We start from the raw sequence: 117,441 nt of genomic DNA, 5'->3' as shown, positions 1-117,441 counted from the left end.
TTCATCTTCCATCCACTCCTTTTATAGTATTTTAAAAACCTTTTTAAAGGCAACTCATTTGAAATCTCCCTCTTCCCTGTCTAAATTTATTAGACCCTTTATAGTTTCCTTAGTCTCAAAGTTTGATAGCAAGCAGATTATGAATATGATGGTGCATGGATGACAGTGTGTGACTTCTTAATAAGACATGTCATATTGCCCCAGATGATTATAATTAGTTTTCAGTGAGATTCTTTGATTATTGTGATGATTCTGCTATTTTTATGGGGGAAAAAAAAGTGAGAGGGGAAAAGTTTCCCCTCTTCCCGTGTATTGTTATCTACTGGGGGGAGAAAGAGGGTTAATTTATTTTCTTGAAACAAATCAAACAATGCAGTGACTATGGGAAAGTCAATAAGCACAAATGAACCCTCAGGAATTAACAGCATCAGGAGGGGATAATTCATACCAGCTCTAGGCAGGAAAACAAGTCTGCAGAAGTACAACCCCCTGGGAGGAGACACATAGACTGGCTTTAACTGGGTTCAAGAGGCCCAGCAAACAGAACGCTATCAAGTGGGCAGCCTGATACACAGGAAGTATCTCTCCCACTGGATCCAAGAACTGACATGAGACTGTGACCCAGAGGGACAGACCCCGCAGCCACAGTCTGAAGGGATAGAAGATAGAGGATGCTTGGTCATACACGCATGTGTCCAAACTGTTGGTTGTTTTTAGGATATTGTTCCTCTACTTTGCTTCATGAAGGCTGACTGGTCGCTGGTAAACCTGCCATTTTGTTTGGGAGAGAGCAGGATGGCAATTGCTGGACTATGCCAGGCTCATTAGAGCGATCACAGTGAATGGCAGGCAGAACTGCCTCCAAACCCTTGTTCTGGAGGAAGAAGATTGTGGGGTCCTGCCCTGAGAAGGCCAATGGCTGAAGGTCCGAGTAGGATGCTCTCCAGGTCACGGAGAGGTCAGAAGTGCCGTTACGCTGGACCTATGCCAAACTGATCACGCAGCAATTCTCTCTCTAAAAATGCATTCATTATGTGTCACGATGCTGGTAGGATATTACAAGATTCTCATCCTTGGCCTGACTCTGCTCCCATTGGAGTCAGTGGGACTTTTACCGTTGACTTCAATAGGAGCCGAGTAAGGCCAATGCTGATGGCTTTTGAAAAACCCAGTCCCTGTACTTTGCACTTCTCCCCACCCGTGCTTCTATGCTAAGGGATTTTGCTCATTTTTAGTGTGCCTGGAAATTCGTCTCACCGAGATGTCGTTCAGTCTTTGTATTAGCCCGGGGAATTATTTTGTAATCAGAGGGGCAAATCTATGGAAAATATTAGTGATATTGTGAACAAGGAGAAGAGAAGTTACTAGAAATATCTACAGCATAAGGAAAGACTTGCACTAGTATCCACAACATCCCCACTGGTCCTAGCTAATCAAACACACAAACAGGTTCTGCATAAACTCACCTCTCCAATGGTGAAGGGGGGAAAAATATCTGACCAACTCACAAATCCTCTCTAGGTGGGAGCATACCCAAGCCAAAGAAATGAGATGCGTTAGTCAGCTCCACAGTGCTGACGATCCCCTCTGGTAGTGAAAAAGCAGATCAAAGGGCTGTTAAGAAGGATTGAGAATTGGGACCAATAATGTTCGGATCAGTTGCTTCCAGCCATTCCAGGGTCTGTTGGAAAACAGTGTTAGTCAGAACTATATATTAAATAATGTTAGAGAAATGAATCTTTTATATATATATAAATATATATTTTCCATATGGAAAAAGAAAAGATAAAGGAATTTTTGCTTTTGTCTCCGCTGATGCAGCATTTCAGAACACTGTTGAAACAGCGTCTGGGTGGTGTGAAACCTGGTTTGTCCGTCTTACTTTGTAAAACCTTGCTCTGTGTAAATAGTAAGGTGAAACAGATCGTTGTGAGCGAATTGTTAATTTCAGGTCCCTCCCTCCCGCCCCCGAGCTAACAAGCAAAAACCCAAAGCCCCAAAACAGACCAGAAAGCTAAAACAACTGGGTGGAGCCAGTGGGATTAACAGCAGAGAACATGTGGTAGAAATAGACAAATATAAGCTTAAGCAGGGTAAGCCAAAATGTGTTAGCCATTGCGATTTATGCCGAACAAGTTTTAGTCAAGGGGTTTAGAATGGGTGGGTTCATAGATGAGGTAACGGAGTAACAGAGTCTGCGTAAAGTTACGGAACAGGGTATAAAAGATCATGATTGACAACAAGAGAGTGGAGAAGACACAAGGCAGAACATAGCAGGACCAGAGATCTGAAAAAAAAAGTCACCCTGTCCCCAGGAGAGGTAACTTGATCAGTTACTCTTCTTCCCTGATCTGTTTTTGGAACGTATAAGTAATTCATAGGTAATAATTGCATGGTCTTAAAACATACAAAGTAAAGGCTACAAAAAACTGTTTAAACCTAAATTGGAGTGGATCCCATCTGTCACCCAACAGGTCAGATCTTTTCTTTAAAAAACTCTTAATTTAGAAGACAAGAAACGCATGTAGTTAAATTGGACTGGGGAACGGGGTCATGGAGTTGTGACTCCCTTGCTGTTCCCACATTGCTAAGTGGGAGGGAGATTTGTGGGGGAGGAGAGAGTCCAAGTATGGAAAAGGTTGACTGGTGTAACCCACACCCCTACTAGGGAAATATCTCTTTAAGCTGTCTAAAGAGAAGCAGGGAGAGGAATTCGTTTTGTCTGGGACCTTGGTGCAGATGCACAATTAGCATTCCGCACCTAGAAGTTTCTAGGAATCGCCCTGTCTGAAGCTCACCCCCAGGAGCAGAAAGCAAGCAGGTTTCTCCTAACTCTGAAGCATTTTGAAGCAGGTTAGGTGACCCAGTTAACGTTCCAACAGGGAAGTACTGGCAGCGTTAGTTATAGAAAGGGGAAATGGGGAGGGAAAACTATTGAGGGCAAACAGTCAGGGCAGCTGCAAAAGGACATGTGACCTGCACTTTAAGGCCTCTTTAAAGAAGTGGTGGAAAGGGGTCTAAACATCTGTTGAAAAGAAACTATTCTCCCCGCAGTCAAGGAGAGCCGGCTGTTCAGTGCATAGGAACAACTAGAGAAACACACTTTCTTTATGCTATAAAGTTGTCTTGCTTAGCAAGAAAAGATCTGCATATGTTCATGTTCCACCCAAGCTGGACATCACGCAAAGGGGAGCTCCCTTCAGTTCTTAACCACAAACCCTTGAGACAACATAAACAGTGTTGACTTCTAAAGCCTGGTAGAGCCTTATTTTTTGCCATCCTTTGCCAAATACTGTATGCAAAACACAGTTGATGAGGCAGATGGAGAGAAAGCAACTGACTCAGGAGACCAGTGCCAGGCATATAAAGCAGTTCATTTAGAGGCTCGGCAGTACAGTAAGAATACTGTGAGGAACAAATTGAATTAATGCGCAGCTGAATGAAGAGCTGGGGTCTGAACATCACCCCCTGCAGTGCCATTCAGGTGCAGTTACAAGACCGAGGTTGTTACAGACACACATCTTCTTGAGGCCAAACTGCAGTCATCCTGAATCTTAAATAAGCCATTATATTAGCTCTGGTAGAGCCGGTGGGGAATTATCCCTTTCCCCTACCCCCTCCAAAGAAACATTTTTGAAGAAAATGAACATTTTTGTGGTTTTTGTCCAAAATTGAACATTTTTCAGATGACACATTCTCGGTTGCCAGAAACTAACCAAAAATGGGTATTTTTGTTTTTTTTACTGAAACCTCCAGAAAAGACTGAAAACAGACACTTCCAATGGGAATTGCCATTTTTGACAAAAAGCCCTTTTCCACTGGAAAAAAAAAAAACATGTTGACAACGTTTTCAGCCAGTTCTATGTCTCAGTGCAGGATGAGTCAGGTTTTCAAAGCACTCAGCATGCCCTAACCCCAAGTGGGAATTTTATCATGAACTTGGAATGGGACCAAAGTTATCATGAACTTGGAATGGGACCAGCACTAAGGCCCAGATCTTCAACGACATTTAGGTTCCTGACTTCCCTTGAAATCAACCGGAGTTGGATGCCTAAATACCTTTTGAGGATCTGGGTTTGAGTGCTTTTGAAAATTCCACCCAGTGCCTCTCCAAAGAGCATCGCTTCACGTAAGAACAGAGATTTGCATGTGCTAGCTGATCCGCAACATTTCTGTCTCCTGAACAGTATCTTGGGGAGTGAGAGCAGCCAGGACAATCGGCTAACAAGTGAATGTTACATTCAACGTGGGGGAAAAAATGCATTTCTCCTGAGAGGGGACAGACTAGCAGCCCTGCAGAATGAAGCCTTCTGTTCATCCACATAGATATAGCCAGTGGCCAGAGGTTTAACTTCCTCCAACATGGCATTTTCCACCACAATGTGACATTCCCTGTGTGTCATACCCTCCCACTCCTCCCTTCAAATCTACTAGCGCCATCCTAGCCTAAAAATAACCCATCAATGCCACACCCTGGCAGCCAGAAAAATTCAACCTGGAAATAAGAGACACAGAGGGCTGTTAACCATCGGAGCAGCCTTTCCATAGGACATGGCAGATTCTCAATCACTTGCAGTCTTTAAATCAACTCTTTCTAAAAGATGCACTCTAGCTCAACCACAAGTCACTGGGCTTGATGCAGGGATCAAAGTGAGCTTCTCTGGTTTGCATTACCCAGGAGGTCAGATTACATGATAACAGAGGTCACAGCTGGTCTTGAAATTTGATGTTTAACAAAAGCCAAATTTTCCTCCCTTTTTAACCAGCTATAGCGACAACCTCTGTTTCTGAATTAACCTGTTTGTAAAATGTGTCTAACACCAGCTACATACATCATAAACAGGCGTGGAAGGATTAGATTTTTATTGGTAAACGTCAATCTCACTGTACACACAAACCGATGCAAAAATATTTCCATCAAAATTTACAGGTGAGCTCAATAAGAAAAATGCTGTTAGAGAACTCATGAGTTTGATGTAAGGCTATTCGCTTTGCATGTTTTGCATGTGATGTTGACAACGGTTTTAACGGTTATACGGCTTTAAATTCTTGAATCTCTCCATCTGCTGTCATGAAATAATCGTCTTTCCCACGCTGTTGTCTGATTGCCACCCTCTACTTTCCCGCAACTGGGAAAATATAAATCAATAAAAATTGTGTGTGGGGGGGGTGGAATGCTTAAAGCTAAACATCGATATTTTCTGTCAAAAATATAACAAAATCAAAATCAAATTCTGCCAAGCCGAATTATAAGGGATGGTGCAAGCCTTGACAGTGTTTTCAAAGAGTTTCGAGATCGGCAATTAAAGGACAACAGAGAAGTGCCCCGCATTATCAGTAATAATTTGCCCTGTATCTTTAATGACTTCTTTTTGTTCTTGTTGGTCCTAATTTTCAGCATCCTCACCACAGATTAGCAATGAGACCAATCTTGTTTCGTCGTTTCCTTGTATTCCCTTGACAGTCTGCATCCACCTGTTGTCTCTTGTTTTATACTTAGATTGGCATCTCCTGGGGGCAGAGACTGTCTTTTCATTCTGTGTTTGTACAGGGCCTAGCGCAAGGGGGTCCTGCTCCATGACTGGGGTGCTTAGGTACTATGTCATAACAACTAAGTCAGTCACAGTTCTGAGGTTGTCAAGCATCTGTAATGCCTTACGAACCCCAGGACACGAACCAGGACCCGGCGTGTCTGGCTTGGGCTAATGATTCAACAGTGAAATATATTTAATATGTTTCTTTGGAAGCCTTCTAAGGAGATTGTCACAATGTACTCGCAGACAAATAGCTACTGGAGCCTGAATTTCCATAATAATACACAGTTTCTTTTCCCTGCTGCCAGGAAACCACATTCTGGCACCCTCTTTAATCCCCCTCCAACCCATGAAGGCCGCTCCTCGCTCCCCTTCCCTTTTTTAGTATAACTCACATTTGCAGGAGGAAACGTTGGTTGCTGATATTTGTGCACGGCTGTCAGTGTCTCTCATTGCCATTCTGGAGGTCAGCCTCCTCAGGGCGAACTGTGAGACACAGTGGGCCGCTAAAAACCTAGAAGGGAGAACTTGGCCCCTCTGTGCTGTGCTTTGCCAACCTGCCCGCATCAGAGACAAGCAGCCACTGCTCAGGCATTCCCATGCATTCCCGATTCCTGGGATGTACACGTGCCCCGCTAATACCTACCTGGCAGCGTACACTGGGAGGCGCCCCATGGGCTCTGATCATCTAAAATTAGAATATGCGACGTCAAACTAGCCTTCCCTCTCCCCCAGCTAGAGTGACCAGATGTCCTGATTTATAGGGACAGTCCTGATTTGGGGGGCTTTTTCTTATATAGGCACCTATTACCCCCCCCAACCCCGTCCTGATTTTTCACACTTGCTGTCTGGTCACCCTACCCCCAGCACATGCATACAGACCCTGCTAGCAAGGGACCAGTGGACACAGAGCTTAAAGCAGCGCTGTCCCGCCGGTCCATGGCCTTGCTGGTAGAAATGTCACTGCAGCCACAAGCAGAGAACAAAGAGCTTGCCCCTGTGTCCATGCATGGTCACCTACAATTTATCACATAATGCACTGTGAAATGAAACCTCCCTCAAAATCCTAGTCGCTTCTGATCGGACAGGGCTATAGATCCTTACACTTATTGGCGTCTTTCACGATAAGAGATTCCACTCCAGTTACTTGTATTAGGTGAATTGAAAAATACCCTTTCTTTTGATTTTACAGTGCAAATATTTGTCATCAAAAATAATAATATAAATGAGCACTGTGCACTTTGTATTCTGTGTTGTAACTGAAATCAATATGCTTGAAAATGTAGAACATCCAAAAATACTTCATAAATGTCAATTGGTATTCTAGTGCTTAACAGTGCAATTAACACTGCAATTAATTGTTTTAATGGCGATTATTTTTTAGTTAATTGTGTGAGTTAACTGTGATCGACAGCCCTAGAATAAATCTAATTTACCGAAGCTGGCAGGGCCTGATGAAATTCATCCTAAGGTACTTGTTGGAGCAATTCTCTTCAAGAACTAATGGAGAACAGGTGAGGTCCTAGAGGAATGGAGAAGGACAAACATAGGAGAGCCCAGGGAAATATCGACCAGTCAGCCTCACTTCAATACCAGGAAAGATACTGGAACAAATTATTAAACAATCCATTTGTAAGTACCGTACCTAGAGAATAACAGGGTTATAAGCAACAGCCAACATGGGTTTGTCAAAAACAAATCATGCCAAACCAACCTAATTTCCTTCTTTGACAGGGTTGCTGGTTTTGGGGGAGCAGTAGTTTTCAGTAAGGCTTTTGATACAGTCCCACATGACATTCTCATAAGCACATTAGAGAAATATGATCCAGATGAAATTACTATAAGGCAGGTGGCACAAGCGGTTGAAAAACCCTACTCAAAGAGTCATTATTGATGGTTCTCTGTCAAACTGGAAGGGCGTACTTCGTGAAATTCCATAGGGGTCTGTCCTGGGTCAGGTACTCTCAATATTTTCATTAATGACTTGGATAATGGCGTGGAGATTATGCTTACAAAATTGGTGAACACCACTGCACTTGGAGGGGTTGCAAACACTTTGGAGGACAGGATTAGAATTCTAATAAATGACCTTGACAAACTGGAGAACTGGTCAGAAGTCAACAAGATGAAATTCAATAAAGACAAGTGCAAAGTACTACACATAGGAAGGAAAAATCAAATGAACCACTACAAAGTGGCGAATAGCTGGCTAGGTAGTAGTACTGCTGAAAAATGGTCTGGGGATTAGAGTGGATCAGGAACTGAGTATGAGCCAACAATGTGATGCCATTGAGAAAAAGCCTAATGTTCTCGGGTGTATTAACAGCAGGGTTATATGTAAGATTCAGGCGGTAACTGTCCTGCTCTATTCAGCGCTGGTGAGGCCACAGCTGGAGTACTGGGTCCAGCCCTGGGCACCACACTTTAGGAAAGATGTGGACAAATGGAGAGAGCCCAGAGAAGAGCAACAAAAATGATCAAAGGTTTAGAAAACCTGACCTATGAGGAAAGGTTAAAAAACTGGGCATGTTTAGCCTTGAGAAAAGAAGACTGAAGGGGGAACCTGATAACAGTCTTCAAATATATTAAGGGCTGTTGGAAAATGGAGAAAATTCAACACTGTCCATGTCCACTGAAGACAGGGCAAGAAGTAACAAGCTTAATCTGCAGCAGGGGAGATTTAGGTTAGATATTAGGAAAACTTAGCCATAAGGACAGTTAAGATCTGGGGTAGGCTGAAGATTTTTAAGAACAGGTTAGACAAACACCTGTCAAGGAAGGTCTAGGTTGACTTGCTGGTGCCTCAGGGCAGGGGACTGGACTAGATGACCTCTCGCGGTCCCTTCCAGCCCTACATTTCTAGATTCTGTGATTTTCAAACTTGGGCTCAGTGAAAGTTGCGTGCACTCAGGCCCTCTGCAGATCAGACCACTTGTATTTAGGTGCCTGCCTTTAGGCACTGAAATTTGAAATTTTTTGCTCTGTGTGTTCAACCTTAATTTCAGCCATTACTGATTTTTGGACTATGTACATTTGTAACCCTAGAGTTCTATCTGTGTTCAATTTGTGCATGTCTCTCTCTAAATATACTATATATCAAATACAAAGCCAAATTAAACTAGCCAGTAATTTGCTCAGCAGCCATTGACTTAATAAAGTAAGATCAAATGTTACCGGTATTATCCAGCATACCTCAGCACTATAGATTCCACAACATGACATAACAATACTGCCTTAGGCTACTCTTTTTGCCAGTCCAGATCATAGATTTAATATTTGTCTCAAACACGTGCATGATGCCCAATAAACTTTATTGTTATAATTACAGCCTTACCTGAATATAATCCACAGTGACAGATTTACTGTAAATTGAAAGGACTCATAGCATAATTTCTAGTTATCAAGAAGATATCCTTCCCCACCCCCACCCCTGGTTGAGCAACCAAGAGTAGGATTGGAAGGTGGGGCAATAAAAACACATGGTAAATTGCCTCAGTGGTGGGGTAAATCCCAACAGGATGATTTGCAAATATTCTATTTAGACAAAGAGATGAAGGACATTTGTATTCAGCTTGAAGTTGTGTTCACTCCTCATGGGCATTTCAAGCTGAAAAACAAAAAGAACAAAACGCAGAATTTCTTGCAGTCTGATTTGTTGCATACAAACTTCACAGGACTTTCTTGGGACTCCTGAGGAGAAACATTTCCTAGGACTTTACAAGACAGCAGCCACTTTTTCATTGCAATGAGCCCATTTTTAGCGGTGTTTACAGGGCTTGTGGTTTTACAGCAGTAAAAAGCTTATGAGGTGCTTAACTGAACAAGACCACGAACCTCGCCCCATACGGCCCACAATTCAGCGTCAGCAGCCATGTGAGGGTGGGGACCAATCTCTCAATGAGCAGGGAATGAAGCAAGGTAGGAAGAGGGTTACAGAGAAATGGACACAGGGTTACTCAACTGAGGTCCCATTTCCATTGTTAAAATGTAATGATTATTTAATCCATGTTCCTGCAATTCAGCATCATGAGGAATGAAGGTCCCAGTGTCCCAAAAACATCCTCCTCCGATTCTGACTCCAGAAATGCCAGCGTGAAGGTAGACAACCTCAGGCTGGAGCTTACAGACACCAGGCTTTCTGAGTAAGAAGCAGCTTCATATACAAGCTGATGTTAATTGGCCACTCCCTCCTTTCACACACATCTTCTTCTCACTCCTTTGCACAGCTTCCTCCTCTCCTATGAGCGAGCACAAGTAGATGTCCAGGAGTAGATTGTTCAGGAGTCCAAATCTGCGTAAAGGAAACTAAATGACCACCACCTTATTCATCACTTGTGAATCTGAATATTTGTAAACAGATTAAAAAGGGAAAACTGCCTTTTAGCCAAACAAAGTAATGTTAAATCCCTCCTCCCCGGAACACTCATACATACACGTACATGTCCTTCCATGTCAAAATGTCACACATGCCCCAAAGAGGGAGAGACAGGAGATAAAAGCTGACTGGGTGGGTTGACTCAGATCAAGATTCATTGGATGAAGGAAAGTATTAAACTTTTGTGCACATAGACTCAGACTTTAAGGCCAGAAGGGACCATTCATGATCATCTAGTCTGACCTCCTGCACATTGCAAACCACAGAACCTTGCCCACCCACTCCTGTAATAGGCTGAGTTAATGAAGTCTCACATCATGACTTAAAGACTTCCAGTGACAGAGAATCCACCATTTACACTAGTTTAAACATGTAAGTGACCCGTGACCCATGTTGCAGAGGAAGGCAAAAAAAACCCCTGGGTCTCTGCCAATCTGACTTGGGAGGAAATTTCTTCCTGACCCTAAATACGGCGATCAGTTGGATTCTCAGCATGTGGGCAAGACCCAGCAGCCAGACCCCCGGGAAAGAATTCATTGTAGTAACTCAGAGCCCTCCCCATCTAGTGTCCCATCACCGGCCATTGGAGATATTTGCTAATGGCAGTCGCAGATCAGCTAGATGCCACTGTAGCCAATCTCCTCATACTATCCCCTCCGTAAACTTATGAAGCTCAGTCTTGAAACAAGTTAGGGAGCAGTGAGGGCAAAAAAACCTTTGGAAGGCTTGTACCTTGTACCAGAACAACCACACAACAAACAGGTACAAGCTTGGCATTTCTGAAATATTCAATGACATCTGTCACTCTATCTTTTCCAATTGTGTCGGGAAGTACCCTATCAAAGGCAGTGACTCCTGGTTCTTGCACATTAACATTGGATCGGTAAGTCCTTTCTTCCTCCCACTATGTAGCATGCTACCTCCATCCAGAGAACAAAACAATTTAGTAGCTAATGAGAGCTAGATTTCAACAAGAAGTTGTCATCGTTGCTACACAACAAAAACGGGCCAAAGGATCAAGCACAACAGTTACAGTTTAATGCCATAAAAGGCTGTCATGTGGAAACTTGTTTCGGTGTAACACTGCCAGTATCTTGGGCCTCATCAAAATTGAGTAAACAAAACTCTTGACTTCAGCTGCAAACATGACAGCATTAGTCATCTGTAGGCTGACTGTGGCATCATATTTATTGGAGTGGGTTAAGGACAAAAGGCTTGGGTGGGATTAACATCGATGATGTATTTGAAACCATCAGACTTTTTAGCCTTGATGGACACAGTCCATCATATCCAGACAGCATCACGCATCACACAGCAGTCTTGCCTTTCATTCAGAACTGATGGTTGTTTCAAATCCATTAGCACTTGGAATTATACCTACCCTTGGGTCAACATGATGTTGCTCTTGTAAATGAAAGCTTGTAGGACATTAAAGTTAAGATATTCACAGATCACAAGAGAAGTCTTAGCTGTGTTAGGGGGATGCAAACATTGTTGACTTCACCGTATGTGGTCCATTCTCCACGGTCCCACTTGAGGAGCAGAAGTGCATGCTTAACGCTCGGCACATAATTCACTGCTGTCCTGAACAGGACTGCTGTCTTGAAATCAGGGTGCATACTTAAAAAAAATCCTAACTCAAACATTGTATGTGGGGGCTGAACATTGAAAGCCTACTTTGGATAGGCCTGGCATAGCAGGAAAGCCCCACTGTAAGTCTTCTAATCATGAGGTTTTCTAACTTCTGCCCGGTTAGGGTGGTGCCAAGATTGCCGATATCCTCACAGCCCAAGACTGTGTTTTGCCATCATGACCGGAATAATTAAAACTAGGAGACATTCTAAAGCTCCATTCAGATTCCTGAGGCATTGTTGCAACATGAAATCAGATTATTTGGTTAGAAACACTCCCATCTCCCCAAACTTTGAGTCTATTGTAAGACCCATAAGATTTCTAGTGTAGAAATGCAGCAGGATTCTATACTGGGATGGAAAGGAGCTAAGAAAACCCATCCAGTATAAATGGATAGCAAGTAGCTGTGAAGTGAAGACTGTGGGATGTGCATTTGCTGTGGAATCAGGACTCTGGCTCCTGATAATGCCCTTGTGACAGCGAATCCACAGTGTAAGATCTAAATCAATCTTTTTTTACATAGTCACATACACAGTGGCATCGGTGCCAGACTACTCCAGAAATCATGATGTGGTGCAGGGGCGCAGTGGAGGCTAGCTCCCCCGCAATGTAAATACCAGGGAGTGGATCTCGGTTTCCGCCCTCTGGGTGGTTTCCATCCCTATGACTCTTGCAGAGGCGAGAGCAGGCACCAGCTATGTTTCCCCCCACGCACCCAGGGAGGGGGCAGAGACAAGAGCAGAGCGGCAGCAGGGGCTGGAATTGCCACCATGATGCAGGAGATTGGGCCAGCCACTAGGGAGCAGAAGGGACTACCAGCAGAGACACCCACAGTGTGGGAGGGGCCAGAGCACATGGACCAGCCCCCAGGCTGGGGTACCAGCACCTAGGTGGGTGACAGGGGACGTCACCGAGAGGGAGGGGAAAGCACTGGGCACCAGCTGCCCAGGAATGGCAGTAGAAACTGCCGGGATGCCCCTTCCCCGCCTGAAGCCGGCATTCCCCCCAGTCTCATTAGCTCCCCTCACTCCCTGTCGTAGCTCTCTGTCCCCCAATGTGTTGTACGGGAACTGAGACACAGAGGCTAAGTGATATGCCCAAGGACACACAGGAAATCTGTGACAAAGCAGGTTATTGACTGAGGGGCTCCTAAATTGCAGGCTAGCCCCCATACCATAGATCCTCCTTCCTCTCATTTTAATGACAGATCAGGAGAGAAACACCACACTCATCCCCCTAGAATTCCGCTCAAAGTTTGTTTAGTTTCTCTTTGCTTTCTCTTTGGATTTTAAAAGCTGTTCTTTGATTTAATGTCTCCCAATTTACCTTCCCGAATGCAAAAGGGGTGACTATGTCCATGCCATACTTTCAAGCTACAGGACGGAATGCAAGAATTCAGAAGTGGGCTGTGGCAAGTGTGTGACAGAAGGGCTTAGGTAGGTACAACAGAGGGATCCCAAAGTAAGTGGAGCTGTTGCTTCAAATATAGCATCAGTGTTTTGGATGTCTGGGACTCTGCTACGAAGCTGGTCGGATTCATTCCTCACAACTGATTAAACACCGATCTGATCCAGATTGTCAGGACACTGTTTATATACCAAAAGACTCCAAAGTGACAAGACACGTTAGGAGAGAAATGATCCCCTTCCTCCCAAATTAAAAACAACCACTTATACACGGAGACGCAAAATGCCTTTCGCACCAGGAAATGACTTGATATGGTTTATGGTCTGCGTGGTGGCAAGATTAGGGCCTACAATCAAGTGAACCATTAAAAGCAAGATTAATTGAAACCTTTCAACCAATGTTAGCTACTTACTGCTCTGTTTAGAGTGCCAGGGTTGTGGCCAGCCAAATCTTTGTAAGAATAGCCATACATGGTGAGTTTCTGAATTCTTCCTGTCCTCTGTCAAATGTTTTATTAGACAATAAACTGTGAATTATAAACACAAGCAGAGAGCAGCATTTGGAAATGCTACATGAGCAAAAGACCATGGATGGCTTTATAGTCTTGCAATACAGTAACAATTGGATTCAGAATGACAGGTCATCAGTGAGGTAGCTCAACAATAAGGGATATAACAGTTTTCACATCATAAGGTACAGAGACAGAGTTCAGAGGAAATCTAAGGCTTCAGAAAGTAAATGGTTCATCTTCCAAAAGAATAATCTAGTGACAAAAGCAATTTAGAATCCATCCAGGCATACAAGTAAATTTTTAAAATAAATGCTGAAACACTGAAACCAATGTACGACAAACTGTTGTTGTTGTTAATGAATCACTGCTATTCAGCTATTTAGCAGGAATTATGTTCTTGCCTGGGGTTACCCTGGTAACAATAAGAAAAGGAGTACTTCATCGGATGCTGTAGCTCACGAAAGCTTATGCTCAAATAAATTGGTTAGTCTCTAAGGTGCCACAAGTCCTCCTTTTCTTTTTGCGAATACAGACTAACACGGCTACTACTCTGAAACCTGGTAACAATAACTCCTTCCTTGACAAATACACTTTATAAAAGTAGTACTACATCTAACAAAGAAGCAAACATCACAGCCTTTAATTTCCCCTCTCAGAGGAGTTAAAGGGACAGGACTAAAATTTCCTGGGCTTTCACACAACAGCAGTTTCCGTAGCCTGCTATTTCTCTGCTCTCACTGCACTCTGCCAGTTTTCAAAGGTTATTCTGCCTCTGCATCTGATAGAAATATCACCAAATGCAAGATACTGTAGATGGAGCGGCTGCCTCTAAATTTTGGTGGCCAGCAGAAAGTGTCTAGAAGATCTAGACTGACTATGCCTAAAAGAGTTAAATGTACCAAGGCAGAAACTTTTGTCAATAGAATTTTTTTTAAGGGCGAGAGGAATACGATACTCTTCAATTACAAACTTTTCGGACAGATACTTGTGCTCTGCATTAGTTGTATTGTTAAAGTTCATTGCGTCCCCAAGATTACAGCAATCCATATCAAACACCAGCAGGCGATAAGGTAGTGTAATTTGTTTAATAAAGTGTTTTCTTTTTTAAAAAAAAATTTTATAAGACACACGTATTTCACAATAAATGATCAATGATACATGAAAAAAGACTGCACTCCCAAACCTGGTGTTAGACATAGATTGTACAATATATGGTAATGTACACAGATATACACATTGCTATGGAAACGGGCAGCACATGACACCACACAACGAAAATGAAAATTCAAGCTTGCTTTGAGATATCTCCAGAATTAAAGTCAGAATTTGAGGAAAATTGAATTTATTTTTGGAAACTGATCATGTGCTCTGTTATCATATGTTCTGTTACAATCGGCATGAAAACAAGTCACCCTTCATTCACTAACCATGTGAAAACAAACGCAGATACACAGAAAAAAAGCTGTGAATCATTTTCACTACTACAAATACATTTTACCTGAAACTGATAACATTCCTTTGGTTGTTTTTAGTACAGAATGATGGAGAGTCACAATTTCTTAGTTCTGTTTTCCTGCTTTTCTTTCTTTTCCAAAGTCTTTTAAGATCGACGCTGAGGATAACGTAAACTGTGAATTCTTAAGGATCCAACATAGCCTTTGTATGACAAACTGTTAAATGCAAAAAGAAATATGAATATCACTAGAGACATACAGGAAACTTACAGGCTTCTTTCAAACCACATGAAGAAAAATACCTTTGCTTGCAGTCATGTGAAGTCTCCTCCATGAACGTTTTTCCCTTTGCTACGCACACCCCACTTATCTACACCACTCTAGATCAGAGCTCCATTTAAAAACCAGGATAAAAATACATGGCTGAGTAGCTAAAATAAATAACTAATGGCACCCCACAAAAAGGAACAGCCCCCATCCAGTGGAAGATCTGCAGATTTGTATCTACGCAGTGTAATGGTGAGGCCAAAATTGTTGGGCTATTAACAAGATGTAGCAAAAATTTACTAAGTGCTTCCCCTTCCTCCAATATTAAAACAAGATGTTGCAAACACGACCAGCCTCTGTTGCTCTGAAGTATAGACCATATAATAGTAAGCTCTTAAAGTAACCCTCTCTACCTTCTGGCTTGATTTCAGCAGTTATATGTCACAGAAACCTCATTTGTTGTGATTGCAGTGAAGAGAGACAAATAATTCTCATATGCATAACAAAACTTCTTCGGTAAACAGCACTTAATTAGATCTCATTAGAAATCCTGCATTCTCATCTGGCAAACCCCCTGGCAACCCCCCGCATACATACTGCCATGGGTCAGAGCTCCTTTTGTTTACTAAAGTACATCGTAAATAGTGTCCGCAAAAATACAGTAATGGCAACTGGCCAGTGGAAATATTAGATTTACTGAATGTGTAATATGCCACTCCAGTACTAAAAATGAAGGGATCATCTAGTTTATCAGGAGACGTTTTGAAGAGTGAACTGTAGGCTAGCTGGTGTTAGTAAGCCAGCAGGATGTTAACAGGTAGAGAACATTAACAGAGCTGAGGACTGGAGCATGGGACTGCATACTCTATGATTCCAAGACAAAGAAATGTTTCCCCTTAAAGGTTTCTCAAGATCTTCCCTGAACAGACTAAAGCCTTTATAGAGAACCTCCTCGTGCAACTTCATTCATTCATTCGCTTGGATCCAAAAGGTATGGGACCTACCATACTGTGGAATTCATCCCTGTAGCCCTATGCACCAAGCGGCATCACAGATCAAAGCAGTTTCTAACCAATACCTGATAAATCATAGTCCAGCCTGAGCTCTATAGCTACAGCATTTGAGAGGAGGGACCAGGTCTAACTTAGTCACTGTGGTAATAAATGAAAACGATTAACAAACTGAGATCTCAAATAGCCATTCAAGGGAAGCACTGCCTTCTTATTAGTAAAGGAGAAAATTTTCAAAGGTGCCCAAGTGATTTAAGCAACTATGTCCTATTGATTTTCAGTGGGAAGCAGGCCCATCCCTTGGGCACCTTTGAAAATTCTACCCAGACCAGAAGAAGTGTTCAAAGAAAGGGTGGGAAGCCCTGTCTTAGAGACCTCAACCATGTCCGAGATTACAAGATACTCAGGGACGTGGCAATTAAAGAGGACTACATGTCAGATCAAAACGTCTCAATAGCAGCTGCCAGGATGAACGGAAAGGGCCATTTGTCCAAGTCATCCTCAAAAATATTTAGAAATATTAGGAAGTTAGGGAGTCATAACTGGATGACTCATTTCTGGTCTCTTTTCCACTTTTAGACTGATTCCATAGCAACTCTTGGAGACAATGTTTTCTGGAGATAAATTATGGTGGCCACTGCTTTCACAGAGATGCCTCACTATTAGGGAAAGCTAGGAGGGCAAAATATCTCAGTGCCTCTTAACGCTGAAGAGGACAAAGAATAGGATTTCCAGACAGGCCACCAGAGAGCTTGAGAATAAGAATTTACTAGACTCCAGCTAGAATCAGGTCCAGATTCAGCTAAATCTCTATACACTAGATCTGGATTATGGCAGACATGAGTGGCTGTCAGGAGTTAAGAAGTCTCTCCCAAAGGCATTTATTACCACGCTCAGAACTGTGGGGAATGGATTCTAATAATCCTATCAACTGTCAGGATGTGGGGTATTCTCTCAGCCCCAAAGAGTCACAGCTGTTTTTGTTTTTACAAATAATATTTTTATGACTGTTACCACTGAGTGCATTATTTTCACTTAAGTATATTATAGGCCAAGACAAAGTTCAGGTCTCTTGGGTCAAACTAACAACAGACCCAGCGGGGCTTGCTTCTCATTTACACCAAGGCTATTTTACGCTTCTCTGGCAGAGTAAAGGGGCCTTCAAATGGAAGGAAATTACATTTGTACCCACTCTAATGCCCCCTCTGTGCTGCCATTGTGGTGTAAAACGGCTTGGGTGTAAATGAGAATCAAGCCCAGATGTTTTTAAAGACAAGGGATTTTGAGGAATAAAGCAGCGAACAACATACCAGGAAAGCCTGAGGTGTTGTGTCTGGAAAAGAAGGATGAAAAAGTATAATTGATGATGCAGTTAGTGTACACAATGGATATAAATATGAGAAAGGGCTTTAGCTGGGAGAGAGAGAGAGAGAGAGAAAACAAATTATTATTACAATTGGTCTGGTAGGTCTTGATTGATGGAACCTGGAGTGTGACAACCCAACAGCTGATTTGTGAATCCACAGTGACAGAATAAGATAAGGTGGGAGCAAGATTAATCTGCTCAGGGCAGGATATTTCTTTCTAGTCACACCAAGGTCAGATCAGGACAAGAGCTGCTGAAAAAAGTATCTTATTCTGCTTAAAGAGTCAGAATATGGAGCTTGACTGTGTCAGAATCTTTTAAAGGAGACACATTACAAACCCTTCTTCACTAGCTGGGACGGGGCTATGGATATAACTGGTATGCTTATCTCTGCTAATGGAAAAGCCCTGCAGGACTTCTGGCTGGCGTGCCTTAAAGCAAGAGGATAAGAAAAACAGAAGCAGCTTTTAGCAGTTTTATGTCATTTGATAAAATAACCAAGTCACATTTCTTCCTGATGAATGCAGAACCGTTGATCGCCTGGGAACTTGAACCGAACTGGAAAGTATCTTTGTATCTTCAAAGGAAATTTTGCACAAGATTGTATAGTCATTCATTTTATTCACTTTCTTAGATCTTTCTTGATATATGTGATGTTAAGGCCTCCAAGGATTTTTCAGCTCTTCAGTGTCAGCTTCCAGTGCAAAGCTATGAGAAATCTGCAGCTCACTTTAGCAGGCTCTGTCGGCTTCCTGAAACAGGAACAGCGTACAGGCAACTGCAGCACCAGCTACAAAACGCTCTACCATCAAGGAGTCCCCTCTTTGTTTTAAATTTTGCTTCACGCACCCGCCACTGGATTTAGTCATTTGAGTGCAGCTGAACTAATGCATGGCAGGCTGGCAAGTCATCAAACTCCACAAAAAGAAATAAAGAACAAGATGCAAACCTGGACAATGGATTCAGGTACACACGGTTCTGATTCTTCAGCTGAAATACAGAGCAGTTTTTTTTAAAAGTACCATCATTTCACCAGGAGCAGGTCTCATAAAAATAAGAGAAATTAAAAATGAAAGAAACATATATGGTAACATAGTTCACTCCTCAGCCTACGACCATCCCCTGCCGTATAACCTTAAGTGCTTTGTCCAATCGAGTTTTGAGTCAGGCACTCACGGGGGTTTTCACCACTACTTTATAAAGCTTGTGTAACACACCTCACTGTCAGGAAACTGTTTTCCAAAAACCCATTTTAGACGAAAGGTACGCCTGACCAGAGATGTGCTGCCAAAATGTTAACAGGGGGCTTCCCTAAAAATGTTAGCCTTAGAGGTTCATGTAATGTCCCCTGAGCAAAAAACCACCCCCCAAACCAACAGCCTGCTCACCGACCCAAATCCACCTATTTATTCCCTGCTCTTCCCTAACCCCTTAACAAACCAGAGGCTGGGAGTGGGCAACAGGGCATGGAGCATTTGGGTGATTGCCTGTTCTGTTTATTCCCTCTGGGGCACCTGGCATTGGCCGCTGTGGGAAGACAGGATACTGGGCTAGATGGACCTTGGGTCTGACCCAATCTGGCTGTTCCTAACCATCAATTCCATACTCGTATTTCCCCACAATCCATTAATTACATTCTCCCCCGCAACCATGAATCTTTCAACACCTCCCCTATCCTTGTGCCCTACAGCCCACCATGCTCCTCCTTCCAAGCACATGTCCAATTTCTTCCACATACAAGATTTTTTTTTTTAAGATAGAGTTGACTTTGTCAGAATCTTTTAAAAAGGAGACACCATAAACCAGGCTTCGCTTGCTGGAACAAGGCTGGGGATGGTATGATTTTTGCTGCTAATGGAAAAGTTCTATAAAACCTTCTGGCTCATGTGCATTAAAGCAACAGGATAAGAAAAAGAAAGTAGCTTTTAGCAGTTTTGTGTCCATTTGACAAAATAAGCAAGTCACATTTCTTTCTGATATATATATGCAGAACTTTTGATCGCCTGGGAACACTAACTGAACCTGAAGATATTTTCTTATCTTCAAAGGAAATTTTGCACAAGATTGTACATTTTTTCCATCTCCCAAACCATCAATCCTTCAATCCCACCCCTATTCTTCTACCCTTTAACCCACCATGCTACCCCTTCCACATGTCCAATTTCTTCCACACAAGCCATCTGAAAATTCTGGCTAAATGAGAGTAAGGAACATCCTACTCCGGAAATCAAGAGAGACATGAAAGCTTCTGTAAATGAAAACGCCACCAATTAAGATGTTTCCACACCACTGACTATTTCATGTATCTCCACAAATACAAGAAAATGATCAACAACTGAGGAAAATACCCACAGAACAAAATTAGTTGAGAATTAAAACATTCCAGACAAAAAGAAAAAAAGCCCACAAGAGCACTGACCCCTCTTGACACCTACATGAGGGTCTGAAAAGCAAAAGTATGGAGCTATGCAGCGACGACAATGAACTACTGTCTAACTGGTCGCTGAAAATTGCAGACAGGTCTTTGGTGACATTGTATAAGCAAAAGTTTGTATCTGATAATTATCATGAACTGAAGAAAGTCCATCTGTGCTGTGAATGAAAAAGACTTTCCTTTTTTTCCTCCAGAAAAGAAGCCTCGCTATTCTTGTTTGTTCAGTTTACACGGAACATGTCCATTTTCTCCACATACCACTGCTTCTCATTCAGGAAAATGGCAGATGCCAGTCACCTGGCTTCAAGTTTTCAAATACCAAAAGCATGGTCCTGTCAGAATGTTGCATTGCAGATCTGTGACGTCTCCTTTCGTTCAGATGATTTTATTAAATTAAGTGGCATTTTGCATTTCCACCAATGTGGAACATAAGAGCTTTAAAACCTACAAAAAGCTTAAGAATGACATTTACAACACATTAACAAAAGAAGACTTAAACCCAAAAGAGTAAGGTACATTTATTCCACTAATCCCAGGCACAAAAGAATTTACTACTTACATTCCCTTTCCAAAGATCTAGTTTCAAAGATGTATGACAACTCCTATATTATTCCACCTATTTTTAAATCAAGATTGGATGTTTTCCTAAAAAATATGCTCTCGTTCAAAACAGGAACTAATTCAGGAAAGTCCTAAGGCCTGTGCTGTAAAGGAGGTCAGACAAGATGATCACAATGGTTTTATAACCTATGAATCTACTCTTCTTATAGGAAAAGAAGCATTGACATACGGCACCAAACTAGTGGTCCATCTGTTCCAGTATCCCATCGCTGCAAGTGGTCAATTCCAGGTACTAGTTAATGGCCAGTTTCTTCTTCTTTTGTTTGTAATTAAAAAACAAAAAAGATGCCCTAAAACATGAGGGTTTATATCCCTATTTTAAATACCATCCAATGCCAAATGGATGTCCTCATAAACGATATCTATGTCTAATTCTTTTAGACATTTACATAAGTCATACGAATGGGTCATCTGACTCCTACGAAGATCTAGGATTCAATGTTATATTGTGGCAATGCCTATCGCAGGTTAATTATGAGCTGTATGAAAATATTGCCTTTAATACGTTTTAAATGGGTTGTCTTTCTGTTCTTTGAATGCTACTTGTTCTTCTACTATAAGAAAGGATAAATCAGGAGCATCTGATTTACTTTCTGTATACCATTCATTATTATGCATACCTCTACCATATCCTCCTATTCTTCTCCTCTAAATTAACAGTCCCAGTCTTGACAGTCTCTCTTTTTACAGAAGCCTGTCTGTGAACTCCTATTTCTGCCATATCTTTAATGAATGCTGTGTAGTTGTAGTCATGTCGGACTCAGGATATTAGAGAGACAAGGTGGGTGAGGTTATATCTTTTGTTGAACCAACTTCTGTGGGTGAGAAAAACAAGCTTTCAAGCCACACAGTGCTCTTCTTCAGGGATGGGAAAGGAACTTCCAGCATCATCACAAAATACAAGGTGGAACAGATTGTTTAGCATAAGTAGTTAGCACATATTGTAAGGGACCATTCAAGCACCCCTGCAGTCATAGGACAAAAAGATGGGGTTAGTGGGTCACAGGTTGTTGGAATAAGTCATAAATCCAGCGTCTCTGTTCAGTCCATGATTGTTAGTGTCTAGCAGAGTAATAAATTTAAGCTCCCAGGCTCATCTTTGAAAGTGTTGTGCAGATTTCCTTTGAGGACGAGGGCTGATAGGTCAGATCTAGTTTCTGCAGGTGATAGGGTGTTTTTGTTTTTTATTGTTTTCCTGTGCGAGTTCATTGGAGAGCGTAGTGATATGCTCCGAGGAGAAAGTCCGGGATACACACCTTAACACACACAAAACCACATTCACCGAACATGGGCACTCCACCAGAGAAGTCGTTCACATTGTGGAAGAGGCCACTCAAATACCCTGAGAGAACCTGCTTCAACACAGAAATAAAACCCTCTCTGACCACACCCCTAGTTGTCACGTACCACCTCACACTGGAACCCATATGGGATAGCATCAAAGAACTACAGCCCATACTCTATGGGGACACCATCCTGGAAGAAATCTTTCCTAAACCCCCTCTTCTGGCCTTCAAACACGCCCCCCAACCTCTCTAAGCTCCTCATTAGAAGCAAGCTCCCCACAGACCAGGACCCGAAAACAACTCAAAGCATCATCAGACCCTGCCAGAACAACAGATGCCAAACCTGCAGACTTATCTCCACTGCTACAATGATCAACACACATCAAGATCCATGGGTCCTACACATGCCTATCACAAGATGTGGTGTACTTCATCCAGTACACTGAACGCCCCAACAACTATGTGGGTGAAACCGGACAATCTCTACACTCCAACAAACTCTCACAGGAAAATGATAAAAGACAAAAACACCCTATCACCTGCAGGTGAACATGGTTCACAAAATGATCACTCTATATACATATTTGTAGTTTGAAATGCAAAACATACAACTTTAGAGTTCATTTTAATGTTTGAAGTGCCTGGGTTTAAAGAAGCAGGGTATATTGTTTGGAAATAAATGCTTAAGAACTTTGCTACTTGCGTTCATAAAACCCAAAGATATCTTGAAATGCTACGTGTATGTATATAAATATGTGCAGACCTATATTCAACCTTGGGCTGAATTTTTGGGGGAAAGTTTCACCTAAACAAGTTTAGCTGTTTCAGAGAATGAGATTAAGAAAAAAGATGTTTTGTCCATTTAAAAAAAATTGTAACTGTTTTGTTGAGATATTCTAGCTTCTCCCTGGCTTTGCAGCAGGGACTTGAAATTTGGTAAGGGATTCCCCGCCGTATCTGGGGTGTGCCTTTTGCTGTCCCCAGGAAATCCACCCACATTTGGCCAAGTTATAACTCTCTGAAAATCTCAGTTTGCACGTGAGCAGTAGAAACTTGTTCGAATTTGGCAGCTAAATTCTTTGGAGATCCTATCTACACTGAGCACGTTCCATGCCAGGGCTGCGGTGGCTGAGCCGGATTTTGCCTGCAATTGCTTCGTCTGGCAGCCAGAAATCACTGTAGTGTCAGGCACCATAACTAAGAGTAAGGATTCAGAGTAACAGCCGTGTTAGTCTGTATTCGCAAAAAGAAAAGGAGGACTTGTGGCACCTTAGAGACTCACCAATTTATTTGAGCATAAGCTTTCGTGAGCTCACGAAAGCTTATGCTCAAATAAATTGGTGAGTCTCTAAGGTGCCACAAGTCCTCCTTTTCTTTTTAAGAGTAAGGAGACACTCTCTCCAGTGCTCCCAATGCACCCCATGCTGGTGGTACAAGCAGCAAGCAGGAGGAATCATCCTGAATGGAAGGCAGAGGGTGAGCAGCTGGAAGGGTCCTAGTTTCAGCCCCAAGAGGATTCCGTAACCTAGGCTAATATAAGGGTAGCTTTAGAAAAGATTGTACCTTTTCCTACATAGCCAAGGATTTTTCAGAAGTGTACCTGCCAATAGTCACAACTGCGAGCCAAATTCACACTTGGGCCTCGTCTACAGACAACTCCTACTGGTGCTGCCAACATTTCTGCTGGTAGTCCTGGCGGAAGCCTTAGCATGTGCAAGGTTTTGAGTGATTTCCAGCATTTTAACTGCTAGGGGTGAGATTTCGTGCTGCACCTCTGTGAGGCACAGCGCAGAACTTGCCACCAGCTGGAGAGGAGTTGGGTGAAGGCTATGGTGGCGGTGGCTTTAACCAATTTTGCTCTCTCCTAATCCTGGTCTGCTCTGGGGGCTGGAGAGGCAGCTGGCTTCCCTATGGACTGCGTGTTGCGACTCTACCTTCAACACACCCCTCCTACCACCAAGCCCTGGCACTCCCCCTACACCAGGGCTTGTAGTGGGGTCCTGAGAAGGCAGCCAGAGTTCTTTATTATGGGAGTCCTCTCCTGGCTGGAACCAGGGCTTTCAGACCTTCTTTGCGCTTGGGACCCTTTCGCCCAGCATAAACGTGGGGCAGAACGCTGAGGATCTCACTCGGTCATGTACACCACAGTCTGGGTTCGGGGTTAGTAGAGGTGTTAGAATTGCAGCCAATAATAAACGAGAAAAAAGTGACTGTTCAAGAAGCTGAACTGAAGAGGAGATATACTTTTGAATTCTCTAAATCAAAGATGCTGTCATCTCCAACTTAGCTGTCTCCTTTAGGGCCAGGCTGAGGATACCCTTGTTCACAATGAATAAGTACCTCGCCCAACAAATAGCCCCTTAGGCTAGTCACTGCGAACAAGGGTATCACTATTAGGCCTTTAGGCATTTGCAAGGTGACTGTCAGAGTATCTGGGCAAGTGTCAAGGACTCGTACCTGAGGCCTGCTTTTGAGGATCAAGGTTCCCTTTCAGAAGACACATCTCCCTCTGCCCCACTGCTTGCACTGGGGTCCTCCTTATTACGAGGGGCATTTCTTTCTCTACTTGATTCAGAGGGTGCCTTGGTTCTGGTCTTCTCTTTCCTTTGCTGCTGTTTTTCAAGCTTTGCCAGCTATTAACAAAGAGAAAGGAAAAGAAACACTTTAAAAAATACAAACAGAATATTAGACAATAGCACCAAAAACTTCCTGAATTTGAACCTCTCTTCTGCAACTACAATAAAAACAGGTTTCAGAGTAACAGCCGTGTTAGTCTGTATTCGCAAAAAGAAAAGGAGGACTTGTGGCACCTTAGAGACTAACCAATTTATTAGAGCATAAGCTTTCGTGAGCTACAGCTCACTTCCTCAGATGGTTCCTAACGTCACAAGAAAAGTGAATAATTTATAAGATGTGATCTCAGTGGATTGGAGGTGAATAGAAGAGCGCTCATCCTCACGCTCTTCTTTTGGGAGTGCAGTACCTGGTCATTTGACAATATGGAAAACTGATTAAAGACCTGGATCAAACAAGGACGGAGAGTTTAATTACAAAGCCCCGGATCCACAAAGGGACTTAGGCCTCACAATGCTGAGCACTTCGGCACCTAACTTTTAGGCATCTAGAAAAATCACAAGAACACCACTGCAGTCCACAAAGCCTAAGTTGGGAGATGGGTGCCTTAGAATGCTATCTGCAAAATCCAGTACACTGGGCAGGGAACCAACGAGGACAGGGTGGGTGTGCTAAAAAACCTCACCCTTTCTCAGAGACAGGCTCTTAAGTCCAGGCTACATGGAGGCACCTATCTCTGCTTTGTGAACCATGAATGGGAACCCACCTGGAGTCAGTCACACTCACTCTCTCTGGCCCAGTGACTATATAAGTATTTATTCCCAGTGAAACAGTCATTGGACCAGAGAGACAATGAGAATGACTCTGTAGTCCAGAGGTTAGGGCGGCCACCTGGGAGACCCAGGGTCCAATCAGCCTGCTCCAATCACTCTTTCATTATCTATCCACAGTGGAACAGCTTCAATGGGAGAGAGTGAGGGGGCCACACACCAGGATATCCCATAGCTCAGTGGTCAGAGCACTCTCCTGAGAGGTGGGAGACCCCTGGGCAAATCCTCTCCCGCCTTCTGGCAGAGGGGGGGTGGAATTGAACCTACGTCTTCTACATCCCAGGGGGGTGCTCTAACCACTGGGTTAGAAGTTAAAAAGTGGGTACTACCACCACCTCCTCCTCCTAGATTTGAATAGGATACGATCCGGTAGACGGCCTCTGAGCATGCTTACCAGATCAGACCCCATACTTGGGTTAGGCGGCCAACAAATGTCTTCCCTGGCCTGTGAATCACGCCGGGGCTTCGGCAGGAGAAAGGTGCCTGGACACCTAGAGGGAGGGAGCAGCGCGCATGTCCAGAGGCAGAAACTTAGGCACTAAGGGAAATTTTACCCTGAAAACTTAAGCACCAAGTGAGTTTAGATGCCTACAGAATTTGGCAGGAGTTCTGTGAATTGCGGGGGAGCCAAACCCCAGACATAGGTGCCTACCCCCAAACTTAGTTGTTTAAGTCTGGGGTTTAGATGCCTAAGTCCCTTTTGTGGATCTGGGCCAAAGCTCTTGTAGAATTCCAGTGGAAACTCACCAGCTGTACAGCCTCGTGTTTTAGAGGGGCTTCATAATTTCAGCCATTTCTTATTCTGTAATGTTATGACTAAGGCAGAGCCAGGAACCAAATAAAGACATCCCATGTTCTGAGACCCAGCCTACACGACCATGCTAGAGGGGAATGTTATCTTTACAGAGAAAAACATTTGTATGGTCCAAAGCGAGGAGAACAGAACACCCAATTTCAGCCACATCAGAGAGAAATCTCTGCTAACATTGTAGACCTAATATTCAAAAGGAAAATAATGAAGAAATCATTTCTCAATGTAGAAGCCTTCAACCCAATGTGAAAAACCAAATTAAGTTGAATGTCGGTGTCACTTTGGCATTTATCTCCCATTTTTCAGAGAAGCAGCCTGCAACACGTTTCAGGTATGTTGCTTATCAATAGCTACCCTACTGACTAGAGACACTTCATGATTTTAGTTTATCAGTTGATTTGATTTTCTGTAATCTACTGTAATTTATCAAACTGCTTTTTCCAATTTCTTCTGGGTTAATAATGTGTTAGCTGCAAATCATCATTTCAAGGCCATCAGGACTTTTTGGGAATGAAATCAACAGAGAACAAACTGAGCTAGTTTACGTGTTACTATTCAGCAAGCTGAGAAACAGCTTCTTTTTCCTGTCTGAGATGGTATAGTGTAATAGTTTAATTCATGCCATACAGTATATTGATAAGTCATGAGGACAAGTATGTAATATTTCGCCCAATGTATATGTATCACCTATATGTACAACAGTCTAAATCCCATTATATATTATTATAAATTATATAACATGCGCATTATTTTCCCAGCAACACTACAGATAATACAGCAAGTGAATGTTTTAGGTGATAATGGAAAATTGGTACATTTGCATCCCAGGAAATCTATGATACATTTGCACTGCAAAAACCAAACAAACAAAAAACCACGGCAGCGAGTCTCCGAGCCCACGTCAACTGACTTGGGTTTGTGGGGCTCAGAATAGCAGCGTAGATGTTTTCAATTGGGCTGAAGCCCAGGCTTTGAGACTCTGCCCTCTCACTGGGTCTCAGAGCCCAGTCAGTTGACTCAGGCTCGCTGCCGTGGGATTTCTTCTACGGAGTATTTGTACCCCTAAAGTAGAATTGTTATTTTAAGAACCTTTGTAATTTTTGGCTGTTCAGCCTCTCACAAAGCACTGACAGGTGGTACATGCAGTTCATGCTGGTGGCTATTTATGTTGTGGTAATGGTAAACTCCAAAGGCCCAAATCAGAAGCAGAGCCTCACTGAGCTCAGCCCAGTGTAAACACGACTGTCCCTACTGCAAGGAGTTAACAATCTAATTTAAGAAGCAACACAAGTGTGACAAATTGCACAAGGGAAGGAAAAACTGAGGGTGAGGGAACAGAATGGGAACATGCTAACATGAAGAACTCAAACATTCCCAACCAGTTTTAAAAAATGTTATATGTATTTTGATATGTGCAAATAATAAACAAATAAAAACTAACTAAATAAATACCAGCAATCTTCAATCGCTTAGCCCTCAACCTAGCGGTTATCAGTTACATTTATAAATCCGATATTAACCTCCAGCTACACCAATGCAAAGGTGCCATGAGGAGATGGTAGACAAGACCCACTACGACAAACCTCTGAGAAGTTACTCGTGTTATCAATGTGTTTCCTCATAGAATTACAATCATTCCCTTTACTGAAACACACTTAATCGCAACAATGACCCACCTACCTTAAATAACGGTGGTGGAAACAATCTCTGCTCCAGCCGTGTAACCGTACCTTCCATAACTTTTATTTAATAGTTTGTGATAATGATGTGATGATCTGAACCAGATGAAACCCATTATTTTGTAACCGATATTCTCCTGCTCCTCATATTATTCAATTGTTTAAAAAACAACATATGGCACCATGAATCAAACAGTCAAATTTTCTCTGAGAACACTGTGAACCAACCTAAGAAATCTAAGTCTGTACTTTCTGAACTTTGAAAGCAGCAGTGTATGCAAATTGTGGAATTTGCATTATGAAGCAGAAAAGCCACAATGTTTATTCTATATTTTTATATTATATATTTGATATGCAAATGGACCAGATATCCTCTTAGGATAACAGTCTTCAAGTTACTGGATAGATGCATGTGAAAACAAAAATACAACTTCGAAAGAAATAGTAAAGACTCATGTATATTTAATGAAATATTTGCAAAGGTCATTTTTATCGTTTGAAACAGTTCATATTTCTAAAAATCAAATAGACTAAACCAAGCAGAATAAGGCACTACAGATAGAAAATTAACTAGAGATCTAAAGGCAACTCCAGATCCATCTCAAAGCAGGTCAGGAATCCAGGTGTCAGTATTTGAATAAACCCCTTTCTTAGAGGATGTGGCACCTTTAATAGACAAAAAATGGGAACTGAGATAACCAGGTAATTCAGTCCTGTCCCTGGGTTGCAGTGGTCGAAATGGCAGTATTCTCCCCCCAAAATGGAAAAGATGTAACAAATGGCTTGAAGAAAAAAAGGTACCCACCTTTTTAGTTGCTAAATTAGCCTGCAACTTGTGTCAGACATGGGATATAGTATCTATTACATAATACTTTATTAAAAGATTAAAAAGCAGATTGTTACCCTCAGCAAAAATACAAAGAACTCGTGAATGACATGTATGAGACAACAATCTAACTATGTACTTATATGCTACCATCACCGTACCATTAATCTGTGGGTCAGAGTTCAGATACTTGGGATGTGATCAAATAAGTATTCCTAGTACAAGACTGATTTTGACCTTCGCTTTTCACTTCCTTGCTTTTAAGTGCTTGGGTTTGTTAAAATGATGTGATAAGCAAGTACAATGTTGTCACTATGTTTAAAAAGAGTTAAGTTAGTTCCATTTTTTGGCTTTGGATAGAATATAATCTGAATTGTAAACACTCTGGTCCAACAAATCATGTCTTGCAAGCTTTCAATGTATTACTGAACTTTTTATAAAGATCACAATGTCCTTTGAGATGGTTTTAAAAACAAGCATAAGACATTTTATTGTTACCATTACACTGTGTTTGTTGATTTGTTATTGTTGAGAGACTTCATGTGTGCAAATGCTGTAGTCAATGAAGAGCATTTCCATATTTTCCAAGACATCCTGAGAGGATCACAGACTACATACCTTGTTAAATGAGTATGGGCTGCAAGGGGAGCAATTAAGCCTTCAAACTAATTAGGAAACCATAATTTTCAAATGTAGACCCTGGAAACTCTGACCATCCAATCTACTGATGCAGTGTCCTGGAGCTCATTTGTGTTATCTTTCTGGTCCTCAGCCAGAGAGGGCCAGGGGGAAGGGAGAACACACCATACCAAACCAATCAGTTACACAGAAATAATCCTCCAATTCCACCCATGTGTTCTGAATCAAGAACCCATGGTTATTTCTTTAAATATCAGCTTCAGTTTTGGTTCAACTGCTGACTTCCTGGAGCATGGTAAGAGTCAAAAGTGTCTTGAAATATCTCAGGTGTTGTAAGGCTATTTTTCTCCTCATCCCATATAAAAATGCAAAAGCCCTCACTACACAGAAGGCAACTTCTTCCATTTAATATTTATATTTTCTTTCGTTGTGACTGAGCTGATAATCAAATCATCTGGAACTATGTAAATACACATTTTTTCCACCACTAAAAAAAAAAAGCCCTTAAATAATCAACATGCAGATTAACTGATGTATGCGATAACAATTTTGAAAAAGGTCAACATTTACATCTGGGTTGACAACTTCTGTGCCAAATTCTAGCATTAGGCAATTTAACAGTACATGACAGATCTGAAATCCTAAAACTGGAATTCTTATAATGGAAAGCTTGACAGAACGTTAAGACAGGAGGTTTCATCAACACTGAAATGTCTACCATTATGTCAGTTGTAGAGTCATGTCATGTCACTTTTAAAAATCAGTTTTGCCTTTAATAAAAACACTCTGAAACAAGCTGGCATATCAAGTGAAAGAAAGCGCAGAGTCAAATAAAGTAAAAATCTTAAATGAACCAAACTGTACCATGGAATCTCTTTGGATAGTAATTCCATGCTCTAATAATAAGAATATAGCAGTAGGGATATACTATCGATCACATGACCAGGATGGTGACAGTGACTGTGAAATGCAGAGAGATTAGAGAGGCTATAAAAAACTCAATAATAATGGGGGATTTTAGCTATCCCCATATTGACTGGGTACATGCCACCTGAGGACGGGATGCAGAGACAAAGTTTCTTGATACCTTAAATAACTGCTTCTTGGAGCAGCTCGTTCTGGAACCCAAGAGGAGAGGCAATTCTTGATTTAGTCCTATGTGCAGCACAGGATCTGGTCCAAGAGGTGAATATAGCAGAACCGCTTGATAATAGTGACCATAAGAATGAAATTTAACATCCCTGGGAGCGGGGAGACACAAAAGCAGCACACTACAGTAGCATTTAATTTCAGAGAGGGGAACTACACAAAAGTAATGCACATTGGAAAACATAATCCCAACTATACATATAAAATGATGGGGTCTAAATTAGCTGTTACCACTCAAGAAAGAGATCTTGGAGTCCTTGTGGGTAGTTCTCTGAAAACATCCACTCAACGTGCAGCCGCAATCAAAAAAGCAAACAGAATGTTGGGAATCATTAAAAAAGGGATAGATAAGAAGACAAAAATATATTGCCTCTATATAACTCCATGGTACGCCCAACATCTTGAATACTGCGTGCAGATCTGGTCGTCCCATTTCAAAAAAGACATATTGGGATTGGAAAAGGTTCAGAAAAGGGCAACAAAAATGATTCAGGGTACAGAACGGCTTCCGTATGAGGAAAGATTAATAAGACTAACCAATTTATTTGAGCATAAGCTTTCGTGAGCTACAGCTCACTTCATCAGATGCATACTGTGGAAAATACAGAAGATGTTCTTATACATACAAACCATGAAAAAATGGGTGTTTACCACTACAAAAGGTTTTCTCTCCCCCCACCCCACTCTCCTGCTGGTAATAGCTTATCTAAAGTGATCACTCTCCTTACAATGTGTATGATAATCAAGGTGGACCATTTCCAGCACAAATCCAGGGTTTAACAAGAACGTCTGGGGGGGAGGGGTAGGAAAAAACAAGGGGAAATAGGTTACCTTGCATAATGACTTAGCCACTCCCAGTCCCTATTCAAGCCTAAGTTAATTGTATCCAATTTGCAAATGAATTCCAATTCAACAGTCTCTCGCTGGAGTCTGGTTTTGAAGTTTTTCTGTTGTAATATCGCAACTTTCATGTCTGTAATCGCGTGACCAGAGAGATTGAAGTGTTCTCTGACTGGTTTATGAATGTTATAATTCTTGACATCTGATTTGTGTCCATTTATTCTTTTACGTAGAGACTGTCCAGTTTGACCAATGTACATCGCATTGCTGGCACATGATGGCATATATCACATTGGTGGATGTGCAGGTGAACGAGCCTCTGATAGTGTGGCTGATGTTATTAGGCCCTGTGATGGTGTCCCCTGAATAGATATGTGGGCACAGTTGGCAACGGGCTTTGTTGCAAGGATAGGTTCCTGGGTTAGTGGTTCTGTTGTGTGGTATGTGATTGCTGGTGAGTATTCGCTTCAGGTTGGGGGGCTGTCTGTAGGTAAGGACTGGTCTGTCTCCCAAGATTTGTGAGAGTGTTGGGTCATCCTTCAGGATAGGTTGTAGATCCTTAATAATGCGTTGGAGGGGGTTTAGTTGGGGGCTGAAGGTGATGGCTAGTGGGTTTGTGTGTGTGGAAAGGCGGGGGGGGAACCTGGATTTGTGCTGGAAATGGCCCACTTTGATAATCATACACATTGTAAGGAGAGTGATCACTTTAGATAAGCTATTACCAACAGGAGAGTGGGTTTGTGGGGGGAGAGAAAACCTTTTGTAGTGGTAAACACCCATTTTTTCATGGTTTGTATGTATAAGAACATCTGTATTTTCCACAGTATGCATCCGATGAAGTGAGCTGTAGCTCACGAAAGCTTATGCTCAAATAAATTGGTTAGTCTCTAAGGTGCCACAAGTACTCCTTTTCTTTTTGCGAATACAGACTAACACGGCTGTTACTTTGAAACCTGTCATTAATAAGACTGGGATTTTTCAGCTTGGAAAAGAGATGACTAAGGAGGAGATATGGCAGAGGTCTTTAAAATCATGACTAGTGTGGAGAAAGTAAATAAGGAAGTGTTATTTACTCCTTCTCATAATACAAGAACTAGGGGTCACCAAATGAAATTAATAGGCAGCAGATTTAAAATAAACAAAAGTATTTCTTCACACAATGCACAGTCAATCTGTGGAACGCTTTACCAGAGGATATTTTGAAGGCCAAGACTATAACAAGTCTTTTTTGTTGAAGAATTTTTTGCTGAAGAATTCTCACTTTTAGGTCTCTAATCGAGTGACCAGAGAGACTGAAGTGTTCTCTGACTGGTTTTTGAATGTTATAATTTTTGACATCTGATTTGTGTCCATTTATTCTTTCACGTAGAGACTGTCCAGTTTGACCAATGTACATGGCAGAGGGGCATTGCTGGCACATGATGGCATATATCACATTGGTGGATGTACAGGTGAACGAGCCTCTGAGAGTGTGGCTGACGTTATTAGGCCCTGTGATGGTGTCCCCTGAATAGATATGTGGGCACAATTGGCAACGGGCTTTGTTGCAAGGATCGGTTCCTGGGTTAGTGGTTCTGTTGTGTGGTGTGTGGTTGCTGGTGAGTATTCGCTTCAGGTTGGGGGGCTGTCTGTAGGTAAGGACTGGTCTGTCTCCCAAGATTTGTGAGAGTGTTGGGTCATCCTTCAGGATAGGTTGTAGAGTCTTGATGATGCGTTGGAAAGGTTTTAGTTGGGGGCTGAAGGTGATGGCTAGTGGCGTTCTGTTATTTTCTTTGTTGGGCCTGTCCTGTAGTAGGTGACTTCTGGGTACTCTTCTGGCTCTGTCAATCTGTTTCTTCACTTCAGCAGGTGGGTACTGTAGTTGTAAGAATGCTTGATAGAGATCTCGTAGGTGTTTGTCTCTGTCTGAGGGGTTGGAGCAAATGCAGCTGTATCGCAGAGCTTGGCTGTAGAGAATGGATCATGTGGTGTGATCTGGGTGAAAGCTGGAGGCATGTAGGTAGGAATAGCAGTCAGTAGGTTTCCGGTATAGGGTGGTGTTTATGTGACCATTGCTTATTAGCACCATAGTGTGCAGGAAGTGGACCTCTTGTGTGGACTGGTCCAGGCTGAGGTTGATGGGTGGGAAGGAAACTGTTGAAATTGTGGTGGAATTCCTCAAGGGCTTCTTTGTCATGGGTCCAGATGATGAAGATGTCATCAGTGTAGCGCAAGTAGAGTAGGGGCATTAGGGGACGAGAGCTGAGGAAGCGTTGTTCTAAGTCAGCCATAAAAATGTTGGCATACTGTGAGGCCATGCGCGTACCCATAGCAGTGCTGCTGATTTGAAGGTATACATTGTCCCCAAATGTGAAATAGTTATGGGTGAGGACAAAGTCACAAAGTTCAGCCACCAGGTTTGCCGTGACATTATCGGGGATACTGTTCCTGATGGCCTGTAGTCCATCTTTGTGTGGAATGTTGGTGTAGAGGGCTTCTACATCCATAGTGGCCAGGATGGTGTTTTCAGGAAGATCACCGATGGATTGTAGTTTCCTCAGGAAGTCAGTGGTGTCTCGAAGATAGCTGGGAGTGCTGGTAGCGTAGGGCCTGAGGAGGGAGTCTACATAGCCAGACAATCCTGCTGTCAGGGTGCCAATGCCTGAGATGATGGGGCATCCAGGATTTCCAGGTTTATGGATCTTGGGTAGCAGATAGAATACCCCAGGTCGGGGTTCCAACAAGAACCAGTCCAACAGACTCCAACAAGAGACTGCTGAATTGGAATTAATTTGCAAACTGGATACAATTAACTTAGGCTTGAATAGAGACTGGGAGTGGATGGGTCATTACACAAAGTAAAACTATTTCCCCGTGTTTATTTCCCCCCACCCCACTGTTCCTCAGATGTTCTTGTCAACTGCTGGAAATGGCCCACCTTGATTATCACTACAAAAGGTTTTTTCCCCCCCTTCCCCCCCACTCTCCTGCTGGTATTAGCTCATCTTAAGTGATCACTCTCCTTACAGTGTGTATGGTAACACCCATTGTTTCATGTTCTCTGTGTATATAAATCTCCCCACTGTATTTTCCACTGAATGCATCCGATGAAGTGAGCTGTAGCTCATGAAAGCTTATGCTTAAATAAATTGGTTAGTCTCTAAGATGCCACAAGTCCTCCTTTTCTTTTTGCAAATACCAACTAACACGGCTGCTGCTCTGAAACCTGACATTTAGGGTGGTTCTTATTTGCCTTTTGGCATTGGAGTCTTTCACATTCACGTTTTTAAGCTTTCCACTGCAGCCACGAGGGAGATATTTTTTATTTATTTATTAGTATTTTTTAATGAAAGCTGAGAGTCTCATGGAACGGTATGACTGGAACAGATCCTTCAGAGAAATACCAGATATCCTGAGACTCGTGATTCAAATCGTATGAGTTAGCAAGCACTGGCACTGGAGAAAACAGCAACTGTTAGTGCCAGGGCAGAGGGCTGTGGCTGTTTTTCACATGTGCAATACGCTGTGCGATGGGCTTTATATACCGAGACTGGGGAAGCAGCACAATTAGCTGATCCTGAGAAAAAGCAACGGTTAGGGGATCCTGCCCATACAGCAGAAGAATGGCATCTGCTTTTTGCCTCCGGCAACGTAAATGTCCAAATATACACAGATTACATTTGGGATGCCAAAACGTTATTATGCAAAATTAAAAATAAGCCAGCTTTCTCCTGCATTGCTGTAAACCAAGAGCACACAATTTTTATGAAGGGATTTAGATAAGGCACATTTCTAATGAAAAGGGGAAAAAATTATAATTGGATAATGTGGTATTATGGTATCATTCTTAACAGTTATGCAAAGCTGCACAAAGATAAAACAGCTGTCAGATAAACTTCATGATTAGTGCTGAAAAGCCCTTGCATTTTGCTTTAAATTCTACTGCTATTACAAGATGCAAAACAAACTGATGCCACAAACCAAAACCCCACAAAACTTTGTGAATAAAAGAAAGATAGTCTGTCTTTCTCAAATCCTTTATCAGAGAAGCAAAGGAACATGAATTCCACTTCTATTTAACCTTCAGCTCTGATAGATTTTCACAAATAAAATTTGTAAAACAAATGGATTTTAACAAAAAATGGCCAGTCAAAGTGTTTCTCTTGAATCCTGACCAGATTAGGAAGGATTAAGTGGGCAACAGCTTGAACTTTCAACTCTGCAAACCTGTGCAAATCCAACTTCTGGTATTAACCGAAATGAGTTTAGTAGCAAAGGCTGCCTTTGCTCAATTCCTAGTGAACATATTCCACTACTTCTAATTCCTCAATATTAATCACTGTAAGATGAAAAGTATGCAACTGGTATGAATCTTCCACAGGAAGTGCATTACTTCTTGCTAGTACAAGGAGTGGTCCCACCAGGACAGGTTATGGATTACTGCCCAATCCTGACAAAAAGTTAATGATTGACGTCAAAGAGACTACTCATGTGAATGAAGTTACCCACAAACTTCTGTCTTTGCAGGACCAGTCACTATATGAGGTGTTGAGTTAAGAATACTTCCTACACATTGTAAGCTTTCCAACAATGTTTCAGAGATGTTTGTAGATAAAGTTTATTGAACAGCGGGAAAAAAGTCCCCAAAACAAAATAAAACAAAAATGCTTCAAAGTTTTGTTAATAGCACCTTCTGATAGTTAGGGGTATGTATTCTTAAGAATAAGTTGAGGGCTTTTGTGTGTCCAGACCATTGCAAGTCTTAACAGATTTCTTCTAGTTACTTGTATTAGAGGAAACTCTACAAAACACATTGTCTTCATAATCAATCTAGAAGAAAAAAAACTAGACAACTCATCTAAAAGTAAGAAACCTTGCAAATTAAACAAACCTCATTATTCGTTATTTGTATTTCGTTAACACCTAGGAGCTCCAATCATGGACCCAGACCCCAACACCGTGTTAGGTGCTGTATCAACACAGAATAAAAAGAGAATCCATTAGATCATTGTTTGTTATGCTTTAAAATAATTTACAGAAGGACAAGATGGCTGAGGGGATTAGCAACAGGATATACAGCTTTTCACTTAGTGATGAGAATCCGGACCACGTCAGTAGTAACCAAAAATAATTACCTGATGTCTGTCTAGAAATCTGTTATATAAGATCAGTGTACAGGGCTATCAGTACAGTTACCAGTGTCCACACTGTGAAAAAGCACCACCAAAATTAGCATTAACTGACAATGCTCAGAGCAGTCTTGCCAGACAAGTGAGAATGGGCACTGGCACTGAAATGCACTCCAATCCCGCAAGACAATCCCATCAGGTGCCTTGAACTACACTCCAACCCTGAAAGACGGGCTCGCCAGGTCAGATTTCAGCCACATTGGCAGAGCAGTGTGAGGAAGCTTGCATCGCTACTGCTCATGTTGTTCTTGTTCTGTAGAGAGTAAACTTAAGTCTTCAAGTTTGTCAATCCAGCACCTTTGACAGGGACTAAATTCCCACACAAAAGCAGAAGTGTGTTTTGTTGCATTTCTTTAAAGAAAAGGAGCTACTTTACACAATTCAACTTGGTTTTTTTCATTGAGCAAGTTTTACATCTACGCACAAATGAAAGACGACAAGCACTGGATAGCAACAGGCAAAGCAAAGTCTCATCTAAATGGGCTAACCTCATCCCTGCTGTCAACAGAGTTACATCCAAATTTGGCCCAAAATTCAGACAGGAGCTTGCTTAAAGTCTTGTTCATTGAAGTATATTTTTCATTAGAACAGATCAGTTTTATGTGGCAAGCAAAAATATTACATAAAAGTGAAAGACATCAATTTTATGGTTAATAATGGATCAAGACTTTTTCTATATGATGCATATTGCCTGCTCCTTTTCTTGGGACAATAGCATGCTCCTGAAGCAAGGTCTTGGCTAGCTAATTATCTTCATTTCTGAGACAAACCTGTTAATCAGAGAAGGATAATTTTTTTAGTCATTTCCAAACAAAACCATATTAACTGGTCTCAGCAACAAGCAAGCAATGACAAGGAGATACAGTCCAGGGCTGACTGGACTTACATTTGAAGTTCAGCTACAAGAAAGTTCCTTATCTACACGACGAAAATTAAACCCTGTAATTCATCATGGTTACAGCTCCACCACATGACATACCATATATAGGGCTCAGATATTTTTACCACATCCTTTGACCCTGCTCAGAGCAGGTCTAGCTGACACAGAAGTAAACATGTCAATGTAATTGTACCGGTGGTAGCAACAGCAGGAAATTTTAAGAAAAAGTGTCTAGGGTAGAAAAGGTCCAAAGAGACAAGCGTCATTTCTTTTTCAAACGTTATCTTGCTCTCATGCAGAGGAACTTGCAAGTCAAATGCCTCAGCCTCAAATATTAAAATATTTAAATTAATGTTTTAAGGCTGGAAATCTCTCTTTCATATAGTCTCTAAGTGAATAGGTCTATGCTTTGTTAAGATATGCTTTTTTTATCTTGCTTAATTCATATATTTCTTTCTAATGTAAATTTCAATTCCTTTGGGTTTCCATGTGAAGAACTGAATACTTGCTTTACAAAACACGGAAGTCAAATAGGAGGGCTAGATTTTCTATGATTATTAGAAGATTTCTTTAACGTTTCTTCCAAAATTTATTTACGTAGCTCTACTTTTGATCAATTCATTTTTCTTTTCTTCTCTTTTTGTCTTTTTAAGTTAATGATAATAAAATGAAGTTAGCACTTTTGTCTTTGAGGGATGAATGTTCGCCCTTCTGTCTTTCACAAGTGTAACTTTATGAAGCAGTTCTTCGGGATTTTCCTGCAGTTCTTCTAGGTTTGAGGAATAACTGCATATGTATGCAATGTATTGATCAATCAATCAACTATATTTGTACACAGTCAGTTTTATAACATGTCAAACAGTTGGTTCAACTTTCAGAGTTTCATCCTCCTCTGATTAAATATGGATTAAAACATTTGCAAGACATCGCCATCTACTGGCTATGAAGGGAATGCAATCCAGAAATCTACCAGCCATACATGTCACTAGGTACTTCTCAGACCAACAGGAATGAAGGGTGTTCTCCCATGCCTTTGACAGGCCTCCACAAACCTGAGTAAACCCCTATCAAAGATGCTCTACAACTGAACCCAGCCAGGTTGTTGTAGTTTCACTTCTCCTACAGCCTGTGGTATTCACTGTACATTATCCTCCCGCCCAAAATGGTCCAGCCATTCAATCAGGAAACAGAAACAATTCCACTTGACTATGGTGACCAATCATACCACAGGTAACAAACAGCAAATACACTGAAGAGTGTGCAAGTATCCACCCAAACTATCCAACAAATAGTTATAGACAACAAATACATTCTCAGAAATCAGCACTGGTTTGAAAATGTTTTGCAAACAGAAAAAAATATTATGAGCCCAGTGAATAATACTGGCAACAAATAATTCAGCTAACTTTAGTACTAATATACAAATTAACACAACATTATGCACAGGATATGAAATATTAATCCATGGAAAAGGATGAGGTCCAACAAGAACCCTACATAACATTCACTTATTATTGAAATGAATGAAAAAAATTGTTGCAATACAGTGTTGCACTGTTAAATAACTCATCTATCAAGCATTTGATTTTATAGAATGCTAAAAAGCTGAAGAGCATGGCCACATTTCCAGTTTGAGCCCATGTACTCTTTAAAGGAAAGTTTCTTTTTTCTATGACTCTCTGAAATGTCCCATTACCTAACATTTCAGGAGCTGTTCTTGTGTCTAGTGAAGAGGCTCAAATGTGAATGGGAGGGATTATTCTATTGATTAAGGTTGTCATTATACTGTTAAGAAAAATACGATCCTTTTTAAATATTTCAGTTGTTTTAAATACCATCCTTGTTGAGCGGCCAAGAACAATCAAAATCCCAGCCCAAAGAAATTAAGTTTAAATGACTTACCTCTCACACAAACTTCTGATCAAACAAGGTCCTAATCCCAGTTGCACCGACTGACCAAAATGTCTGACTGTAAACTGAGTATGAAAACAGGGGCCAAAAATTTTTTTTTAAAATGAACCCTTAAGTAAGGCTCCTGAATAAAAGTTTGCCTGATTTTTCATAACTGCTGAGCACCTTCAGCTTCTGCTGATTTCAGGGGGAGCTGAGAGTGGCTCACCATTTTTGGAAAAAAAATCAGGCCAAACTTCTTGAGGATCTCATCTTTAGGCACCCACTTTCAAAACTCATGGCCTGGACTTCCATTTCAGTTTGTCACTGACATGCAAAAGAAATTAATGTTCTCACCTGCCCAGCTTCTTTGTTTCTCTGGCTCTATTCTGCCAGCAATGTACCTATGCTGCAACGGGGAAAGAATGTATCTATGGCTTAAAAATCAATAAATAAATTCTGAATTATTTTCTTGTCAGCCAATAATCTGGAAGCTATATCTTTTGACATGGTGTTTTAGTTTTTTCTTAATGTATTGTGGTAATTTTTTTTCACGGGGATGGGCCATCTTGTCCATTTCACATGTTATTGGATTCAAAGTAAAAGGTTCCAGAAATGAACATTTACCACAATAATCAACTACAGCAGCTGGGTTTATCATTCCTGAATGCATTTTAACAAAGATGCCAAGTCAAGAACTGGCTATTGCCGTGGTATTTTTCATTATTTTTAAAATATATGTTCCATTTCTCACTCATAATCACAAGTTTGGAAGCTTGATACTGAAAACTATTTCCCCTACAGCATGTTTCCCCTTCACTACATCTGTGGTACTGTCTGGTCGTAAGAAGAGTTGTAACTACTGGATTGAACTAACTGAATAGTTCACACACACACAAAGCATGGGGTTCGTGTTTTAAAAGAAAAGGTCACGAAACTAAAACCTTGCTCCTGCAAAACCTTCTGCATACCATTAACTTTATCCACATGAGTAGTGCCAGTGATCACACGAGTGAAGTGAGGCAAAGCCCGTGCAAAAGCATTTTTAGGAACCAGGTCTACAGTAGGTTCCTTAGACAGGAACAAACAATAGGCCAGCGCAGTTTATTTTAGCATGGAAAGCTTCACTTAAGATCATCTAGTCCGAGTTCCTGCCTAACACAGGCCACAGAACTACACCCAGCGATGCTTGGATCAAGCCCATAACTTCTGCCCCTTTCAGAGAGACATCCCATCCTGATTTAGAGACTTCAGATAATAGAGAATCCACCACATCCCTTGGTAAGCTCTTCTAGCAGTCAACGGCCCTCACATAAAATTTTGGTCTAGCTTCAGCTTCCAGCCATTATATCTTTTTGTGCCTTTGACTGCTAGGTATAAGAGCCCTCTAGTATCAGAAATCGTCTCCCCATGAAGGTACTTATAGACTGTGCAGGGTTATATTCTGGGAGATTGACAACATTAACCCCTGGGCCCCAGCTCCTCCCTCCACCTTTGGGGAGTCTTGAATCCTCCATGGTGCTTGGAGGGAGCAGTTTGCATCCGATGAAGTGAGCTGTAGCTCACGAAAGCTTATGCTCAAATAAATTGGTTAGTCTCTAAGGTGCCACAAGTCCTCCTTTTCTTTTTGCGAATACAGACTAACACGGCTGTTACTCTGAAACATAACAGGACTGGAATTGTACCACCTGCAGGGGCTGGCGCAATAGAGAGGAAGGCTTCTTGGGACCTCCTTCCTTGCACACCTACAGAAGGTCAAACCAGCCTGGCACTTGGCAAGTTTTTCCAACATTTAGACTAATAGTGTAATGTGCTAGATTGTGAATTAGTTGCCCGAAGGCAAGACATTTGAAAACAGACTGGACAAAGTACTAACAAATACTGTAAGTAGCAATACTGCATTGGCAGCAAATGGACTAAATAACCCAAAGGATTTAACTTTTACGATTGTACAAACCAAACCCGCTGAAAGAGTTCCCATCCTTTGAGTTACCCCACTCTCCTCCCTCTGCTACTCCTCTCCCTTACCACACTGTCTATTGGACATGGAAAATTCTCTCTTCTCACACACACAGGTTGAACTGCACTCAACTGAGGCTGATTTTTGAAGCCCAATTCCATTCAAAATGACTCTCTCACACACACATAATATTACACACATGAAAATGTGAATGAGAAATTTTTTTAGATGTAGTTGCCTCTAGATTTCCCTGGGAAAGGTTATTATTACCATGGAAATTTAGAGGCACCTACAATTTAAAAAAAAAAAAATGTAAAAGGGACGCGGTGTTTGTTGACTGTGAGAGGATCAAGAGATCTTCCCCTACAGACAAAAATGAAGTTAAAGCACTAAGAATTTTAAGAGCCCTCAGTGCCTAGCTGCTGTGCAAAACACAAAGTCACCCCAAGGAACGAGAAAAAAAAAAAAGCTTTATGTAGTATGGCTTACTTAAATTAAGCATAAACCTGAGACAACTAAAGGGGAATGCTGTAAATAGGGCAGAATACAACTCACGGAATATACAGAATGGTTTTAATACTGTTCACAAAACCATATGCAAACATGAAAATGGAGGGTAAGCTTTCCATAAGTTATATAAGCTCTCTGAACAATATAATTATAAGCAGAGCTGGTGGTGATGGCTAACACTTTCCATGATAAACCCCACTTTCAATCATTGATAACCTGCCAAACCTTAACTCTTCAGACTGGAGTCTTCCTTTCTCACTGTCTCAAGGTGATTTTCTTTTCTTTTTTTACGTTTCAACAAATGGCTCAGACATTTTCCTAATGCAGATAGGGGGAAAAATAAGTATTTTTGCCAGTGTTAAAAAATGTTTCCAGTTATTTCTTTGAAGGGCTCTAGCACTTCCATATCTTTAAAAAGGAACTCAAAATTTGGGTGATACTCCTGAGGTCAGCACCACACCTTTTGCTGTTTAAAGAATGTTAATATTGCTAAATCAACAATTCCTAAATTCGGAAGTGTCAGAATTAGGGGTGCCTATCCAATCTTAATTCAGCCCGCCTGTGCGTATGAATTGATATTGCCTTTAATCACATGACCATGCACTATTTGTTCCAATTTGTTCTACAGGATCCCAGCCTCAGTGTATGGGATGGACAGCAAATGAGTCCAAAGGCAATGAGGAGACGAAAAATGTTCTCTTGTTGTTATGGCACTGGCCTGGGACCCAGGATAGCTGAACTCTACCTCTGGCTTTGCCACAGACTCTATGTGATGTTAGGGGAGGCTATTATAACGCACACAAACAAGAGGGCCCAATTAAGGCTGCATAAAGAAAAACTTTAGCATGGCCATTCCTAGCATTAGAGTGCTTGATTCTGCAATCTTTGGGAGGGTTAATGGAGTTTTCTTGTATATAAAATAAAATAGACCACAAGCTGAGAGAAACCTGATTTTAAAAAACAGATCATACTTTAAATTTCCAAAATTGTTTGAACAGAGGAGAAAAGCACTTTTGACACCTCATTCTTGAAAATCCAAGTTCCATTTTGAAAACATTTCACACAGAATGTGGCTAGAGTATGTTGTACTTTTATACGTCCCTTGAACAATGAACTGTGAAAAGCAGTTAGTACAAATATGCTGAAATTGCGCATCATTTTAAAACACTAACCTAGAAATCTGAATGAACAGACTTCCAGCAATACCTTCCAGTGCTTTCCTGCTAAACAGGCCTGCTATAAATAATCCTGTTTCATCAATAATAAATTATGAATGTACTCAACAGGGTTTGTAAAATAGATGTCGATTCTGAACCATTCAATAAAAATGAACCTTCCATAAACAGCAGATTTACTCAACAAGCTAAAAAGCCATAAATTGCTGGTTGATCAATCAATCATGCATTCACAGTGAAGGCTGCCATAAATAGTGTTGCAGCCTGGAAATACTTTTTTAGTATTATTATTTCTGTCATCTTTGTATTACTGGTTTTATTTTATCAGTTTCTGTGCTTTGCAGAAAAAATCATGCTTCATCACCTCTACTAAAAAACCACCCATAGGAAAATTAAATCTCTGTTTTGACATGGCTGATCTAAGCAGTTGCATAATGTGAGTATATATAGAAATTACATCCCAATGTTTAGATCAGAGTACAGAAGTAACAGATATTTAAAAAAAAAAGAGAGATATCCCATGAAACTGTGGGTGGTTTTATATATGATATCTAGAAGGAAGTAAATCAGTTTACTGTATGTACATGGTTAACATTACTCTTATGCTATTTACATAACAAGCAAAAAAGATTTAAAAATGAGACTGGAAAATGGGAGTAAAATGGTGATTTGTCCATTTGTGATACTTTGCCAGTCAACTAACTAAGAGCTGAAATCTGTGCAATCACTTGGCACCCGTCCAATGGAAATCAGAGGGTGCCCCCTCCAATGAACCCTGAAACTAGTGTATATAAAATGGAGGTTACCATGCGCTCAGGGGAGTTGACTGAACCCAACACAAGAAGCTGCAGAATCCTAAATGTAAATAATGCCATGACCAACCATGTGGAAAGGAGTCTCTCCCGTCCCTGGGTTAAGAGGATAAGAAGTGGTGGTGAGATTTCATCTCAAAGGTTGTATTTCCTCTTCTGTTCTTTGATATAAATAACTATAGGTTATCTTGCGGAGTCTGCACTCTCTGGTGAGACCTCAAGTAACCATATTTTAGATTTTTACTCCTTTATAAATCCAAGCAAATTGGTCTGAGAGAGACTGAAAGGAACGGTTTTAAGCAATTTCTTTTAACATTCTCAACTTGTCCCTCTTGGATTAATCTAGTCAAAGAGAAATAACCACACTCTTCACAGTGCCTTAAAGACAAGTGCACCATTGGAAGTCTGATAAATGTGGTTTTTTTTTTAGAATTGTTGATCATAAATAAATGTAATAAGAAATCCTGGTAATTTGCATTGTTGTTTGATAGAACTACTGACCCTCAACTCTAGTCTGTGATAATTGCTTGCAGGACTGTATTCTGTGCATAATAATACACAACACTGATTACGTGTATATTTGAGCGGGGAAAAGTTGATTATATATTAATGTGGTTCTGGCAAAAATAAATAAATTGTGGTTGGTTAAGTATAAGCAAGTGTCCTGATTTGAGACATACTGTTCAAGTTAAAAGCTGAACGTAAGAACAGCCATACTGAGTCATACCAATGGTCCATCCAGACCAGTATCCTGTCTTCTGACAGTGGCCGGTGCCAGATACTTCAGAGGGAATGAACAAAACAGAGCGCTTTATCAAGTGATCCATTCTCTTTCATCCAAGTAGGCTGTACTGCCACCTGGCCGAGAGGAGAACAGAAGGCTGGTGACAGTTTAAAGCTGTCGGTCGAGCTGCCCACTGGATGACCTCTGTGGGCTGGAGCACGTGCGAAAGGGACTAGGAGTTGGTAACAATGTTGTAGTGATGGAAGGCTACACTGGATAATGGTTGGTGAGAGACCTTGTCAAAGGCTTTCTGAAAATCTAAATACACTATATCTACTCTTCATATTATTTTTTGGCCTGCTTAATTACACTTTTACACTTGACTGGCTAGAGTTTATGCTCCTTTCTATTTTCCTCAGTAGGATTTGACTTGACCAGAAAAAACCCAGCATTAAACTAGTACACTAATGCTCCCTGGACTCAATAAAAGAGGTTATCCTATTGGAATCTAATGTTTTGGCAAATTTAGTTTGTTAGATTTCAGCTTTAAAATCTAACTGGCGCCATAGCAAATTCATAAACTGACCACCTTTCAAGCTTAAAGGGGTGAAGCACTCTGCACCAGCCAGCAGACCTAGGCCAGTATGCATGTGTGGGGAAATGCACTCTGCACCCTCTAAAAGGGAAGGAGAAGCAGCCACTGTTCTGGGTGCTTCCCATAGGACCCCCTGTGATTGACTCGGGGCACAATGCCTCTACGAGCTGCAGCTGGTGTTTTGCAACTTTGAACCCTCCCCTACCAGAGCACTGTATTTTAAAAATATAATCCAGCCATAACTGTTTTATGCTACTTTCCTTAATTTTAACTAGGGCTGTCAATTAATCGCAGTTAACTCACGTGATTAACTCCAAAAAATTAATGGGGACTAAAAAAATTAATGGCGATGAATTGCAGTTTTAATCACACTGTTAAACAATAGACTATCAATTGAAAATTATTAAATATTTTGGATGCTTTTCTACATTTTCATATATATTGTATTCTGTGTTGTAATTCAAATCAAAGTGTATATTATTTTTATTACAAATATTTGCACTGTAAAAATGATAAACAAAGAAACAGTATTTTTCAATTCACCTCATACAAGTACTATAGTCCAATCTCTTTGTAATGAAAGTTCAACTTACAAATGTAGATTTATTTTTACATAACTGCACTCAAAAACAAAACAATGTAAAACTTCAGAGCCTACAAGTCCACTCAGTCCTTCTTGTTCCGCCAATGGCTAAAACAAGCGAGTTTGTTTACATTCACATGAGATAATCCTACCCTCTTCTTATTTACAACATCACCAGAAAGTGAGAACAGGCATTTGCATGGCACTTTTGTAGCTGACATTGCAAGGTATTTACGTCCCATGTTTATTAAACATTCGTATGCCCCTTCAGGCTTCCGCCACCATTCCAGAGGACATGCTTCCATGCTGATGATGCTCATTAAAAAAATAATATGTTAATTAAATTTGTGCCTGAACTCCTTGGGGGAGAATTGTATGTCCCCTGCTCTGTTTTACCCGCATTCTGCCATATATTTCATGTTATAGCAGTCTCGGATGATGACCCAGCATGTGTTGTTCATTTTAAGAACACTTTCACTGCAGATATGACAAAATGCAAAGAAGGTACCAATGTGAGATTTCTAAAGATAGCTGTAGAACTCGACCCAAAGTTTAAGAATCTGAAGTGCCATCCAAAATCTGAGAGGGATGAGGCATGGAGCTTGTTTTCAGAAGTCTTAAAAGAGCAACACTCCAATATGGAAACTACAGAACCCGAACTACCAAAAAAGAAAATCAACCTTCTGCTGGTGGCATCTGACTCAGATAATGAAAATGAACATGGGTCAGTCCGCAATGCTTTGGACTGTTGTCGAGCAGAACCCATCATCAGCATGGATGCATGTCCCCTGAAATGGTGGTTGAATCATGAATGGACATATGACTCTTTGGTGCAGCTGGCATGTAAATATCTTGCAACGCCAGCTACAACAGTGCCATGAGAATGCTTGTTCTCCCTTTCAGGTGACATTGTAAACAAGAAGCGGGCAGCATTATCTCCTGCAAATGTAAACAAACTTGTTTGTCTGAGTGATTGGATGAACAAGAAGTAGGACTGAGTGGACTTGCAGGCTCTAAAATTTTACATTGTTTTATTTTTGAATGCAAGTTTTTTGTACATAATTCTACATTTGTAAGTTCAACTTTCATGATAAAGAGATTGCACTACACTACTTGTATTAGGTGAATTGAAAAATACTATTTATTTTATTTTTTTACAGTGCAAACACTTGTAATCAAAAATAAATATAAAGTGAGCACTGTACACTTTGTATTCTGTGTTGTAATTGAAATCAATATATTTGAAAATGTAGAAAACATCCAACAATATTTAAATAAATGGTATTCTATTATTGTTTAACAATGCGATTAATCACGGTTAATTTTTTTAATCACTTGAAAGCCCTAATTTTAACTCTTTGTTACTGTAAAATGGACGTTCCGGGTCATGCTCATACCTTAACTAGTATTGCTCATTTTTTAAAAGTGAATGGAAAATAATTTGAAGATGTATAATAGGTAGATAATTATACATTTCTGCCACAAGCTGACATTTTTCTCTGTAATGTAGAATTGTAATTACATATTGTTTTTTTAAATCTGCAGGCAATTAATCTGTTGCTGATTAGAAAAGTGATACCAGCACTCTTACTCTAGAGCCTGAAAAATAATAAAATGTTCACCAAGGTAATAAAAAGCAGATGATATATAACCACAAGGCATAATGGTCTATAACTTGTGTTTAATTATACTGTAACTTACCCTGAGGTATTTAATATGAATCATCCCAACACTATTTACTTTCTTTGCTCCTCCTTCAATTCTAAAATTCTAAGCCTGCTAGATTACAAAGTAAAAAGATTTTGTTCATGAGCATCATTACCAAATCCGAACAGATAAGTTTTATCTAATAAGCAGACTTGCAGAACAGTAGGTCCTGCACTCACTACTCGTTTGCCTGTTGCGCCTTTATAAAAAAAAAAAACCCACTGTCTATTAGCCTACTAGTTCTCCCCATCCTACAAAAATTAATGACACGCACCAAAAACACCCCACAGAACACCAGTCTCCATTGTGTCTTGGAGACAAAATACAAGATTACTTTGCAACAGTGCCATCCCTTTCACAAAGTATGACTCCTGAAAGTTGCAATAAACAGTCCTCTACCCCATAAAAAAGCCAATGACACAAACATGGCTCGGTATACAACAAGTGCCTGATCCCGTGCCATTGAATTCAGTGGGAGCTGACTTCAACAGGTACAGAATCATGCCCGAAGAACCACCAGGAACAAGCATTAAGTTATTTCAGTCACCAAGGAGTCAACTTATGAGAACTAAAGACAAAAAGTCACATTTTCACCTATCCGAACAACAGAGAGAGACTGCCAAACAGATTAGTCTCCATACTGAACACTGCAGTATTGCCAACCTCAAGTTCAACATCATGAGACTGGCTTAACAATCATGAGATTTTTTTTTAAATTGACTCTTTACTTGCCTTCTAGTTCCTGAGCCTCTGGGGTGCCCCCGTTTTATGTTTTCAAGCTTGTTGCCACAAAAACTAGAAACTTACTAGAAATTTACTTTGTTTTAATGAAAGCTGAGACTCTCATGAATTCTCCTGATTCTAACAGTTGGGTTTGAAGAATAACACCAATATCATGGGACTGGTTTCAGAACTGTATGTTCTAGAAGTAGCTTCATGTATGGATAACCCTAATCTTAACCTCAAATTGCTGGTTAAGGCAGATATACTACATAAACCAGCTGTTTCTCTGGTTCACAATATGCCAGATAAGGGATGCAATATCTGCACGTAGTAGCTTCTGTCCGTGATATATTCCTTTTGACATGCCAGCATTCAGCATGGAATGCAACAAAATGCAGCAGTCAGCATAGATGGAATTAGATTAAAAGTGTAATGAGAAAAAATAAGCAGTCCTCAGCTTTTTATTTATTATTATTTACTGCTTTCTTTATGGTTTAGTTTGAGGCAAGATTTTAAATACACACTAGGGGCTTGCCTTCACTGCACCGGTTTGCTCGAGTTGCTCCACTTGAGGGCTAGCCTCGCTCCGCAAGAGCAGAGTGAGGGGACAGCTACACAGCAAAAGCTGGGCATGGTGTAGCTACCAGTGCTGCCTTCAGTTCCAGCCTTGCTAACAACAGCAGGGAGGAGAGTGTAGCCCAGGCTTCAGTGCAGGCTAGCAGGGTCTGGGCCAGGCTTGTACGGAAGCCCACATTGCCCTGTCTTCCCTGCTCTGGTTACCCCCGCTAGCTGGATTCAGGCTACAGCTTTTGCAGCGTAGACATACCCTGAGAATCACCACACGTCCAAACACTCGAGCTGCACAGAGGGATTGGATTAGCAGCTGATGGGTGATTGCAACTTGAGCTGCTGCATCCACACTGCATTACTACCTTGAGCTTCAGTAGCACACTAGATCCAACCCATGCAGGCCCCCACGGGCCAGGTAGCTCAAGCTTAAAGCACCGCTTCACAATGGCATTACGGAAGCTTTGATGTCCAGGCTATACGGAAAAAACAAACAGGTGGCACGTACTGTAAAGAACAATCACCCACGACGCCAGACATTTTCACTCCTTTCTCTACTAGCTTTATTTGCGTTCATCTGTTTAGCCAGTTATTATCCGCTAATGGTGTACAGATTCCAGCTGGCATACATCTGCTGAGTTATGATAGAAACTCAAAATGCACCCTCTTCTGAGAAAATGTGAGCAAAGACAATATTTTTGTGAACAAGTTAAACGGTTAAGAATTAAAGTGCCAATATAGTTTTCATTTATGCAAGGGAGAAACTAAGGGTTGGTCTACACTGAAAAGTTACATCATCGTAGCTACGTCTCTGAGGGCTGTGAAAAATCCACACCCCAGAGAGACGTAGTTAGGCTGACCCAACTCCTGAAGTAGACAGCGTTAGGCCGACAGCAGAAATCTTCTGTTGACCTAGTTGCCGCTTCCCGGGGAGGTGGATGTCCTATAGTGATGGGAGAACCAGTCCTGTTGCTGTAATAAGCGTTTACACTGAAGCGCTACAGTGATGCACTCTGGCATGTTAAGCGTAGACATAGCCTTATGCATGGGAATAACGTTACACAACTAAGAGCAGGTCTACACTTAAAATGCTGCATCGGCGCTTAAGTGAAGACACTCCTACGCTGACAAGAGAAAGCTCTCCCGTCGGTGTACAGTAGAACCTCACAGGTACAAACACCAAAGTTACAAGCTGATCGGTCAACCACACACCTCATTTAGAACCGGAAGTACGCAATCAGGCGCAGCAGAGACACAAAAAAGAAAAACAAAGAAAGTACTGTACTGTGTTAAATGTAAACTACTAAAAAATAAAGGGAAAGTTTAAAAAAAAAAGATTGGACAAGGGAAGGAAACTGTGTCTGTGCTTATTTCATTTAAATTAAGATGGTTAAAAGCAGCATTTTTCTTCTGCATAGTAAAGTTTCAAAGCTGTATTAAGTCAGTGTTCAGTTGTAAAGTTTTGAAAAAACACCCACAATGTTCTGTTCAGAGTTATGAACAACCTCCATTCCCAAGGTGTTTACAACTCTGAGCTTCTACCGTAGTTAATCCACCTCCCCTAGAGGCGATAGCTATGTTGATGGGAGAAAATCTCCCACCAACATAGAGCTGCCTACACAGGGGATTAGGTCAGTAGAACTACATTGCTCAGGAGTGTGGATTTTTCACACCCCTGAGCGACACAGTTATACCGATATAGGTCTATAGTGTAGACCAGACCAAAGCAGTTGAATAATGACAACTAACGTTATGTACTTGGGTAAGTGCTTGAGAAACAGGGCAGAAGGTTGTATTAAACATTGCAGAAAAAATTATAGTCTTTTGACTACATATTATTTTACGCAGTGTTTTTCTTCTGAAGCAGCATATACCACCTAATAGTCCTTACAGAACCTAAGTCAAAGGTCAATTCATATGTTTTTCTTAGACCAGATTAGTTATTGATTTCTTCTGAGGCAGTTTATTTTACATTGCTGAAACCTCAGAATTATTATTTTTAAATAGGAAACTCCAACATTAAAAATAATAGAGAGACACACTTTCCGTACAAAGAAAAGGAGGACTTGTGGCACCTTAGAGACTAACCAATTTATCTGAGCATAAGCTTTCGTGAGCTACAGCTCACTTCATCAGATGCATGCAGTGGAAAATACAGTGGGGAGATTTTATATACACAGAGGACATGAAACAGTGGGTGTTACCATACACACTGTAACGAGAGTGATCAGGTAACGTGAGCTATTACCAGCAGGCAAGAAAAAAAACCTTTTGTAGTGATAATCAAGGTGGGCCATTTCCAGCAGTTGACAAGAACGTGTGAGGAACAGTGGGGAGGGAAATAAACATGTGGAAATCATTTTACTTTGTGTAATGACACATTTTCAATCACATGAATTTATTATCACTAACCCTCTGGCTCAGATTTCATAGAGCATACTGAGGCACTATACCAAAAACAGACACCAACCAATCTTAGCCTACGTAAAGGATTCTCAATGACATTTCCAAAACAATTGGATGCATTCTGGGTATACCACTTTCTGCTGACACCATTCAGTCATCTGTTTCATAAGGATGATAATGATTTATTGGAGTACGTATTTAAAAACAAAACGAAGTTAAAGAAAAGGGTACTATTGCTTCATTCTCCTCGTGTTCAAACATCAGAATCTCATTAACTAACTGTCATCTATGAAAAAACTAGAACAGAGTATTATCTGAATAAGCTATTACCAGCAGGACAGTGGGGTGGGAGGAGGTATTGTTTCATATTCTCTGTGTATATATAAAGTCTGCTGCAGTTTCCACGGTATGCATCCGATGAAGTGAGCTGTAGCTCACGAAAGCTCATGCTCAAATAAATTGGTTAGTCTCTAAGGTGCCACAAGTACTCCTTTTCTTTTTGCGAATACAGACTAACACGGCTGTTACTCTGAAACCTATCTGAATATTGTTTTTCCTCCATAAAGGAAGAGGAAAATGAGTCTTTTCCAGCAATTAATATATGTCTCACGTATATCAAATTCTAATTATTAGCCAGAGGTGTAATACTAATAAAGGCATTTAATTCAAACACTCCAGGCTGCCTTTACTGCTCCTGTTTGGCAGCTGTAAAATTATTTTGGGGGTGAGAGAGATAGGCTATTGGCATCTTCTACATCTTGCAAGTTAATCTCTTTAAATATAATGAGTTTAAAGTAGGCAAAAAACTCTCCCGCAAAAATGTATGAAGCTACTGAAGGTCAAAAGAATTAATAACTGGAAAGGATACAAGAAGTTTCACTTTTAATGAACATTAATGAGAGTAAAGACCGGAAAGCAAGAAAGAAAGCAAAAAAGTGCTATACTACAGGGAAGGGAGGGAAGGGTGGAGTCAATAATAGGACCCAAAATCTTGCACTTAATATTTTCATTAGCAATCATGAAAGGTAGCAATTAAGCCATGAGCGAATTTCCCCACCACACTAAAAAGAGAGTGGCAGTAAATACACAGGAAGACAGAAGTAAACTGCAAATAATGTGGCAGACCAGTAGACTGTACACCAAAAGGTAAGATTTGTTATTAACAAATGTACAGGCATATGGCTAAGGAGAGGAAATAAACAGCACAACAGTAAAAAGAAGGCATCTACCTGAAGAGGTGAATGTCTGGAAAAGACCTGATAGGATCATGGGGTCATTTTAGCAACAACGTAAATAAGTCTGTCCACTTTTACATCTAACTACATATTGCCCGGTGACACCATTAGCAAGATTTTGGATAAATCTAAAATATCCCAGTACTCATGAGTGTTACTGAATATATTTAAGCAGCAGGGCAAGTTTTATCATTGACTTCAATAGGATCTGACTTATGCCAACGACGAGTGCTTTTGACAATCCCACTCAACGTGTTTTAATCCAACGGCTTTCAACAATTCAGTAACACTCAAGTTACTGTTATGTGCAAAATTTCTTTCAGACTCAGCGATCAAGTGCCAGTGTACAAAGAATGCAGTAACATAAACTACTAGGCCAGAAAAATCTAGCCCTCGTACGCCCCAATTCTCATTCACACTAAGGGTATGTCTACACTACCCGACGGATCGGCAGGCAGTGATCAATCCAGCAAGAATCGATTTATCGCGTCCAGTCTAGCTGCGATAAATTGACCCCCGAGCGCTCTCTGGTCGACTCCTGTACTCCACAGCCGTGAGAGGTGCAGGCAGAGTCAACTTCATGTAACTGAAGTTGCGTAACTTAGATTGATCCCACCCCCTAATGTAGACCAGGGCTCAGATCCTTATGCCCCTCTGGAAGCATAAAAGAGTCTTAGAGTGAGTGTGAACGTAATTTAGGACACTTTACAGACCCTTTACACCGTCAAAGAACTGTAAGGAGCCTTAGCCCACTATAAACTTACACTGGTATATCTACGTCGGCCAGGGGTGTGAAAAATCCACCCCTAAACGATGCAGTTATACCGACCTCCCCCTCACCCCCCCCCCGGCGATGTGGACAGCGCTGTGTCAATGGAATGCATCTCCCACTGACACAGCTACAGCCTCTCGTGGAGGTGGATTAACTCCTGCAACGGGAGACGCTCTCCTTTCGGTGTAGTGGTATCTTCCCTGAAGCATTACAGCGGCGCAGCTGCACCGGTGAATCTGTGCCACTGCAGAGTTTGAAGTGCAGACCTGCCTTTAGCTTTTCTTTTCAATAATCAGACCAATAGGGCTGGAGTTGTTTGATTTGGCCTAGCATGAAATCATAGTCTCCAAGGAAACAGAATTAGATTGCCTTGAGGTGGGAATGGATTCCCTATACCATGATCTGTTTGATACCTATAGAGTGATAATCATCTATATACAGTACTTAGGGCTGGTCTGAACAAAGTTATTCCATCGCAAACTGGGGTGTAAATCTACAGCGTTCCAGTACACATACACTAACTATCCATGTGGACCCTGAGGCTGCACACTACAAGTTCCCCAGTGTGTTTTGTGTACTGCTGTTTCTGGAAACTGAGCCCCTTTTTGAATGGGAATTATCAACTAGCCACTGGTGTGGGGTCTGGATCATAGGACTACCTCCACATATTAAACTAACAGAACCATCAGAGCTACACCTCTTTTCATAGAGGACTTTCTGTTAGATAGAGGATCTGATGTTGTGTTTTATTTTCTCCCTCTTGGGTGGGAAGGAGAACAGTTTTCTTAGAGGTATATTGAATCACATTTCCAAATACTCATCATCTGAATCGGAATTTAAGGGGAAATAGCTGGGTCTTGTTTGCCACGTGATCCAATTCTCAAGTGCCTTGCTTCTTGTGTATTCCCATCTGCTGAATTTGAGTGTAAAGCGGGTGTCCAACTACCATTTCTGATCTGATAACATTTTACAAAGTGCAAAGCAGTGACGAATCAAGCCCCTGAACTCTGAAAAAGTCCAAGTAGTGACTGAACCGCTGACATCATTGCTTGTTTCAAAGCTGCATGGATTAACACCAATCATCTAGACCACAGCTGCCTATCAAGGCTGCTACCATGACTTGCATTGTATTCTGCAGCCTCCAGGAGCTGCTGATAGTCTGTGTGGCACTGCTTCGTATTGGAGATGACAGTACGCCAGGTAGTGCTGACTATGGGAATCTGAAGTAAGCACCAGATGCTAGTAATTTATGTGGACCTATGGAAACGAATGCAGACTTCACCAGCTTCAACCTGGGGTGCCTCTGTACCTGAAATCTAGTATAGCTTTTAGGAAATATAAAATAGAGTAAACATCTCAGCAGCTCTATTTGCAGAACTCGAATATTGTCCCTACAGAAAGGAGGTGAAACTATAAACAAACAAACATGCCAGTTCTCTTTTTTGATTGTTGCTAGACCAAGGGAGGCAAGGAAACTTCCTGTCTTGAAACAGACAGAACTGGGAGAAGTCTATCTAGTGCCATGCTGAAGCTACAGCCAGGCCTCCTTTGCCTGAGGTAATCTGCGTCCCAGAAGAGTAGAAGGCTCTCTACTGGAGGAGCTGGTAAGGCAATCTGCTGACAGTCAGAAGGACAAAGCAGAAGTATGTTACGCCTCCCAGAGCCACGGACAGAGCTGTTGAAAGGAAGAGTCCCCGTTTTTGGAGGTTTATACAGTTCTGCCACATTTACAGCCTAGGAACATTTTTAGTTCCAGCAGACTACACTGGAAACCTATTTACTTCAGTGTCTCCTTTCAGAACGGTTTCTAAACTGAACACTCCTCTCTCTGAATCCCAAGACTGGTCTTCAGCTCTCGGATAATAGCTCAGGGGTGCATGCAAAAAACAGGGAATTAATCTTCCTCAACTGCCTTTAAAAACCAGGGCACTTTTTGATGGGCCACTGAGGGAAGGGCATGAGCTGGGTCCTTTAAAAAAAGTAAGAGAGGAATACTACAGCAAGATCAGACAGGAGGAGAGAGACAAATTATTCAGCAAGCCCAGAGGCAGGAAGGCTTGCATCATATGGAGAATAGTCTAAATTCCTGTTGGCAGCATAGCAGGAAGTTTTTAGGCTCGCTAGTTTTGGAAGCCATACTTCTAGCCTGATAACTGCACGACAAAACCTAGTTTATTTTCTCACCTGTAGGCCCATGAACAGGTGAGAAAGCTTTAGATTTGTCTATCTGTCTCATTCTCCTTTTGGGTCCGTGGTTGTCTCCCCACACACTGTGCAGAATTCTTTTCAGTTGTTTGATTTTTCCTTATTTTCTTATCGGGGCTGCTTGCTGTGACTATCTGTGCGAGAGCCACAACAACAAGCAGAAAGGTCACAGAGGGAGAGGCGCCAATAGGGAGCATCAGAAAGACAGGTTGTCGGTAGCTGTTGCTGCCGGAGGCAATATGAAGAACTCATTCCATCATAACCGGTGAACAGAAGGAGCAGAGTTACGTTTATTTTAATGGCATGCATCCTTGGCCCTAACCTTTAAAGCAATTAATGGGTCACGTCCCAGAGATCACATCTCCATCTACCAACTGCCAGCACAGTTGCATGCCTCTGGGAGAACGCAGATCACAAAGCCCAGAATGAAGCTTGGGAGTGTTGGGAGCAGAGCATTCTAAGTTAGGGGCATCCAGCTACAGCATCAATTTCTAGAGAAGATTAGGTGAATCCAGTGCCTGATCACCTTTCGAAAATGCCACAAAACCTTCCAAGGTGATAAAGCTTTTCCAATATAACCAGAACATTCACAACATCAACCACCTTTCTTTTACCCTTTGCCCCCTCCCCAGCACAAAAACCAGACAAATAAACCTCTGTCTCAGGCAGAACTTTCTGGAACCCCACACGCCTCTCCCGCCAATCTATTTTAGGTGGAAGCCTTGAGATACTACATTAATGTGAAACCCTAAGAAAAGTTCATACTTAGTTTGACCACTGTTGGGTTTTAGTTCAATTTTCCTACTCGGCATTGATCTTTGAGACCGGAACATAAAACCTCCCAGTCTGGACTACTGTCGCAGATTGTGTAATTTTTGGTCTAATACCTGTTTAAAGAAACCATTGAGGACCTGAACCTCATCTCATTTATGCCGATCTAATTGCATGGACTTCAGTAAAGTTACTCCTAATTTACACCAGTGTGTAGATGGGTCAGAATCATATCCTTAAGGTTTAACAGATTGCTAAGAAATGGCTCAAATATCTTATTGTGCCAGGCTAGGCTTGTTATCTAGCAGCAGATTACGCATTCCAGTGGCAAAGCCAATGTTGGGTTCCAAGCTGTCAGAGACTGTGAACACTGCAGAAGCAACTTTCCCAGTCTGTGGTGGGAGGAGGCATCTCATATCCTTCAAACAATCGCCTATGCTCAGCATTGGGAGCACACTTAATGGACGCCTCTTTCAGTGGAGTCAAGAGGGCCACCATGACGTAATGGTGAGAAAGAAAAATGAAGGGGAGAGTGAACCCAGCAAAGCCTCTCCTTGAAATTTAAAAAAAAAAAAAAAAAAAAAAAGAAAGGAAGGAAGGAAGAAAATGGGATGGGAAGTCCTACAGATACAGGCCTGAAAGTTTTCAGTATATCACCTTGATATGCTGTGATCAATCTCGTGTCAAATTTGTAGGCAGGCAATTTCTTTTTCCCCTTCTCTTCCTTTATTAATAGAACTTCAGCCGCGATCAATGTGCTTCTTACATCCAAGATATCATGTACATGAGCCACCAGAAGGCAAGTAATCAAGATAATTCTGTTTTTAGGTTCGTTTGATGTTATACCATTTTATACCAACTGCCCAACAATAAGCTATTACTCAAATGATTCAGTGTTAACCGCCAACCCTACATAAAATACAATCACCCACCTCTTCTGCTTGTACCCTTGCGGAATCTGAGTGCCTTGAACAAAACCATATTAAAGGACTCTAAACTAAAAATGACAGGAAAATGACAGCATGGAAAGGGCAACACATTTATAATACCAGGTTTCATTTTTCATAGATTTCATAGATTCCAAGGCCAGAAGGGTAATTCCTAGAGCTTATCTTTTAGAAAAACATCAAATCGTGATTTAAAAAATGTCAGTGGTGCACTCAGCAAAGAAATCACTCACCGGTGCAGAGTTATGGTATTTTTAACAATATAAACAACAGAAAATTTATCTGGAATTTACTTACTGGATTTTCTAGAATCAAGATCATTCTGCCATTAAAAGTGTAACTTAATTAAATCTCACTCTTAAGCAATTCCACCCCCATTCAAAATCCTCTCCACTCAATTCACAGAGGCACTAAATTATTATGATTTATTACTTATAGAGCAGCATAGATGGGTGCAGTGCTTCACAGAACAGATAGCGCCAGATGCAATGACAAAGCCTGTTGCAATGCTCTTGTTCCCCGCTTCTCTCCCACGATAGTGTCCAGTTCCAAAATATGGGTCTAAAATAGAATGTAATTTATTTCCTTCTGGACAGTAATGGAATAAATGGGGACCTTGGAGAGCAATTCAGTCTTCCATTACAGTACATGCATTAAACATTAAAACTGCTATACTCTTTCCTAGTAGAAGTATTAAAAATGCACTGTACATTTCCAATTTAAACTTCCATAATTATGCCTAATGCTTTCAAAGGTTTTTCTTTTTTGATCTGTCACTATGCCGCTGCCGCCCCCACCACCACCATGCCATCCCTTCACCCTAAAACCTCCTAAGACCTCAGCTCTGGCTGGCATCTCCTGCTAGACACATGCTCCTTCAAAAGAATCTTGAAGATTCTTTCTCCCAAGCCTTCCCCAAAACATGACAAACGTGACATAAGTGTTCTATCTGGCTATAATTGTCCTAATCAGTCTTTTGGGGATTACTATGTAAACTAATTTATATATGTCAGCACTGAATAAAGTTTACTGAAACAGCTTTACCTGGCGGCAGTCTCTATATGGATGTGGGTAATACACAACGGTCAACATACAACATTATGTGAGTGCTAACTATGAGACTTGTCTCTATTCTTTAACTGATGGAAGGTATTACAAAAACTTAACATTCTGAGAAGGGTGTTTGAAACACCACATCAGGTCTTTGTTTCTGTAACATATGGCTGGCTTCCATAGGTGAGATAGTACCTATAGGATGAGGCCAGCTCTAGGTATTCTGCTGCTTACAGGGCTGCAGTCTCCAATGCAAGCAATTACTGAATATTGTGTTGCTCCTAGTATTTTACTACTCGAGGTGACCATCTCTTCAGTCCATATCTCAGAGATGGCTCTTTGAACATCCCACAGGTAGTCGCATATTCCAAAGCTACAATAAATAAGTGGTAATATAATAGCAAAAGCAACAATATGATGTTCCTACTCAAGATTTTGTTTTAAAGTTTATTTTTTACTGTACATAGGAAGTAACAAATAGAAGACAAGAAAATATTCTCTCTGCCCCTCTGCCCTCCCATCCTATGCAATTTTTTCCCTTTTCTTCCTTCTAGTTCTTTCCTACCCTTTTATCTTCTTCTGCTAATTCCAATCTCCTACAGTGACATTCTTTCCATCTTATCCATTAGGACCAAACCAGTGGTGCATCTAGCACAGTACCCTGTTTCCAACAGTGGCCAGTTCCAGATGTTTCAGAAAAAGTTACAAGAAATCTTACCGGAGACAGTTTTGGATTAACTATCCACAAGTAAAGTTTCTATCTAAGCCCCATTAGTCAGTCGCTTGCTTATGCCTGGAGGGATCAGTGTTGATTCTAATTGTGACTTTTTTTGTACATGGACATACGTCCAACTTATTTTATTTTTTTTTAATTCTGCTATGCTCTTGGCCTCAAAGATGGCTTGGAGCAGTACGTTCCACAGGCAAATGAAAGAACTTTTCACACAAAGCATTATCAGCTTTAAATTTGTAACTTTCAATTTTGTTGCACATCCTTTTGCTTTTGTATCATGAGCAAGCATGAACAGAAATCCCTGATCTACCCTTTCTAGAACATTTATTAATTTGAATGCCTTTGTAAACATGTCTTAAGTGAAACACTGGAACTGTTTTAAAAACCCTTTCCATGAAAGTTTTTCTATGCGTCAAATCATTTTTGTTGTCTGGATACCCCAACCACCACCACCTTCCATTTTGCTACATCCTTTTTCAAGATAGGTTGACCAGGACTGAGCACAGTATTCCAGACAATGTGCAAATGATTTATACAGTGGCATTGTAATAATTTATAGTATTATTTTTTCTGTGGTTGTGCACACTATGCACAAAGCACTTTCCAAATTCCCTAAGAATCCTAAAGTTTTGTTTGCTTTTTTGATTGGCGATTCACATTGAGCAGCGATCTCCATTGATCTCTCTGCAATGATCCTTGGGTCTCTCTCTCCACCACACACCAAAGTGGTTACAGTTAATTTATATCCTAGTAAGGTGTGCAAGTAGTTCAAATGGTTCCTTCTAATGTGCTTTACCTTGCACTTGTCAGCATGTACCTGACATGGTTAAGTCCCTCTGAACTACCTCATCCTCTTCTCTGGTTTTGAGAAAACTGAAATAATTGTCAAATTTTTCCAAATTCTTAAACATATTAAACACCGCTCCTAGTATTGTTTCATCATCCCTCTGTTAACCTCTTGCTCTTATGAAAAAGGGCCTTTTACTCCTATTCTGTTTTCTGTCTCTGAGCCAGTTTCTGATCCATGACAGGACTTCGCCTCTCATCCCATGACTACCTAGTTTTCTCAATAGCCTCTCCTGAGGGACATTTTCAAAAGGTTTTTTTGAAGGTGCAAATAAACTGTCAGTCGGCTCTCCTTTATTTCCAAGCCCTGGTCTACACTAGGACTTTAGGTCGAATTTAGCAACGTTAAATCGATTTAAACCTGCACCCGTCCACACAGTGAAGCCCTTTATTTCGACTTAAAGGGCTCTTAAAATCGATTTCCTTACTCCACCCCTGACAAGTGGATTAGCGCTTAAATCGACGTTCCCAGCTCGAATTTGGGGTACTGTGGACACAATTCGATGGTATTGGCCTCCGGGAGCTATCCCAGAGTGCTCCATTCTGACCGCTCTGGACAGCACTCTCAACTCAGATGCACTGGCCAGGTAGACAGGAAAAGAACCGCAAACTTTTGAATCTCATTTCCTGTTTGGCCAGCGTGGCAAGCTGCAGGTGACCATGCAGAGCTCATCAGCACAGGTGACCATGATGGAGTCCCAGAATCGCAAAAAAGCTCCAGCATGGACCGAACGGGAGGTACAGGATCTGATCACTGTTTGGGGAGAGGAATCCGTGCTATCAGAACTCCGTTCCAGTTTTCGAAATGCCAAAACCTTTGTGAAAATCTCCCAGGGCATGAAGGACAGAGGCCATAACAGGGACCCGAAGCAGTGCCGCGTGAAACTGAAGGAGCTGAGGCAAGCCTACCAGAAAACCAGAGAGGCGAACAGCCGCTCTGGGTCAGAGCCCCAAACATGCCGCTTCTATGATGAGCTGCATGCCATTTTAGGGGGTTCAGCCACCACTACCCCAGCCATGTTGTTTGACTCCTTCAATGGAGATGGAGGCAATACGGAAGCAGGTTTTGGGGACGAAGAAGATGATGAGGAGGAGGAGGTTGTAGATAGCTCACAGCAAGCAAGCGGAGAAACCGGTTTTCCCGACAGCCAGGAACTGTTTCTCACCCTAGACCTGGAGCCAGTACCCCCCGAACCCACCCAAGGCTGCCTCCTGGACCCAGCAGGCGGAGAAGGGACCTCTGGTGAGTGTACCTTTTAAAATGCTATACATGGTTTAAAAGCAAGCATGTGAAAGGATTACTTTGCCCTGGCATTTGCGGTTCTCCTAGATGTAGTCCTAAAGCCTTTGCAAAAGTTTTCTGGGGAGGGCAGCCTTATTTCGTCCTTCATGGTAGGACACTTTACCACTCCGGGCCAGTAACACGTACTCGGGAATCACTGTAGAACAAAGCATTGCAGTGTATGTTTGCTGGCATTCAACCAAAATCCGTTCTTTATCTCTCTGTGTTATCCTCAGGAGAGTGAGATATAATTCATGGTCACCTGGTTGAAATAGGGTGCTTTTCTTCAGGGACACTCAGAGGTGCCCGTTCCTGCTGTGCTGTTTGCCTGTGGCTGAACAGAAATGTTCGCCGCTGTTAGCCACAGGGAGGGGGGAAGGTTGAGGGGGTAGTCACGCGGTGGGAGGAGGCAAAATGCGACCTTGTAACGAAAGCACATGTGCTATGTATGTAATGTTAACAGCAAGGTTTACCCTGAAAGAGTGTAGCGACTGTTTTATAAAATGTGTCTTTTTAAATACCGCTGTCCCTTTTTTTTTCTCCACCAGCTGCATGTGTTTCAAGGATCACAGGATCTTCTCCTTCCCAGAGGCTAGTGAAGCTTAGAAAGAAAAAAAAACGCACTCGCGATGAAATGTTCTCCGAGCTCATGCTGTCCTCCCACACTGACAGAGCACAGACGAATGCGTGGAGGCAAATAATGTCAGAGTGCAGGAAAGCACAAAATGACCGGGAGGAGAGGTGGAGGGCTGAAGAGAGTAAGTGGCGGGCTGAAGAGAGTAAGTGGTGGGCTGAAGACAGGGCTGAAGCTCAAATGTGGCGGCAGCGTGATGAGAGGAGGCAGGATTCAATGCTGAGGCTGCTGCAGGACCAAACCAGAATGCTCCAGTGTATGGTTGAGCTGCAGCAAAGGCAGCTGGAGCACAGACTGCCACTGCTGCCCCTCTGTAACCAACCGCCCTCCTCCCCAAGTTCCATAGCCTCCACACCCAGACGCCCAAGAACGCGGTGGGGGGGCCTCCGGCCAACCAGCCATTCCACCACAGAGGATTGCCCAAAAAAAAGAAGGCTGTCATTCAATAAATTTTAAAGCTGTAAACTTTTAAAGTGCTGTGCTTAAAGTGCTGTGTGGCATTTTCCTTCCCTCCTCCACCACCCCTCCTGGGATACCTTGGTAGTCATCCCCCTATTTGTGTGATGAATGAATAAAGAATGCATGAATGTGAAGCAACAATGACTTTATTGCCTCTGCAAGCGGTGATCGAAGGGAGGAGGGGCGGGTGGTTAGCTTACAGGGAAGTAGAGTGAACCAAGGGGCGGGGGGTTTCATCAAGGAGAAACAAACAGAACTTTCACACCGTAGCCTGGCCAGTCATGAAACTGGTTTTCAAAGCTTCTCTGATGCATACCGCACCCTCCTGTGCTCTTCTAACCGCCCTGGTGTCTGGCTGCGCGTAACCAGCAGCTAGGCGATTTGCCTCAGCCTCCCACCCCACCATAAACGTCTCCCCCTTACTCTCACAGATATTGTGGAGCACACAGCAAGCAGTAATAACAGTGGGAATATTGGTTTCGCTGAGGTCTAAGCGAGTCAGTAAACTGCACCAGCGCGCCTTTAAACGTCCAAATGCACATTCTACCACCATTCTGCACTTGCTCAGCCTGTAGTTGAACAGCTCCTGACTACTGTCCAGGCTGCCTGTGTACGGCTTCATGAGCCATGGCATTAAGGGGTAGGCTGGGTCCCCAAGGATAACTATAGGCATTTCAACATCCCCAACGGTTATTTTCTGGTCTGGGAATAAAGTCCCTTCTTGCAGCTTTTGAAACAGACCAGAGTTCCTGAAGATGCAAGCATCGTGTACCTTTCCCGGCCATCCCACGTTGATGTTGGTGAAACGTCCCTTGTGATCCACCAGAGCTTGCAGCACTATCGAAAAGTACCCCTTGCGGTTTATGTACTCGGCGGCTTGGTGCTCCGGTGCCAAGATAGGGATATGGGTTCCGTCTATAGCCCCACCACAGTTAGGGAATCCCATTGCAGCAAAGCCATTCACTATGACCTACACATTTCCCAGGGTCACTACCCTTGATATCAGCAGATCTTTGATTGCGTGAGCTACTTGCATCACAGCAGCCCCCACAGTAGATTTGCCCACTCCAAATTGATTCCCAACTGACCGGTAGCTGTCTGGCGTTGCAAGGTTCCACAGGGCTATCGCCACTCGCTTCTCAACTGTGAGGGCTGCTCTCATCCTGGTATTCATGCGCTTCAGGGCAGGGGAAAGCAAGTCACAAAGTTCCATGAAAGTGCCCTTACGCATGCGAAAGTTTCGCAGCCACTGGGAATCGTCCCAGACCTGCAACACTATGCGGTCCCACCAGTCTGTGCTTGTTTCCCGAGCCCAGAATCAGCGTTCCACAGCATGAACCTGCCCCATTAGCACCATGATGCATGCATTGTCAGGGCCCATGCTTTCAGAGAAATCTGTGTCCATGTCCTGATCACTCACGGGACCGCGCTGACGTCGCCTCCTCGCCCGGTATCGCGTTGCCATGTTCTGGTGCTGCATATACTGCTGGATAATGCGTGTGGTGGTTGATGTGCTCCTAATTGCCAAAATGAGCTCAGCGGCCTCCATGCTTGCCTTGGTATGGCGTCCGCACAGAAAAAAGGCGCGGAACGATTGTCTGCCGTTGCTCTGACGGAGGGAGGGGCGACTGACGACACGGCTTACAGGGTTGGCTTCAGGGAGCTAAAATCAACAAAGGGTGTGCCTGTACATCAAGGAGTATTTCAGGCAGGACTGCACGGAGGGTTCCAATAAGAAATGGTGCACCTAAGTTATCGTTGTTATTGGAACAAGGAGGTTAGCCTGGCCTCTGATTGATACATGGCTAGATTTACCTCGCTGCACCTTCTCTGTGAGTGACTGCAGTGTGATCTAGACAGGGGAGGAGGAAAATGAGTACAAAACAAATCTGGTCTATTTCTTGTTCTGACCCACTCCATCTATCTTTTACATCTTTGGCTGGCAGCAGACGGTGCAGAAGGACTGCATGCCATCCACATCTCATGGCTGCTTGGCAGAAGATGGTACAGTACGACTGCTAGCCATCTTCATCTCTTGCCTGCCTGGCAGAAGATGGTACAGTACGACTGCTAGCAGTCCGTATCGCCTGCCCGCTCACCATAAGACGGTTCAATAGGACTGACTGCAGGACTAAAGAGAATGACCTGCTCAAGTCACTCCAAATTTAGTCCCCGCGCCCATGTCTGCCCAGGCGCTCCTGATCGACCTCACAGAGGCGACCAGGAGCACCTCAGACATGACGATGACGGCTACCAGTCGTACTGTACCGTCTGCTGCCACAAGGCAAGGGGTTGCTGCTCCTGTGTAGCAATGCCGTACCCAGGAGACATAGGGTGACGGTTACCTGAGCGGGCTCCATGCTTGCCGTGGTATGGCGTCTGCACAGGTAACTCAGGAAAAAAGGCGCGAAATGATTGTCTGCCCTTGCTTTCACGGGGGGAGGGAGGGAACGGGGGCCTGACGATATGTACCCAGAACCACCCACGACAATGTTTTAGCCCCATCAGGCATTGGGATATCAACCCAGAATTCCAATGGGCAGCGGAGACTGCGGGAACTGTGGGATAGCTACCCATAGTGCAACGCTCCGGAAGTCGACGCTTGCCTCGGTACTGTGGAAGCGCTCCGCCGAGTTAATGCACTTAATGCACTTAGAGCATTTTCTGTGGGGACACACACACTCGAATATATAAAAGCGATTTCTAAAAAACCGACTTCTATAAATTCGACCTAATTTCGTAGTGTAGACATACCCCTACTCTACTGACATGTCCATAGAATTCTAGTACATCAGTGAGTCATGACTTTTTCTCTCATGATAAAAGTCAGCGGTTAGGCCTTTTCTCTCATGAGCACGTAGGTATTTTCTAATTTTATTTTTTACTTATTGTTTCAACCACGTACTAAATATACCATCCTTCTAACAATATCAGAAAAAGAGACCGGCATTTTACAACTAATAAAGTTATTCTGACGACTGCTTTTTACTAGTGTTTCACCTACAACTGGGCCACTTCCAGCTTCTAATTTTTATTATACAACCTCTCAGGAGACACTTATTGCCCTTAGTTTAATTTTTAACTGATTTATTTATAACAGTGTAGTCCAGAGAAATATGAAGTATACTTAAATAGCCAGAATTAGATTAAATCAGTATTACAGAAGAATTATAACGGTTAGAATTACCATTTACAATCTGAAATAGCCACTCCCTTTTAAAAATTAAGTGACAGTGAAATATACATAAAGACATGAATGAATTACTTCTCAGCAATTGTCTTAATCTCCTTTTGCCCATCTTACAATCACACATTATCGAGCAATTTGTCTCCACTTGTTGAACAGGAAGCAAGAAGCACTAGCCTTTCACTTGCAGTTACAACATTTCCCATGCTACAAACATGCCACCAGACTACATTATAGCAGAGAAGAACGCAGTGTTAGGATGTTGAGGGAAGACAAGGGTGACAAACATAAATTACCGGTAATTCTTCCTTATCTAACATCTCTTCACCTCCCCTACAACCAATCCTAAATGACAGCAGATACATCAAACAGTATTATGATGAAGAGAGCCTAAGTGACAGAGGTGACAGTGTCTCTGACAACGTGCGTTGAAATCTCAGTACAAGCAACAGAGGAATTCCCTTTAAACTATATCTGATGGTGAATACCAAGGCTGAACAATGCAAAAATATAGCAAACGCATGCGGATGCTGGGGGGGAAATGGTCACACAAAAGGCACAGAATAAAAATGCTGAGGGTACTGGATACAAACAAACATTATGCCAGCAGAAGTATCCGCTACATACTATTTAAGCTTGTTAGTTTATTTATATAGTTTTAATTCTCATGCATTCTCTTTCCACTGGCTTTAGATGTACATTCTGTTTTAGAGAGATTACTCTGTCTGCTGATAAGCTCTCAGACCTTTTTTAAATTTAAAGTTTACATGTAACAGTTCATTCTTGGAGCAATTTGAAGGAAATTCTGGTACCCTGGAGTAACGTTTGCCTTAACTTTTTACCCCTGGTGAAATATTGATTTTAGAACAAATGTTATCCAAGATTATATGCAAAGAGATTTTATTCAACAAATTCTCTAAATCTGCTAAGGGCTTTAACATGCAATAATGAAAAAGAATAAACTTGGTAAGCAAGTGTGCGACTTCCTGCCAATTGTGGTAGGTTTTTCACTGTGAACATCTATGCACTAGGACCTGGATGAAGGCCACCAATTCATTTTCAGAGAGGCCATTAAAGAGGTTTCAGATAGTAACTAGTTTTGCTCAGTAGGTGCCCCCAACCTGACCTCAGTTTGAACTAAAAGGAACAGGTTTGGGGCCAAACTGCATCTCGCCATATATAGGTGTGCAAGGGCAATGGGTAGAAGAGGGTGCAAAAAAGCTTTCACCTCTCTCTTCCTACCATTTGATTTTTACAGGCTTTTCTCTGGTGCTCATCATTGCAGTATCTGAGCAACCCAACATGAATTAAGCCTCCCAACACCCCTGTGAGGCAGGGAGGTGGTATTAATTCAATTTTACAGATGGAGAAACTGAGGGACAGAGAAAGGAATGGCCTGATTTTCATAGGTGCTGACCGCTTACAACTCCCACAGACGGTGATGAGAACTGTGGTTGTGCAACACCTCTAAAAAAAACCAGGCCATATGCAACTTTCCTGCAGTCACACAGGAAGTCTGTTTTCGGGCTAGGGAGCGTATTCAGACTTGTCAATACACAGTCCAATGCCTTAGCCACAAGGCTACCCTTCCACTCACTCATCCATGGGAAGGAACTTGACACAATCTCTGTCCTTGGATTCAGGGAGCACAAGAAGCTTATACAGAGCTGGTCCCGTGTGTGGAGCATGTACTTAGCTTTCCAAAGGCTATGGCAGCAGCTAATCTTCCTGAGACTGTACATTCATCGGGTACAAGGCCTCTGGGAGGTCACACTGGACTGTTGACTCTTTGCTCACATTCTTGCCACTGGACTGAGGCTTAAAGCTGAAAGCCTTTGTGGTTTCCATTAGTACAGTTCTCAAACGTCTAGAACCTAGGGAAGATTATTCTAAAATATACTCAAGTCTATGCTTTGTTTTGTTTTTCATTTCAACAGTACTGGATAATGGAGAATTTAACCAAACACAACACAGCTGCCTACAGAACTGTTTACCTTATTTCAAAGGCAGGTATTTCATTGACCGACTGTATCTCTAGAAGTGGAGTGAAAGTATAATAAGCTATAAATCCCTCATAAAAAGCAGCTATTATAAAAGCCATAAAAAGCAATTCTGAGAGCAATAATGTGCAGAATTATGAGCCAGGAAATACAAAACAAGATCTTTTTTAAAAACCAAACAAGCAGAGAATTTAGATCATGAAGTTCAGTAATTTACAGCTACTAATGTTACAGTACAGCATGTTTCCCATAGCAACTGTTACCAAGAGAGTTGGTCTTTCAAGCCAAAGCCACAGAAAATGTAAATCACAGTAGGCTTCAGTGGGTAAAAAATGCTCAATACTCACTCATTCCGGAATCATCCCTGTTTCTAAATAAGTACAGGAGTGGGACTCAGCCCACCTGGGTTCCGTCCCAGTCTCGTCCACTCCATCTCTGGGCCCATTTCCCTGTCAGTAAATTGGGGCTGAGCTCTCCCTTGCTCACAAAGGTGTTGACACACTTCACTTCTTAATGTCTGTCAAGCTCTTTGAGAGCATCAGACACGGTATTCATACTGCAGCTGGAGCCATGATACCACTGAGGCTGCAGGGGACAGACTGTCCCCCCACAGATAACCCTGTGCCCCACACAGATCTCATTTAAAGAGGGGGCAAACCCCAGCCAGGCCTGGACACTTTGAGGCAACAGTTCTAGAAACATTCCATGAGGAGAAACTCGGCAAGCTTCCGGACTGTGACACAGGCTACTCCCACATAAAGCATAATCTGGCCCGAGTGCTCAGATGGTCCATATCCACGTATTATCAGCAAACTTCTAGTCTATGGACCTTGAATTATTAGGTTTACCAGAAAGAAGAAAGTACTTATTCTTAAATGCCTTTATTTGTATTCTTTTATAAATACTATTTTCTGAAATTGCAAAATATCTTGTTACGTAACAGTCCACCTATTAGAGTCATGAAATGTTCCAGTATATATGCAACAAAGACTTTGCAATTAATAATATCTAATCATCGCACTGTTTTTCTTTACAAAACCTAAAAAATTCTAAAACTACGAATCCATCAGACTATAGCTGGGGAACCAACATGTTGAATATTTGCTGTTAAGGTTTTTATTGGTCTTGAAAATGCGTCACTTATTCAGGCTTCCTTCACTAGAAAAAAAATGCAGATGTGACTTATTTCTGGACTACTCCACCTATAAAGCGCTTTTCACACAAGAATCTCAGGGTGGTGAGGAGGGTTGGTAAATACCATTAATGAATACATAAATATTCACTGGCTTCCTCAAGGTCATACAGTCAATCAGCAACACTCAGAAGAAACCCCAAGATGTTCTTACTTCTAGCTCCCTGTACTAATCATTAGCCAACATTGCCCCCCCCCTCTTCCCCCCACTACCTAGGTCATGTCTACATGAAAAACCCTGCATTGCGTAGTTAATCCACCTCTCTGAAAGGCTGTAGTTAGGTTGGCGGGAGAAGCTCTACCACTAACATAGTGCTGTCTAGACGGGCAGTTAGGTCAGCATAACTACTTTGCTCAGGGGTGTAGATTTTTCACATCCCTGAGCAATGTAGTTATACCAATATAGGTCTGTAGTGTAGACCAGACCTGAGATCCCTACCTAGGCTAAAGACAATCTGTTGACAGTTTTATAAAGGCACTTTAGTACCATCTGTGATGATGAGGGATACCACATTAGCACCTTCCTAGAGAAACACATTTTAACAAGGCTTTCTAAAATGGTGCTAACGCTTACACATCTCAGAGCTGTTCTACACTGAAAACTTACATCGGTATAGCTTAGGGTGCGGACCTACAGACACCCCCCCCGCCAGCCTAGGCAGTGCTAGGTCGATGGAAGAATTCTTCCATCAACTTAGCTACCAGCTCTTCGGGAGGTGGACTAGCTGTAGCAATCGGAAAACCCCTTCTGCCTCTGCAGCGTAGTGAGTGTCTACACTGAAGTGCTACAGCGGAGCAGCCACTGTGCTGCTGTAGCATTTTAAGTGTAAACATACCCTCAGTGTAGACAGGACCTAACTTAACATTAAACAAAAGGGAATTCAATGGAGTATTTTTCCCGACCTTCTTCTCTACTGGAAGCTCATTCCAACGGGCTTGTTTCTTTTCTACGTAATCCAGTAATAAATTTGACCAAATCAGGCATGGGCAGGTATGGTTCTCAATTTTATTTCAGTTCTGAAGAATTGCAAGACAGACAGGCAGAGACATAAAACAGACAAAAGTCAAAAATATTTTAACACCTCTTCCAGCAAACAAGTTAAAGTGTGATGATAAAGCCTACTAAAAGTCAGACAGAAGACAGCTTCAGTACTTTACACTATGTAATAAACAGTACTAGGATACCTTATTGCTCTTATTCTTGGCTATAGGAATTAAGTTAGGAAGAGTGATGCTTTAAAAATTGCATAGCATGGAGTCTACTCAGCCAGAAAAGCAAGCTGAATTTGTGTTGCTCAATATAGCGTAACAGAGTCAAGAAATTATTAAAACAGTTCTTTACTAATCAATTACGTTTATTATGGGAAGGTGTTATATACTCTGTGACATTTCATATTATGTTTTATTAGTCATATTTCTTTTGTTTTTTAATAAAAGACTTTGGACTGGAGAAGGCAGATTCTAGCATGAACAGGCTACAAAGGAAAGAGAATTCAAATGTGATTAAAATTTAGATTCCAGGGCAAGAACTGCCAAGCTGCAGAAAAATTAATCACAGCAGAAGCATCATAAAGACTTCTATTACAGAAAAAATTATAAATGAACTGGCAGCTTTCCTTTCCTTCTCACTTTCTCTCTCTCTTTTTTTTTTTAAAGTGATGGTAAAGACAATACAATTTGTAAATACAAGTGAACCCAAAGAGCAAAAGTTACTGTAAAACTAGGTCTCCTGGATCATTGGCACAGCCTCCACCACCTTGTGGATGAGGTTCCCCAGTTGATTTTGGCGGTAACGCAGGAGGTGAACTTGGAACACCCCATGTCAGACAAGGATTCTGAAATCTACTCAGAGGTTAGATACAACTTTTCAGTACTGATAGGGAGACTAAATGGGAATTCTATATCACCCAACAGAGCAAATAAGTGATTGTCAATTAATGGTGGAGACTTGGGGTTTGGGTAAAGAGAGGATATTGAAGACACCCTCTGTTGACCCAGCTACATGTTGAGATATCGTCAATCCAAGGGATTTGGCCTTGGTGCTCTGCTGAGAGGTTGATCTTGGGCCTTCGTCTTAAGGAAGATGTGAATTTTTGAGGGTCATATCAGGATGGCCAGGAGGATTGAATCGGAGTTTGGAAGATTGATCAATCTGGAGCATCAGTGTCCTCAGATTTTTGTAGTAACAAACCAGGAGATATTAGGGATTATAAATTTAACAGCCAAGCACAAATCAGTTACTAATCTGTCCATATTCCACATGCAGTAGTCATGACTCAAGTAAGAGACTGACACCTTCCCCTTTGGACAGTACTATGCAATGCAGGTCTGGGTTCAATTGTGGGTAAGACTGCCAACTTTGCTTGCATGGGTACTCAGTTTAGCATGCACCTAGAATGGGCAACGGAGAGGAAGTGACTGTGGATTTCCATCTGAGATGTAAGATGCGTGCTATCCCAAAATTGGCATTTGTTCAAATGTGACATGTCTACTTTGGCTAACCCTCTACATGATATTAACATAGCTGTGGTGGCGTACAGGTCATTCACCCTCTCCCCTGCTACCATTTGGGATCTTGTTGACTCTAGCACTGGGGTAATCAAAATGTACTGTACTTGGTGACTTCCACATTTACATCAATTACCACTAACAACAATGTGGACATTGGTTACAATAGATAAAAGACCAAAAGATACAATAATAGGAGTGTCAGAAAATCCTAGATAAAAAGACCAGTCAACATTTAATGGATAAAGCCTGTTTTGGCCTGTCACAACTCATATATCGTGTACATTGAGAGACAGTCATATAAACTTGTCCAATAAGCAAAAGGGGAAACCACAGATCTGCATTTGCGCCCTCAGATCAAAAAAATTACGTAACTGAGTTTTGGCGCTGCTTGATTAAAGTGCAGTAAATAAATACAATTTGGATTTTCCTCTTACAAATATCAATTCCTAGATACAAATGTGGTGTTTGAAAGGCAGACTAAGCTACTAATCTTGGTGGTATTTACAGCTCTAATTATAATTATATCTCAAAAAACTCCCAGTAGGTTCAAGAGCCTATTTGCTTAGCAACACCGATTTCCATGAATGTCACCTTGTGTTCTATTCTCTGAAAAGGCTCCTCAATGCATAAAGTTCAGGTCAAGGTCTCTGTTCTGATGTTCCGAACTCTTTATGCCTCCTTCATTCTGGCCCCAAATACCAGAGAAATCATCTCTTTCTCCAGATTAATCTACACTGGAAAGGTAGGCTGATCCAGCTATGCTGCTCAAGGGGTGTGAATTTTTCACAGCCCTGAAAGATGTAATCAAGCTAACCTAATAGACAGCACTGCGTTTATGGAAGAACCCCTTCTGCTGCTGTAGTTAATGTCTACACCAGTGGTTCTCAAACTTTAGCAACCTGAGGACCCCCATTTTGATTTAAATTTTTCTCGGATCCTCAATCCAACTTCTAATTTTCTCTGAGGGTGCTCAACCCCCACTCTACCCCTTGCCCCCAAGACCCCACCCCTGCCCCACCTCTTCCCACCTCCGCCCCACCTCTTCCCTGCCTCTTTCGGCCCCGTCCCCTGAGCACGCCCCATCTCTGCTCTTCCCCCTACCTCCCAGTGCCTCCTGCAAGCCGCTGAACAGCTGTTCCGTGGTGTGCAGGAGGCACTGGGAGGGAGGGGAAGGAGTTGATCAGTGGGGCCAGCGGTCCCGGGCATGATCCCCTAGAGCTGGACATGACTTGTAGACTCCATGGAGTACCTTCGTGGACCGCAGTTTGAGAACCCCTGGTCTACACTACAGCAGTGCAGCTGTACTGCTGTAGTGTTTCTAGTATAGACAAAGCCTCCATGGCCATGAACTCCTGCAATAATTGCATTTTACCAGAACAATGGAAAAACCATCCACCACCTACAAGGGGCTTGCAAACAGAGGAGACAGACCTTTTAGAGGAGCTGGAGTGAGGCTATGGAACTCAACCTCAAGAGATAAGAACCACCATGGACCTTGACACTTCCACAGTTAAATTCAAAACTCATTTCTTTGCCCTAGCTTTCCTTAGTAAATTTCTTCAAAACAGAGATGCTCAGCACACTCACAAACAACAAAGCAAGCACGCAAGCAAAATAACCATATAAAACTCATCAAGCAGAAATTATTGGGTGACATTCTTTGTCCTGCACTATGCAGGAGGTCAGACTAGATTGGGAGGGAAGGAAGGAAAGGAGAAATTATTATTTCTATTTTTAAATATCTGGGAGAAGCTCGGATACCACAGTGATGCAGATGACTGAGTATGCTGGTTCATCAACCATCTATATCATCTATCTATATATATATATATCAAATCATCTATAATAATCAAGATCTGAAGACATAATGTACCACAATTTATGCTACAACTAGCCTGAACATGGTGTTCCCTTCTACAGCAATACCCTTTGTGCTTTTTAGTTTCAAAACATGCTTCACAGGGGGAAGAAAAAAGTACTCATACTCTAAATAGATGTCATTTATCTTCTGACAGAAACTGTCAAACAAATTGCTTGATTCTGAGCTTATATTTCCTTAGCAATTCTCTGGATTTCAGCAATTGCTACGCAATGTGTTCCTATAACTCAGCAAACTACCATGATGTTAACCAACCTGTTATTTGTCTCACATCCGAATGCCTAGACCAACTGCCTGTTTAAAGTGCTGCTTACCAGACTGTATGTCAAGATGAAAGGATCAGTGCCAAGATATTTCTTCGTGATAACTTTGGCAAAGCCAAAAAGCTGCCTTAGAAGAAAGCAGAGTAGTTTACTTAAGAATACTAAGTTAACTAGGTGTACAAAAAGTCTACCGTTAAAAGGGAGGTCTTTCCAAAACAAATACTGTTGTTCAAACCGAAGTTATGGGTTTGATACATAAGTCCCTGGGTGAGGATCTTTGGCCTGCACTATGCAGGAGGTCAGATTAGATGATCATAATGGGCACTTCTGGACTTAAATCTATGAAAGTGTGGTTACAGGCAGATAATTGACTATGATACAGAGGGGAGTGAATCTATGGAAAAAGCCCTCGTTGAAAAGATGACCATGGGATGATCTTTCCCTTCCCTATTGCAGCCATACTACCCTCCATGAAAGATCCACACAGTAGAAAGACTCTGCGTGTCTGGGGTCAGGAGGAATAACTGAATTCAAGCTCCCTGCTATCAAGAGCTTCATGCCTTCGACAGTAAAATATAAAGGCTGCTAATGCGGCTTTGAGCCCACTCAGAAGGTGTACTGCTCCGCAGGTTTAAGTGAGATGGTGGCAAAAATACTGGAAGTCGTAAGATCTTTGTCCATCCTAGGGCTCCTATTATTACGTATATTGCAGTAGCGCCCAGTATCCCCAGTGATGCACCAGGCCCCATTGTGCTAGGTGCTGTACACAGAACAAAAAGACTTCCCCTGCACCCAAGAGCTTACAATCAGTGTATCTTAACAGGTGGTAGCCCCAATGGGAATTCCCTAGCATAGACCCAGACACAATGAAACGCAAGCCATCAAGCCAACGGCAGCATAGCTGTTGGCCTGGCCACACTGCCGTGACTGAGGGACCTTCCATGCAGCTGTCCAGGATCCTTAGGATTCCACAGTACCCTGGTGTGGTCCTGCCACTGTGAATCCCTTAGACTAGTCGGGGCAGAAGAGATCATGTGCTGATTCTAGAGCTATTCAAAAGCCAGACTTTTTGTATTAGCTTTCTTCCTCCTCCGCGTGTATTTGTTCAGGAGATAAATACCTGGCCCTATTTTAAAATATCACCTTCATAATAAAGGGCTTTGCTCCCTATGAATATTCAGAGTTATAATACAGTCTTACTTTACTGACAAAAATAAACTTAAAAAAAAATACTGACAATGCTAATGCACCACCACAGCTACAAAAGAGGGAGAGAGCATGCTGGATTCTATTATGGTTTGAACTTTGGCAACAGAACTTTTAACCAGTCCAACTTTCAAATCTCCTAATTCAACCCACAGGGCTAAAGTTAAAAATATAATTTTCTACTTGTTAACAAAAGGATTTAATATGAAAAAATTACCAAGAAAACATACATGGAACCCTATGGTGTTTTTACAAAGTTACTTTTCAAAATATATTTTCCATCAGAGATTTTAGCTTTAACTATTGCACTGGAAAAAATAAATGCCAATTTTATTTTCCAGCACGTAATTGCAGTTATTGAACTGAAAGCTTTTCACTTATATTATGAATAAAAAAAAATTACAAGCACTAAAAAGCATCTGAACACTAAGGCATCTTTACTCCCCTTGATGCACATGTAAGCCCTGGTCTACACTAGGAGTTTTGGTTGAATTTAGCAGCATTAAATTGATGTAAACCTGCACCCGTCCACATGATGAAGCCCTTTTTTTCGACTTATTAAAGGGCTCTTAAAATCGATTTCCTTCCTCCAACCCGACAAGTGGATTAGCGCTTAAATCAGCCTTGTCGGGTCGAATTTGGGGTACTGTGAACGCAATTAGACGGTATTGGCCTCCGGGAGCTACCCCAGAGTGCTCTATTGTGACCGCTCTGGACAGCACTCTCAACTCAGATGCACTGGCCAGGTAGACAGGAAAAGGCCCGCAAACTTTTGAATTTCAATTTCCTGTTTGCATGGTCACCTGCAGCTTGCCATGCTGGCCAGAACTCATCAGCAGAGGTGACCAGCAGAAGTGACCATGATGGAGTCCCAGAATCGCAAAAGAGCTCCAGCATGGACCGAACGGGAGGTACGGGATCTGATCGCTGTATGGGGAGAGGAATCCGTGCTATCAGAACTCCGTTACAGTTTTCAAAATGCCAAAACATTTGTTAAAATCTCCCAGGGCATGAAGGACAGAGGCCATAACAGGGGCCCGAAGTAATGCCGCATAAAACTTAAGGAGCTGAGGCAAGCCTACCAGAAAACCAGAGAGGCAAACGGCCGCTCCGGGTCAGAGCCCCAAACATGCCGCTTCTATGACGAGCTGCATGCCATTTTAGGGAGTTCAGCCACCACTACCCCAGCCATGTTGTTTGACTCCTTCAATGGAGATGGAGGCAACACGGAAGCAGGGTTGGGGACGAGGAAGATGATGATGATGAAGTTGTAGATAGCTCACAGCAAACAAGTGGAGAAACCGGTTTTCCTGACAGCCAGGAACTGTTTCTCACTCTGGACCTGGAGCCAGTACCCCCTGAACCCACCCAAGGCTGCCTCCCGGACCTGCCAGGCAGAGAAGCGACCTCTGGTGAGTGTACCTTTTAAAATACTATACATGGTTTAAAAACAAGCATGTTTAATGATTAATTTGCCCTGGCATTTGCAGCTCTCCTGGATGTACTCCCAAAATCTTTGCAAACGTTTTCTGGGGAGGGCAGCCTTATTCCATCCACCATAGTAGGACACTTTACCACACCAGGCCAGTAGCACATACTCGGGAATCATTGTAGAACAAAGCATTGCAGTGTATGTTTGCTGGCATTCAAACAACATCCGTTCTTTATCTCTCTGTGTTATCCTCAGGAGAGTGAGATATAATTCATGGTCACCTGGTTGAAATAGGGTGCTTTTCTTAAGGGGACATTCAGAGGTGTCTGTTCCTGCTGGGCTGTTTGCCTATGGCTGAACAGAAATGTTCCCCGCTGTTAGCCACGGGGAGGGGTAAGGGGCTAGCCACGTGGTTGCGGGAGGCAAAATGCAACCTTGGAACGACAGCACATGTCCTGTGTATGTAATGTTAACAGCAAGGTTTACCGTGAAAGAGTGTAGCCATTGTTCTAGAAAATGTGTCTTTTTAAATACCACTGTCTCTTTTTTTTTTCTCCACCAGCTGCATGTGTTTCAAGGATCACAGGATCTTCTCCTTCCCAGAAGCTAGTGAAGATTAGAAGGCAAAAAAAACGCACTCGTGATTAAATGTTCTCTGAGCTCATGGTGTCCTCCCACACTGACAGAGCACAGATGAATGCGTGGAGGCAGACAATGTCAGAATGCAGGAAAAGCACAAAATGACCGGGAGGAGAGCTGGCGGGCTGAAGAGAGGGCTGAAGCTGAAAGGTGGCGGCAGCATGATGAGAGGAGGCAGGATTCAATGCTGAGGCTGCTGGAGGATCAAACCAATGTGCTCCAGCGTATGGTTGAGCTGCAGGAAAGGCAGCAGGAGCACAGACCGCTGCTACAGCCCCTGTGTAACCAACCGCCCTCCTCCCCAAGTTCCATAGCCACCTCACCCAGACGACCAAGAACGCGGTGGGGGGGCCTCCGGCCACCTAGCCACTCCACCCCAGAGGATTGCCCAAGCAACAGAAGGCTGGCATTCAATAAGTTTTAAACTTTTAAACTTTTAAAGTGCTGTGTGGCCTTGTCCTTCCCTCCTCCACCACCCCTCCTGGTGCTTCTCTCCTCCACCACCCCTCCTGGGCTACGTTGGTAGTTATCCCCCTATTTGTGTGATGAATGAATAAAGAATGCATGAATGTGAAGCAACAATGACTTTATTGCCTCTGCAAGCGGTGATCGAAGGGAGGAGAGGAGGGTGGTTAGCTTACAGGGAAGTAGAGTGAACCAAGGGGCGGGGGGTTTCATCAAGAAGAAACAAACAGAACTTTCACACCGTAGCCTGGCCAGTCATGAAACTGGTTTTCAAAGCTTCTCTGATGCGTACCGCGCCCTCCTGTGCTCTTCTAACCACCCTGGTGTCTGGCTGTGCGAAACCAGCAGCCAGGCGATTTGCCTCAACCTCCCACCCAGCCATAAACGTCTCCCTCTTACTCTCACAGATATTGTGGAGCGCACAGCAAGCAGTAATAACAGTGGGAATATTGGTTTCGCTGAGGTCTAAGCGAGTCAGTAAACTGCACCAGCGCGCCTTTAAACGTCCAAATGCACATTCTACCACCATTCTGCACTTGCTCAGCCTGTAGTTGAACAGCTCCTGACTACTGTCCAGGCTGCCTGTGTACGGCTTCATGAGCCATGGCATTAAGGGGTAGGCTGGGTCCCCAAGGATAACTATAGGCATTTCAACATCCCCAACGGTTATTTTCTGGTCTGGGAATAAAGTCCCTTCTTGCAGCTTTTGAAACAGACCAGAGTTCCTGAAGATGCAAGCATCGTGTACCTTTCCCGGCCATCCCATGTTGATGTTGGTGAAACGTCCCTTGTGATCCACCAGTGCTTGCAGCACTATTGAAAAGTACCCCTTGCGGTTTATGTACTTGCCGGCTTGGTGCTCCGGTGCCAAGATAGGGATATGGGTTCCATCTATGGCTCCACCAGAGTTTGGGAATCCCATTGCAGCAAAGCCATCCACTATGACCTGCACATTTCCCAGGGTTGCTACTCTTGATATCAGCAGATCTTTGATTGTGTTGGCTACTTGCATCACAGCAGCCCCCACAGTAGATTTGCCCACTCCAAATTGATTCCCGACTGACCAGTAGCTGTCTGGCGTTGCAAGGTTCCACAGGGCTCTTGCCACTCGCTTCTCAACTGTGAGGGCTGCTCTCATCTTGGTAGTCTTGCGCCTCAGGGCAGGAGAAAGCAAGTCACAAAGTTCCATGAAAGTGCCCTTACGCATGCGAAAGTTTCGCAAGCACTGGGAATCGTCCCAGACCTGCAACACTACGCGGTCCCACCAGTCTGTGCTTGTTTCCCAAGCCCAGAATCGGCGTACCACCGCATGAACATGCCCCATTAGCATCATGATGCCCCCATTTCCAGGGCCCGTGCTTTGAGAGAAGTCTGTGTCCATGTCCTCATCACTCACGTCACGCGCTGACGTCGCCTACTCGCCCGGTATCACTTTGCTAGGTTCTGGTGCTGCATATACTGCTGGATAATGCGCGTGGTGTTTAATGTGCTCCTAATTGCCAAAGTGATCTGAGCGGGCTCCATGCTTGCCGGGGTATGGCATCTGCACAGAAAAAAGGCACGGAACGATTGTCTGCCGTTGCCCTGACGGAGGGAGGGGAGACTGATGACATGGCTTACAGGGAATTAAAATCAACAAAGGGGGTGGCTTTGGGAGAAACTGAATGGCCCCCTCAAGGATAGAACTCAAAACTGGGTTTAACAGGCCGTTGATTTCACAGAGGGAGAGAGGAGAAAATGAATACAAAACAAATCTGGTCTATTTCTTGTTTTGAGCCACTTCATCTATCTTTATACATCTTGCTGGCAGCAGACTGTGCAGTACAACTGCTAGCCGTCATCATCTCCTGGGTGCTCGGTAGAAGACGCTGCAGTATGACGACTAGCCATCATCTTCTGCTAGCTGGAGGTTAAAAGACAGTGCACTGCCGGTAGGACTGAATTGCCACGAGACGAAACAAGGGAAATGACCTGGCTGAGTCACTCCCATGTTTGCCCAGGCGCCCGATTAAAAGAGCACCCAGGACTACGTCGATGACGGCTACCAGTCATACTGCACTGTCTGCTGCCAAAAGGCGATAAACTGTTGCTGTGTAGCAATGCAGTACCGCGTCTGCCAGCACCCAGGAGACATACGGTGACGGATACCTGAGCGGGCTCCATGCTTGCCATGGTATGGCGTCTGCACAGGTAACTCAAGAAAAAAGGCGCGAAACGATTGTCTGCTGCTGCTTTCACGGAGGGAGGGAGGGAACGGGGGGCCTGACGATATGTACCCAGAACCACCAGTGACAATGTTTTAGCCCCATCAGGCACTGGGATTTCTACCCAGAATTCAAATGGGCAGCGGAGACTGCGGGAACTGTGGGATAGCCACCCACAGTGCAACGCTCCGGAAGTCGATGGTTGCCTCGGTACTGTGGACACACTCTGCCGACTACATGCACTTAGAGCATTTGTGTGGGGACACACACAATCAACTGTATAAAAACACTTCCTACAAAATCAACTTCTATAAATTCGACCTAATTTTGTTGTGTAGACATACCCTAAATTAAGTCACTGATGTAAATTACAGTCTGAGCTAGTCAGAGAATAGGGATCCCCTTCCACCCCCGTAATTACGAATTTACAATCTTTTTGTAACTAGAGTATGCAAATCCTTGAATTCTGATTTGCTAATGCCCTCACAACTGAATATCCGTATGTCCACAGATATAAACTTGGCTAACTTTTTATTATAGCTTTTCTTTCAGTTCAAAAACATACTTCAACCCAAATTATGTTGCAAAACATATAAGCATAATAATAAAATAATAAAATTTGAGTATTTTTTCTGTTAACTTGGTAATAACATAGTCTAGAGTTAATACCCAGTACACAACTGCAGGGTTGCTTTTTTTTTTTAAACTAATAACTAATTTATGTGAATTGGAATTCTGGATGCATTGACAAAGGAATAGATCTCTTTCTCCATTCCTACCCCTCTTTTTGTTCTGTTTTTTTAGGAGTATTAATCCTCCTCTTAAGGGCTCCCATATCACCAAGCTATATCTTAACAAGTTTACAAAAATGTAAACTAAAGTCAGAAAATAACTGTCATCAAAGAGAACAGATGTTTTTAAATGATATGAAATTCACTGGAAAGTATTCACTCCACAAGGGTGTTAGAACACTTTGGAATAACAATATACCTCATGAGCTCCCTGCCATATGCCTTAATATGTATTATTTCTAGCACTACTCTTCTTGTAAATGAAATTTCAAAAGGGTTTCACTAGTATTACAATTGCAGCATGGTTATTAGACTCTCAAACATCTTTACAAATGAAAGTGTTCAGTACTCCACAAGTCTTGTTTGGGATCTAACAGCCTGTGTTTAATGAGGCCAATTGCATCTCTGCCTCTGGAAAGGTTAGCCTCTGTGCTTGTGGAGGGTCACTGGTTTCTCCCCTAGGATGAAGTGAGGAATCTTGGAAGTTTCGATTCCCTGTTGTTTCAAAGAACACCAGCTGCTGATGAGAAGCAGGCATTGATTTGATGGGCACCAGCTGTTAAAGCCAAATACAAAAGGTAATTGCTGCATTAGAATTGTTTCTTTAATAGAAAGCAACTTCATCTGGATAGGATAGGCCCACATCAAGGGAACAACAACAGGCCTGCTTTTCTCCTAAAGCTGAAGTATATCATATCATCTCCCTCTCCACCCATCACCTCTACCGGGAGCTCACTCCAATTCTGCATCTTCTTATTTGGTATTCCTTCACACCTGCAGGAAAAGTGAAGGAGCTTAAGCAAACAGGAGCTAGTCAGTATTGCCAAGTTCTGCCTGAAATGGCTCTCTCTTGTCTCAGCAGCCAAGGCCTGTTGAAAAAAATATATATACTATCTTCTGCTCTTCCTGACCCTCTACTCCCTAACACACACTCAAAATTACATTTATTCAGCAATCTGTGATTCCTGGGGAACTCCTCCTTTACCTACTTTTTTACTATGACAGCCCATTAAAACAGAGCTTTTAGACAGATAATGTCTTAATTTCATCCTCTCCCAGTCTTTATTGAACACCACAGAGGGGTTATTTGTGGGTTCCCACATCACCCAGAATTCAGCCTCCATATCCTTGTCTGCCCAGCCTCAAGCACTAACCACTTGACCTGGAGAATCAGTCACTGTCAGTCTCCTGCCTCTCGTTTAGTGGGTTCTGCCCTCACCCCCAGTAGTCCCCCACCCCCACCCCCCAGTAGTCACAAAGAGTTTAACAGCCCGCCTTGCCAGTCCTTGTCAGGCAAGAGTCCATGTGCCGGATAGCACTATCTGGACAACATGGTTAACAGCTTTGCTGCAGAAGTCAAGAGAGTGCATGTCAGGTTGTCTAGAGTGGCTCACGACCATGAATGCCAACTGCAGCGCAGACTGTTAAGACACTGGGCACACACCCAAAACTGGTTGTGTGTTCTATAACAACATTTCACCAACCAAATATCAAGTGTGAACTCCTCAAGCACCAGGCTTATTTTGTATCTCTTCATACCACTGGATCAGGTCTAGCTATAAGGCCCAGCAGGTCTAGAACACGGGCCTGCAGACATCTCCAGGCTGCCACAACCAGTTTGTTCTCCGCTACTCATGATGCGCTGTGGACAGAGACCATGGGAAGTCCCACCTCAGGGGTCCTGATTGGCTCCCCATGCTGGGTGAACCAAAGGGGTGTTCCAGGAAGTATCCAGGCAAAGGTAATTGCTGATTTCCTGTAGCCGCCAAGACCATTCTGGCTCTTGAACTCGTGACTTCGACCTCAGCTTGATTTAGACTTCGCCTCCTGACCCAGAAACCTGGCTTGGACTCTGACCCTTGGTATGGACCCTGACCTAGAGGCTGACTACAAACTCCTCTGCTACTCCCAGCCTCCGGTTTGACCCCGCTCTGATCCTTGCTCCTGCCCTCCCTTGTTCAGACCCTGACATTACCATACTTTACCATACGGTGGGTTGATTTAAATTGAAGTGATTTACATCACCAATTTTAATCATTTAAATCAGCAAGCAGGAAACCTTGATTTAAACCATTGGTTTGAATCGTGTTTAGGAAAATAACTAAAAGTACAAATGCTAAAGAAGGTTGATTCTCATTGGTTGGTAACTATTAAAACATGTTGATTTGCAACTAGACTTAGTTGCACATTTAGTTACCACTAAATTTGGTGCTTCTTTTTTGCTAATCAGGAAGATACTCTAGCTATGCATTTATTTAATCCAGGGGTTCCCAAACTTTTTGCCTGCATGACCCCACTTGGAGACTGTTTCTGGTGACCCCATACAGCAACGAAGCAACACAGCGACTAACAAATTTACACATTAAGTATGTTATTTAATGCCTCTAATGTGACACACGGGCTTGCATGTTGCAACACAGCTTCTCGAAGTCCAGCTGTGTGGGAGAAATTACACATCTAAACTCTGATGTGACATCAACGGTAGATCGATACTGAGACTTGATGGACAGAAGGGCGCTGAATCCAGCTTCACACAAATATGTGCTCGCGAATGGTAGCATCAGTTTCAAGGCACGTGTTGAGAGTGCAGGATATTCATTCTTGACATTGAACCAGAACTCCGGGAGAGAAAGTTGAGCACATGTTCCCTGAAAGAATCGATCACATTGACTACAACAGGGTTCAAACAAGAACTAGGTAAGTTCATGGAGAGTAGGTCCATCAATGGCTATTAGCCAAAATGGGCAGCGATGGTGTTCCTAGCCTCTATTTGCCAGAAGCTGGGAATGGGTGACAGGGGATGGATCACTTGAGGATTCCCTGTTCTGTTCATTCCCTCTGGGGCACCTGGCACTGGCCACTGTCAGGAGACAGGACACTGGGCTGGATGGACCTTTGGTTTGACCCAATATGGCCGTTCTTATGTTCTTATGAAATTTCAATGAGCTGTTCAATTTCAGCTGCTGGCAAAACCATGGCCTCAGGCTTGCACTTAAAGGGGCTTTGCACCCAGTTATACTTTGTCATGTCCAAGTCTGGGAAAAAGGATGCAAACTGTTCCTCCATCCAGCTGAGATGCTCAGCCATCACCTGTGTGGGAAGCTAAATAATTTCACTGTCAGCCAGGAACTTGCAAAGCTGTGGGAAGGATTCACAGTTTGCCCTCAATAGATTATTCTTCCAGAAATCAATTTGCTTCATGAATCCTGTGAGTTGATCACTCGCTGAAGGATGTGGATGTTCTTTCCTTGCAGACCTGTATTCAATTCCTTCCGTTTCCCAAACGTGTCCGTGGCACAGGCAAGAAGTCACATCTTCCTTTGATCACACAGAAAATCAACAAATTCACTTTTTGCACTCCACTGCATAGGCACAGCTCCACTCCACAGCTCATCTCACAGTTCAAAAAGTCATCCTAGTGCTGTTCCTCTTGAAAGCCAACTAGCATCACTGTGGAACAACACCACATCATTATCGGATCCCACGTCTTCACACAGTTTTGCAAACGAACACGTGCGAAGAGGCTGAGTCTTGTTGAGGTTCGTAATAGATGAGATCTCCTGCAATACTTCACCTAGGTCTGGACTCAGAGTTTTAGTTGCCAGTTGTTCTCTGTGAATCATGCAGTGAGTCCACACAACAGATGGAGCAACTTTCTCTACCAAGGCAGCCTGACCTGCTTTGTGGCCTGCTGTAGACGGAGTTCCATCTGTGCAAAAGCCCATCATGCAATCACATGGGATACTTTTGTCTTGCATGTACCACACTGAACATTCCTTGGGCAGTCTTGTGCCCAGGAAGAGGGAGTCAGAACAGAATATCTTTGAGAACTGCACCCTCCCATGTGTATTTCAACCAAGAAATGTGCATCATGCCCGCAGTGCTCACATCAACTTGAAGAGCAAAAGTATCCATGTTTTTCAGACCGCTCCACCAGTGTGTTTTCCTAATCTGCCACTATCAACTCAATCCATTGCTTCACTGTGTTGTTGGAGAGTGGTATAGCTTTAAGTTTGTTTGCCTTGGTTTCCCCACACATTACCTTCTGCATATCAGTTGAAGCTGGCAAAAACAAAGGGTCTCGAACTGTGGGAGGGCTCTTGGCCTATGCAATGCAGTAACTCACCTCAAATGATGCCTTTTGAGCGTGGTCAGAGTCGGACATAGCTCTCTTGAATTGCACTCGTTGTTGCAAACATTCTTTCCGGCGCTGGAAAAATTACCTTGCTTTTCCAATGTGTTCCTTCTGAAGGGGTTCCAAATGTTGTTTAAGTTTATTAGGCATCATGCTTTTACTAGATAAGTCAGTGTGACAGTAGGCATTTTGGCTTTTCTTCGTTCTTGACAAAAACACACTGGTGACGTCATACTCAAAGAAAGCCTCATCATATCTGTGAGCACATTTCTTGCACTCTCGTTTTTGTTCATAACTGCATCATTAGACTCACTGCGGGAGGCTGAAGCACACACTCTCTTTAAAATGAGTCCATTGTGCCTGTTATCACAAATCAGAAAGAGGAATTCAGAGTTAAGCAAATGAAGCCAGGACTTAGGAAGGCCCTGTGTGGCGACATTAAGGCATCACAGGTACAGTGACTTACAATGATTCTTTATCAAGTGCCAACAGGGTACTCATGGTGGCATAAAACAAGATATGCGCCCTGCCTTAAGGAGCTTCCAAGCTCCTGCAGATTCCTATCTCAGAAAAGGCTAGCACAGGCTCCTACCAGCCCCAACAGAGAGGATGCTCTGTTGATAAGACTGTTGCCCACAGATAAGGATTTTCTGGATTCAAGTCTCTCAACTGGATGCTTGCACAGCCAGATGGTGCAAATGACAGAACGGCATCTGCACACCCACCTCCGCTCAGCCAACATGTCCGGATCTGCTCCACAAACACCACTCCAGGAGGCCACCATTTTACAAAATAGCAGCCTCCCCACAACTTGGCCTCACACACCCTGTACATGTGAGGTCACACCACAAAGAGGCTGCCATTTTGATCTACAAAAATGGCATCCTCTGCACACTGTGACCTCGCATGCCCTGTGCATTTTGTAGATTAGATGACATCGTCTCTGGGCTGAATCTGGCCTGCTGGACCCACGATCCCATCTGCTGATGGCCTAACCCCATTTGGGGTCACAAACCAGAGTCTGGGAACTGTTGATTTAAGCAATGATACCGTTTAATTTACACTTATTCACTTTCTTAATTTTTATATTTTTTATTATGTTAATTGCATCATTCATCATTTTCTGTTATTTACTAGATTTTTATAGGTGATTTGTGTCAAGCTCTATTTGGATAAAAGGAATACTAGTGGCACCTTAGAGACTAGCCAATTTATTTGAGCATAAGCTTTCATGAGCTACAGCTCACTTCATCGGATGCATGAGCTGTAGCTCATGAAAGCTTATGCTCAAATAAATTGGTTAGTCTCTAAGGTGCCACAAGTCCTCCTGTTCTTTTTGCGAATACAGACTAACACAGCTGCTACTCTGAAATCTATTTGGATAAAAATTCAAATTAAATTAACAAGCCACAAAAACAGCATTATTTTTTTAAACAATTTATTAGCTGAATTACTCCTGGGGGAATTCTGCGCCACTGCGCAATGCAGAATTTTGCAGAAATTAATGTTAGAGAATTTTCTTTTTTCCCCCCAACAGAAATGGGCTGAAAAGATGTTGTCCGCCACTAGGGCCTGCTGGACACAGCAGAGCCCAGCTCACATATAGAAGACAAGGCCGGGGGGAGGGGGAGGGAACTGGAGGGTACCTGGCAGCTGCAGTTCCCAGCATGCCCTGAAGGAAGGAGACTGCGGCAGGCAGGAAACTCTGTGCAAGCCCAGGACCCAGCATCAGGCTGTTTCTCACTCTGGATCCCTGGACTTTAGAGGGTAGGGTGTGTGAGTGTCTGGGCAGGGGGAAGCCCTGCAGCTGGCCTCTGAGGGGGGAGGGAGTGTGAGTGTCTGGGCTGGAGAGGGCCCCATGGCTGGACTCTGGGGTGCGTGTCTGGGATGGGGGGGGGGCCATGGCTGGGCTCTGGGAGGGAGGGGATATGAATGCCTGGGCCAGGCCCATGGCTGGGCTCTTGGGGGAGAAGAATTGTGGGTGTCTGGCCTCCTGACTGGGCTCTGGGGAGGAGGCAGAAAGGGGACAGAGAAACAGGAACTGGGTTGCCGTAGGGGTTTCTGTAACTCTTTATTCCTGGGAGAATTTTTGTGTGTGTCTGTATTGTTACAGACATACTTGCTGACAGGTATTTTGAAATAAATTAGCAAAATAACTGAAACTGGCGTGATTATGTAGTGTTATTTTGACAAATAAAATTTGCAGAATTTTAAAATATTGTGCCAGAATTTTTAATTTTTTGGCATGGAATTTTTAATTTTTTGGTGCAGAATTCCCCCAGGAGTGCTGAATAGAACTACCTAAAATGTGCTGGATACATAAGGGAAAAAAAGTTCAAAAAATGTATTACAGTATATTTTCCATTTAAAACAAACGTATTAATTCAACGAAGGGAGTTAATTTCAGCCCATTACACTTAGTTGTACCCTAGGGCTCACAGAGAGCATGGGGGAAAGGAAAAGGAACAGCAATCACAAAGAGAAGGGAGAAGGTAAGAAGCAGAGTCGAAATTGCCAGACAGAGGAAGCGGAACTTGAGTAGAAGTCTAGCATTTTTCTAAAGGACAATGATGGAGCAGCGGAGATTTTTAAAGTTGCAAATGTCTCAATGTGGAGCTGCAATGTGTTAGCCCTCTGAAAGGGAACATGTCTGGGTCCTACACACCTAAGTGCTTTTGACAGTGCTTTTAACTTTCAAAGAGTTAAACAATTAGATTAAAACCTCAAAACTAGGGATTTTATTTTTTGACAACTATATAATTTGTATAAAGTAGCTGATTTATGTTTTGTTTTATAAAGTGAAGTCAATGTGCTGGTCTTCGGCTCTGAACTGCTTTCACGAGCTAAGTCAAACAAGCCAGGTGCTGTCAGAGTAAATTCTTCTTTTATATTACTGTGAAAGTGTCTGGTGCCCTTTTAAAAAATAAAAGGCAATTTGACTCAAGATCAAACTCTTCACAAAGGTCTAAAAGGTTAATAGTGTCCCTAGTAATTCTTAAGACATAAGCACAGGTATTAAAAAAAAAAAATTAAAAGTCACTTGAAAATTGTTTCCCTTTATTTAAAAGCCATAGATTTCCTTTTTACCATTTAAATAGAACACAGCATTGTTTCAATATTTTTAAAAAACAAAGACAAATTTAATAAATGATGTAGTTAAAAAAAGAATGAGCTCCCATGATGCATTTATGAAAAGCAAGGTTCAGGTAAAGATATTAACATCGATTATTTACTGTGGCTCAGATTTAAGCATTCTGAGTACTTCTTTCTGGCTAGCAACATGAAACTTCCAGTCAAAAAGTTTTTTAAGACTGTCCCAGTTAATCTGCTGTGAGGATTTACTCCAGCAAATTAAAAATTGATGTTCAATCTCATTGGGCTTGCCAAAAAGTGAACACAAAATGCATTAAAAAGTTAAACTGCAAAAGGATAAAAACAAAACCTTAACATTTATCAAAAAAGCTGTGAGAATTACACACGCACACCACCATAAAACAAAGTTCTCAAAGATCTGTTGTAATTCACTTCTGCTGACGTGAGAGTATCAGAGTCCCAAGGCACATCAAGTAAGGACAAGGGGAAAACAGGACACTCAGTACAACAACACAGACCTGGGACAGTCAGTAGAATGCAATTCTGCAATTCAAAGGAAAAACATTCTGTTGACTGACAATCTTACTGTTATTAGTCTGTTATAATTTTAAAAGTTTGCACTGTTCAAAAGTATGCATAGGTAAAAAGTAAGACAGTGCTGAAAAGGGTAGCTGCCAGTTAGGGGAAACTGTCTGTCAGCTACATCAGAAATCGACAGAAATTTACAAACACCAAATAGATGGAAAATGCAAAGAGGCTCCTCATCTCCCGCCACATAATGAGTTCAGTGGAAAACTCTGTTGTCTCACAGCACTAGTGATCATTTAAAACTTTTCTAGTGAAATAAGGGATGACGGTATACTGGAATGGAAGCTGCTTGGAGTCTCTGGAGTCCACTTTATACATCATTTGCCAATACAATGTCCTACTTCAGTCAAATCACACACTTTAAATAGCACCCTGGGATGTTTGGTTCTAGCTATGTCTCATTTTGTGGAAGGAATACATTTATACATGAGGGGGAGTCACCCCAGTCTGGGTCAATGCTCAGGAACTATACAGAAGACAGAGGTATGTCTAAAAGACATTGCTGACAATGTGATTCTTCATCATTGGAAGGCAGATGACATTACAGCCTTTGTAGAAACCCGCGTATATGCTCTGGCTTTATTTAATACACGTTCTTTAGAACAAATTGCAAAACTCTGAGAAATCTGTTCATACTATAGCACTGGCTTGGTAGCAAAAAACCCATCATTGAAATTCCAGTGCTAAGTCCAGGCAAGTCTTGAGTACTGTGTTCAATTTTGATCACTCCATTTCAAAAAGGATACAGCAGAAATCAACAAAGCCCGGAAAAGTCATGGAGAGACTTCCATATGGAGGAGAGTGTATTTAATTTGGGTAGGTAACAAATAGGTAGCAGCATGCTGGAGCTGAATAAAATAATCAGTCTTTGGAAGATCAGTCAGATACTCCCATTTACCTTGCTGCACAATCCTAGAGCATGGTTTAATGTCATAAAAATGTGGAACTCATTGCCACAAGATATTGAGGCAAAGTACTGAGAATGATTATAAAAAGATGGAAAACATTTATCTGCATACTAACTAAATCGTCTACAGCTACACTAGCTAGGACTAGAATGTGTAAGAGGCACCAGCCCTCATGCTTCAGAACCAAAGCAAACCCATCAGCATATTACTGCATAGCTTCCTTTGAAATATCGCAAGTAGAAAACCTACTGCGTAACGGTAGAGTCAGGATACGTGAGCTAGGTGTGCCATCAATCTGATCCAATATGGAAATTCCACAACTCACAAGGAGAAAGATCAGCATCACCAACTTATTTCATAAGAATGGCCATACTGGGTCAGACCCATGGTCCATCTAGTCCAGCATCCTGTCTTCCGACAGTAGCCAATGCCAGGTACTTCAGAGGGAATGAACAGAACAGGTCATCATCAAGTGACCCATCCCCGGTCGCCCAGACTCAGCTTCTGGCACACAGGTTTTGCATCCCTGCCCATCCTGATTAGTAGCCATTGATGGAGCTATCCTCCATGAACTTATCTAGTTCTTTTTTGAGCCCTGTTATAGTCTTGGCCTTCACAACATCAGCTGACAAAGAGTTCCATAGGTTGATTGTGCGTTGTGTGCAGAAATACTTCCTTTTGTTTGTGTTAAACCTGCTGCCTATTAATTTCATTTGGTGACCTCTAGTTCTTGTGTTATGAGAAGGAGTAAATAACACTTCCTTATTTACTTTCTCCACACCAGCCACGATTTTATAGACCGCTATCATACCCTCACCTTAGTCATCTCTTTTCCAAGCTGAAAAGTCCCAGTCTTATTAATCTCTCCTCCTATGGCAGCCGTTCCATACCCCTTATCATTTTTGTTGCCCTTTTCTGTACCTTTTCCAATTCCAATATATCTTTTTTGAGATGGGGCAACCAGATGTGCATGCCGTATTCAAATGTCCTTATTCCATTTCTGGACATTACTGAGCACTGGCCCAGGACAGGTTACATAGCATTCCCCTATCAACCCACAAACAGCATGATATGGCCCATACGGTTTGGCCCAGAGCATGGCATTAGAATCTGATTCACCTGAAAGTCTGTTTTCAGTGCAGATCTGCCAGTATGCAGCTCACTGAAGCACAAACTAGTTTGGTTCTACAGTACAGTACAACTGTAATACAGATATTTAGACATTGGAATATTCTACCCAAACTATTGGTAGCTTACTTTTTTTTTTAATTTACATTTTAGATAAAGAGTGATTACAAAACAATGCTTACTCCTTGTGCAAGTCTATTCTCCAGAGATGTTTGTTTTCAGATATAAAATGGCCCTTTATGTTTTGATATAAAGAATTTAATTTCACTGAAGAGCTAATGCATGTACCATCAACTAGTGTTCAGAAAAACTGAAAAGTCTGCATCACCACCAAAATCAGCTTCTCTCTATTGCAACCATAATGCTGAATGTCTCTTATTAATCTAATTCCACAGAACATTTTATTAAACAGATATTACCATTGTTTCCACTCGTCAAAAAGCTGCTTGGAACTAATAAAATATGACCGACTGTGGAGACTATAAATTGAGATGTCCATGGCTTTGGCTGATAAAAGTGCAAACAGAACTGCAAGGACTTGAGTTCATAAGTATGGCACAAAGCAGTATTGACACAATATCAATAGCGTGTCATCTGGAAAGATTTTAAAATAAAACATTGGGAATGAAAAACAACAGAAGCATTATATCCTCAGTAGACTGAATCACCAAAGAATCTTTCCAATTGCTCAGTCACAAATATAAGCATGAATCCAGGTACAACTTTCTGCAGCCAATAAACAGGTCTAATTTTTTTAATCAATATTTTGAATGTTTTGGGGGGGTTTAAATAGCCACATGGACAAAACCAGAAAATGCTTATTAAAAGAAAAATGAACATACTGCAATTTCATATAATTTCACGTCTTCTCCCATCAATAGTTATGATTATTTCTTTTTAAGTGGCAATTTAGGAGTAACAGGAGCTTAAGTCTCCAAAATATAGGGCATCTGAGGCTGAAAAATCCAATCATCCACAGTAAATAGGAGCTTTCCCTTTTTAAGTGCCATCAACTTCTGCAGAATCTAGGCTTTCACTTAAAAAAAAAAAGATTCCATCCCGTATGGTTCCAGTAATCTTGCCGATAAAACCTTAGCGTCTTCTTACGTCTGTACACACCTCCGGTGCTTCTGCTGCAGCAGAGGAAAAACAGAACGGTCGGGTCCGTTTTTAGTGCTGCTGTTCAAATCTCATGAGCAGCAGTGAAACCAACCAGATTCGAGACAGCTGCATCCTTCTGCAACTTGGGAAAGTTCTGAGCAACCGGAGAGGCAGGAACTTGGGCTATACGGGGATGGGGGGAGGGGGACCCACAATGGAGGTTGGGAGAAGGATGAATTAGTAGAGATCCTCCCTTGTAGAAGCCAGGAGCCTGCACAATGTGAGAGGGGAGGAGAGAGCATGTGAACATTCAATATCCCGTCCAGCAACCAGAGACAGATGATGTAGATGTTTGAAGCTTGTAGTCTGAGGCTACAAAAGAGGGAGCCACTGAAAAGGGTCCAAGGACAGCATCCTTGCAGGAATCCCAACAGCTACCCTTTCCTTGCAGGTGAGTGGGAGAAGGGCTTGATTTCTGAATTGGGCATTGCCTCTGGAGTGTGGCTCATCTTAGTGCCTACTGGGTGTTTGGCAAAGTTTTCAAGTCTCATATTTGAGCAGCAGAAAGAGAAAGAAAATAAAGAAGTCAGAGAAGTGGTGAAGCAGGTTGGTCCGTCCTGGCCTGCCCAGAATGCAGGGTGGAGAGGAGGGGCAGGGTCACCCCCATGAAAGATTGACCGTGGCTGTTGGCAAATGGCATCCCTCTGTTAAGGAAGCTGCTATTGCTTAGTGCCCAGCACTTCTTCCAGGAGCTGGGATTAGCTAGTCAACAAGGGAGCCACAGGCGGAGTGTTCCTCGTTTTGATCCAGTCTCCATAGCTGCAAAAGGGTCTGTGGTCTTTGCCAAGCCTGGGAATACTGCAGGCTCATTAGGAGGCCCAGTTAGAGCACAGAAAATGGGGAACTGAGGCCTGCCCCTCCTCATCCCCTTCACCGCTGCCAGGACAGGTTGTTTTTAGAAGAGCTCCTGTATTACGGTTCAACAAAGCTGCAGCCAAAAAATACTATTTGTCTGTCCTCACTGCCTCCCTGCCATTCGCAAGCAACATTTTACATGTTTTATTAAAAGGGAAAGTTGTTCTGACAGTACGGTACTAATTAACACAGCACATGACTCTTTCATTCCATCCGAGTGCTGGGGGCAAGGCTGCACAGGTATTTCTCATCGTGTCTGGTATTAATGGCCAACGAAGATTAATTATCTCATACCCAATTTTTATCGACAGGCTAGACACTATCTGAGGTACAGTCAGAAAGATTTGATTTCCCCAACCTATGGTCCCCAGGGAGTGGCTATTTTCCTCAGCTGGTCTCGCTCAAGTGTATGGTTGCCAGATGCTATTTCCTACTCATTAAACTGGAATCAACACCACACCAAGGTCTGCCAGGATGCTGGCAGACAGATCTGTGACACTTCAGAAGTCAAGTGCTCTGAAAAGTTCAAAGAAAATATAACACTACACCACACATCTGGAAATCTAAGGCTCACTACATCAAGCACACCTCAAAAGTTGAGATGCCAAGATTAATAATGAAACTACAGCGTAATAGGCTGACCTGTGTTCTCATTTACATCAGTTGAACCCCAGCAAAACCACTCTATCCAAGGGTAGAAGTTAGCTGAATACCTTTAGATTTTAAGTTCTTCGGGACAGAAGTTTTGCTTTATGGTATTTATATTTTTGGTTGGGTTTTTTTGTTTTGTTTTTTTTTTAAAAACCCACTGTGTACATCTATCAGCCTGTGTAAGTAACTTATTTCCCCTTTTCCCAGCTCCAACCTAGCCATTCTGGTCCATGCATTTGTGAGCTCCAGGTCCCACAATCTTAATGTACTGTACCTAGGAATGCGGACACCAGCCCTGAAAAGAGATTCCATTTAGTTCAGAATGCAGCCCCCCTCCTTAACGATACAGGTTAGTCAACCTCTCTCCTTGGGAGCTCACTTGCTTCACTAACTCCCCAGGGAAGGGGAGGAAGAGTCACATTTAAGATTTCAGTCCTGACGTTCAAGGCCCTCCATGGAGATAGGCACCTCTCTCCGCTGCAGTCATGACCTCCCACAACAGCAACATACCTCAGAAGCAATGAAACAGCCTACCTTGCAATGGCAGGTGAAATAACTTGGTAACCAACTGCGGAACTTGCTTCTGCAAGAGATCAGAATGGCCACAGACCTTGCCACATTCAAAACAAACATCTCATGGCTTCAGTGTCATTTCCCCACAACAAAGCAAACCAAAAGGATGGAGTAGAGAGGGGGAGAGAGAGAAAAACAGAAATGTATTCAATCTAACTTTTAGAAGTTGTAATGCACTCAGGTACTATGGTGATAGGCACAGTTTAAATGCCTAGAATAAGAGAGAATAGAATAATGGTCCATGTGCAACCCCAACTTGGATACTTTTTAATTAGTGCATGGAAGGCAGACAAAGATGTGATTTTAGATGTTGTCCATTGTACACTGGAAGTTCCCTATCCTTCCGTGCTTGTCTTGATAGACACTGGCACTGGCCACACAAAATGAACAAAGTCAACCAGATATTGCATTAGGCAAGGACTGTTCTGTTTAGATGTGCAGACGAGCTCTCAAATTAGCTACTGTAACTTGAACAAGCCATCAGGAGAAAGGTTTCCTCTGGAATTCCTCATGGAGTTACTGACAGATTTCTTTAATGTAAGATTTGGTCCCCAGATCTAGTAAACAACAGCTTCAGTTCTCTAAACCTCAGTGTCCTATTACAGCAGCAAACCCCAAATTATTTCCTTCCCAAATATCACAAATATCTGGAAAAGTCAGGACATTTATTTCCATGCATTTGAAATAAGAACTTTGTCATTCTGTCCTCCGAACTGGAACAGCTACTTATTTGAACTTATGGGACTGATTTTGGATCTCTTACGGTTCTAATGCTCAGGGCTCATATGTTGTGTCATCAGGTATTGTTTCAACTATTGAAGAAAGATTTCACACATGTGCTTTACAGCATTAGAGAATCTCCTTAGGACAGAAAAACTAAAGCTGCACATCTATGATTAAAATGGAAGAAAAACAACACACTTTCATGCTAAATACTCAAAAGAGTTCTGGCAAATGCCTCAATATGTTGTATTAATAACAATAAAAACAAGAAGGGTGTGTAACAAGTTAGGGATGAAAGGGCTACTAAAAAGCTTTGACCTTATGCAATTTCCATAAGGGCACTCCAATTTTAGCTCTGTGCACCGAGAAATCCCCGCTTGGCCTCAAGAGTGAGCATCTTATAATCTCATATTTACATTTCATAAATTATATATCAACTTCATGCCATGAAAACCTCTTCCCAAATAAGGAGAATCTATTTTTTCTTTATTATTCTCTGACTTTTATAAATTGATATGCATCATCTGGGACACAGATTTTTTCAGCTTTCCTAACAATATATTTATAAACAAAACAAATGTGAAATGTGTTTACTGATCACATTTTTGTTTTAGTACTTTAATTTATTTTTATGTTCATTAAAAAACCCAGATACTCTAGGAAGTGGACTTTGTACTATGTAGACTGCAGTACTCAATCCACAGACCTGGGTTAGTCTGGAAATGGTGGTAGTGTGACCTTCCTCACACTGTCTGGCTATCGTACCTGAATCTGATCTAACAGGGGCTAACTAGAAGGATTAGGGGGAAGTTCAGCCTCTAAGCTTTTTCCATCCTTGACCACTCTGCTGAAAGTACCAAATCAGAAAATGTAAGTGTCAACTGTGGTATTGACTTTATTTACATGCCATACCGCAATCTCAAACAAACACCAAGGCCAGGTCTACATGACAAAGTTCAACATAGCTGTGCCAACAGAAGCGTAGTAGTAACTACCGTAATAATATAGCATTAGTATGGTGTTATTATACTGACAGAAAAACCCCTTCGATCAGCATAAGATGTGTCTACATTAGAGGCCTCTGCTGGGATTGGTATACAGGCAAAGCAATTTTATGTAGACAAGGCCTGGCTAAAGATATAATCTACTATGGCTAAATCAGAGGAGAATGACAAGCAAGTCCCAATACAGCATGGTTCTCCATGTGGACTACTCACATGCTTAAGTATCTTTCTGCATCGGGGCTACAGAGCTGGGGGTCATCAGCACGCTGACGACACAACAACCCACATATCCTCACTAACCCCTCCCGGTGGCCTTATATGCATGTGAAAGAAAAGGGGAGACAAGATGGAACTGTGAAGAACCACGTGAGAGCCAGCACTCCATTTTGAAACGGCTTAGCAAAAACAGCCACCTCGTGTTAATGGTACCAAAGGCAGCTAATAACTGTTCAACTTAACTCTATAGGTAGGCTTAGCCAAATTCAATTTTATTTATTTATTTTTATCATTTCAACAGATACTGATAGTTACATTTAAGCATTTTTTTTTGGCTATTTTTATCCATTTAAATTTTCACAGTTGTGGAAAGATATGGGAGGCTCAGACTATGAGCGCATTGGACAATAATTATTTAATGACAGTAGATGCTGAGATTCAAAAAGTTAAAGCTTTGTGAGCATTAAAACACAAATTGCCAACATATATGTCAAAATATACACAGCAAATAGCCTTAAATCAAATTCTAATAAGTTCTCTCAAGCAGCATTTTTCTTACCTGGCCTATCGTGAATTTCGATTATTATTGACGGAAATATTTTTTCTTTGTGTGTGTTCGGTGAAATCGATGTTCACTGACATTTATCAATAAAAATCTCATTCTTCCAAGCCTATCTATAGGTTTTACATTACACACTTTTCAATGTTATGTAAAAGTCCATCCCTTTTCCCTTCCTAGACATGGCCATATTCTTGACATGTCAAGAATTATGTTTGCAGTTGTACAAATAAATTGAAAGATAAAAGTTTCTACCTAGAAAAAAAAAATCTTATAAGTAAAGACAATTGCTAATAAGTATTAAAATACATTTAAATATAAACATGCTACTGCAGTACCAAATTATTTTGAACTGGGAAGAAGAGAGTTAGAAAAATATGCTCCAAATAACAATACAATATTTGAGTCTATAAATCTAAAAGTGCTATTGAATGAAATACTGAAAGTCATATTACTGGAAACATTTTACCCAGCTCATCACGAACTAAAAGCCTGCCGCTTGCCTTTTGCAGGTCAAGTCTGTAATGCTGGAAAATCAGCCTGTGTGCTAAAAAACAGACTAAACATGCACTGTCTCATTAATGCTCTGAAGTATAGAACAGTTTTAGTACAACAGATGTTTTGTTCAGCATTACAATCCAGGTTGGAGATTAGAAATGTTTTATGGTTCAACACAAAGATTAAAATGAGTCTCTGAGAGAGATGCAGATTAGGAATAAGCCTAAAAGGCTGGAGGTAAGGACGGGGCACACTCACCACATTTAATTTATGAGTAGTTCCAAGAACATGGAACAAAATCTTTCAGTTTTGCAATTTCAGGAACACAGGCTGTAGAGTTAGAGAGGTAAAGTGGGGGACGATAAATCAGGACTTCATGCTGTGCACCAGGCTCAAATTAACTCTTGCACTTCCTGGAAATGGTTCTTTTACCTTGGTAATGCAATTATCAGATAGCAATCACAAGGGAGGCAAATTACAATACCTGTGTTTAAAACAGCGACCCCTATTGCTCCTCTTTGGTGGGGGAGAACTACCCACTCTTCAGTTAACCACTGGCCCTTCAGGCTTTTCACACTTTCCGAAAAGGAGAATAGCTGATGATGCTTAGATATAATGGGCAGTTGAATTAACATTCAATTACAACATGGCCCAATGTCATTCCATAGATACAAAAAGGAGGAGTGTCAGGTTTGGCAGTGAACTCGGAAGTATCTTTCCCCTACAGGTGTCCCAAAGTGGCGATTCCTTTGGTCTACTGGTATTAGTGCAGCAACACACCCATAAAAGTTCTGAGCAACCCTAATTGAAGAGAAATGGGAAACTGTATGCAAGAGAGACTAAAGTGATTCAGAAATACCAAATTTAGAAATACCAAATACTCTACATGTTAATCTATCACTAGAGTAGCTTGTATTTATTTTTATCTGATGTTCTTCATTAAACTTCTACCTTCACCTTCCTAATCAAAGCAGTCATCACATTTGCCTACAGCAAAGTCAGCTCTCAAGATAAATTATTTCTCAAGACAAGGTCACTTTATTCAGTTTATGATAGGAATTTGTATTGATTAAACCTTTAATATAGTTGAGTTACCATCTCCAAACTCCAGCACAGCTTATCCTGTACATATAAAAATATAGTAATTTAGGAAGGTAGACAGGCTTGCCATTACATACCCCTGTGTAGCCACAAAGACTCACCCAATGCAGGGGCAAATGAAGGAAGCTTATTAATCACCAGAATTATTCAGTTATCATCTCTCTGCTTCCTTTGGGGCTCTTGTGTCCAATTTAGACACCTTCTTTTTTTCTGATTAGCATTGTTTAAAGCGCTATTGTGCAATTTTAAAGGAATTATATGCAAGAGATTCTACTGCGGATAAGACTCCTCATAGGGTTTTACCATTCTCCCTTTTCTTTAAGGCCCCCAATAACATTTGAAGACTATCCAAGGATATCTAGAATTTCTGATTTACCTACTCTGATATTTGTTTAAAAAACTGTATATAAACACAATCTCTGAAGTAATGTAACTCTACTGACACCTAGTGTTACGTGTGCTCTTCCAGGAATAAAGAATGTGCTTTTTAAAAAGAAAACGTATTGAAGAAAGACTGAGCAATCCTCAGTCTCCAATTCCAGAAGCAGTCTCCGTTATTGCAAAAAGACTGCCCATAAAAAGGAGATACAGGCAAGATCAACACCTGGAAAATGTACAACTTGCCTTGGGTAAAACCCTGTATGAACTCGAGTCCATCACGGTTTGTCTTATGCTATTATGCATTGAGATATGTTTTTGGTTATCATGCTAAAACAGTGCTGCTTTATCATGCCAATTTTTACGAACAGTCAAAGAGTCATCATGGTGATAAGGGAGAGAATTATATAAGTATACAGTAGTAAAAAAGCATCAGGGATTACAGCCACCATTTGTATTCCAGAGACGTTAGACCGTGTCAGTTCCATGATACAAGAGGACCAATATGAATATGCAACAGCAATTGTCGTTCTAGAATGAAACGGAAAACCCCAACATAACTCCACGAATAATTATCTTTACCCTAGAGGGTAGGGAATCCTCGTCACCTGAGAGGAACTAAGTTCTCAGAGTTCTCTAGTCGGATCCAGTGCATCACAGCAGTGCTGTCCCTACTTCTCATTAGCCTCCCACGCTGCTCAGGGTTTAATCTGGCAGCACTCTAGTTCCTCAGAAAAACCAGTTTGCCTGTTGATCACCCCATGCACCCACCCATGTACAAGAGCCCCAAAATGTCAAAAGTCTTGATTGTAAAATAAAAAGCAAATACATTAAAAAAAAACCCGATCTATGACTCATGATTAAAAGGCAGCCTTAATGAAGAATGTACTATAAATGCAGCTCCACATGACACATACATGACCTTTAGCAAGACAGTAGGCAGCTTCCAAGAAGCCAGGGGACTGAAGAAAAATTATTTAACTTTGCAGGAGCAATTCAGAAAGCATTAAGACCTTATGACAAAAGTCAGCTGTACCGTGTGATACAGAACAAAGTAAAGCCCCAAGCCACCCAACTGTCAGCAGGGCACGTCCACCCTGAGAACTGTACAAGTGTCTCCCCTCGCTCTGAATTAGAGCCTTCTAATGGCTTACCTGCTTCGGGTCCGTCGTGGCAGCAGGGGATTCCAGTTCTATAGTCACAGGACCATCATTCTGGATGTTTACCTGCATGTAGGCTCCAAACTTGCCATCTGAAAATGAAAAGAAAAAAAAATGTCACAGAACTCTTGAAAGAAGGCTGCGCCCTGAGGGATCACACTATGGAAAAAGTGGGATCGACATTTTTTTTAAATGGCTTTTTATGTTAGGCCTTTATTCCTATATGTAGGTGCCTAGATAAATGGCCTGACTTTCAAGAGTGTTGAGCACCCAGCAACTTCCTAGAATGAAATGCTTATAAATAAATTAAGCAGAAATAAACACTCATGCTTTCATCTAATAAAAATGTAATGCAATGTAATTTGGGGAAGGGACCATTTTTTTGTTCTGTGTTTGAATGGAGTTCTTGTCCATTACTAGGGGTCCAAGGCACTATGATAATACAATAAATAATAGCTTCATAGCCTGTTTTGGTAAATGGGGGCTCTCTGAAGCCTGTCGCCTCTGATATACACATTGCGTGAAGTGGGAAAAGGTAGGGATGTGGTTTACGATCGAGGGGGTCTGCTAGTCACACAGCTGAGTGAATGCTGAAAGTATAACAGAGCTTCCAATACAGAAAGAGAAACTCGATGGGTAGACTGAGCTCTTAGTTCATGCTAGAATGGCACACAAGAGACAGTGCTCTTTCGGTCAGAGAATAAAGATGCAGCATATGTTTGTGTTTTTGAAACCATGCCAGGAAGTCAGGGTGGTAGAGGGCCATGTTTCTGGTCTGTATTTGGAGGATAAGAGGCAAGAACACAGTATTTAACGATAATAAGCAGATAAAATGGAGGGTGGCACACAGGCTTTATGGGGTGGCTGGATAAAGGTTCATCGCTCATATTGGAAAGATATAGGAGGCAGTGGGGGGGGAGAGGGAGGGAGGGTGGGGGGTAGACTTCATGAAGTGAGCTGTAGCTCACGAAAGCTTATGCTCAAATAAATTTGTTAGTCTCTAAGGTGCCACAAGTCCTCCTTTTCTTTTATCTATTTACAGCATTTTTTCCTAGGGTGCCCACTACACCATGGATTAGTGCCTGGGCACTCCACTTCCCACCAAACTTGGTCTCAAAAAGAATCATAGAATCATAGAATATCAGGGTTGGAAGGGACCTCAGGAGGTCATCTAGTTTAACCCCCTGCTCAAAGCAGGACCAATCCCCAATTAAATCATCCCAGCCAGGGCTTTGTCAAGCCTGACCTTAAAAACTTCTAAGGAAGGAGATTCTACCACCTCCCTAGGTAACGCATTCCAGTGTTTCACCACCCTCCTAGTGAAAAAGTTTTTCCTAATATCAAACCTAAACCTCCCCCACTGCAACTTGAGACCATTACTCCTTGTCCTGTCCTCTTCTACCACTGAGAATAGTCTAGAACCATCCTCTCTGGAACCACCTCTCAGGTAGTTGAAAGCAGCTATCAAATCCCCCCTCATTCTTCTCTTCTGCAGACTAAACAATCCCAGTTCCCTCAACCTCTCCTCATAAGTCATGTGTTCCAGACCCCTAATCATTTTTGTTGCCCTTCGCTGGACTCTCTCCAATTTATCCACATCCTTCTTGTAGTGTGGGGCCCAAAACTGGACACCGTACTCCAGATGAGGCCTCACCAATGTCGAATAGAGGGGAACGATCATGTCCCTCGATCTGCTCGCTATGCCCCTACTTATACAGCCCAAAATGCCATTGGTCTTCTTGGCAACAAGGGCACACTGTTGACTCATATCCAGCTTCTCGTCCACTGTCACCCCTAGGTCCTTTTCCGCAGAACTGCTGCCTAGCCATTCGGTCCCTAGTCAGTAGCGGTGCATTGGGTTCTTCCGTCCTAAGTACAGGACCCTGCACTTATCCTTATTGAACCTCATCAGATTTCTTTTGGCCCAGTCCTCCAATTTGTCTAGATCCCTCTGTATCCTATCCCTGCCCTCCAGCGTATCTACCACTCCTCCTAGTTTAGTATCATCTGCAAATTTGCTGAGAGTGCAATCCACACCATCCTCCAGATCATTTTTGAAGATATTGAACAAAACCGGCTCCAGGACCGACCCCTGGGGCACTCCACTTGACACCGGCTGCCAACTAGACATGGAGCCATTGATCACTACCCGTTGAGCCCGACAATCTAGCCAACTTTCTACCCACCTTATAGTGCATTCATCCAGCCCATACTTCGCTGCAGTCTCGGGTTTTTCTCTGTACAAGTTTTCTCCTGTCCTTTTCTGCCTGTTCCTTTTCCTTCTCGTCCCTCCTTTATTTCTCCTGCAGCTCTTTACATTTCTTCAGCTTCCTCCATCCCAAGTTTGTCCCCCTGCCCCGCCTGCTCTCCTTGTCTCCCTTTCTTCCTATGCAGTTCAGACTGCTCCTATGCTAGACCCAACACATTCCCTCTCCCGATGCATGAGCTTCAGTCTCCTTTTTAGGCCTGCCGTAGAGACAGGAGGTGGCAACACAGAGAGAAAAACTGTGTGTAATGCCTCATGGGAGAGGGAAGAGGATACCAGACAGATAGAGAGGAACAGTTACCCAGAGGCTCCTTTACCACTGAACACGGGTAGCTGGAAACCCCTTAAGTAGCCTGGAGCACCCCTAGGCTGGGACAGATCACTGACGCGCTGCCTTATGGCAATACTACCAGAGCTTAATTGTTTTGATGAAGAACATCTGCAAAAACATTGTGCTATTTTGGATAATGCTTGAAAAGGATTTTCAGCAGATAGGAAATAGCCACATGTCAAAATTTGCTACTCCAAGTTTTTGTGGATGCTGAGCCAGTCTCTGATGGAACTTCTGATTTCGAGCAAGCGCTTCCTCAAAATTACGGACTAAAATGAGTTAAAGCTCCCCAAGCACAAGGGCTTCTTCCATTCTTCAAAGCAAAGTGGTGAAAAACCCCGGGGGAAAATATTTCCCCTGACCTTGGATTAGTGTTCCCAGCACAGAAGTGCATTAAGCCACGTCTAATAGATAAGACATTAGCGGACAGTAGAGGTGACGTGGGAAAGCCCCATTTCTGACTGTGTAACATACCTGAAGAAATGTTCTGAGACCCTTTTTCTGTTTGCCAGATACAAGCTGAGTTTTGCTACGAATATGAATCCCAACTGGCCCATTGCAGGTGCATACGTTCGGAATCTCAGCAGAAATACCATGTTTCTGTTGCTCAGCAGGCCACCCCGCAAACAGTCCATCCAGGGGTACCGCGCGGCCCTGTGTCATGTAGATCCCAGCTCCAAGGCAGCTCTCCGGGAAAGTGCAAGGGGCTGCGCGTGAGGCAGAGGAGTGGCATGGGTTTGGCCACAGCAGGTCCCACCCTGCGTGCGCATGGGAAGAGAGGGTCTTCAGAACACAACTGCCTATACTGTACATTCTGTGGCAGTGGCTGAAGCCAGCCTGCACAGCGCTTCACACCCTCCCTTCAGGCCGAGAGGCTGAAGATTACTCTCGCCCTCCCAAACTCCCATGTTGTTCCCCAGTCCTTTGCTTGGGCTCTGAACTGCAGGTGGGGGTTTGACCAAATCTTTCCACACAGATGGGAGCAACTTGCTTTGAACAACGGTAACCAGATCAGTACCGAAGCTGCTAGTTTCTTTCTGATAATCAAAGATGTAACAACGCACTGCCGCTCTTTGGGGGCTAAAAGTCACAACGTTCCAAAACACAAAGCAAAATGAGATTTTTTGCAATGGAAACTCACTAATGACTTCCCTAAGGACTGACAATGATGAAGAATTACTGCTTTAAAAAAAGCTATGACAAACCCGATTTTCCATTCAAAAAGATACCATGAAATATTCACTATCCTGAGGAAATGCCATTCTATTCTCAATTGCTAACTAGCTACGCAGCAAAAATACCAAGTAATAATGGAAAATAAAACAAATTTATGAGACTGAATTGCTACCAAGCAAGCAAAAAACAGACCTGATCTCCCTTGTACTGCCTCTTTCTCAATTTGCAAACTTGCAGGAGACTGGAACATGAAAGGGGACCCCCACGGGGAGATGACGTCAGAGCAATCAAAAAGCCACAGTCATTATAATTCTTTTGCACATTTCTTAAACTCTTTGCCACCCACAACAGATTAAAACCCACAGAGAAACCCCAGATCGTTTTTCTATATTTGTGGCCCAGAGGTTTGCTGGTGAATCACATGGGCAAATGTTTTCTGGGACTATTATAAATGATTCCCAGCTGAAAAATAAGTTTCAGAACTCTGAATTTAACAATGGTTAACCAATAGCCATGTTCACAGACCTAAAGCCTAAATACCTATTCAAATGTTTAGGGAAAATCTCTTTGCATTTATATCGATTATGGCACAGTACATCTTACAGGTTTGGTTCCCACTCAGAGGGAGAGGTTCCTGTTTCTGATAAACACATTAAATCTGGAACTCTAGCATTAAACATAGGCTAGCAGGGATGGTCCACACCAATACCCAAAAAAATATGCAAAGTGGTTACATGTTTACAATAGCTTCTCCAGGAAGTGACTATAAACCCTGGATGAACTTGTACCAAAAAGGTGATTATTATTTGTATGTTACATATGCCCATATTACGCAGATGGCACCAGGTTTATAGCCCCATAGTTAAAATTGGATGAATTGTTTTGATTCAAACAACATTCACCTCAGGCAGACGCCAAGCTTGTCAAATTTCAGTCCAAAAGATAAACAGAATTAAAAAAGATAAGAGCTACTGAAAACATCATCTTAAAATGGAAACACTTGCTGCTAATGCTCTGGCTCCTTATACTTAAGGCTTGGTCTACACTAGAGCTTAGTTTGGTATGACTCACACCGTGTGAATAATCCACACCCCTGAGTGACGTAAGTGACACTGACCTAAGCGCGGGTGTGGACAGTGCTACAGTAGTGGGAGAGCTTCTGCCATTGGCATGGTGTGTCTTCACCAGACGCGCTGCACTGCTGTAACGCTGCTGATGTAGACGCGCCCTGTCTATATCTCCCTGCCCTGGAGCCTCTGTTTCTACAAAGGTCAAAGCAGAGTGGTACTTCAAAATGGCATAATAATGAAAGGAAAGCCAGCTTTCGTTCTATGCAGCTTCATTCTCTCATGGGATCTCACAGACAAAGTGAGGAGGAAGACCACCTTAGCTAGAAAGTCTCCAGAGAGTCTGTCATCCCTCCCGGGGGCAGTTGCTAGCAGTTATTTGGCTTGCGAGTCAGCTTTCCAAGTACTCGGTCACAGACCATGCTCTGGCGGCTGCACTGGATAGCACGGTGCTTCAGACGGGATGGGATTTCTATCACTTCCTTGCACCTCATCAATACTGTTCTGAAAGAGCAAGTGAAAGATGATGGAACTACGAGTTCTCTACAGCCTTCATAGACAGGCTTGTTTTGGTCTCTCTACCTGTTTCTAAGGCATGTATTCTCCTTCAGCAGGAGTCACCATTTTCTTCATACACGTGGCAACTTCTGCCTCTATTTTGGGTACCTGTACCAAAAGTTGCTCCTTTTAGCAAAAGCTGAGATACTTTCTTACCTGTCAGTTCAGACATCCTCTCTTAGCGGGCGCTTCTCATTCAGATGTAATGATTCCTGAAGGCATGAGTTGAGAGGCAAGCCTGGCCCCACCTAACTGCAGGAGGGAAAAATACTTGCCTGACAGCAGTACCTCTCTCCATCTTGCCTAGCTGTTGGCATAACACGGTACCAACACACCTGGACACAGTGCCAAGCTAGACAACGGAGAACAGACTGTTCTCTGACCCTGCATATGACTTCTTGAGTTCTGATCATTCCTTTCTTCCTTTGACAAGGGAAGGAAGCATAAGATTCTGTGGAAGAGTCCAAATCCCTGCGATGCTTCCTGGATTTCTTTTATATTTTTGGTGGACTTCCTGTATTGTCCATAGAAGACATGGAGACAAGACCATCTAGGTGCTATTTCTTGGACAAGGCCTTTCTAGGGGGAGGCAGTTCCCTCGGTCTTCTGAAGTGTTGTGAAGCACCAAGGGATTGCTGGGTAATAATCCTGACCAGGGCTTGGGAAAGGATAGCTGTGGAGTGGCCACAGCTAGAGGGAGAAAACTAGCTTGTCTGCTCAGAGTCAGCATAACCCACCTTAGCACTTTGGGGCTGCACCAGGAATGAAGGAAGCGGGAGTTGTGAAGGCAGTGCCTAGCTTCCCTTGTGCTCTCAGGTCTGCCTGTTGAGATAGCTGACGAGGTAACAAGATTTTTAGTCCAGACGGAACCATGGTGACCATCTAATCTGACCTCCTACGTAACACAGGCCACATCCAGTGATTCCTGCATCAAACACGAAAACTTGTAGCTGAGCTCGTGAATGTTTTAGGGCAGTGTTTCCCAAACTAGGGACGCCGCTTGTGCAGGGAAAGTCCCTGGCAGGCCCGGGCGGTTTGTTTACCTGCCGCGTCCGCAGGTTCAGTCGATCACGGCTCCCACCGGCCGCGGTTCACTGTGCCCGGCCAATGGGGGCTGTGGAAAGCGGCGGCCAGTATGTCTCTCGGCTCGCGCCGCTTCCCACAGCTCCCATTGGCCTGCAGCGGCGAACCACGGCCGGGGGGAGCCACGATCGGCCGAACCTGCGGACGCGGCAGGTAAACAAACCGGCCTGGCCCACCAGGGGCTTTCCCTGAACAAGCGGCATCCCTAGTTTGGGAAACACTGTTTTAGAAAAACAGCCAGTCTTGATTTGCAGACTCCAAGTCATGCAGAGTGTACTACATCCCTTGGCAAGCTACTCCAATGGTTAATTTCCTTTCCTGTAACAAATACACATCTATTTCTTTTTGAATATTTTTACGTCAACTTCCAGCCATTGGATTTTGGTATGCCTATATCTATTAGATTTAGGAGCCCTCTCATCAAATACCTTCTCCCTGCCTATGCACTTATCAATTGACCAAAATACCTTTCAACTTTCTCTTTGATACAATACGCTTATAGGCATTACTCTATGTGTAAAAATTTAATTAAAATCACAAGTTCATTTTTGCTTACATCATCACCCTCTTAATTTTTTTAAATCCTTTTCCTTTAGAGGTTTCTATGTGTGGTACCTCCAGGGCCACAGAATTTTTTTTTTCTTTTCTGTATTTAAGGTGAAACAAACAAGACATTTCTGAGATATGAGACTTTAAAAATAGAAGTAATTTGCTTTTAGAATATTCTTTGGACACATCTCTCAGACAGCATGGCCTAGAAACTTCATATTTGTTTTATTCATAAATCTATCTAAGGATATGTCTGCACTGCGCAATTAAACCCAAGCTCTCATCCAGGTTTTGGCCTTAACTCCCCTACTGTCCACACAAAGACCTCTGACCTGGGTTTGGAGGTGTTTTAAGCCCAGGTTTGCTGGCTCAGCTGGGGATGTGGGCTAGAGCCTGGGTTCCAGTTTGACTTTGGCTGTAACCTTCAGGCTAAATCATTCAAGTGCTAATAGTCCTCCAATACCCTTCCCACAATTCTCTCCCTCCCAAAGGACAGACATGTTCTCTTGGAATTGACACAAACAGCTGAAAAAGAATCTTAGAGCTTCTCAAAGAACCATAGGCTATGCCCCCAGACGGGAGAAGTGCAGAAATAGTGAGGCCACAGTAACTCAAGCATTGCTTTGCAGTGGGCACGCTCATATCTGGGCTAGGCTAACCTGGATTCCAATCACATGGGTTAATTGGGTAGTGTAGACATAGTCTTAGATAATTATCTCCTCCCCTGGCCCTCATTTCCATAATATATTCGAGGAACTGAACCTGGGTCCCCGACTAGTTCTCTGGCCAGTAGACCATTCCTCCCATTATCCCTCATAAAATCTAATGCACAGAATAATTTCTGGCAATGTAGGCTGCTGACTTTTGGAAGTTTTCAGTACAGATGTCAGGATATTTGAATGGTCCATCACGTCCTAGACTGGTTATTACAACTTTGCCAAAGGTCTAGTGAGCTCCACAAGCCCCACTGGTGTATCTCTTCACTGAATATGAAAGCTCCGTTAGCTACAGTGCTCCAGCTCAGCAAGATCATTACAGTTTGCGACTGCCATCAGCCAAACTACCGGGTGTACTAGGAAGAGAGCCTGAGAATAAGCCCTTGCATCAGAGGCCTGGTATGAGACAGGACCTGCTCACAGAATCTGGCAAAAACAGGGCTAATATTGCAGAAATACACATTCCTAAGAAGTGCTAAGGACAGAGCACTCACGCAAACATACCCCGATATCAAGTGGTACCAAAACATCCCAATATCGAGGATGGTACAAAAACATTCCCCAAGGATAACAGGAACACACTGACCTCCTAAAAGATAAGGTCAGGATGACAGTACGTAATAGAAATGTTTCGATCGAACCAACATGTACAAGGTGGTGGGTGATAACTAGCCATGTCTGGAGGCAATAACTATGTCAGAGGCAGCACATAATTTGTTTGTATCAGGGTATAAAGATGTATCTCAGAGGGAGTATCTTTGTCCAGCCAAGGGGGGAATGGAAAGTCCCACCATTCACTGAGCTTCGTCCGTTGTTACAAGCATACGTGTCTTAGTATCCTCGTAGAGTCTGCCAGGTGCTATTACTGTGCTTTGTTGACAATAAACCTGGCCTGGTGCCTTCGTACCTTAACGGATCTTTTGGTCATTGGGTGGTTCACTCAATGTCTGTGATGCCGGCTGTCTGCACAGAGCTGGGGCAGCACACAGACTGTCTACAAACTTCAGAAAGTTTACAAATATTCTGGCAAAGGCATAGCACTCTGTAAGCCACAAATTGCTGGAGGAGATTTTAATATCCATCAGCAGAATTAGACTCAATAGGACACAGACTGGAACAGCCTCCAGAAAGTATAAATTAGTAGATGGTTCTTTTAACTGAGCTAGTTTGAAATGTGTATTACCTGGCACAGTAGTGAGGACAGCAATTCCCGACCCATCACACAACACTATTACAGACAGTGTGCATTTTTAAACATACAATTGCAGCAAGACAGAGCAGAAATCAAAGCTATTTTTAAAGTAAAAGCAGACATTCAAGAGGCAGTGGTGATTACTATTTTATTTCAAGTGCACAACTATTATGTTACTTGGGGACAGGGGGGAGAGAAAGAGAGAGCATTTAAAAGATTGCTGTCAAAATATAAGAAGCCTCAAAGTGAAGCGCTGTGGTATGAGAGTTCAGAAACAATGAAACAGAATATTCCACAAAGCCAGAAAACAAAGCTAGATATGCCAAACCTTCTATATTTCATTCTTTGGGGGAAAACACACCTATGGTTTTCAGTTTAATTTCACTGAGAGATGAGGATTCAACCAAGCAAAGTCAGTACTGGACCAGATTCTGGTCTCGTTGACTTCAAGGGAAGTTTTGTTACTGCCTTCAGTGAGCACAAAAACAGGCCCCTTACTTAGTAATAACTTGACATACACATAAAAAGAAATATGTGATTTAGGCTTTAACGATGGTGGATAAGAAGCAGTCTGAAAGCTAGAGTTTAAAATTTCAGGACGCAAGAACGCTGTGATTTCATCAGATTTAGGTTTCCTATATTATGTGTCAAAACTGAAGCGTCTATCAGAACAACATTACTTGGATCATTATCAGCATATTAGCTGCAAAAAAATATTATACTAAGACACTGGAAAGCTGACACGAGACTGACATTTTAGGAATGGATTTCATCACTAGCAGACACGATCTCTTTTGAAAGTCCATACGATACACAGGTATCTGGGATAATTATGGTTCATATACTGTCAATCAGGAGATTAACCCTTAAACCTTTCCCTATCTACCATTCTTCTCCTTACTTTTCTGCTTTCCTCTTAAGCAGGATGAAGCAGACCTGTACAATACGAGTTATATTTTTATACTTCAATCTACCCTATTAGCGATAGCAAAATTAACACCAATGTTCTTGCTGTATACACTTGTTTGCTATACAGTGATACTAAAAATTCAATACAAATTAGGAGAGGACCATAGGAAGCAGAGAGAAAAGATGAACAGCGGCCTGAGAGCAAGGAAGAATGGCATCCACCATGTTTCCTTTAGCCAAGAGAAGACTGCTGTTTAGTAACTATGAATGGAGCAGAGAACAGACTGACTAGATAATATCCTAGTTTCAGCAACATATAGCATATCCTATTACCATCATCAACATGTGACATGGTGGGAAATGAAGGAGTAAAAAGTGAAAGTCATAATGTTCACTACCCCATTCACTTTTAAGTGCAACTAGTAGAAAAACATTAAGGAGAGAAGATTCTGGTTTGGTCTAGCTGTCTGGGGTAGTAGCATGGCCACACCTGGGAAGAAAGACTGAGGCATCGTCTATGGAGCAAAGCATCAATGTTACGAAGTGGCAAAGAGAAGATGGCAACTCTTAGGGAGCTGTCTATGTAAGCAACTTTTGCTGGGGACATTAAAGACTGGAGCTTAAACCCCAGAAAGGACTCAGTTCTACCCTAAATGGGAAAGACAAAAGTCACCCACAACATTTTTAAAGTACCCCTTTTTCAAACATATCGGGTCTACCTTACCTTTAATAAGCTCTGGTTTGTAGGCTTTTTTAAGTTGTTCTAGGAAGTTGTTGTAGAAAGACTCTGCTTGCTCTGCAGGCATAGCCATGTGATAGTCTGGTTTGTTTCCTTTCAGGATGCACTGCAGAGTAAACTGGCTGACACAAAGCACCTCATACTGTTTATCCATCACGCTTTTAGACCAGTGTTTCCCGCTTTCGTCTTCAAACACACGCAAGTTTAAAATCTTGCGAACCCTGTGAGGAGAAACAGAACAAAGAAGGCTACTTGCATGACCTCGGCTCGTTCCTAATCATCATGTGTAAGGTTAACAGATGTGAATGGCGCACAGGTATCAAGATATATATTATAATATATCTGTACAGGTATTTGATCACAAATGGCAAAGTTACAAGCCATTCATTCATCCCTTCCCCTAAAAAAGGGGGATCTTATCAATATCACACATACAGAGCCATAGGCATGAAAGCCCTTACAAACTCATCACACTATTTGTATAAAAGCCTTCTCTTAAACATCCTGCTAGAGAATGTGGGATTGGGATGGGAATAAAACAACAACAGGCCAGAGAGTACCACGAGAAAACCCCAAATTCTGAAAGCTTGCCTTTCACTGGCTAAATCAAGACAGGACTGTCTGGTTTAAGATGTAAACAGGCATTGAGGACTATGATCCTCTCACTGCGTGGAGAAATTAGACTTATTACAAGAAAATTTAGATTAGAAAAGGAAGATCTCAAAAGTCAGGAAACGGCCACACACAACATGAGCTCTGTCCCCTTGCACAGGCGCAGTGAGTCCCTGGGAGGACAACAAGTCATCTGGGGTCAGGGCTTCGCCAACATAGCAAGGAGGAAGGAAGGGAGCAGGGAGTACTGTGCTTTGCACAGGAAGGGAGCAGGGAGAGAGGAGCGGGTAAGCTGGAAGGCTCAGAGTCCATGAAAGCAGCAGAAACGGGCAGTGGAGTTAGGGGAGGGCAAAATTATTTGGGGAGTCAAATTGGCAATTTGGGGCTAAATAATTTGAATGAGAATTAATTGACTGGGGAGAACAATTATTTATTTGAGGGGTTAAAACTGATTTAGAAAACAGAACCAACTGCCTAGACTGGGCACACAAATGGGCCACAGGGCAACTATAAACTGGGCCCAACAATAGTCGTACGCAGAGATGCAATTGCTCCCTCTATATATATGCATTGTTGGTTCACTTCTAGTGTTCAATCAATAATAATAGTCCATTCCCATCCATCTTGATTCTTTTAAGTTCTTCCTTTAACTTTTCCTCTGTTTCATCACTTGCAGCACCTAGTAATGAGTCCTGCGAGTTTAAGTTTGTCTGGAGGAGTACATCCAGGGAAAAACACTACAGTCATCACTTTAAATTGATCATTTTGTTCCACATTGAAGAGGATGTTATTAGCCTAAACTTGGAATGCACTTATCATCAAGCGTAAGTCTTTGCCTTTCAGCTGTTTTTATGGGACAGTCATATATTGATGTTCAAGAATCTCTGGGTGTCAAAGAAACAGAAACTGCTCCTGAATCGAGCTGCTGATTAAAGGCTGCAGGCCTGCGGCAGGGACTTAAATCATCATCATCACTGCTGCACTTTGCAGATGATGACAGCATTGAAATTGTCTCATTTGCAGGAGCAACAGAGAAAGTTTCATTCAATGGCACTTGAAGAAACTGGTTAAACCAGTGTGTCATTTTTTCTCCTTAGCAATTCTGGACCATGTTTATATTTTATTTAAGAATAATTCTCTCTCTTCAATAGCTCAGTCCATTCAATTGTTTATTTCTTGACTCTTTATTCAACTTCATATATGTTGAGTCAGATAAATTAATCCCTTGGAGTTTGGGTATCTCTACATTCTAATCACCTATGTGCAGTATTGATCACCAGCTTTCACAGGTACTAAAGCAAGTATGAGATACAGTGACTCAGTGAATTGAACACACTGTGAAGATCGGAAAAGTGAGATAAGATAGCCCAGCTTCACACAGAAGCACATTTTCAAATTTCTTGCCCATCTTCTAAGAAGTTTGGATTCTAACAAGTCAAGCCCTGGTACAGTTCACACTCCACGCACCGTCTCTCTTCAGCATCTAATTACAATTGATTCACCCATTCTCCACTCTTCTCTCTAATCACCAATCACTAATCACTCCAGCTATTTCATTCCCCTTCCCTCTCTAGACATGTCTTTAGTTTTCTTACTCTGTCTTGTCGACTTAACAAAAACCTTGATGGTCCCCTCACGTCCCTTTTAACTTTTCAGAAGCGCTAAAGTTTTCATGTGCAGATTGAAAAGAGATCCTAAGATTTCTAGTATCACAAAACCTTTCAAATATGTTCTATGTTAATGTAAACAGTTTATAGTGACACAGATAGAAATTTTTTAAAACACCCAGAAAAAACGCCCAGAAAAAAAAAACAATGGGAGGTTATTTTCTGGGAAAAACATGTAGTGGTTGGTTTATTTATTTTGGGGAGACTTTTCCACAGTGCTGCATAAAATGAAGCTAAACTATAACTAGGAGGCCCACACACAAAGTGTAACATAAAAAAAAGAACATAGAGAAGCTCACATTTTCCTACAGCGAGAGGCCCCACTTTCTGAAGATAGTTCTGATATTACTGATATGGAGTGAGTAGCATATGAATGAACAGGAATTACAAGGAAACATTCAATGCATGTCATGACTTACATGTGTTCCAGCTCTTTGTGCGTATCTTCCAAAGAAATACCCAGCAACACACAGATGCCTCGTCCAATGGAACTTATTTGTTCCCCACCCACTGCAGGACAACAACAAAAAGAGAGCGAAATTAAACACCCTATCTGGTTTTATGCCACCTCCAAGCATCAATTCCAACAGGCAATGGTACAATAAACACTTTCTGGAAACGTCACTTGAACTTAAAGAATTAACTAGCTGTCCACAGCATGTTGGCTCAGGTACACCAATTCAATTTTACAGAGAGGACTGAAAGTCATTTCTGTGAAAGGAGAATTACCTTACAAGTAATTTTAGCATCTTGCAATGTTGTAAGAAAAATCAGAACATGTACACATGCCATACCAGCATTCCAAATGTTTACTCCCTATGTTTACATTTCTAGCATCCCTTGAAAGGCAATATGTAGTGGCACCCTTGGGGTTTTTTTTGTGAGTTACAAAATATCAGCCCCTTGCCTCTCGTGAAATTGATTTGCTAAATGAAGAGGCGATCTGACAGCTCAATATGCTTGCTCCAGCATTTCAAAACATTGCATGAAGAGTTTTAGTACTGCAATTCTCATTAGAGTCAATACGAATCACTTGGTTAAGAACGTGAAATAATTCTTTGAAAATTTACCCAACTGTATGAAATCAATAAACTCATTTGATTTCTGCATTGCAGAAGTCCCTAAAAAAATTAACATTTTTTAAAGATTGATTTTTTTTTTTTGGTACTTTCCACCCTGCAAAAAATAAGTTGCATTCAATATTTTGTTTTTTCCAGATTTGCAAAGAGACACACATTATGATGCAGTGGCTAAGGCCCTAAGCTGAGGCCAAGTAGACCTATGTTCTCTACAGCTCTCAGGTTGGCTAAGCAGGCTCCGGGGAGACTGCAGTTTCCCCTGGAGGCATGGGTTCATATCCCAGTCATGTTAACATGTCGAGCTTTCGGAGTGTTTTTCTAAACGTAATGCTCTAACACAAACACAGCTATTGAACTCAAAGCAGGAATGAACACAGGGACACCCTGTGACCTTGTTATGCAGCAAGTCAGATGAGATGACCACAACGGTCCCTTCTGGCCTTCGAATCTGTCTATGAAAACGGATCTTGGTATAAATGGGTCAATTCTATCCAACCACATGAAAACAAACATCAGTTTCATGAAATCTAAAATAAAATACGTCCCTCTAGGCCCACTGTAATATGCTGAAAGAGATAAAAAGTGATTTTAATGAGAACCCATGGCCATGGCTAGGATTATTTTATTTAGATTTATACAACATCTAAAAAAATCCCACTGAGATAAGCACATTTTAATATTTGTTAAAAAACACAACCATACCTGTACGAACAAGAAAAAAAGCCAGCGGCCACCCACAAAACAGAATATAAACTGCCATGAAAGATGAGAGTCAAAGCCGTGAACAGAACCTTACCCACCCTCCAGCACGCCCTCGCTCAAAACCCTACAACAAGTGATTGGCTGCGTAGCACACCTGAGGGGTCAACAGATTTGGACAATTTCCAATGAGGGTTTGGAAGGAGCAAATTATAGAGTTGAAGGGTCTTCATGGAGACTATCTTGTCCCCAGCCATCTCTGATTGATACTGAGAGGTCACCAGTAAAGCACCTCGGCTTATCTCAACTATATTTCCCTCAGACAGGCATGTCCCAAGCCACTTAGGGCTTTATGGGTCAAAGCCAACACCTTAAATCCCATCCACAAATCAGCACGTCATCAGCGTGGATCGCAGAGCACTGGTGCCATGCTCAACGTAAGATACTCCGATTAATAAGTGGGCTGCTGTATTGACGGTCTGCTTCAGTTTCCAGGTGGATTTAAGGGGAGCCCCAAATTGAATGTATTGCACTATTATTGTTATCTGTCCTGAGGGAGCATCTAGGATCCCTAGTCATGTACCACTGCCCTGCTGTCATAGGTGCTGTACAAACACAGAACAAAAAGTGATAAAGGCATGGATCACAGTAGTGAGGTCTGCATCCAGAAGAGATAGCTGCAACCTCTTAGCCAGGTGCAGATCAGCAAAGCCCTACTACCATCAATAACAGTCAGCAGTTAATCCAACATGCAATTACAGTCATGTTATTATAATTGATTTATGCAGCAATATTCCCTTGTATCAGTGAATAACAGTAAAGACACAAAAGACAGAAGTGTGTTGAACAACTAAGACTGAAAGTAAACAGAAAATAATGAATTTGCAGAGGGAGTTCCACCAAATAGAAGACAGACAGACAGACAACCTGACCTCTGGACTATGCAAACTGAAAGAGATAGGTTATGAGCAGGTCAAGTCAAATCAAATGTAGCAGGCATGCTGGAAGTACACATCAATCAGTTCCTTCTCTGAAAGGGGCCTTTTAACCATCTACACCAATGACAAAATTTGAACTTAATTGGGAGGCTCCCAAACAGCAGGCGTAGCCGAATGTAGCAATGGGAGAATAATGATAATATATAGAACGCTTTTCATCAGTAGATCTCAAAGCACTATACACAGGAGTTACAAATCATTATCTCCGTTTTACAGATGGAAAAACTGAGGCACGTGGAAGGGAAATAACGTGCCCAGGGTCACCCAGCAACCCAGGGGCAGAGCTAGGAATAGAACCCAGGACTCACAAGTCCCTGTCCAGTGCTCTCTCCACTACTCATCCTTGCCTTTGAGTCCTTCTCCCCAGTGAATAGCGATAGTGTCTGCTCCCACAGCTGCTCTGAGATTACCCGGCTGCAACACAATGGTTTTCACTTTAGTGCTGTGAGCTCCGTGGCTGTCCAAAGATCAGCAGAGAGAACGAAGGGGGCCCTGGTCTGTTCTCTTTGTGGCACAACTCAGCAAAGCACTGAGCAACAGCAGAGGCACTGGGGCTGGCTGCAGGCTCGGGAAGGCAGCACTAACATTTAGAAGGGCTTTTGTTTTGTTTTGTTTTGAATCTTGAAGGAGATTTTGAATGAAAGCTTTTACTCAGCACAAGGTGATGGGGCTCCGCTGGGAAAGCTTCATAGTGGTTTACTCAAGGTTTAGTAAAGAGAATGGGTGGGGAGAACAGTTGGGTGGCATGGATTGTAGACGCATAAGGGGAGTGGGAGGGTGGGATGTGGGTACGTGGGCGGAGGGGGCCAGTAGGTGGGATGAATGGTGGGTACAGGGAATGTGGGAATGGGTATGTGGGTGAGAAGGACAGTGGGAGAGGGTAGGACGGTGGGTGAAGGGGCAGGAGGTACACTGGGTGCATGGATAGGTGGGTACTGGGGAGTGTGGGTGGGTGCAGGGATGGAACAGTGTGTGGGAGTGCAGGGCCAGCATTTGCAGGTATGTGGATGGGAAGGTCAGTGGATGCATAGAAAGGTGGGGGCCAGAGGCAGCATGTGGGTGGAAAAGCGGATGCAGGGGGTGGGAAGGACACAAGGTGCCAGGAGTGAGGGTGCTGTGGAGGGTGGGAAGGACACCTGGGGAGGGTAGGGTGCAAGGGGAGAGATAAGGACAGGACATGCAGGGGGAGAAGGAAGGCCAGGGGTGCAGGTGTCGGGGGTGTAAGGGGAGTGGGGAGGACAGGGGGTGCAAGGGGAGGGGGGAGGGCTGGGGGTGCAGGGGAAGGAGGGGGAACGGCAGGGGGTGCAAAGGGAGGGGGATGCAGGGGAATGATGGGGTACAAGGGGAAGGACGGGGAGGTCCGGGGTGCATGGGGAGGGGGGTCCGGGGGGAGGAAGGATGGGGGAGGGGGGGTCGGGGGGGGAAGGAAGGACGGGGGGGTCCGGGGTGCAGGGGGAGGGGGATCGGGGGGGAAGGAAGGGGTGGTCCGGGGTGCAGGGGAAGGACGGGGGGGGTCTGGGGGGGAGGAAGGATGGGGGAGGGGGGTCCAGGGGGGGAAGGAAGGACGGGGGGGTCCGGGGTGCAGGGGGAGGGGGGTCCGGGGGTAGGAAGGACGGGGGAGGGGGGGCCCGGGGAGGTAGGAAGGACGGGGGGGTCCGGGGTGCAGGGGAAGGACGGGGGAGGGGGGGCCCGGGGGGGAGGAAGGACGGGGGGGTCCGGGGTGCAGGGGGAGGGGGGTCCGGGGGTAGGAAGGACGGGGGAGGGGGGGCCCGGGGAGGTAGGAAGGAAGGGGGGGTCCGGGGTGCAGGGGAAGGACGGGGGGGGCCCGGGGGGGAGGAAGGACGGGGGGGTCCGGGGTGCAGGGGAAGGACGGGGGGGGTCTGGGGGGGAGGAAGGACGGGGGGGTCCGGGGTGCAGGGGGAGGGGGATCGGGGGGGAAGGAAGGGGGGGTCCGGGGTGCAGGGGAAGGACGGGGGGGGCCCGGGGGGGAGGAAGGACGGGGGAGGGGGGGCCCGGGGGGGAGGAAGGACGGGGGGGTCCGGGGTGCAGGGGGAGGGGGATCGGGGGGGGAGGAAGGGGGGGTCTGGGGTACAGGGCGAGGACGGGGGGGGTTCCGGGGGGCAGAAAGGACGGGGGAAGGGGGCCCGGGGGAGGTCCCCGAGGGCCGGGGGGCAGAGGGGAGATGCCCGTGGGCCGGAGGCCGGGCCCGGCGCTGACCTGTCACGCTGGCCTGGGTGACCCGCTGGATTATCGCCTTCATGGTGCCGCGGTGGCGGAGCCAGGCCCGGCCGGGGATCGGCGGCGGCGGCGCGGACAGCGCCGGGATCCGGGAATCAGCGGCCGCGGCCGCCCCCTCCAGGCCCCGGCGGGCACTGCAGCCTCCCGGCCGGGAGCCGTCGCGGGGGACGCCCGCAGGGGGTCGGGCTGAGCTCTGCCCCTGGTGCAGGGCGGGGAACGGGACCGCCCCTCTGGAGAGAACGGGGGGCATTCCCATAGGGGAGGGACAGTCCCGGGTGGGGTGCAGCAGCCCCTATAGACAGAGGGATAGAAGGGGGCAGGCCAGATAGGGGAGGAATCAGAGCAGACCCCATGGAGAGAATGGGGGACTCTCCCCAAAGGAGTGGGAAATGGGGGGCAGCCCCCTAGAGAGAATGGGGGACACTCCCTGTGGGAGTGGGAAATACTACTGTCTTCCTTGAAAATGAAAATCAGGATGTTTGCTCAGGTACAAGGGTGGGCAGAGGCTCTTCTTCAGGGCTACCAAGCCGGTCTTGCACCCAAGCAAGCAGGCGCTGATGCTGACAGTCAGCAGAAAGGCTGCTACACATCCTGGCTGTTTCTAATGTCAGGGAAATCTATGCAGGCGAGAGGTCCTGGTTTTAGCTTTGTGATTGGTTTTCCTCACATTTATGTTACCACCACTCAAGTGACCACGTTAAACAGCGCTCCATGCAAGCCGCTATTCTGTTGCCACAGAAATGGCCACTTTCAGCACAAAATTCCTAAGAGTCATTTTGTCGCCACTTCCCCGTGGCCTTTAGCTTACCCACTTGACAGTATATGCTAAGGGTGGTTTTAAAGACAGAGGAGAAGGCATTGAGGTGGTGAGCCTTTTCAAGTTCAGCACAGCAGTGAACTTTTAAGGGTGATACGAAGCGTGCCACCTAGCCCCACAGTGGACCTGCCCTCTGAGAAATTGGGATGGTCTTCTCTGACTTTGGCCAGATTCTGGAATACAAAATGTTAGCCAAAAAAGAATGCGACTACCCTATCATAAGCCATCGTAGTTCAAGCCCACCGTTAACTGAGCCATCCTTGGGCCCTGTAAAGCTGAATCTCAGCTTTGTTAAACAAAAGAGACATGGTTTTTCCCATGAGAAGTCAGCCTTGAAAACATGAACCCACTATGTTAAGGAAA

General features: G+C 42.8%; 2 protein-coding genes across 3 annotated transcripts; one reads left to right on the top strand and one right to left on the bottom strand.

Annotated features, from left to right (window-relative positions):
* Nucleotides 1–14,558: 14,558 nt before the first annotated feature.
* Nucleotides 14,559–116,399, bottom strand: DTD1 (D-aminoacyl-tRNA deacylase 1). Of its 2 annotated transcripts, XR_014710988.1 has the most exons (7): nucleotides 116,241–116,399; nucleotides 111,667–111,757; nucleotides 108,954–109,189; nucleotides 98,377–98,474; nucleotides 24,355–24,530; nucleotides 18,506–18,546; nucleotides 14,559–15,129 (listed from the first exon to the last, which is right to left on the bottom strand). XR_014710988.1 is itself a non-coding variant. In XM_084624253.1 (6 exons), exons 1-5 carry the CDS (start codon nucleotides 116,281–116,283, stop codon nucleotides 24,375–24,377), a joined length of 624 nt encoding a protein of 207 aa, XP_084480379.1. In that variant the 5' UTR covers nucleotides 116,284–116,399; the 3' UTR covers nucleotides 14,560–15,129; nucleotides 24,355–24,374. The 2 variants fall into 2 exon arrangements, 1 of the variants encoding a protein (XP_084480379.1); XM_084624253.1 differs by lacking the exon at nucleotides 18,506–18,546 and having other exon boundaries at nucleotides 14,560–15,129.
* LOC311518330 (uncharacterized protein) lies at nucleotides 60,334–61,879 on the top strand (the record flags this gene model as incomplete). The annotated part of the gene is made up of 2 exons (XM_084624052.1): nucleotides 60,334–60,750; nucleotides 61,338–61,879. Exons 1-2 carry the CDS (start codon nucleotides 60,345–60,347, stop codon nucleotides 61,877–61,879), a joined length of 948 nt encoding a protein of 315 aa, XP_084480178.1. The 5' UTR covers nucleotides 60,334–60,344.
* Nucleotides 116,400–117,441: the final 1,042 nt, after the last annotated feature.

The sequence above is a fragment of the Lepidochelys olivacea genome, assembly GCF_965140295.1.
Source record: "Lepidochelys olivacea isolate rLepOli2 genome assembly, chromosome: 3".
Lineage (NCBI taxonomy): Eukaryota > Metazoa > Chordata > Testudines > Cheloniidae > Lepidochelys > Lepidochelys olivacea.
Note: the sequence above shows the minus strand (reverse complement) of the source record. Positions and strands in the feature narration are given on the sequence as shown.

Excerpts from the sequence above, each read along its gene's own strand:
- DTD1 (XM_084624253.1), bottom strand. The coding sequence starts at position 116,283 with ATGAAGGCGATAATCCAGCGGGTCACCCAGGCCAGCGTGACAG. Across the intron at positions 111,758-116,240 it reads CACCCAGGCCAGCGTGACAG|TGGGTGGGGAACAAATAAGT; the intron begins GTCAGCGCCGGG and ends GTTGTCCTGCAG. Across the intron at positions 98,475-108,953 it reads CAAACCAGAGCTTATTAAAG|ATGGCAAGTTTGGAGCCTAC; the intron begins GTAAGGTAGACC and ends TTTCATTTTCAG.